The sequence below is a fragment of the Cibotium barometz genome, chromosome 5 (genome assembly GCF_041138505.1).
Source record: "Cibotium barometz isolate CiBa-2024 chromosome 5, ASM4113850v1, whole genome shotgun sequence".
Lineage (NCBI taxonomy): Eukaryota > Viridiplantae > Streptophyta > Polypodiopsida > Cyatheales > Cibotiaceae > Cibotium > Cibotium barometz.
This window is the reverse complement of record NC_141050.1, coordinates 30,242,793-30,383,602: the sequence shown is the minus strand read 5'-3', so window position 1 is coordinate 30,383,602 and position 140,810 is coordinate 30,242,793. Positions and strand designations below refer to the sequence as shown.

Here is a 140,810-nt window from a genome sequence, read left to right as displayed (position 1 = left end):
CATAGAAGTAAAATACGAAAAAGATAGAGTTCTTAAGTAGCTTGTATTTAGTTAAAATAGGGAAAAAGATTATGTTCTTAAGAAGCTTGTATTTAATTGAAATTAGGGAAAAAGATTATGGACAAGAGCTGACTATTACAAGGAGACATGCTACACTACTATACATAGATATAGAACATTGGTTTTGAGGATCCACATGAGAAGAGAGGCACTGATCTTTGAAGTAAGAATTACATGTCTCCCCAATTGTTACTCATTCTTCAAATTTTTTGATCTTCAAAGTAACCTTTGTTATACTAATAGGAGGAGCACAATATTCATAACAAGGACGAGCATCATCAGCACAACCAACAACCTCCTCTAACTATAGGTGAGGTAGTGAGGGAGGCACAGACGAGATGGAGAGTGATGTCATTAGCCTCCAACTATAGAGAAGAGTTAGCTAAAGGTGGGGAGTTTTTGGTGGAGTGGAGACAAAAGTAGCCACACACACACACATCAGTGTTGGTGCAGTGGAGACAAAAGTAGCAACACACACACATCAGGTGTAGCAAGAAACTATAGATTGTAGAGTACCATAACGCTCAAAGTAGATTAATAAGCATGAGTGAAGTACAAGCAAAGTGACATGATAAGGTCACTTACACACACTCATAAGAGTGTACACACGCTCAGGGGAAAAAACCTCCTAAAGAGGGAAAACTTGAGCCCATTATTAACCTACGTCCACACATTACTACCATATAAATGGTGTTCAAAGGACTTGAAGAAATGGTGTTCAAAGGAACTTAAAACCATAATGTTCAAGGGAACTTAAAACCATAATGTTCAAGATCTTAAGATGCAGCCTTACAATGTGTTAATCAATGGCATTGAAAGGAATAAACAAAGCCTTAAATCACTGAGATGTGTGAAGAAGGCCATAGGCTGATCGCTACTGTGTTGAAAGTGTTGAAGATGTGAGTCGAAATCGCCTTCACCTAGCCAAATCGAGATGAAGAAAAACACACGGTTCTCTGATTAGGTTCCAGCAGTGCATAGCTCTTCACACGGCCAGCAGCATACAGTCAACTTATTGTAAGAAAGCCATCGTCCACCCACACACAATCAAATGATGAAATAAAGCCCAAGCTACTGATAGTCATTGCCATCACACCAAGCTTTTTGAGGTATTTCAGCCAGGCTTAAGCATTTCCCTTATAACCTAAGGATCCAAAATGAGGCAAATCAACATGGAATAACGAAAAAAATAGTACGAATCAAACCTGGTTTCCTCCAACGAAAATAGTCGTGAAGCATGAATTGTGGGGTTCTTTGGAACGATCTTAAGATGCTCAAACAAAACCCTAAATTAATGCTACATCTCAAACACAAATTGAATCCTGTTTCCCTTAAGATCAAGCAAGAAAGAGAAGAGGAAGTAAAACGTTTTGATTAACTCTCTAATCAAGATTACTAAAATTTCCCCCAATTTTAGTCCCCTCATTCAAATTTGGAACGGCTGCCCCAGAATTTGGTCCTCAATGATCCATAGCCCCCAAAAAGCTTAGAACCAACCAAAAATCAAAGAAATTTCCAACATCCACAATTGTATGCACATTTCTTGATCAAGAAGTCAAGAAAATCAAGAAACTCAAGAAAATTTCAAGAAAATCAAGAATTTCAAGAATCTCTCAAATTTTCTTGGATATAAGATGGAAATGGATCAAAGACATGGCTCTGATACCACTGTAGTGATGGGGAGAGAGAGAAAGAGAATGCACTCATACCACCATAGCCATGGAAGCTTGGAGATCCAAGAAAGTATGATTTGATTAGTCAAATGATTAGATTTTCCTAATTATAATTTGTTCACTTATATACTTGCCCACCTTTTCACACTTATAAATGTTGGGCCTCCATACTTGCCCGACCATATCCATGCCCATGGGCTCCCTTTATGTCCAAGACCAAGCCTCCTTCATTACAATAGCCCATTGCAACAAGCCTTGCATTTAACCGCCGTTACTATTAGTTTTATGCTTAAGCTCATACATGGACTTCATACCAATGGCCTCTTTACCCCATAAGTCAAAATACCAAAGTCTCATTTTTAAGGATTGAGATGTGCTCATCTTGCATGGCTTGCATTTGACAATCATTTTCCTCTCCTTTCTCAAGGGAAACATGTTCCTCTTCATTACATATACTAGCAATGACAGCATGATCCACAAAATAATAAGATGCATTATAAAAATTTACACGTGTCTTGCTAGGTTAAGGGAGTAGCTAATTTGCTGCCTTGTAATGTCTGTTGCACCAACCATTTTGGAATACTCTTGGATTATGGTATAGTTTCCCTTTCCACATCCATTACATCATCCACTATTACCTCATTATTAGGCTGATCTCTGGGCTACAATTTGAGCTCATTTTTCACCAAAATGGGTTGATTTGCAGCACCCTGTTAAGCATTCATTTTCTTCATGTATAGCTTTCCACATTTTACAAAGGTAAGAGTGTATTAAAGATATCTTATGAGCATTTATTTTGCTGTTTTTTTGCATTTAAGCATAGATTAAACTGAGTTCTCAACAAAGAAAACATCTCTACTCCCTAAAATCTTCTTTGTGCCCGTATATGGTAGAATCATACCCTTTTCTTCCTCATCTATATTCCACAAAAATACATTTTACCACCTTATCATCTAGCTTATTGCGTTATTTCTCAAACATAAAAGCATAAGCAAGATAACCAAATACATGTAAATGATCCATAGAGGGCTTCCTACCATTCCAAGCTTCATAAGGGGTAATTGTCTACAAGTCCTTTATTACAAGTCCTTGGTGGGGCATTTGTTTAGCACATAAGTAGCACACATAAGGGGACAAGCATTTTTTTATTTTAAAAAAAATCAAGCATCTAAGCAATGGTGAAATTATTCATTAAGAATTACCTTCCTTATTTATTTAGTTTTTTAAAGAAATATACACAATGCATGTTCCTCAAAATGTTCTCAAAATCCCTTTACCTCTTTTCAAAATCTTTTTTGGTGAAAAAAAAAAGGCTTTGTGAATTCCTAAACTATTCTTCTCATTTATTTTGTTTCTTAAAAAAATATAAACTATGCATGTTTTTAATACAATTAAAAATTTTAACTTTTCTGAAATGAAGGAATCCATGGCTTTGATATTAATGAAAGAAAGCTACATCTAGATTAACATGGATTAGCCTAGCTTAGATTAGAGAGAAAGCTAAAGATGTCTAAAGGTACATCTAGATTAACCTAGATGTCTAAATATTAATGAAAGAAAGCTACATCTAGATTAACCTAGATTAGCCTAGATTAGAGAGAAAGCTAAAGATGTCTAAAGGTATCAAAAGATATCAAAGGTCGTAAGGTGCTAAAAAGGTACAATAGTCCTAGCACATGCCCTAACACCATATGTGTAGATTCTCCTAACCCCCATGTGCCCAGGCCCATCCCCCATGTGCATGAGTATCCTAGAATCCCTTTTGTTATAAACCATCCCCTCCTACAATGATTTTCTCCTTGAAATCAAAGGATGGTCATGCACAAAATAGACACATATAGAAGGCTATATACAAAGCTAAATATCACATCCAAAGCTAAAATGTCAAGGTCGTCATCAAAGCGTTGACCCCTCCCGAATCAAATGGAAATGAATGTAGTGCAATGATGCCGATGAGACAAAGGAAACAATGCATCCTCTAGGGTCAAATGTGAAACCAAGGAATCACCTCATCATAGCCATAGATCTCATACCACCTAGATCAAAAGGGTAAGTCGTATCACCTAAAGTCATGGCCATCTAGATAAAATATGAAGTAACACTGTCCCACTATCAAAAGGTGATCATCAAGGAAGCTTGGATCAAATAAAAATGCATGAGATATGCATCAAATAAAAATGCATAAAAGGTGATCACCAAGGAAGCCTGGATCAAATAAAAATGTATGAGATATGCCACCAAGATCATGGACTAGATATCCACCAAGATCGAAGATGAATGTGTCATGATGGAGCACAAGGCTCTCAAGATGATCTCTGGTATGACCAAAAGTGAATGCCCACCAATAAACTAAATCCATATCAATGCATAAGCATCACTATTAACGTTGGCCTTCCAATCTTTTTGTTTCTATTGTACATAGCAAGAAAAGAAGGTTAGGTGAGCTTGCAATAGGAAATCAGCGAGAGCCGGAGTAATAAATGAGGCAAGCAATATCTGGTGGCTATTGGAAGCTCCAACTAGAGCTTCCATTTCTATAGCCACACACGACATAGAGAGCTCACTGCATCTATTGGTTGTGTATAAACAACTCATAAACATGATAAACATAGAGAGGCGAGTTTAACACTGTTGTATAGGCAGAGCTTCTTGCCCTACGATGATATGCATTGTATGTACATAAAGAAAGCAATGAAGCTAAGTTAAGCCTCTGAAGGAAGGTGAGGAAGATTACAACAAACTATAGATGCTACATTTCCTGCCTGTGATGATCCACACTATACTGAGCCTTAAATAAACTAAGGCAATGAAGCACTACAATAATCATGTGTTGCGTTGCACTGCAACTAGCAACTTTTCAAGTTGCTTGTGCTTCATAAGATGAAAAGCTCTACCATTCACCTGATGGCTTAGCTCCCCACACTCACAAACCTTTAGATTCACTGAGGTACTTTACTAAAATATCTCAATGACTTTTGTGTTGCGTTGTGCCCATGCTCCTCCCCAACGCCTTCCTTGATCTCGAGCTAAATGACAGTGAAAAGCTGGCGAAGACACCTAGGTTGTGGGGGTTTGTAACATGGTTTGATTATGGTCCACTAGGTCTATGCTAACATAGTTGAAAGTAGGACATATACCGGGGGGTGGTGATGTCGACAACAATCATCTTGGTTCACCTCCACATAATGTTTCAAATAAGCTCCCACCATAACAGCGTTGCTCTAGTCAACATTTTCTTCACAAGGTGAAGGTGAGAAGCATTGAAACTGCTAGCCTAAGCAAATGGTAGACATCTTCCTAGTCTAGTTTGTGGCTTCTCATGAATCTTGTCAAATTAATATGTATGGTGGATCAATCTAGGTTGAATTTTAATATTCCTCTAGCCTTTGATCATGAGCATTAGCATGGTGGTGATGACTTATGAGGAAGCGGCACCTCATATTTAGAGCAAGATCAATTAAGGTTGTATTTTAACATTGCTCTAGCCTCTGATTATGAGTGTTGTCTACTGATACCATTTTTATAGCTTTCTTCTTTGATTTACAATCAAGAACCTCATCTTTTCTTTTCTCATGATGCTTCAGCTTTAGCACATAGATTGTGCATTTGTGTGGACCATTTCTGCATGATTTGGCAAAAGTCTTATGATGAAAGTTATCATCACACCTTGAGTTTGGGGGTGTTATGGGAGTGAGATTTTTGAAATATTTATCATCCAATTTTTTGTAAAAATAATGCTTGTAGAGAAAGAATGGGCTAAAATAGTTATGTACCCTATTTTTGATGCAATAAAATCTATAAATACTTAAGCGGAGATGCTTTTGGCACACACTTGGGAGGGCAGTTGGGACCCAATCTAGTGTTTCCTCTTCAGTTTCTATATTGTGGTTGCACACGCTTCCCAAGATCTCGGTATTCCCGTTTCAATGGTATCAAAGCCCTGGTGATGCTCCATCAGATTCTAAGTTAAAAAGTTTTTGATGTTATGGCACTTAGACGGCCGTGAAGTAGCAGCAATAGCGGCGGGCACAAATCCGGACAAGATGTATCGACGCGATGCGCGAGAAATTGCCAATCCAACCAGCAAATCATTAACCACACTTTGGTGTGCCAAGCACTGTCCAACTGGCGGATCGTCAATACACAAAGGCGCCAGCCCACGGCCATGAAGAGAAGCCTCTCTCTCTCCCCCCACGATATGAAGACTAATCTCACCCTTTTGTGCATCTTATACCTTCGCCATGCGAACATGACGGCTTATGGGATTAAACCATATCTGCGTGGCAGCGTTAGCCGAGGCGCACAAGAAGGAGAGAAGAAAGAGAAGAAGAGGAGGAGAAGAAAGAGAAGAAGAGGACGAGATAACAGAAAGAGAAGAAGAAGAAGAAGAGGAGGAGAGAGAAGGAAAAGAAGAAGAAGAAGAAGAAATACAAGAAGAGAAATAGAGAGAGAGAGAGAGAGAGAGAGAGAGAGAAATAAAATAAAATTAAAAAGAGCGATTATTGCTATATGAGACCAAAAACAAATAATTTTATATTATTACAACCAAACCAGATTCGATGTGCCATCACCTATGCAGGGATATGGGACTTGAATAAATTTTTTGGTTATGCACCTCACTCGGGCCAACATTATTCTAGGGCATATGGTTATTTTACTCAACTGGTTTATAAATTTGAGTTTATACATGAGTGTAGGCATGTTGTTATGTGTGGTGTAAGCATGATGTGCATGTTATACCAATGATCACTACCATAGAGCCGCGTTGAGTTTCAGACAACTTTCAGCTCGACTTACACATGATAAGTTCTCATCCTTACCAAATGATTACATTCTCAGTTATTTACGAATTGTTTTAAGTTTTATATTTTCTTAACTTTTTCATTTTTTAGCGAACAAGACATCAAGGTAAGACTCTCTTACTTTTGGATTTTATTTTACATCATCAAGTTTTATTTAATATTTTTTATTTAAGTTTTATTTAATATTTTTTATTTAAGTTTATTTCACTTGGACTCAAAATGATCGACAATGATGAAGAACAAGACTACCACGACAACCACTCCAACTCTTAGGGTAACATATTTGATTATCTCTACAATAAATTTTATTTAAGACTTTTTTTAAATTTCAAGGAGAGTTCTTATGCATCAAAAGTAGAACTTCTTGGAGGAACTGGCCCTTCCATCTTGAACTATACTTCATGAATTTTTCACTATGAATTAGTCTTGTGGTATGGAACATGAGATTAATCCTATGTGAAGTATTCCGATGCATACGTATCTCTAGATTTGTGTGGGATAATTTTTGGTGGTATGGGACACTAGAATTTATTACACATAGAAGTCCTTGATACAATGTCTCTTTTACATGTCTATGATGAATACTTAGTGATATTTATATGTGACGAGAAGTCCTTGATACAATGTCTCTTTTACATGTCTATGATGAATACTTAGTGATATTTATAACTTATCACAACTTAAGTGTTGGTTGTGAGTAAATCCAACCAACTGTGTGACACATGTAAGGATTGTGTGAGTTTGATTGTGAGTGAATCTGATCAACTCTTCTTATTAATTTTTTATGAGGGTGACCCAGTGGTATAAAAATCGAAAGTGAATCTGATTCTTTAGAGGGTGACCCTAGTTGGTTGTGAGTGAATCCAACCAGCTGTGACCCTAGTTGGTTGTGAGTGAATCCAACCAGCTGTGACACATCATTGTGAGTGAATCCAATGTAGAAGTTTGATTATGAGTGAAACCGATCAACTCTAAGACACGTCTAAAGGTTATGTGACTTTGATTGTGAGTGAATCCGATCAACTCTAAGACACGTGTGATAAATTTGGGAGTGAATCTAATTAAGTATGTAAAGGACATTTGTGAGTGAATCCAATGTGGGAACGATTAATGTATTTGATCACTCGTGTGTGCTGATAGTTACAACCGAGGACGATTGTCTCCTCAAATGGGAGGACTATCATGGGAGTGAGATTTTTGAAATATTTTATCATCCAATTTTTGTAAAAAGAAAGCTTGTAGAGCAAGCTTGGGCTAAAATAGCCATTTAACCTATTTTTGATGGAATAAAATCTATAAATACTCAAGTAGGGATGCTTTTGCTTGGGGGGAAGTTGGGACCCAATCTGGTGTTTTCTCTTTAGTTTCTGTATTTTGGTTGCACGTGCTTTCCCGAGGTCTCGATATTCCTGTTTTAGGGGGCCCTCTAGTGTTCCAACCTCCAGAAGCTCAACTTCAATGGTAGGGTAGATAAGAGGCAATGAATTAATTCTCAAGCACGGGCCATGAGAGCATTGTGATGTCCCGATGAGTGATGTCCTTAGCTTTGCAGACCCTGATACTCTTCCTCAAGCTCGACTAATGATGCTATCAAGATACCAACACTCTGCACTACTACTTGTTGAAAGCTTTTGTAAATCTTAGTGATGCTTCAAAAGGACAACTGCACAAAAATTTTGCATACTAAAAATTGTTACTAAAAGCTTTGTAAACTGTTTGTATTCTGATGTCTCTTTAGTCTTTTATAACTTTTCAACTTAATCTTTCAACATTTCCTATTTACATTTAATTCTAACACATAAAGCTTCTTTACCATATTAATTCATAATAAATAGATTTTCCTTTCCCAAATATGCTATTGTACTATTAACCATTTTTTCTAGGAATTCAGACTACAACAACAAGAGCTAATGTTATCACATATATTTAGTGAAGTATAAAGGCCACCCCATTGAAGAGGCTCAATGCTACCTGATCTGTCTTTTTTTTTTTTGGAAAAACATCCTTCAATTAGTTAAATCAAAACCGCCACAAGCGCTAAGTACAACCATGAAGGGCTAAATACAAACCGCCACAAGGGCTAAGTACAACCATGAAGGGCTAAATACAAACTCGCCTCATATAAGGGCGAGAAACAAGTGATCATAAGGGGAAGAGATGCTTCTCCTCCTGCTCCTCCCGATCCACAAGATCATGCCAAGTCCACTCTTCTGGGTCCCACTGTAGCTACGTGAGAGGTTGGCACTCCCAAATAATCCATAGCCGCCATAGTCTCTCCTTAGCCACCTTAGCCGGTGTGCTGGATCTATGTGCCATTCCCGTGCCCAAAAACCGATCATCCTCCACAAGGTGCAGCCTCTAAAATCCTCCAAGGGAAGCTCTGATCTCTCTAGTCTACCTTGGGATCCAATAGAAAAAGTGAGCACACCACTGTTCTCATTTGCTCCGTGGACCTCCCCACAAGGATATCATGTCTGTAAACACTCCTAATCACATTGGGGGGTTGAGTTTGGAATAGGCATCAGCCACTCCTGAGGGATAGCTGAGTCAATGTTGATGCTGAGTCTATCTTGACCCCAGATCCCTATCAGGCCTCGCTCCTGCTCCACTCCTGCTCCTCCACCCACCAGGGGTAACTGCCTGTGTGCAATCCAATCTCCAAGAGACCTGGCTGGTCTCCCATACTCAAGGCTCCCAAAGATACATGTGGCCAATGGGTAAACGGATCAGGGGGTTCCAGAATAAAGGCTAGCGAAGCCTCTCCTTTGAGGCAACTGAAACTATCTGTCGTCTGAGGGTTGGCCTGAGATGATCCCAAGCGCAAAATAAACTGGCTGCAAATTTATCCTCAATAGCTGGGCTAAAACCACATGCTCACATCTTTGTGAAAATCCATTAGGTACTATACGGCCACGGTACCCCAAGGCTCGAAGTGCGGGCTGAAATCCAGGCCAATAAGAAATCCTTCCAGGGCTCACCACCGGCGGGTGAAGGAGTCCTCTTACAATCAACTTTCCCAACAGGGAACGACTCTGAATAGCAAGATCGATGAGGCCAAGCCCCCCCTCTACTACGTGGCTAAATGATCACTCGCCATGCCACCTTGGCCCTGGCTGGCCTCTCATCACTTCCGGCCCATAAGAAGTTCTGGATCAATCATTGTACCTACCAATGCATGCACGAGAAAAGGCCTAGCACGAAGTGATATACCACATGGTGGCTAGGAGTACTTGGTTCACCCCACCACCACTCTGCCTACTAGGGAGAGCCTCACCGAGCTTCAATATAAAATCTTCTTCTTAATACTTAAAAGAAGCAGACCGAGCTGTTGGTCCGAGAGATATCAATGCCAACCTGTCAACCAAGATAGCAAACTGGAGTGCCCTCAGGATCCACTAGAAGGCCTCAACTCATCCACACAAGTTAGGGTGGGTGCTGAACCTATCCGAAAACCATACGACTTGTGCCAGTTGATCTGCGCTCCTGATGCGTGGCAAAAAATCTCAATCGCCTCCGTGAATCTCTAGATATTCCCAACATCTCTTGAAAGAAAGATTGTTGTGTCATTTTTGCGAACTCTAAATCAAGCAAAACATCTCTACCCGGTCTCCTGGGCAGAGAGAAAACTGTTCATAAACTCATCAAGATGAAAAGGAAGAGGTTAGGTGCCAATGGACATCCTTGTTGAACCGAGTGGAAAAGGGGAAATCTATCACCTCAGGCTCCCTGAATAAGGACCTGGCTATGGGAGGATGAGTGGAGTCTTGAATCCCCATGAATCCACTCCATGGGGAATCCCATCCAGCTCATCATGCCCTCTAGAAAGCTCCAATCCACCCTATCATATGCTTTCTCAAAATCTAGGAGAAGCACAATGAGGTCATGCTGCCATATCCTAGCCAAAGCTGTCACCTCCTAGAAGGTAAATCCACTCCATGGGGAATCCCATCCAGCTCATCATGCCCTCTAGAAAGCTCCAATCCACCCTATCATACGCTTTCTCAAAATCTAGGAGAAGCACAATGAGGTCATGCTGCCATATCCTAGCCAAAGCTGTCACCTCCAATCCACCCTATCATACGCTTTCTCAAAATCTAGGAGAAGCACAATGAGGTCATGCTGCCATATCCTAGCCAAAGCTGTCACCTCCTAGATGCTCTTATCCTCCTGAACAAAGCAAGCCAATCTGAGTGTCATGCATCAAGTTTGGGAGAAAAGGCTAAAGTCTCCTATTGATGGCCTTGGTGGCCAATATCTTATAGGCTATCCCAAGGACAGTGATGGGTCTCCACTGCCAGATCTACCTTAAATCATAATCTCATTGAGAAGGCATCTCAAAGGCTACCTTCCATGAGGTCCCAATGGTGAAGAAAGAAGGAAACTGGAAGCCCGTCCGCCCCCCCTGGCATTTTCCCCTAGGAAATGCCGCCAATGCCTCTGCCAACCCCTTAGCAACAATAAATGGTGTTAATAAAAATGGCCGAAGAGAAGGGGGAACCACCTCCCTCATATGCCGCCAAACCCTCTCGCGCGTGTGTCCACCACCTATGAAGATACTGGGGCACTAGTGAGAAGGGATCGAAAAAAATCCATGGGCAATGGCTCTGACCTGGGGGGGATTTGAAACAATAGCTCCATTTTGGCCACTCAACCCGCCCACGAATACCATCTCTCCTCCTGTGGCCGCCCTAAGATAATGACTTTCTTGAGCCAGTCACTCACTGCGGCCAAAGGATGGGGACCGAAAACTATGACTCTTGCCTAGAAGAATCTTCCTACATCTATTGGTGCTCCCCTCCTCTGAGAGATGATGCTCCTGTAGGAAAAGAATGTCTATGGGTCCCCCACTATGGCCCTCTAAAGCTTGCCTCATAAGACGCCTTGTCTCTGAAAGCACTACCCTAAAAAACCCTGAATGTTTCATGAAACAATCCGCATATCAATCTCGGTGTGTGATGCAACACTAGTGGAACTAACCTCCACTCGAAGAGTCTTGGGCAAGGGTTTAGATGGGGAATAATCATAACCCATGTGAAGACGAAGGTGCGCCAAGTAGTAATCCTGTCCTCCATGTGATGCCACTCTATACAAGCACACACATATGCATGCTCCAAACTCCATCGATCACAGTAAAGGTATCTATAAGAGGGGGCAAGAGGTACCACAGTAGACGTATGCATGAAAATAAAGAGTAGTACCTCCAAACTAGAGACTACCATCTCTCCATCCTGGCGTCGATGGGCCGAGCCTCCAAGATCCATCCTAGCCAAAGGCCAAAAATGGGTGAGGATGTTGGTGATATGCGGAGATCGTGGAGATGGTGGGAGAGCTCAACTGCCTGACCCTGAATGGCAGCTGCCACTAACTCAGGATCCCACTATGTCCCGGGGGCTGCACTAAAGGGGAAAGAGAAGATCATCGTGCCATTATCTAGCATAGAGGGTCTAGAGTGGTGAAAAACCACACATACCTGAACAACAAGGCTTCACTGACTCCTCAAACATGTTAGTCCCTTTTGTCTTGGCAGACACCGAAAGAAACTGTAGTCCATAGACTATCCCAGGATCCTAGGGGCCCCACCTAGGGACTCATGGGGAGATCCCTCACTAGGGAGGCAGCAATGGTCATCTCTATCGAATCGGAGAATTGGTGAATCAAGTGATGGACTGATCCTGTTGGCTGCCTCCGCACAAAGTCAAGGGCTATTGGGGGTGACGAGAGTGCTTTGGAGAGAAAGATGGGGGAGGGGGGGCTAGGATGATAAAGGAGGGGTGGAGTGCACTGCGGGCGGCAAGTAAAGTCGATGAACGAGACTGGGGGAGGAGGATGGGAGGTGGCAGTGAGAAAGGGCAGAGGGACAGAGAGGAAGGGGAGGGGTGTTGTTGAGGGGGATTCATCAGAGAGGAAAGCCTGGGGGAGGGGCTCGCTAGGGGCTAAAAGAGGCCGATCGGCCTCTCAAAAGAATGAGGGTCGGGGGGTAATCTTGACAAAGGATTGGCCGCCATATTGGTGTGGGGCCAGTAGAGGGGCTCGCTCCGGGACTGGAGAGGCCGTGTCACCAATGGGAAAGTGCTAGGATAAATGCTCATAATGGTTCTATGATAGAACCAAATCCTCTTGAGATCTGCCAACCTGGCGCACTCGGCAATGACACTCAGCTCTGGTGGTCGTCTGGTGGCTTGGGAGCAGTCAAACCATTTGCCACTCACCGTCCAGTGGGTCACCCAAAGTCGGAGCCTAGTGCTCTGCTGCCTGAGGGCTTGCCCCTCTCTCTACCCCCTACTAGTGAGGGTCAGCACGAGAACGAGGAGGGAGGAACCACTGGAGGCGGTCTCTTGGACTATTGCCGAGGGCAAGCTCTAGGTAAGTGACCCATCTATCTACAAATGAAGCATTGACCTGGGAGGCCAAAATACTCCACACCTTGTTGTATGGGGTCCCACAAAGGCTAGGAATAGAAATACAATGCGATACTGACTCTGGTGGCAAGGCTACACATATGCAAAGGGATGGAATCGTAGCTACCCTCACGAGGGCCGAGGCAACAGTGGGGGGGGGACTCCGTCAATCTCCCAATGGAACCACCAATCATCGAGAAACAGGAAGGTACTCCTTCCTAAGGCTTGGGAAGCAAACTGCTATCACTTAGGAAGGTACTCCTTCCTAAGGCTTGGGAAGCAAACTGCTATCACTTAGGAAGGTACTCCTTCCTAAGGCTTGGGAAGCAAACTGCTATCACTGGGAAGTCGATGGTGAGTTGAACTCCACCTGGTAGTATCCATGCCCCAGAGGGTGAATATTAGTGATCTTTGCAAGTTCGTCAATGAGGCAGGCTTGTAAGAGATCCCTAAGTTGTCCGCGCGCAGGGTGCTACCAACAATTTTGCATACCAAGGTAGAGGCCTCAAGTGAGGCAATAGTTATGGGCTGCCATGGAGTCCTCCTAAGGGTGAGGACCAAAATAAATCAAAGCTTGCCGAGTAAAATTGAAAACCCTAGAAGAGCGAAGAAGCAACAAAGTGCACGAGAGAGGAGAGGGGTGAGGAAACGAAAAGAAAAAAGAAAAAAAGAAGAAGAAGAAAAAAAGAGAAAAAAAAGTAAAAAAGAAAAAAGAAAAAAAAAGGGCGGCAAAGAGAGAAAAAGGGGGGGGGTAGCAAAAGAGGTGCAGAAGGTGCAAATAAGGGGGTGGGCAGAGGGGCGAAACAAGGGGAGGGGCTGCAAGGTATGCGCAGTGACAAGGGGGCGAGCGACAAAAAAATGAATAGGGGGGGGGGGAAACAGAGCTGGGGACGATGAGCTTGGGGGGTAGGCTAACAGAGCTACAAATAGGGGGTGGTGACGATGAGGGGGGATCAGCGGGAACGAGCCCCCAAACTTCCAAGCACTGACAGCTCTCTTTTGGGGCTACCTGATCTGTCTATCCATCCTTGATTACATCTTACCTTCATACCAGCCTATGATGATTTTTGATTTTGTGACAACAACTAAGGACAATTGCTTGACCCCCAGGGCATGTTTGTTAGCCTTCTATCTCTAGGAAGTTTAGGTGTGAATAAGCAACTGAGGATAGTTGTAGGATATGTTTGTTAGCCTTGTGCCTCTGAGAAGTTTAGGTGTGTGAATAGAGCTGATCATGGGAATTTTTTTCCCTATGCTAGGTGGCAGGGTTTTTCCCTATGCTAGGTGGCAGGGTTTTTCCCTCTGAGAACACACCCTTAGTGTGTTAGCAGCCACATTATCCCTAATGCTAGGGCTACTAGAGTTGTACTCTACTCGCTCATTATCCATTGAGTACATTCCAATTATCGCTATCGTCTCTGTCGCTCTTTGAGAACACACCCTTAGTGTGTTACCAGCCATGTTAGCCCTAATGCTAGGACTACTAGAGTTGTACTCTATTTGCTCATTATCCATTTAGTACATTCCGACTAGCACTATCATCTCTGTTGCTCTTTTAGCTTGTGTGTGTGTTTTATCTGTGTGAGTCTATGCAGAGAGCATCTCCCTTCACATTCAACATTAGTATCAGAGCCTTGTTGTCTTGAAGACAGTGCCTAGGTTTTAGAGTTTGGCTTCTTAGACAATAGCTCTTCACTACCAATCACTATCCCGGTGCAAGTTTCAGAGCGAACGTTTCAGAGCTCTCATTCTGCTCCCACTCCTGCTAGTCTTCATCTCATTGGTGCCGTCGCACGTTGCGGGTAAGTTCTTACTTTGTAAACATCGAGATGGGTATTGCACAAATATCTAAGACATCCAACAACTTGTTGATAGGTGGCTACATCAAAGGACTTAGAAGAGTCCTCAATTGACAGTCGGAGATCGAGTTCCATAAGAGTAGAAACAGGTTTGCACTCTACCATTTAAAATCGTTCCAAGAGGTGTTGAGCATATCTTCTCAGAGAGATTAGATGATGCCCCCGTCTCAATCGGAATAAATTGGATACTCCATGTTGGAGAGATAGCCTTGACCTACATGCCAACATAGGACAATGTGGCAGATGGGTTTACCAAGCCCCTTTCTCGGGAGAAATTTTAAGCTTTCCGAAAAGCTCTAAACTTATTACCTCTACTAGGGTAGTCTGCTACACCATGTATCTGTTCACGCCATTCACTTCAGGGGGGTCTGTTAGCCTTCTGCCTCCGAGAAGTTTAGGTGTAAATAGAGTTGATCTCATGGGCACTTTTTGCCCTATGTTGGTAGGGGTTCTTTCCGCATGAAAACACACTCTTAGTGTGTTAACAGCCATGTCAACCCTAATGCTAGGGCTACTAGAGTGTAGTCCACTTGCTCATTATCCCATTGAGCACATTCCAGCTATCCCTATCGTCTCTGTTCATGTGCATGTTTTGTCTGTGAGTTTGTGCAAAGCATCTCCCTTCACATCCAACAATGTTATGAGGAGTTAATTCATGGAATTTTATATTCCCACGTTTCTCATTATTTATGAATTCTCCTAGACGGGTTTAGATTGGGACACCTTTATAAATCCGAGTTATCATAGAGCAGCTTACTTTATGTGTACGTGGGTGATTCCGTACGTGGGTGATTCTGTATGGGTCACATCATCGATGTTATGAGTTTCGTATGGTTATTTATATTTTTAATCAATTAATATATTAATTGATTAGCATAGTTAATGTAAGTCCAGAATCTTAGGTTGGATAATGGAGGCAACGAGCTAGTGCTAGGGGTACAAAGATTTTGAGACACTCGATTTTGGGTATCGGCAAAATACTATTTGATTTTGTGACAATGCGCACCATTCCATTTTGGGCAACGTCCATATTTATTGTCAATGTATATATTTATTGGGACATGGGAAAGGTCTCTTATATGTATATTTGATTTACACGAGATGTGCACATTTATATGATTTAAGGTTTACATCTATTTTAAGTAGTTTGGCTTGCACATCCACTAAAGCAAGCTATTTTCGTTAAAGTAGACATATTTGCAAAAGTGGATACGATTTTAAGCCCTACAAGTTATTTCAAGCAATATGATTTAAATACACCAAGAGGAAATGTGGGCTCACTTTTGTGTGGGGGAAAATTGGACCCAATCTTGTGTTATGTGCAAATTTCATTCTATGCTTTATTGATTATTACTTTGCAAGTTACTATTGGGTCATTTTCCTCCAACATTACCCTAGGAAGTTCTATGTTCACCTTAGGGTAAGTTTCTATTAAGGCTGTAGGAGCAGCAAGCCTTTAATAGCCTATATTGATCTTCATTCTAAAGCAAGCATACATTAGGTTGAGATTTAGGTTGAGATAGGATAAATATCTTATTAATTTTTTGAATAAGCTATGGTTTGGCACCATATCCTAAAAACTAAAAAATTAGTGACTATCATTTTGGATTACTAAAGAATTATTAGTTTTTTACCATATAAATCTATACTCATCTAGAATAATCTAAGGGATTAACGTGACCTTAGAAAGAGATAGCCTAGGTGTGAAGCAAACATTGTAAAGAGAGATAATACCCTAGTACACATATAAATGTAGATTTAATAATAAATTAGGCTTAAATTTGATAATCTATTACAAAGGAAGTTAGGATTTTTAGAAAAACCTGGATAGTTGATTTTTTGGGAGTAGATCGGGCTAATAATTATCCTAAAAACTATAAAATTAATGACTTTTATTTTGGATTACTAAAGGATTATTATTATTTTATCATATAACTCTACACTCATCTAGACTAATCTAAGGGATCAAGTTAAGAGAATTAACCTGACCTTAGAATTGGGAGAGATAGCCTAGGTTTGAAGCAAACATTGTAAAGAGAGAGAAAATCCTAGCACACATATACATGTAGAGTTAATACTAAATTAGAATTAAATTGGATAATCTATTATTACAAGGGAAGTTAGAATTTTTAGAAAGACCTAGATAGTTAATTTTTGTGTGTAGATTGGGTCAATAATTATCCTAGAGTTTAGAGAGAGAAAGTCCTAATTACCCACCATAAATTAAGAGCATTTGGTGCATAATATATACCCCAAGATGTGCAAATCCACACCCTAATTTTTGGAAAAGAAATAAGACTCATGTGAAACCAATTTGTCATTAGTAAATTTACTATTAATCCATAATTTTCTCTCTCTAGGAAATTATGAAGGAAAAGGCCTATGTGCATTAATAATGTGCACAACAATAAATACACTTTAGTGATACACACAACAATAAATACACTTTAGTGATACACTAAGGTCGTTGAATAGATATTGAAAGATTAGGGCTAGATTTAGAGAATAAATATAGATTAGAGATATCCTATTTGAAGAGAGACAAAATACAAGAAATAATGTAGAGAGAGAAGTTTCTTACATGTGCTAGTTATGCATGTGTAAAGTATGATCCTGGTTAAGTTAGAAATTCAAAGTCATTTTTTGATTAATTTATAAGCTAGAATAAGTATTCTAGGAAAAGAAAATACTTGCATCTAGAGAGAGAAGGCCCAAAACACATAGAGAGAATCCTTAACTCTAGAAGCCTACAGTAGGATTGTCAAGTTACAATCAAGAAACGATAAGCCCCTAATCAAATGAAAAAACTAAATAGAAATCAGGTAAGATATTTTGGAGATGTTTGAGTAAAATAAGACTCCTAGCCTTTGTGCATAGAAGTGCACTAAAGTAGGACCATAAGACTCTTAAAGATCTCAAACATCAAGATGATAAATTCTAGATAAGAGAAATAAGTAGTTGTATGTGAAATACTCTATCTTAAATGAAATCTAGAATAATCCCAAGAAGTTATAAAAGGAAAATGTTTTCTAAAGGCCTTGCCAGATTAGACGTGGCCAGAGGAAATTCGACTTGCTCAAAGTTTTGACTGGAAAGTTGTGATGTCTCGTGTAGAGCTTGCGATGGTTTACACTACTTTGGATATGAATATGATGCATGTTACTTAAATCCATATCTTGAAACTACTTTGGATATGAATATGATGCATGTTACTTAAATCCATATCTTGAAACTATTATTTAGACACTATATTCATGTGATGGAGTGTTGTTTTTCTAGAAGACTATGAAGGTACCACACAAGTCCATGGATTACCGTGGTGTTATCCGTGGGATGCATCACACAAAGGTAGTTATTCGACACCTTGACCCCTCTCAGCCAAACATGGGTGTGCTCCTGAAATGATTATCATTTGATGACAAGGAAGCGTCTTTATATTGATTGCAAGCATGGTGAGGCGTGGTGAGACTATGTATGCATGTCAGTACGAGACATACATGGACCTTGATGCCGGGCACTAGAGTGTATGTGTTTGTGTAGCTGAGTAAACTGGCTCCTTGGAATAGTGGGCTTTCATGGTTTGGTGGGTGTTAGATATATGTGGGATCCTCCAAGCATGGTGAGGCATGGTGAGACTATGTATGCGTGTCAGTATGAGACATACATGGACCTTGATGCCGGGCTCTGGAGTGTATGTGTTTGTGCAGCTAAGTAAACTGGCTCCTTGGAATAGTGGGATTTCATGGTTTGGTGGGTGTTAGACATATGTGGGATCCTCCAGCACTGGTTTCACCGAGATTCGAGAGTAATCATGCTCAGTAGTATGTGTCGTCTTGTTGAGGATCATGGTCATGGTGCAAGGAATGATGTGACATTGATGTGTTACCTTATGTTATGTGATTGATGGACATACAGAATACTATACATGAAATGTGTAAAGAATTGCATGATGTTACATTTTTATAAAAGGATTGTTTTCAAAGAAGTGCATGTGTGAATTCTGTTTAAGCAGTATGTGTGAGTAAAAAGGAAATTTCAATTATGGGGGTGTGAGTTCATACGACCCATGGGTCCAGTGAAGGCTAGAGCATGGGATTGGATAGGGCTTATCTAAGCCTATGGATCTAGTCTGCGTAGAAAAAGGATCAAACAATGGAAAGTGGGTGACGTGGTGGACCGGAGTTTACGAGGACTTTCCAAAACAAGACCAAATTATATTTTAGATTAAGAAAAATGGGATGAGTACTCTAGATCAGCAATCATGAGCGAGGATAGAGGAATTTCCTTCATAATTGAGGAGTCATGACATCTTGTTGAGCCTCGGGAGAGCCACTCGATGTTACCTGCTTGTGATAATTATGAAGGGAAAACACCTACAGGAATCATTCACTTTTTCTTACGTAAGGATTGTTTTAGTCGCAACTAAGGATTGTTCTCCTATAGGGAAAACACCTACATGAACCATTCACCTTTTCTTACATAAGGATTGTTTTATTCACACTAAGGGACCTGAAAGAATAGCCAAGTATTACGAGTGCATGGCTATGTCTTTAAGATTAGCCCTTTTATCTCAATATATTAAAAATTTCCATAGTCAATAGGAACTATCCAATCCACATCCTTGAAAGATCCAAGTTGCGGTAGTGGCTCATTTTCATCCACCCTTCTTCATTTTCTTGGACTGGAAGTATCTTGGGAGTGTGGCCGCTTGCTAGATTCTACTAGATCCTTCAATTTTGGTGCTGCGCGACTGGGGCTTCCTCGCTTACTGGTCCTTCCAAGGAATGGCCCTTTTGTGTTTGTTCTTTAGCTCCCTTTGTTGGTATATCCGCTAGTTGTGAATCCTTGAGCAGGGAGAGGTCTTTGAAAATAAGTTGTGCAGGGATCGTTGGAGGGGAGAGCTGTTGGTGTTGTTCTTGCACAGTGGGGATTTGTAGCTTTTCTTGGAGGGCCTCTTGTTGGTATGTCCTGATCTCTGATGCCATTGCCCGCTTCCAATTGTTGCTGAGATTCTGTTGTGACATCCACTAGTAGCCCTCTCATTATCTTGTATATCTTCTTCTTTTGGTCCTTCTTTTTTGTCTTTATGAGCTGATGTGTCTCTATTAACAGTGCTTGTCCTTCTTCCATCCCTCCAGTAGATTCTATAGGGTGGTTGGGGATTAGGGCTAGCTGCTGCTTCTGCAGGCTTTCCTCTCGTTCATCTTTTAACGGCCTCTTTGCCACATGGTTAAGTATTTGGGTTAACAGGTAATTCTCCATCTCTTTGTGCATGAAAAAGGCTCAATCATCCTCCTTCTCTTCATGAGCTTTTGCTATCCTGTTGAGACCGACCCTATTATATCTATCAATTGGTTTGATTTGCATCATTAATATAACAACATTGCTCTGCAAGTTTTTTCGTGGCTTCATCTTTGATGTTCTCATATTCTGCCCCATTAGAGTTATAAGAATCTCTCTTTAGCATCTCCTTGATTGGCATTGTATCTATTGTGTGCCTGTGGGCCTTCATTGCCCTGCAGGGAGCTGTAAAGCTTCTCTGACGAGATCTTCTTTTATAAGCAGCTCTTCAATGGAGCCATCTGCCTTTGTAATTTTGCCTCTTTTTGTCTGCTTGTCACATATGTTCGGAGGTATATTGCGCAGAGATCGGTGTCGATCACTCGGGGTAGCACTATGGCCATTCTGTTGAGGCCGACTTTATCCAGCTTAGCTTTTACCTTGGCATCCTCCAATAGGTGGAGGCACTCCTTATTGTGGCACTGAAGAGTGATTTTGCCATGTGGCGTAGTGACCTCTTTTCTTATGAGTGTACCTTGGAAGGACTGGGCGTAAGGGCCCAAGAAGTTGGTCCTCAGCTTGCTGGCACTCTGGGATCCTGTAGCACTGTTGGCTTGTGTTGTCGATGGTTACTCTCGGGACTCAGACTCTGAAATAGACATCTGTATAACTGTACATGGTCAGTCGAATGACTGGTGGAAGTTACCTTTTTCTTTTTTTCTTTTTGTGTTAGTATGTGACATAGGATGTGGAAGAGCAGTCAGTCGCTCGTGAAGTTCAGGACATGAGGGAAAAGGGTCGTGAAGGTCTTCCCGTGATGTAACAGATGTGAATGTGAAGACGTGAAATAGCAGACGTGAATGTCTTCACATGCAGTCTAGGGACGTGAAGGTGAAGACGTGACGTGAAAGTCAAGGCGTGAAAGTCTTCACATAAAAATGCAAGCGTGAAAGTGAAGACGTGAACAAGAAGGCATGAAAGTGAAGATGTGAAATAGCAGACGTGAATGTCTTCATGTGAAGTTTAGGGATGTGAAGATGAAGACGTGATGTGAAGGTCTTCTCGTGAAAATGTAGGCATGAAAGTGAAGGCGTGAAACAACAGACGTGTATGTCTTCACGTGAAGTTTAAGGTGAAGTTTAAGGTGAAGACGTGACGTGAAAGTCAAGGCGTGAAAGTCTTCATGTGAAAATGCAGGCATGAAAGTAAAGACGTGAAATAGAAGACGTGAATGTCTTCACGTGAAGTTTCAGGACATGAAGGTGAAGACGTGACGTGAAAGTCAAGGCATGAAAAGCTTCACGTGAAATTATAGGCGTGAAAGTGAAGACGTGAATGTCTTCACGTGAAATTATAGGCGTGAAAGTGAAGACGTGAATGTCTTCACGTGAAATTACATGCGTGAAAGTGAAGACGTGAATGTCTTCATGTGAAAATGCAGGCTTTCCACACCTATGTATGGATGTAGATTTTTCTTCAAACAATGATAATTCACGAATCTACATTTAATTGATAATGCATGTCAACCATGATCATTCCATGAACATGTAATATAAAGCAAAAGATTTTCGACTCAACACATGTTCATATTATTACGAATCACAAGATATAGACATACAAGAGAAAAGCAAAAAGAAGAGAGAGAAAAAGTAAAAAGCAAAAGGAAGAGCTCCCACCTTGATTAGTTCGGGCAGGCGATGTCGAGAGCAAAGAAACAAATTTGCGCAAGAAATCGGAGAAGAGAAAACGCAAAATCACTGAGGGTAAAGTGATGAAATCAAGAAAGAAACTCGATTTTAGAGCGTATCCGTCAGATAGGGCGGCTACGTTAAATGAACAATCCATGTGTCATTTTATAATTGGTGTGCCAGAGTTCGTAACGTTTCATGGCATGAACTTCTTCGCACTCTTTCACGGTGTGAAACACTAAAAATGGTTCACATTGTGAAATAGTGTAGGGTGGTTCACGACGTGAAACATTTTTCTGCAGTTTCATGTGGAGTCTATAAGATCGAATTTTTATCTTTTGTGCTCAAACACTCACACATGCACATGATAATGCATTGCTTTTCCTTTCCCTTTAATTTTACCATGGAAACCAAAGGCTCTCCTTGGCACTTTCTAGCATTTTTTGATGTAATCTTTTTAATTCTATTTGGGAGGTTTTTAGTGTTCCTTCCACCCAATTAAATATTTTTGTTGCGGTGTCTGGTTGTGTATTGATTATATTTGGGACACCCTTACCTTTACCTTCACATATCTTGTTCCATTCCTTATTCAATGTAGGTATTGTTGTTGTCTGAGTCATTTTCAACTCAGTTTGCTGAATTTGCTTTATTCTCCGCACATGTGCAAATGTGGGGTTTGCTCTTTAGGGGAGTTGATGCTGCAAGCGCTCACCCTCCTTTACATATTGATTCGAACATGTTGTGGTGTTGGTCATAGACTTTCTTTTGGGTACCCATATTGTTGTATTGCCTTGATAGTAGCCTTGTGCTGTAGTAGGTCCTTTTGGATCCATTGTCGATTGACGACAATCATGAGGCCTCTGTAAGTGCTTGAAGTTCTGCCACTTAGTAGGTGTTGGTGATGTCCGACTTTTGAATTGGGCCTTCCCTTGAATATGTTCATTACTCTCTGTCTCCTTCCTCTCTGGTTGATCCTTGAGGTAATTATTGGGCACCCATTTATGTGTGCCCTTGTATGGTATTGTGTAGGTTTATTCAACACAGTGGGTGCATATTTTGTTTTCTGAAGTGTTGCTTCTGCAGTGATGATTTGTTTTTCTTGATTTGCCGAGGTCCATAATGGTATGGACATGACCTTCTTGCTGATGCTCAATGATGCTGTTCTTTCTTCCCATTGAATATTGCACTTGTTGGCACTAATCCAGGATTGTCCTAAGATCATCTCCTCTTCCATTGTACCTGCAGGCATCATAAACACCTTTTCGACCAAGGGATTATTACTGATGGAAATATTAACATTTAAATACCCTTCGGCCTTAGTGGTTGTTAGGTGCACACTACAAACTTGTGCATTTGTATGTTCAAGGTTTGGTCTCCCTAAGGCTATCCAAGTATCATATGAGATTAGGTTGTGGTTGGCTAGATCCTGTATCTATTAATGCAACACTTGTTGCAATGCCCTTATTTGTTGTGAGTCCTAACTTGAGTCTTGCTGGCCCAATGGTTAGATCCTCTTCATCCACCACAAGGGTTATGGATGCCATGTTGACATGAATCAGGCCCTTCTTCATTTTAGCTTTTGCTTACCTAGATTTAGCCTCATCTTGCGCTTGCTGGATCTTTTCTTTTGCTAATTGTTTCTATTGTTTTAAGAGGTGTTCTTGTAAGAGCATCTCCTGGGTTGATGGTCCAAATAATTTTTTTAGTTTACTCCCATTAACATAGCCCTCCATTTGGATGCCGTCAATTGTCTCTATTCGGACAGACCCTTGAGGTGTGATTTTTGATACACGGAATGGTCCCAGACCTCGGTATTTAAGTTTCTTTTTCCTGGCATTTTCCACACCATATATTAGGACAAGGTCCCCTATTTTTAATTCTTTTTGCTTGAGGTTTCTATCAAACCAGTGTTTCCTGCGTAACTTTTCTACCATGCACCCATATGATGCTATCAACCGGGTCTCATCAAGATTTTCTAAGTCTATTAGCCTTTCAAAGCTAATGCATTCTCAGTCAGACGCTATTGTATAACAATGCTTAAGCTTGGGACTAGGTATTCCATGGGCATAACCACTTCAACACCATAAGCTTGGGACTAGGAGTATATCATGTCGCTACCTTATATGATGTGTGGTAGGCCCATAGAGCTGTTGTAATCTTATGCTCCGAATCTATTCAATTTGCTTCCACTGTCTTTGTCAGTATGGTACACAAAATCTTATTGGTACTTTCTGCTTGACCATTTTCTTGTGGGGTAGTAAGGTGTTGATTTACAATGGATTACCAAGAATCTTGCAAGCAATTGCTTAATCACCTCATTAATGAAATGCAAGCCGCGATCACTCACCGATTCCAATGGGCAGCGGAATCGTGATATGATTTGCTCATATACAAATTTTGCAATTATTCACGCATCAACTTTCTTTGAAGTTCTGGCTTCCGCCCACTTCGTGAAATAATCTGTGGCTACGATTATTTAGCGGTCTTGTGATGGATGAGCAGCTGGACTAATCGGCCCCACAAAATCTATTCCCCATTTCTCAAATGGTTGTCTGACAATGATGGGGGTTAGTGGCATCTTGTCTCTTTTTTGTGGGACCACGAAATGTTGGCATTCTTTGCATCTTTTGACAAACTATATGGTGTCCTTAAATAACATAGGCCACCAGAGTCCAGCTTGGAGCACCTTTCGAGCTGTAATTTCTCTAGCAAAATGCCCACCTGCTATCCTAGAATGAGACTCTTCTAGTATGGTCGTCATCACGAATTCATCCTCTCTTATGCACCGTCTCTGAGCACATTGTCCTTGCCGAGTTTATACAATTCTTCGAAAATCAATTTTCGATATGGTGCCGCAAGCTTAATAAGTCTCTGCATCTTATCTTTGTTTAAGGGTATGTCTTGCGGAAAGCCATAAGACAAATACTCTGAGATCTCATCACTCCACTCAGGTACCATATCCAATTTGAATAGACAAGCATCAGGAAGGTCATCGTCGTCGACAACACCAGTTGTTTGCTGGTTCTCCATTTGGAACTCTGGACAAGTGTTCGGCTAACACATGCTATGTTCCCTTCCTTACCGTGAGACAGTAAAGTCAAATTCCAACAACAATAGTAGCCAACGTGTGATTCTTCCTATGGTGCAAGGTTTATTCACCAGATATAGCAAGGCTTGATGGTCTATAAAAAATAAGAATTTGTTAGCCAAGAGATAATGTCGATATTTCTTGACTGCGTAGACCATGGCCAATCCTTCTCTTTCGGTAGTGGTGTAGTTCACCTTCGCATCATTCAATTGACGACTAGAAAAGCAAACTGGATAGTCCAATTTGAACTCACCAAGTTGGGCTAGCACGCAACCAATGGCAAAATTTGACTCATCGATGTGTACGTGGAATATGAGATCCCAATTGGGGGGTCGCAAAATGGGTGAGCTTTCCAAGGCTTGCTTTAGACGATCATAAGCCTCTTGACACTCCATGGTCCACTCAAAGACAATGAGTAGTTTATACAAGAGTCTGGCTATCTCGCATAAAATACAATGGAGCGTCGGTAATAACCCACATGACCCATAAACCTTTACACTCCTTTGTAGTTTGTTAGTTTGTAGTTGGTAGGCGGTGGTAGCTCCAGGATCAGCTGACCTTGCTATCATCTGTGGATATACCATTTTTTGAGACTATATGCCCCAGTATCACACCATGCTTGACCTAGAATTGGCACTTCAAGGGGTTTAATGATATCCAATATAATCGGCAACGTTAAAACACTTTCCTCAAGCAGGTCAAATAATCTTCCCATCGAGAATGTGCACATAGATCATCAATGAACACTTCCAACCACTTTTGCAAGTAGTCCTTAAAAGTTGTGCACATTAATCATTGGGGCATTTGTGAGAAAAACGGCATGACCTTGTAAGCAAATGTCCCCCATATAGTGTTGATGAAGGATGTCTTATGTTGGTCTTCTGGTGCTATGGAGACTTGATTGTACCCGAAAAACCCATCCACCAAGAAGTTATACGCTTTCCTCCCACAACAGCCACTCTTTCCAAGACATGTTCGGTATACGGTAATGTGGGTAATTATCCTTCCAAGTGGCTGCATTCACTTTCTTAAGATCGACACGTACTCTCAGTTTTCCATTCTTTTTAGGCACTATCACAATAGGTGACAACCAATCCGTATGTTCGATCTCATAGATAAAGTCAGCAGCCAATGAGCTTATCAATTTCCTCCTTTACAATTGTTGCATACTTTGGATTCATCTGGTATGGTTTCTACGTAGTAAGCCATGAGCCTTCCATAATTGGAATCATATGTTGTACTACCTCTGGCAGTACCCCTTTCATTTCTTTGTAACTCCAGGCGAAACAATCCTTGTATCCCTTGAGGAGAGCAATGAGCTCTTCTTCTTCTACAAAAGTCAAATATTTAGCAATGTATATGGGCCTTTCTTCTTCCCTTGGTCCCACAATATTAACCTCCTTGACTTCTGCCCGGGCCATCGTATGATATCAACATCCCTTCCTCTTTTACCCTAGTGGCTGTTACCGAGACCACCCTTCGATCATTTATTGTATAGTTCTTAAAATGGTCGGGCAGCACTGAAAGCACATCTGTTTTGTCCTCATTGTCCTTTTTGGTTTTTTCTATGATCTTCTTAGCCTCACACAGAGTCTGCCTCTGCCAAGGCTTTGTTGTGTTTTTGGTGTCCCACTTTTGTAAGTTTGGGTGTATCGATTTCCTGAAGGGTGATTTTCTCTTGATCCTTCTGTTCCAATGATATTTTTCTCAACTCTTCGCCCCAATCCTTTGAGAATTCATCATGTACCCTTGTAGCCTCAAGGTATCTCAACCATTAGGCATCCATAGGTCTGCTTTGTAAGCAAGGTGTTTCGTCAGGCTAGGTACTGTTTTTGTCTCTACCATCGTCTGAGACGTTGATCACACTGGTACGGCTTTGTGTCACAATACCTTCTGTACTTGATGTCTCTCTTTATGATTCCTCATCCATGGTTTGCCAGTTAACCATGCAGATAGAAGTCGTAGGGATGGTTCCATATTCCAAATACTGGGCTCCCTTGGGTTTGCCAGTTAACCATGCAGATAGAAGTCGTAGGGATGGTTCCATATTCCAAATACCCCTTGGGTTGCATTACATCAATTGTAGCCAATGCATGCATCCAATTCTCACTGTGAAGTTCGGGGGAGGTAATGATGCATACATTCTCGTTTCCTCCTCCTTGGTCTCCCCATCTGTAGGTTGGCATATTTGTTAAGGATGTGGTTTGCTTGGTTGTGTGACTGAGTCATTACCGAACAATTGCCCTTCCGTATGGGGTGTGCTTTCCATGATCTTAGATCAATCTTCAAGATTTGTGAGTCCCTGCGGGACATATGCATGGTCCAAGGCCCAATCATGCACCAATTTGGATTCTCTCATGAAGGGTCATCCCAATATTATGTCATATGTATCAGGTTGATGTAGGAAGTCCATGAGACCATAAATGTATGACGATAGCAAAACGTAAAAAGTCTGAACTTAACATTTTCCAAGAGCCCAATGGGTCTCAAAGATGTTCCATCAGCCATCTTAACGATTAGATTTTCTCTTTTTAAAAGAGGTTTTCCCTAGTTTTCCCAGCAATGTTTGGTAATGATGCTGACACCTGCCCCACCATCTACGATAGCCAATTCTTGGTATCCATTATGATGAATCGGGATGGTAGCGTTCGTGTCGTCACTCTCATATAGTAGCGTCTCAGTTGGTTAACTGGTCTTTTAATGACTCGCATTTCCTTTGTATGCCTCAAGGGTATTTTTGCCAAGGGTGGCAGAGCCTCATCAATATTATCAGCTGGCCTTAGTCCTCCCTTGACACATTCTTTTACATCTGTCCATAAGGTGGGTGAATTGCATAACAGTTGCCCAAGGGCATATGGATAGGTGTGGATAGTACAACCGCCCGCGAGGCTTCCTATATCCCTAGTTTCGTTTGATATAGAGTGTTCTTCCCATTGAGGGGTCTCGTGCTCTTCCAAGGGAAAGGAATGAATAAATTCCCCCAACTCATTTTCCTCAAACATTCTAGTCATTGTGTTTGTTTGGGAGTCCTCTTCAGTTTCTTTCGGAATCGGGGTTGGCATGTTTAAGACCCTATTCCGGGGTAGTTCATCTCATGGATAGATGGTATCCCTTACTCGACTGGCCCCCCTTGGCTTAGTTTCATGAAGTTGTGTACTCTTTGACTAAGACTTTGGCATCTTCTAGCTTCCTTATTTCTTCGTCGACATTGGCATACTCACGAACCCCCTTTGGGGTTACGGGTTGTCCTCCTTGCTTTCCCTAGTCTAAGTCTCCAAGGTTGATCCCTTGACCCTCTTCTTCCTTTGATTGTGTGGATCCAGTATCAATTGTATCTTCTTTGGATCCATCTTGGATTGTAACCTGCGTGTCTCCTTTTCCTAATTTCTTCACTCTTCTCCTGCGGCCAGCAGATCTGGAAATAGTCGCATTCGCCCAGTTCTTTCCCTTGTCTCCCGATTGAGCTTGAGCTCGTGTTAGGACATTGAGCGGTGTGATCTTCCCAGATTGCACACTAATGGTACGAATGGTGGCCTGATTAGCAGAGTAGAAGTGGAACCACTTGCTCTCGGTAGGGACAATCTTTGATCAAATGATCAATTCCACATTTAGTGCATGTGAGCACTGGCATGTCATTGGGCGTGGTCACCACTTGTTTTGGTTGGTGTGTATGATTTATATTCCTGTTTGGGCATTCGGCTACTCGATGTGGCCCACCACAGCCATAGCATTGTAAAGGTCCTCTTCTCAAATTTGAGTTTATTTCCTTGCCTTTCCACTATACCGTGGTTTGAAACACAAGTACTGGTGTGTTGTTCTATAGGAAATATTAATCTGGTGTGGCCTCACCCATGTCCTCGTAGTATTCCCCATTGAATTCTAATTCCCATACCAACTCAACATCTTCTGTTGGCTCTTTAATCATTACTTGATTGATCTTAGCTTATGGTGGTTGTTTGGCGGTGTGGTGGTAAGGGTGAAGCGTCTTGTACGCGGCGGAACATCTCCCTAGGTAAGTAAGAAGAGTTCGGTCCAGCAGTGGTGGCAGTGGTTTGCACGGGTGGTGCCGGGCAAGGCCAATGGGGCTCTATTTGCTGGTAGTTGTGCCATATTCTGAAACTTTGGAAATCTACACATTGACGTGTCATGATTACCCAATTTAACACAATGCGCACAATACATTAATGGTCTTTCCCTTAACTGTGGACATTCAGTGGTGGTATGATTTAGTCTACACATGGAGCACCACACCAATTCCCTGCGGGGGTAGAGGTGACTATGCCCATGACCCGTCGTCTCTCTTCCTTCCCTGACCTTTAATTTCTCCAATATGGCATTGCTGTCCGACTTGCTTGCTTCGAGTTCCAATTTCTTGGTGACTCAAGACACGCAAAGTCGTGGTTTCCGCAAACGTTCTAACATCCTCAGGTTGCGACAATTCTAACATGTTATCTTCATATTTGATTGCCAATTTGCAGCATGCATCAAGAGTAGCTGGCCAGGCTAGTACCAGGTAATCATGCATTTTATGGTCTCTAACCCTTCTCCTGAAACAAGGTAACAATTGATCATTTATCAATCTTTCCCGAAGTTTGCATCTTGAGTTCAAGTGTTTCAGGCGAGAAACATAGTCTCTCATAGACTTATCTTCCTTCTGTTTGATGTTATGTAGTTGGGCCACAGGGCTCCATCTGTCACCACCACTACATGCAAAGCTAGGCACAAAAACATTTTTTAACCTGGTGAAGTTAACCTTGTCCTCAACCTTAAGGGTTATGGACCACTAATGAACTTTTACCTCTAAGGTCAGTGAAAAAGCATGTATCATGGTCACATCAGTGTGACTGGTCCGAAGGTTTCACATGTAGATTCAAAAATCTATACATATAGTGAATAGGATCCCCATCCCCAGAGAAATTTTGGACAAGTTTTGAGATGATATGGGGTTTCATCTGGGAAGGTCAGGGTTCTAGAGTAGAACCTAACTACATGACCATCACCCTACCCATCTTTGCTGCAATATTTAACAAGTCTACTCTTGTGGCTACATTAAGGTCCATGGCTGGATCATTTCTAGGTCTCTGAGGAATTGCTCCCCCCTTCCTAGACCTCGTCCCCTACCTGTATTGGCTCTTCTAGGTACTCAGGTTCATGAACTGGTCTAGTTGTGGTACCCTGGTGGGATTCACCAATAGTGGCCTCTGTGCATCTTTGTGTAATTAAGAGCTCCATGTCTTGTAAGAATGTAGGGTGATTGATCATTAACTCAATATCCTTCTTGGTATAGAGTCGGTCCTCTACTTCTACAGCCGAGTTAGCTATGTTACCCTCTTCTTCTCTGGTTGCAAACCCTTCCTCCATTCTGGATTCCTCATTAATGGGTTCCAAGTTCGGAATTTCTCCATCGCTTCTTCATGTAGCAATTCCAGGTTCTTTTCCTTGTGATTGGAGAGGGTTAACACTACCTGTCTCCTTTCTCTCAGCTCTTGCCCTATGAGTATCAAGCTCTTGTTTCCTTAAGCTCAATTCTCAGAGTTGTCATTCTACCTCACTTCGTTGGAGGTCCAATTCCATTTCCTCGATGGTGCGAAAGAATGTTTGACCTGTCCTAATAACTGCACTTTCCATATCTCATCTAATTCAAGGGGGGTACCAATATTTGACAGCCTAGAATTCAACGTTTGGAATGGCCCTTCTTGTCTTAAACGGAGTCCAGCACTAGTTGACAGACCCATGCCTGCAGATTGCGCTTCTTCATCACATGAATAGTTTGGAGACCAAAAAATCCCCAAGCGATATCAATGATCCCACTAGACTTGGTTGGGGAGTGTGGTTTATCTCCTTCTCCAAACCTAGCGTATCTCAACCCTTCTTCCATGGATTCTTCACTATACTGGTTTCTGCGGTGGTTAGGTTTCTCAAAACACTCAAGTGTGTGCTTGCAGAATGTCCTGATCCCACACTTCTTTGGTAGGAAGTTCCTGGATGATTTGATGCACTATTGTCAGGCGTAAGATCGTCTCCGATGAGTTTTCTAGATCTTAAGTGCATGTATATATAATTTGATAAGCTATTAATTAACCCAATTTAATTTAATTTTTGATTCTATCACTTTGTTTAGGAGGCGTGAATTAGTACAAGGAATGTTTCACGTCGTGAAATAGCAGGAAAATGATTCACATCGTGAATTGTTTTCTTGCACTTTCACGTGCTTAATAATTTCCCTCCTTAAGATTAAATTCCTTCGTTTAGTCAAATTCCCTTCTTTGGCCGATCCTCACAGCCTTAGTTTTGTCAATCCGTCGGTTTTGTTCTTCACGTGAAAAAACAAGATTTCTTTCACATCGGGAAACAAAAAGTGTTTCACACCATGAACTGCTTCGAAAATGGTTCACGTCGTGAAAGTCTACTGCACTTTCACGTGCTCCAATTTTTGGGGCGGAGAGGTGTCAAGATAAGGGTTTCTATTTTTGGAATGTAATCCCGTGATTTCTGGCAAAAGATGGTGATTTCGTGAGCGACTCGCAGTGTGAAATTGCAGGAAAATGGTTCACGTCTCGTGAACAACTTCCTGCACTTTAACGTGGAGTTTTTCGCGTCGACAATTTGTAGTCTTGGGCGCATAATACTTATCCAAATGATAAAATTAGATTGTGCCAATGCTAGGGAATGAAATGCAAGTTCCTGGCTCAATCAATGGTCCCTTATGTTTTTTATTTTTTTGAATTTTTTGAAAAAAGAAGAAAACAACTCCCAACCTGCTTCTTCACGTTGGTATTTTTTGTGGTGCTAACATCAAACTTATGAAGAGTAACCAATGAATCCTTTCCTAAACTACTTTCCACAACATTCACAGCATCAAAACTATAACTTTTTTCTCAACCACACACACCTTATCCTTCTATTTTCCACACAATACATTACCACAATGCAAAGGCAACAATGAATACTATGCAATGGGAGCTGAAACTCAAAGAGTATGGAAGAAACAAAGGTGTTTCCCTGGCAGCGGCGCCAAAAATGTTATGGTTTGCTTCACCTCCAAGAGAGAACTCTACACATTCATCTAATGGATAAGCAATAGAACACAACCATCGTTGGGTACTTACCAATTCTTCGATCGTGAGTCCCTTGAGGCCTCCAAGCTCGCTTTGTAATGCTCTGAACTCCAAGCTCCACCTCCACTCTATCACCGTGGAGTCACTCACACCATCACATAGACCAATCACACTCTCTCTCACTCTCTCATACAAGCATAAAGACACAAGCATGTAAGAGGAAAAATGCTAGAATGCTCTCACTCCTCACTCTCTCACAAGCACAAGCATAAAGACACAAGCATGTAAGAGGAAAAATGCTAGAATGCTAGAATGCTCTCACTCCTCACTCTCTCACAAGCACAAGGGGAGAGATCTCAATAGCACAAAGGGGATTGTGTTCTTTCCATTATGAGAAAATACCTTATATACAATTGGCTCTTATTCACACTTGGGTGCCCAAAACTTACTAACTAGGCCTTGGGTGGCCAATATCTCATAATGTACAACCTTTATAGTGCCTTTACATGACACTTATTAATGTCCTCAATTGAGGATCATGGTGTTAATCCGAATGGGATTAACAACATTGATTGGTGCTGAGGCTACAAGTTTGGGACTCATGTGCATTGTTGACGATGATGAGGCTAGAGTCTCTTATGGAGTGATTATCAATGATGAGGCTTTTGAGCATATTTCCATCTCCTTTGGTGAGGTTTGACGATGATGAGGCTAGAGTCTCTTATGGAGTGGTTATCAATGATGAGGCTTTTGAGCATATTTCCATCTCCTTTGGTGAGGTTTGTCGATGAAGAGGCATAGGCTCCGGAGATTTTCTTTTGAGTTCCTTGTTAGAGATAGATGGTTGCGTGGGGGGGAACTTCTTCATGTGAATAGCTGTTGATTGCGAGGTTTTGGTATCAAACTTTATTAGTGAGGATGGGATTGAAGGAGTAGATGATTTATCGGAGTCGGTTGTCGATGAAAATGGTAGGTCATTGTGTAGAGGGGATTTTGTGGAAGAGACTTGTAATCTTTTGCGTTAAGCATCACAGAAATCCATTAAAGCTGGATTCTCTTCCTTGTTGCAGTATGGCATTGTCAACTTTTTGTCGTTAACCATCATGATGACCCTATCGTCGTCTTGCTGCAAAAAAGCACAATGGTTCTTGGATAGCAGCATTCCATTTATACCCCAAGATCAAATTTGCTTCCAACACATACTCAACCACAAAAAAACTTGCAAGTAAAGGAGTTAGTTTCAATATACATTGTATGTTCAAAGTACCCCAAACTTGGCATGTTCAAATCTTATGTAAAGGGAATTCTTTTAAGATGAGTCGTGAGTGTTGGTTGACCTAACAAATCCCATAACTTGAGGGTCATGAGATTGTGTTCAATTGTTGGATAAAGCTGTGCTTGAGGTGTGGTGATTTTTTGGGAAAGTTCCAATCCAACCAGAATCCTAGGGATCTTTTGAGTAAGATATGTAAGAAGTTCCAGCTCCTACAAGGTCTCTTCCTCCCGTAATAGCAATTGTACAATGCCTGCAAGAGTGTTCAAGGTGGCTATTTGCATGGATTCAACAATTGAATACAACGATTCATAGTTCCACCAAGGACAACATCATACTCAAGGGAATCTACGGTAATATGGAATGTAAATTCTACATCTCCACCAATTATTTGAGTAGCATAGCTAAAGTAACCTGGAACTCAATGTTTTGTCCATGGGTTCCTCTTGCAAGAACGTTGTCTGTAGGGATGAGTTTAGGTTGTCCCAAATGACACCCAAGTGTCTATTGTCATGATGTTATAACTAGCTCGAGAGCTAATCAATGCACGGTTGCACTTAATATCATTGCTTGTAGGAAAATCTAACCACACCATGATAGAATCTTCAAGAGGAACCATGGATGTTTCCGTTTGTGTTTTAGCTTCAGATTCTATTTTTGTGTACACTAGCACACTTGGTCCTCTGATAATTTTAACTGAGTTATGTTTGGAAATGTGTGAATCCTTACAGTCTTCTTCTAAGGAGCTCTTTATGTCTTGGTATAACTCATGTTGAGCACTTAAAGGTGCAAGTGCTGATGTTATGCTGGCTTCACCACCATGAGAGAAGAACATTCCTCCAAATGAGGTTTTAAGAGACTGCTTTAATTTTGCAAAGGATTCATCGAATTCCTCACGTGCTTTCTCAACCGCATAATTCGTGCAATCTGTCTCGAGGATGAATGACTCTTCTGTAGAGAGTATGTCTTCCTCTTGAAAGGGGGAGCAGTACTCCTCCGGGTTTTGTATTTTGGTTGCTTTTTTAGGTTTGGCATTATTAGGCTCAATCACAATCGGTGATCCTGTAAGGACACTCAACCATGCCAAGCATGCTCTCCTGAGCTTGCTTTTTACATTCCGCATATGTCATGTGATCATGATTTTCAATTTGGGGTGGTTGGGTGGGTTCTAGTTTCTTGATTGGTCTATGAGGTGCACTGAGTGAAGAGTCACAATTTGTTTCATCCTCACTTAGTGACGTACTAGAACTTGTTTCATCTGTTGACTTTCTTTGGATCCTCAGGTTTTCTTTATATTTGCCCATGCAACAAGATCGAATTTCCTTTTGGACTTTTGGATCCTATGTCGCACGTATGGGAGTTGGGGTTTGTGTGTGGTAGTCTTTGAGGTGGATGCTTCTACATCATGTGTAGCTTTGGCTCTTTTGGGTTTATGTCCCCTTTTGTGTTTATGTCCTCTTTTGGGTTTATGTCTCCTTTTGTGTTTATGTCCCCTTTCCCTCTAAGCATAGGTTCAACACATGTACCTTGGTGGGGCAGTTGAGATTTCCAAAGGCTTCGCATAGATGTTCAAACATTTGTATGAATTGAACAGGATCAATTGTTCTGTCGTATTTGCCCATGATTGTGGAAATCTGTACGGTTGTGTTTTTGTACGAGCCACTGAGGCCGTATGTGAGTGCTCGTGTGGGTAGGGACTCACTCAGTCCTTGGGCAACCCCCCTTCCTAGACTAGTTAGTATATCCAAGGTGTAGGCATCCTCCAGGGGTTGGAAAGGGTTAGTACCTATAAGATTGGTGGGAACGTTAGGTAAAGGACCAAAGCCCAATGGGATTCTAGTGACAGGGGGTGTAAAATCCGATGACATGCTTGTTTTGTAAGCATGGATAATGGTATTGGGAGGTGCATTTTAGCTTGGATCTTAATGGCTCAAAGATGTCAGCCCTTGGGTTCAATGAGGGTGTTGGCCCTCGTAGTCCCTCTATCGTTGCCATGTGTGATTGCCTAATTGCTCCTTAATGAGTAAGCACACTTTTTTTGACTTTTTATATTCTCACAGACCATTAACAGCCTCAGAGGCCTGACGTACTCTTTGTTGGGTTAAACGAGTGTCCGTTTGTCCTAATTAGCTTAAGCGATATGCACGTGAACCTCTTAAGAGATATTTTTCTTGAAAAAGTACTTGCTAGTAACCTCCTAGATGGAAGAGGACGTTCTAAATCCTATTTTCCATCACAGTCTCAAGATGAAAAAATTTTCGAAATGTTTTTCCTTGTTTCACATGTTTTTTAGGGTGTTCCAAAAGGAAATTTGAAAAACTCTGTATTAGAGAGTTGTAGTATTTTTGGAGTACTACAACTTTGTCTCCCTGAGTTGTTCGTGATTTTCTCGTTTAGACCCTTAAAAAGTAGCCCAAATATGGTTCGAAGTCGTTTTCATCTTGTTTTTTTAAATATGATTTTTCATGCTTTTCGGGCTGTTTTTTGCCTCGATTTTCGGGTAGAATTTTGAGGCTACTGGTCATCAGAGGCCAAAACGATCAATTTTGACTTCGGATGGCCAAGACCAAAGTTGAAGAGCTTGATGTTGACTCTCTGGTGAGCCCTAGAGTGCCTTCATTGGATTCACGGTTTAGGAGATAACAAGGGTGTTTTTTTGGCCGACAGATCCCCTTTCATATCTCGTGAACTAGTAGGGTGTAGTTCACGGCGTGAAAGTGGACTTCACGCATTTTATCAAATTTGATTTTTTATTTTTATTTTTTTAACTGACAGACCCCCTTTCACGTCGTGAACTAGCAGGGTGCAGTTCATAGTGTGAAGCGGACTTCACGCATTTTATCAAATTTGATTTTATTTTATTTTATTGCATTAGGTCTTAAGGCGTGAGACCCTTAATCTGTGAGAGGCTTCGTCGTGAAACGTTTGGCTGTGAAACACACGTCTCACATATTTTTTTTTGGGTGTGAACTCCTAGGGCATGAAACCTTAGGCAGTGAAAGTGTAGAAATGGTTCACGGCTTGAACCAATTTTTTTCAAGTTTTTATTTTCTTTTTGCGTGAACTCTTAGGGCATGAAACCTTAGGCCGTGAAAGTGTAGAAATGGTTCACGGCGTGAACCATTTTTTTCAAGTTTTTTTAATTTTTTTTTGAGAGAGATATATATATCTTGAAGTCTAGTGGGAAATACGAATTTTCTTGTTTGGGGGGGATATTTTTTGAATTTAAAATTAAGGAGATATGGACATTTTTCTAAAAAGGTAAGTGGAAAGCAAAAAAGTCAACCTTTTTATGACACCCCTTACACTCTTCATAAATGACTCCCAAAATGGACAATTTGACAACTCATTGAATGCTAATTAGCCTTAATGAGTTATGTAAAAAAGTGATTAAAAATTAATCTCAAAGATTAATCCTTTCACTAATCTTTTCCTCTTTTACACTAATCAAAGACTATAATTAACTACTAATCCCTAATTAATTCACACAATTGAGCACATCATTGGATAGAGCAAGGGAATGCTAAGCTATGTACATCAACAATTGTGTAAATTAATCTAAAATAGGAGATTAGTTAGACTCTTAATTTTGGTCTCTTCTTTTAAGGCAAAATTAAGCAAAAGTCAAATTCCTCCAATTGATGTAATTATGTGTTTTGATGTATCTAGATGCTCTCTAAACACTCAAAAATACTAATTTTGACTGCTCACATGATCAATTTAGACTCCAAATAACACATCTTCTAAATTTTTAGTGTCTTGAAGTGGATTAATTACTCTTAATGACAAAAACCAGTCCATTAAGAGAAATTAGTTGAATTCAAGGATTTTTTGATGGTTTTCAAAAATATTTTCAAGGATTAAGCTACTCCTAATGCTTGCTAACACTAATGCAAATAATTCAAATAAAAAACCCACCAATTAAGCTAAAATTAATAATTTTAGTTATATGTTTAACACTAAAGAGAGCTAACATTCACTAAAAATTATATTCTATTACATTATTTGATACAAACTAAGCCTAATATAAACTATGTGTAAGCCCTAAGAACATGAAAAACCACATTAACAACAAAAACAATAAATTAAGCTAAAAATTAAGCAAAAAACATTCTTTACAAAAACAAAAAAGAGAGCTATTCTACACCAAATCACACACAAATCACCATCAAATTCACATATTTTTCATGGAAAACCATTAATCAAGATAATGGGAAATGGGTTATGCATAGATTAGAGGAAAAACAATGAAAAAAGCTAAGGGATGGCTCCTCGGTAAAGGTGCCAAAAATGTTATGCCTCACCCTAATCCTCCTTGAAACACATCCAACAAGCGATTACCTGGTGAACCACAACTGTCTCGTGAGGATCTTTCCAATAGCCGAGCTCATAACCCTTGAGGTCTCCAAGCTCTACAACTCCTTGAGAAGCAATTCCACCGTGCCTCCCGCGAGCGTTGTCACACCGCCACTTTGTACTACAGGTACTCGTCCCTTGTCTCACCTCACTTCACTCACACACACACACTCACTAGCATGCATTAGGGAGAGAGATTAGCAAGAGCAAGACTCAATTACACAATGGGAGAGTATATTGTATTATGAGAGATATTCACTTATATACATGGCCATAAGTGTTCACACTCACTTAAACTGTGGGCTGGCTGGGCACTTTAGGCTCGTAAGAGGCCTAATGCTATTACAATGACTACTCTCATACTATATCCATGAAGTACATGGACTTCATCCTAACTTTCTACCACACGCTCTTGAAGCGGGAATCACCATAAGTACTCCGTCATACCATTACAGGCGCTCGTCCAAGTTGTAGCTTTGGACACCATAGCTTCATATCTTGAATGTATGACCCTTTGGTGTATCTACCGTGACTCCTTGATGTAAGATAATGGCGGTAGCTCTTGTTAACCCTAGGAATGGGTTAACATCAGCTTTATGATGCCAAGATCCAAGCACAAACTATTTGCCTTCTCAACCAAACTCTGCACTATTGCTTAGAGATCTTCACACTCAAGAAGTCTTGTATGCAAGTTAGGAGAACCTTGTGGTGTATGGGGCACCCTGGCACTTGCAAACACAGTGTTTTAACCACAAACTTTCTGAATTTCTACACTTGAAATTGTAAATAGATTTTTATCATGAAATTGTAAAGCTTGTACACTTTTGCATCAAAATTAGTATAGCTTGATTAATCTTTGTTGTAGAAGTGTGTTTAGCATCTAAAAAGATTTAATAGTTTTTGCACACTTTCTTCCTCAAGAACTCCATCATTTCATTGATGTTCTCTATAATTCACTGCTCTTAGTATAGCTTGATTAATCTTTGTTGTAGAAGTGTGTTTAGCATCTAAAAAGATTTAATAGTTTTTGCACACTTTCTTCCTCAAGAACTCCATCATTTCATTGATGTTCTCTATAATTCACTGCTCTTAAAGCTTTCACAATTTCTTTGCAATTGTTATGAATTCTTTGTCAAAAGTTGTCAAGATTCACTTAATCTTTCACCAAGCATCACTGTCTTTCAATTTTTTGCTTGTTGAGTAAGCCGTTGTTGCTCAATATTCAAGAAACATGAAATGAAGTTAAAGTTTGTTCACGTACTCCAAGATTTGTTGAAAACTTCATTAATCTTGCATTGAAATCTATTCAAAATTGCAATGAATCTACACTCTGCATAACACTCTACAATAGTAATCTGAGAACTCTGCACAGGAATCTAAATATTGTGCACAGTAATTTGAAAACTTTACAGCAACCTTGATTTTCTGCACAACAATCTTCTTCTTGCAATGCTTCTCCCAAGAACTCAAAGATTTGGTAATATAGCGTTTGATCTTGAAGAAATAAGGGCTTTAAGGATTGATATTTGAAACTGTAGACTCTCTAAGCAAGATAATGCAAGAAAATCACTCAATATTGATTACTAAAATCTTTGCAAACTCTAATCCAAGAACTAGATATATCAAGAAATCCAAGAACTTCAAGAAAATTAAGATAATCAAGGGTTTTGAAAAAAGTGATTAATACAAATTAAAAAAATAATTAACACAAGTTTGATTGCTAATCTTCTCAAAACAAGAAAATAGCAAATCTGAAAACTGTGTAAAAATTAATTTCGAAAATGATTAACATTAATCATGATCAAGAAAATGATTAACATTAATCATGATCAAGAAAATGCATTTCTAAAAACTGAGTTGATAGTGATCCAAAAATGATTAATCTCCTAATCAAAGCATTAAGATCTAAGCCTAGAGCTCTGATACCAATGAAAGAAAGGAACATCTAGGCTAGCCTTGGATTAGCCTAATTAGCCCAGATTAGAGAAATCTTGAGAGTTTAGCATTAAGAAATATGGAAAGCACTCGTGCCTGACTTATCCTGGACTGAGGATGTACAATGGGGTCACGGCGTACGACAAATATCATCCTACTAGGTTCTAATAATGTACAAATGTTGCACTGCTGATGATGAGCCAGTTTGTCACCATGCACTGAGTGCAGAGTGCATGTGACATGGGGACGGGGTAGACATCTCAAGTACCACAGTAGCTTAACAAATAACCCTTCCACTTGTTATAACAAAGTGTTCTTAGGATGCACATGCACATGGGATGGGCCTAGGCACATGGGCTTAAGGTCATTTACATGTGGGATTAGGGCACATGGGCATTGGGACTATGAAAGGCATGTGCTCTAGGACTATGGTAACCTTTGATACCTTTTGAACTATCATTATTCATAATGTCTATATTGGGTATTAAATGTAGTCTTAGGAATACCCTTCTCCTTAACCCTAATTTGATAGTACTGTGATTTCAAGTCAATGTGTGAAAATATCTAGGCACCATGCAGTCAATTGAAAAGCTCATCTATCCTAAGAATATGCTATTAATTATTGATGGTTATAGCTGATTCGAGTCCCATCCTTCTTTTTTTAGGAAAGTACATGCACAAGTATGGGTGCACCCCATGGGGATACATTAGGTCGAACTAAGCCTTGCTTTGAAAGATATCTCAATTGCTCCTCCTTGAGTTTAATTACTTTATCTTATATGCCCTTCTCACATTAGGTTAGACTGATATTGGAACAAGGAGTAAGAGTTGTTTTCTGAATTCGGGCATGGATCTGGTTGATTGACCTTGCTGATCCTCAACGGATGAGTCCATGGCTCTTTTATATGGATCCGTTGATCTTGCTGATCTTCAACGGAGATTCCATTTTGTTATGTGAATATATTGTCGAGTACTATGAGCTAGGAACCATCGAATAGACCCCTAAAGTGGACACAGGTGGTGAGCGTTCTGGTTGCCAATGATGCCATAGGTACACCGATGAAAGAATGTTTGGAAATAAGAATTCAACTAGAGATTTTGAGGATTATGATCAGTGACACAATGGTTTTATTAAATGATTATTTTTAAAGATAGCTGATTTTGTGAAAAAGGCAATTTCATATTGGGTGTGTAAGTGGTGTGACTAGTTTTAAGTTTGCATGAATATCTAGCTAGGGGGCATGGGAACTCTTTTCCCTGGTACCCGGAACAAAACCTAACCAAATTCCTAAGATTGGATCCCATCACTATAGTGGTTGGGTGGTTGGCTAACCCATGGGATAGGCTGGACTAATGGATCCCTAATTTGAGACTCAATTTTGTTATGGTACGATAGATGAAGTAAATCCTGGACAAAAATTTTGTTATGGTACGATAGATGAAGTAAATCCTGGACAAAAATTGTTCTATGGAAAAGAATTAACGGCTGTGCCTCTCAATGAGGAAAAAAGCATTGGTCTCTATGATCCAAGTGCAATCTTTTCCCTGATGATCTAACTATGGGACTTACGGGTTTGGTCAGATCAGTTCAGTGAGTTAAGGCTTTTGACTACGCTAGAGAAAATTTATCCTGGTGGAATCGCCCGTGTTTTCTGGGCAAGGGAAGGTTTTCGGGTTTGGTTTTGGAAGAACCGATGGATTAGTCTCTTGTCCGGATATCGTTTGGCGAGGCCCCGAGTGTGGGACCCTGCCCGCGCGCAAGAAGTGCTACTTTCGATGCTAGCACCCCTGAATTTGTTGCGCGGTGGGGATAGGGATCCTACATAAACGGTACACTGCCACACAAACATGCTTCTCTACAGTGTTGATTTTTATGTAGTTGGTGTCTGCACGTCACAAGGATGGAGCTCGCCTTACACACAAGAAGTGGTAGGTCTCTTGCTCAACCTCATCCTCTTTTTCAACATCCCATCTGAATAACTACCAAGCACGTATCTCTCCATGAATCCCTGTGGTCTCTAGAGTAAGCCCAACAAGACCTATGCTCGTGGTGCCGATGAACGAGAAATCTAGACTTTGCGTGCTAGTGTTGCACGAGCCATGAATTGACTAAAAAACATCACCCAATGTATGACTACATCATAGGTAGACTCAATCAATTCTATCATAGTGATCATGGCTATGAGAAGTGCCAACCACAATCAGCATTGATTCTTCCATCATCTGCACCCATTGAACTGAACGACATCAGATTGGCATTTTGCATGTTCAAGGCTACCCATTAGTAGAAAAATATGATCAACATGTGTAACAAGTGACTAAAAAAGGAGACAAAACTTTACGCCTTCATATGTACAAATATATTGAATAAGAAGCTTCAAGTGCGGCACCAATCTTACAAAGACCAAAATTAAGTACAACAAGTAAATGCCATGTGTAATCACTACATGAAAGTACAATAACATAGATTCCTTGCAACTCAAGGCTTCTGAAAACTTTTCAAGACATTCATAAGACCAATCAAGGCCATTGTAAGGTTTCCCAACATCACAAGTTTTTGAGTTTCCATAGCCTTGCAGTCTACAACTAACTCCTTTTGTTGAGCTGCCATAATTTTGACGTGTTTTCCATATCCACAAGTATCTCCTCAATGTTCTTGTCCTTGTGAGGACATTGGGAAGGAACCTCATTCAAACCACCTCTTTTACCACCCTATGATCAGATTCAGCTGCATCTTCCACATTGGAAACTCCACTATCTTACCAACACCACTCCCTCCTATCGCAAAAGCATGGTTGTGTCTTATGACATTTGCATGGCCATGCATATACTCGTTCACAATGTCAAACCATTGGCACATGACCTTTTGATCATTACCCTGAAATCTAATTGGGTGCCTTATCCTTCTTGTAGTCTGTGTAGACATGGCCCCATCGCTTGGCCATTTCATCAACCATATATCCACAAATGTGGATGAGTTGTGCCACCCACGGCTCCTTCCACCCATCATGCTTCTTATCTCTAATTGTCAGCTCATCCATAGAAGTGCTATTGGTAGCATCCCTTTTCTTCTTCTTTGGATTGCCTTTCTCCAGTGTCTTGAATCCCTCCAAGCCAACATCTACAACTTTCAATGCTCTCCTCTTTGTTGGCTTTGTTATAATTGAAGTATATGCATTGGATAATGATATAAATTTTGTAAAAGAATATAGCATTGGTAGAAGCCTCTTTACCCTACATGAATACGTATCTAAGCTTAACCATCTCAATCTATATCTTCCTTCCTATAGAAAATTTGTAATCATAGGATACTATTGTCATTTCTAACTTTTTGGATCTTGGGGTTGAGATTTACTCTAGGCAATGTAAAAATCTTTGAAGCAATAAAATATTATTTTCTTATCTTTAAGAAATTTTGTTAATATATGTAATGATTTTGATACAAAAATGCATTTTCTTTCAAAAAAAACCATGAGGCCTAGATGTCAAGTGCGTAATGTTATAGTTGAAGTATATGCATTGGATAATGATGTAAAAGAAGTACACCATATATCAAAACCAAGTCCATTTTGAGAAGAAGGGAATAATCTTAGAGAAGCGGTTTTGAATTGGAGTGATTCCATGGAAGAGTACTTTGACATAGCCTGGGGTACAATGACTGCAATAAGATGGACATTGCTTAGTTACCATAAAGGGATTATTTATTTCATGGATCTTCATGGGAACAAGGTGAAAGGGATTGCACGACGCACGTGTGGGTATCTTCGATAACCCAGAGCCTGAGCACCGTATGGTCAGCACCCTCTAGGATCCTTCATAGGTGACCTAGCGCTTCACTCATAGGTCGCTTCCTTGGTCCCTCATCCACTGTATCGGAAGCTCACCATTTTAATCGAACCGAGGCTATGCGAGACGTCCTCCATTGACTCTCCGTCAGCTGTTGCAACTTTATCAGATTAGATCTCCACGACCTCAATCACTCACAAGACGATCAATATGCTTTCCCAGCATTCTTGACATAAAACAGTCATTTAAAAACATATCATAAATACAGTTTCTATAACGAACTCTCGTCTTTCCACATTGTTCCATTACCAATCCACATTATTTAATTCACAACCATTTCATAAGTATTCCTATTCTCATCTAATCACATCATTTTCATCTCATCACATCTTTCCTAAATTTATCCTCATCAGATCTCATCCACTCGCATCTACCCATATCCACATCTCATCACATCACATCCATTCACATCTCATCCATTCAGACCACATCACATTCACTCACATCCCATCCATTTAGACCACATCACATTCACTCACATCACATCTCATTCATTTTACCTCACATCTCATTCATTCACATCTATCTCGATTCATATCCCATCACATCACATTCATTCATATCCATCACATTCTCATTCATTCATATCTATCACATTCATTCTCATCACTATTATATCACATCACTTCTATCCAGATCATATCTCATTCATACACATCTCATCTCATTCATACACATCTCATCTCATTCATCCCCATCCATCCAATCGTTCACATGTACGACTTCTCACATCTATGTATACACATCCACATATATTCATGACACATCACATCTCTTTACATCACATCACATTCTTTCACATACACATCTATATCCATTCTTTCACTTACATTCACATCCATTTTCATCACATATCATCCACTCATATCCCATATCATTCATTTACATCCTAATTCACATGACATCACATCTCATCCATTCATTCTCATCTATCAGATTCACATCACAGCTTATCACATCTATTCACATGACATTCTCATCACTTCTATTCATAGAATTTAAACATAGAATTTAAGAGAATTCTAATTTTTGATATAAAGATTCTTTATGCATCTATTTATGCATAATTCAATTTTAAAGAAAATAACACTTTTGAAACATAAATTTAATGAGAATAATTCTTTTGAATTGAAAATAAATCTTTTATGCATCATTCCATGCATAGAAATTAAATATAATTAAAATAACACTTTTATAATAACAATTTCTACTATGCATCTTTCCATGCATAGAATTTAAATCCAATGAGAATTACACTTTTGAATTAAAAATAAATCTTTTATGCAATCTCTCATCCATTCATTAGTTCTTTGCATTTACAACACTTTTACTCTATTGTTAAGGTACTTCTATGTATATAGTGTAGGCATGGTGGTTGGAGTGGAAAATGTATCAAGAACTTTATTGAAACTTTTTTTTAATCATGATATTATTATTATCATATTTGTAGCATAATTCTTCATAGTCTGGATAAATTGAGCTATCTTACTATAGCCCTCTATATAATACACAATTATTAACACATGTATGGTAGTTGTACTCTATGACTATGCTACTATGCTAGATAGCATGAAGTTTGCTTGTACTCTTGATGTAGACAATATAATATAATGTTATTCACCATGTTAATATCATGTTATGCTTGTATGTGATTTATTGAATAATGAAATGTGAATAATCTCAATATATTACAAAAGGGCTAGAATAGAATTATTCCTACAACCATATTGTGCTTGCAAGTTCAAGATAAGTAAGGTTCCAAAAATTCTTTGATAGTGCCACATAGTCATAAAGTGAGATTGTAGCTTCTTGTAACACGTTAGGTTTTGATCTCTTTCTTTTCTCCCTAATTCATTATCCTCCTCATATGCCTTTGGCCTATCAAACCATCTTCATAGGTGTCATTCTCTTAGTCATTTCCCATGTGATTTTGATAATACCATGTCTCTCTATTGTGGCCCTTAAAGATGCATAAAGATCACGAGCCATGTTCTTTATAATTTTGGCCAATAAATATGGTATTGCAAACTAGATGTGATGGAATCTACTTCATTGATATCATCACTTAATTTCTAGTCATGGTATGTAATAAAACATGTAACAAATTTGCAAGTTAAAAATATATTGCTAAGTAGACATCCACATACCCTGTCGACACATGCCTATATCCATAAGATGCAGGTAAACATAAGCTACCTATACCCACATACCCTATCCATAAGCTGCAGCAAGTAAACATAAATTTAATAAATTATTCTCTCTCAAAAGCTTCAAGCTTTGAAGAAGCATTGTTAAAGAAGCCTTATTCTTTGTCACATCATGCGATAGCAAAGTAAAAGTGAAAAATAAATCACCAACATTATTTTTATTACCCCAAGTAACTCTTGACTATATGCACCTTGCAAAGCTCATGACAGTCCTTGATGGTTTGAATATTTGTCGGATCCATCAATATGCCTTCCCTAGACACAATGTGCATCTTTGTCAAAAGGAATTCACTCTTCTCAAAAGTTCATGAGACAATCCTTGATGATTTGAATATTTGTTGGATCCATCAATATGCCTTCCCTAGACACAATGTACATCTTTGTCAAAAGGAATTCACTCTTCTCAAAAGGAACTCATTCTTAGCATAGGCAATGCTATTGCAAAATCTATAATACAATGACCAAATGCATCCCATGTTTCTTGAAATAAGATCAAAGGAGATACTAACAAACTTTTGGTATTTCCAAGGCATCCGTTAACCTAAAAGGAGATACTAACAAACTTTTGGTATTTCTTCCAAGGTATCCGTTAACCTAAAAGGACCTACCAAGAAGTCATATAACCGAAAGATTTTGAGAAGTAATCTTGTGGATATCATATGCAACTACTCTAAGTTTATGATGTCTCCTTTATAAATCAGCTAGAATGAAAGTTACCTATCCATCCAAAGTATCCAATTTTTTTATTAATCAAAAATCAATTCTTGATATAACCTTGTAACACTCGATTATCCACACACATACAATATGTGCCATCCTTCTTTTAGCACAAATAGAATTAAAGAGCCATATGGCGATCTAGTAGGGCATAAAAGACTCTTCTCCACAAGTAGATCAGAACACAATGGATATCTACTAGGCCATATAAGACTTCTCCAAAAGCAAGGTTGTTCACTTGTGGCATAAATTATTTAACTATGCTCATACTTTCCCAATATATAAACAAGTGTCGATGGAATGAGATCGATTCTACAAAAAGAGAGCTTTAAAAGGTAAATAATGGAAACTATATAATCAAATCAATGCTTCTAGTACATGAGATACAAAAATGCGAAGGGATGCCAAAAGCAATGTGATCTCAAAAAAGATCGCAGGATCTTTGTCTATATTGGACGTAGAACCATTTAACATATAATAAAGTGGCACCAAACAAGTTTGATCTTAAAAGCTTTAACATTTAGAGCTCAAGACAATCAAGGATTCAACAAACTCTAGCATTTGGTCATGAAAGCTTTGGATAGTAAGTGAGGCATAGCTATAACTTGAAGAGATGGTGGATGTGTCATTCATCATTGTTGTGGGCGTGTTATGTGTGGGTTATCTATAACCAAAAAATGCTTCTCATATTTCCATCCCATGATTCTAAACTACTTACACTTGTGTTTTCCTTAAATATTATATACACTACTAGGTTCTATCCAAAGGCAAGAAGTTTAGTGTTTTATCCAAAGGCAAGGAGTTCTGAGTCACGACCAAGAGTTTAAGTATTGTGCACCAACCAAGCATTCACTAGACAATAATCTTACTTTATCTCTATGTTTCTCTATCGGGCCTTGGCTTTCTATCAACATGTTCATGTGGCAGACGACGCTAAATGTTAAACCACTCTGTAGATTAACATGGTTTCACCTACCCGACCTACCGTAAGGTGCTTTGCTATCTTACCCGCTCGAACGTGCACTTCTCTTTTGTAAGACAGCACTGGAACATATAAAGTAGCCTTACCATGTGCTTAATATCAAGTAGGAAAATTCTATGGACTCCATGTACATACTTGCTTAAGACTAGTGATAGAGGGTGAACCATTTTTAAGTTTGGCCAGCCTAGTAAAAAAACTAGTCATTTATATATAAGTCATTTTTTATAATAAACCATAGATAATCATTTATAATAAGCCATAGATAATCATTCCCTTGTAATAAAATACTTGTGAGCTCTCCTCTTTTCTCTTTATATGAGTGATTTATAATAAATCATAGATAATCATTCCCTTGTAATAAAATACTTGTGATTTCTCCTCTTTGCTTGCATGTATGCTATTGAATCTTACATGTTTAATAAATCCTTGCTAGAAAGGATTAGTTGTTGCAAGTTTTCTGATTACATTGCATGAATGATATTGAATCATGCATGTTTAATGAATGCTTTTCTAGATAGGATTGGCTATATGTTTTTTGATTGCATTGGCTTCCTCTTCATTCCCTGCCTTTTGTGAGAGAGAACAATCATGAAGGACCATCGCTTTTTGCCTTTATCTAGGCATAGAGAGCTCTTTCTTTACCCCATCAACAACAAGGAGCATTTTCATATGACAATAGAGTGAGAACATGATGGGATAGCACATATAGGAAAGTTAAAATTATGGATCTGAGGCAAGGTCCAACGACACATACTTCGGCGGCAAGGCTAAGGTAAGAAGATAACCTCTTGACTTGAACATATTGTTGGAGTGAAGACAAAGGTAGCAACACACTCATAGATACAACAAGAAAACAAAGATGAAGAGAAGCACAACACTCAAAAAACATTAGTGAGAATGACTGAACTGACATGATTAGGAGTGTGTACACATGGGAGAAAAAACCTCTTAATGAGGGAAAAACTATCCCGGCTCATTATTAGCCTATGTCTACACCTAAATGGAAATAAGCCCAAAGCTTTGCAAAAATCTTAGAACTTCTCTCGTGAGAGAGCATTCGCGAATATATCTTCCATGTTGCCATGTGTATAGATATAAGCCAGGCTAATCTCTCCTCTCCCTAACATAATGGTAATGCACCTCAATGTGTTTTGTGCAAGCATGAAACATTAGGTTCCTCACAATGGCCAATGCACTCTGGCTATGTGAAAGGTGGAGTGGGGAACTAATGTCTAACACCAAGATCTACTAAAAGGCGTATGAGCTATACACATTCCACAGTCACTTTAAAAGCTACCATGTAGTCAACTTTTCACAGCTTGAAGTGGCCACTATAGGCTACTTTTGTTGAGCCATAATACACATGAATCACCAACATAAAAGAAAAAGCCACTAGTGGACATTGGTGTATCATAACATCCAGCTTGAAGTGGCCACTATAGGCTACTTTTGTTGAGCCATAATACACATGAATCACCAACATAAAAGAAAAAGCCACTAGTGGACATTGGTGTATCATAAAAGAAAAAGCCACTAGTGGACATTGGTGTATCATAACATCCAGCCCAATTAAAATCACTATGCAACTGAATATCATCTTGGCATAGAATAGCCCAAGGGAGTTGAGTGTCATGTATCAAAACACTTGCTTAGCAATCCTACCAATACTTACGTTTGGGTTTGTGCATAAACATGCTTAACTGGGAGACCCTAAACTGAATGTCTTGCCTTGTATTCCATAGATAGATGAGACACCCAATAGCTTGTTGATAAAGTGATGCATAAAATGGTCCACCTACATCTTGGAGATTAAACCTAGCATGTGTCTCTATTAGTATAGCAACAAGCTTATAATCTTTATGTGTTAATGAAGTAATGTATTAAATGCTTCACTTGCATATCTGGGAGATGAAGCCTAGTACACCTGTCTCTACTGGTATAGCAATAGGCTTATAGCCTTCATGACTAAACCACGTAAATAGTCTTTGAATTTACTTTGACTGCAACACCACAATACCAACATCATGCTACTACACAAATTGTATACCCAAATAATAATGCAATGAGCCCAAATTTGACATCTCAAATGACACGTGATTCAACCTTGAAGGCCAAAATCTTCTCATGTTAAGACCTATGATTAGCATGTCATCAATATATGAAACGATGACTAAAAAACAATCTTTAGTCCTCTTTACAGAGAGGGTACTCTTAGTTGGATTGTTGCGAAAACCATTTTCAACCAAGTATGCATTTACCTTCTCATATCATGCTATGGAAGCCTACCCAAGGCCACATAAAGCTTTTCTTAGCCTACATACTTTAGACTCGTGTCCCTTCTCAACAAAACCACAAGGCTGAGATACATAAACCTCCTCATGCAAATCACCATTTAAGAAGGCAATCTTAATACCAACAACTGTGCATTCCAATCATGATATACTGCTAATGCAATAATATACCTAATTATAGTCATACGAGACATGGGTGCAAAGGACTTATCATGATATACTGCTAATGCAATAATATACCTAATTATAGTCATACGAGACATGGGTGCAAAGGACTTATCATAATCTATACCTAATTATAGTCATACGAGACATGGGTGCAAAGGACTTATCATAATCTATGCCCTTCTCTTAAGTATAATCCTTTGCAATAAGCCTTACCTTTAACACTACCATGAACTATATGCTTAAGATTATAAACCCACTTTGTACCAGTGGCCTGTTTACCATAAGGTAAATCTTCCAAATACCAAGTGTCATTTTTAAAGACTAAGTCTTACTTATCCTACATGCGATGATTATTTTCATGTCCTTCCTCAAAGGAAACCAGATCCTCTTCATTGCATATACCAACCATGAGAGCATGATCCACAAAAGAATAAGATGCATGATGATAACCTGCACGTGTCCTTTTAGACAAAGGAACAACTAATTTTCTATCTGGGTAATGTTTATACTAGCCTTTTTAACATACTCTTGGATGCATGTATGGATGCCCTTTCCTCATCCCCACTGCATCATCCATACTTCCTCATTAATAGGTTGATCTATGGGTTAAAATTAGAGTTGATCTTTAGTATGGGCTATTTTACAACATCTTGTTAAGTATTCATTTATTCCACATATAGTGGCTACCCGACATTGTATAAAGATAGGAGTGTATCAAAGATGTCATGTGAGCATAAGTTTTTCTATTTTTTACATAAAAGCATGGGTTGAATTAAGTTCTCAAGAAAGACATCTCCAATCACCAAAATCTACCTTTTGTGGCTATACGGTAGACCTTTACTTTTTGAGCTATATCTGACCAAAATGCATTTTACCACCTTTTGTCCACCTTTTGTGGCTAGATGATAGACCTTTACTTTTTAAGCTATATCTGACAAAAATGCATTTTACCACCTTATCATCCAACTTATTATGCTATTGTTACTCAAGTCGTAAGAGCATAAGCAAGATAAGTAAAAACACAAATGAGCTAGAGAGTGCTTCATGTCATTCCAAGCTTCTTAAGGAGTAATTTGTTTAAAAGACCTTGGTGGGACATCTGTTTAGCACATAAGTGGCACATATAACTACTTCCAATCGAAAAGCATGAGACAAATCTTGGCCTTTAACCATGTAATGTGCCATCTCTATAAGAGAGTGTTCTTCTTCTCAACCACACCATTTTGTCAAGGTGTGTAGGCCACCATGCTGCATTGATGTTTTATGCCACTTTCAACCATATATGAATGAAGCTCCTTTGACATGTACTCCCTTCCCTTGATCTGTAGAAAGAATGCCAACTTTACATGTAGACACATTTTTAGCCATAGAAACAAAGTGTCTAAAGCATGTGAAAACCTCTAACTTTTCTCTCAATGGATACACCAAAGTGTGTCTGGAGTATTCATCAATAAAAGTCACAAAGTAAAGTTATCCCTTGATCTATGGTGTCCTCATAGGACCATATGCGTCACTATGTATGTGGTCATATGAGGACACATATAAAGACCCATTTATGGTCCTTATATGTGTCATCATAAGACCACATGCATCACTATGTACAAGCTATAATTTATAGAAATCCCTTTATGCATCCATCTTTTGGAAATCATGCCCGTTGCAACTTGCCTAAAATGCACCCCACATACATATTTGACAATGTTAAAAACCACATTAAATACCATTACTCCAAAATGCATGGTAACTTCTTCAATCCATATGTTTATACCATGCAATGTGCATCATGTAAAATGATGATGAAAAATCTCTAAGCTTATGGCTTGTGTAATGCCGAAAGATAGTCAAACACCGAGATTATGACTTGTCTAAACCCAATGATGTATATTTAGACTAGAAAATCAACCTAGACTAACTCATTGAGACGCTGGACACATTACTTGGGTGGTCAGGCATTGTACAAATGAGTCTTTTATTTATTAAGTCATTTTTACTAATGAAAAAACACATAATCCCATTCTCATAATTGAGTTCTAAGTCTTCTTGCTCTTGTGAGATTGAAGTAGCTTGTATACTTTCTCTTCTTCTTTTGTTCGAGGTCTTCTTCCGAGCGATGAGCCTTGGAAGGACTTCCTCCTGGTTAGGATCTCCGCACAAACTCTGACCCTAGGGAACCCTTGGCCTCAAAGCACAAGATGGATATTCACAGAGATGCAAGCACGCGACTGTAGCCCATCATTTGAGTGAGAACAGATTTGCAACCAATCTCTTGTGTGCTTGGGATCATCTCAAGCCGGCCATGCAACAATCAACTCCAATAGCCTTCGAGGAGTACCTCGAGAGAGGCCTTATTGCAATCATGGGCAAAGACCGACTTAGCCTGGACATCGACTCTTCCATCCCTCGAGAGTGGCTGGCCTCGATATTGGATCCTTCTCCGCGATGGCGAGTGTGTTCAACCAAGCACAGTATACCCCTGGCAATTCATGGCAGGAACAAGTACTCTGCTTTACCCACCTCCTCTATTCAACTTCATAGCAAACTGGAGAGATCAAATACCCCCTTACAAGGCCTCGGGGGAAGCACCATGCAGAGAGTGAGGGTGACTGGTTTTCACGCACGAGTGGCACATCGACCCTCCACTGGCCAAGGTGGTTAGAGAAAAACTATGGCGGCTATGGGTGTGGAAGGACCAACCTATTACAAGTCCCCAATGGGACCTGGAAGGGTGGACATGGCAAGATCCAAAGGACAAAGAGGACTTGCCCGGTACCCCCTTCTTTGCCTACACTACATGAGTGGGCCGCAAGATTCACATGTTAGAGGTGAAGGGCACTCCAACAACAACAACACATTGGCAATCCCAATGCCTCCCGCCACATTTCTCACAAATTTCTAAAAGCGGCTATGGAACATCTTTTGGTCACCGAAGTCCACCGTTTTCATGTGATAGGAGCTTAGCCATTGGCACTTGGTTGACCATTGGGGGCAAAGCAACATTTTTTCATAGGAGTGGCCATCCCTAGGAGTCTCAGCATCACTATCTTTGGGATTGCCCAAAGGCCGAGCAAGTCTGATAGAAGATCCTATTCATTTTCGCTATGGATCGGATTGTATTGTTATATGGGGCACTATTGCTTGCCGTATGAGGAGGGTGGGGGACTAGCAAGTCTCTCACCTTTGTATTTCCATTGTGATTTTCAGCTCTCCCTATTGGTGTCACTGGACCCCTGGGATTGGAGATTTGTAGTAGTATAGCTGCATGGCATATATGGAGTGCTCGATGCAACGACCCCACCTCACCCCACCAACAGAGTGTATCTGGAACATCTAACTCATCATCCATACCCTCCAAGGTCAAGGGGGGCAACTTTAGGGCAGCTCAGATCGCATGCAAAAGCGACGGGAGGCCTTCCTCGAGATCTGGCAACACAGTCCCTTTCTTACAAATACTGGTGGCAAGTCCTCTTGGCATTACAGACCACCTCCGTGGTTATTTCCCCCTCCCCCCATTGTATGAGATAGCCTTCTCCTCCTAGAGTAGCCAGCCGGAGGAGAAGTGCATCCTCGCTTTTGTCCATCTTGACTCACGTTTCACTTTCGAGACGGATTTGTACTTGGCCATCTTGGTTGTTTCATCAGTAACTAATATAAGGATCTTTCTCCGAGAAAAAATAATAAATCTTTGTTACTTGGCATTAATCATCGTTAATTAGCTTCCGCATAAGTAGTCATGTTACACGGGTTAACACACCGTGAAAACTTGATCTGATGCAGACCGAGTTAGCAAAGCTTTTGAAAATTTAAGTTACATGTCGTCAACTTGTGCTAGCCTAAAAACTTGCTGTTGTGCACTTCAATGGGTGAGCTTTTTACAAATTCCAACAAAATTCTCTTGCCTTCTACAACCTGGACTGACTTCATGAGTCCATAGCAACTTTCAAGTGTGTTACCAGCATCATCTCAGGCCTCCCAAGTCTCAATTAACTTCACCACCCCATAAATAACAAATCATGTACCACAGGGTGTTTGTCACCACATAAAGCAACAGGCATACATTACATATATAGATATTCACTGTTCCATCGGTGAAGTATGTCCCTCTCTTTCAGCATGAGCTTCTGATCTTGCCGGATTGTAACTGCTAGTCATGTCTGATTGAGGTAACTCAACTTGGTTCTTTGGGCTCTTTCCACCTGTTGAAGCAGTTGACATATCAGCAACTGTGGAAGCAACTGCTGTATCCACCACAACTGTAGAAGCATTTGGTGTATTCACTATTGTGGCAGTATTTGGCCTATTCACCAGTAAGGAAGCTTTCGACATTCTGTCCACAGCAGGTTCCTGTTCAGGAGTCAATGTAGCGTTGCCCAGAAGCAGTGGGGTAGACTGGGAAACATTCAAAGCTTCTGACATATATGTAAAGGGGAGCTGTGGTGGCACAGCTTTATAATCATTTGACGCTTGTGACATGTATGTCAAAAGGGGCTGTGGTGGCACGGAATCATTTGACACTTCTGAAATGCATGTCAAGGGGAGTGGCACAGCCTTGGAAAGATTTGATGCTTCTGACGCATACGTCAAGGGAGGACAGGATGGCACAGCCTTGGAATCATTTGAAGCAATCATGGGAAGCTTAATCTTTTCTTTATACTCCTTCATTTCCCTTACATACCTCTCTTTGTCCTTAACGCCCTGTGCTTGATATGGCTGCAAATGCAGAACACAGATATTTAATGTGGGGACTCGACACTCTACACTATTTTGATGTGGGGACACAACACTCTCAAGTATTTTGATGTGGGGACTCAACAGTATTTTGATTACACAGTTTAGGCACATACAGTTTTCTCGTCTTCAGAAAGTTTGTTCCACAGCTCCCCAATCATCTTACTTATCGCTCTGTCTTTATCAGGTTGCATGGTCTTCAACTTTGCCCGTTGCTCAGCAAAGAAGAAGTTGTAACCTGTTTTATTCTGCCTGGGGGCATTTGGATCCTTCCTGAATATTTCTGTCTTCCTTCTCTTTCGGCTCACAGTGGGGACCAGATCAGCTGATTTTAATTCTGAGCCCACAATCTGCATCATACCTGGCACACAGGCATTTTGAGGTACGGTATTCGTGGAAGCTACATGGTAAAGAACTCCTCTCATTTTTCTGGCACCAACCATCACAGTCACCAGGTATCCATTGTCAAACTTTCCATCAATTGCTCCAGTGACCATTGCTCCAACTGATGAGGCAGGATCAACTGTAAAGAGCAGCAGAAATGACATTAAGAACCGCATTACAAAACTAAGCGTTGAATTGATAAGGAGGTAGAAGGAAAGAGAAGAAGAAGAAGAGGGGAGGGGGGGTGCGCTGTATGTGTTTATATATGGACCTCCAAGTGCTTGGGCAGAATCAATTATTCCGTTAGTTATAATTTGCCCGCTTTCCATTTCATTTAAGCCTTGCTGAAACATGCTTGCATCTTCTTGTTCAGAAAGAGCATAAGCAGCTGCAAAAGCCATTACAAAAAAGAATAAGTTAACATGACTTCAGTGCATTCAGCAGGCATTCTCAATCATGCATTTTCAGCCCGTGCATACCAGGAGGAGGAATGATTCTGCCACAAGCACCAAAATAATAGACTTGCTCATAGTGATGAAGAGCACTGATGTAGCTGCTGCTTAAAATACAGGAGGCGGTCATCACACTCGGAGGAAAGTTGAATGCAAGAGCGACCTCTTTCCATTTTCTATCCCTGATCACCTGAAAGTTTTGATAAAGCACACTTACAAGCTAAAATCTGTCTAAAGACTAGAAGTCAATAAGAACACTGCATTGACATAGAAACCTAACTAAAATACAAACATCCGCTAGATACCTCAGCTTGCAGTCTAGGAGGACACAAAACAAAACAAAAGAACTTTGATCCTTACATGCTACACAACGAGAGTATCAGATTCCTTCCTTTTGCTGCTCATATCTCCCCCTTGATGCTACTTTCCAACCACAGAACTAATAGTTTAGACAAAACCCATCACATGAAAGGCTTTTGAGACCTAACAAGCAAGCTTCACATATAAAACCTTTTCCACAGCATTTTAATACAAGTCCAAGACAAAAGGAAAGCGAAAAGTAGAGGTGGTATCGACAAAGGGACAAGGAAGAGCAAAGGTTTTATAGTAAAACTTCCTCTTGGAATACAAGAGGCAGTCCACAGACTTGGTGAAAATCGACACAAGGATAGCCTCTTTGGACAAAGAGCTTGTCACATGAAATGCATAGAGCTTAATCTATGCATTAAGCTCTATGCATGCATTAAGACTTAATCTATGCATGCATTAAGCTCTATGCATAGATTATGAACAGAAACCCAAAACAGCTTTATTCCTTGATTTACATCTGTAAGGAACTTCCCCAAGATGCCAGGTGTAAGGTCTCCATAGACAACGCCCAAGGATTATCTAACCCGGAACCGAAACCCTAACGAGGTTTCATAGACCCAACATCGAACGCATTGCAGGACCGCGATAGATTGTGGGAGCGACTCACCACCCAACCGTAGTTTCAGTGCCTCGAACCACCCCCGAGCCTGAGGCCTGATTGTTGTGAGCTTGCTTGGTACCGATGGCCCGAACCTAGTTTCAGATACCACTACGCCGCAGTTGGCATGTGGCTAGAGCCATCGGTGGTCGTCGAGCACAATGCATGAGATGCAACCACCTGCAGGAGTCACAACGCCATTGCCTCTAGGACTGTCCCAAAGCGCAGCAAGTTTGGCTGAGGATTCTCCATCTATTCACCACCTCCCAGACATCCTCCCACATCATCACTTGGGGGGCAGTAACCAATTGCCTGGGTGACGAAGTCAAGACCCGCCCTTCACTATGAGAAGATAGACAACGATCACGCCCTCGCGATCACCCATTGCAGGATAGAGTCTATCCCCACCCTCAACTCCCCCCCGCACTTGTCAACAGTGGGAGATCATCAGCAGCATTGCAGCATGGCAGATCTGGTGGGCATGATGCAGCGAGGGCATTGAGCACCCCCCCCCCCCCCCCACAACACACACACACACACACACACACACACACAAGCAGAGTCCATCCGTGCTATATGGACAGATATCATTCATACCTTCAGGGAGATTCGGTGCATGCAAAGACGTCAAGACACCTTCCTCCACACCAAGCAGCAGGGCTTCTTCCTCTCGGGCAGTGCTGGTGACCTCACTCGGCACTACAAGCCACCGGTTTGGCTTTCTGACCCCCCCCCCCTCCCTCCGAGAGTGGCCAGCCATGAAGGGGACTACCCTCCCCAAAGTTTTTCCACTTTTGGAGGCTCTAAGCATGTGCTTCAACCTGTTGGCTGGTTTTTCATATAACTAATAGAGGGATCTAAAATAAAATTAATAGCCCAATAATTGCTACATAAATGACCTTGGGGACAAGTTATTTATTAAGGTATCCACGTGGTAGACAAGAGGGCTACCTACGCCGTGCAAGACCTCATGGCCATGGAGCTCCAAGGTGTGAGCTACCTGCCAAAGGAAGAGAGTGACCTTCTGAGATCACAAGCCGTCCCGCAGTTGCTTCTAGTAGTCTTTGAGGAAACTGTGAGATGTCTCAGGAGAACCAATAGCCTACTAAAGTGGGAGTACTATCAATCTCGTGCATCTGGATCCACCAGCCAAGCCTCACTGAGTAGTGGAAAAAGGGGGTGGTTAGGCTCTTTGGGCTGAAGATGTCAGTCCACTCTCATGTACTGTCTAGTAGCTAGCTGTAAAACGGCTGGCCACAATCACGCGGCCAACATGGGAGAGGCGGGTGCTTCTTCTAAATGCTCAGAAGAAAGGGGGCAAGCTGCTGCTCGGCTGAGATGTGAATCCCTACTTGACACCCAAGGTATCTGACTGGGGTGCCCCTCGGGATCCACTGAAATGACGCAACTAGATGCCAAGACGGGATGGATGAAGACCCAACACACGACTTGTGCCAGTTGATCTGAGCTCAGAAGGCTAAGCAGAAGGTCTTGATGGCGAGGGCAAATCTCTACAGGTTCCCTCGCTCTCCCGAGAGATAGGCGGCCGTGTCGTCTACAAACTCCGAGTCAAGTAGCTCCTCTTGGGATCTTATGGGGAGGTGAAGACCCTGGAGTCCTATCTCCTACGCGGAGAAAAAGCTGCTCATCGCCTCCGCCACGAAGAGGAGGCATCCCTGTCTGACTAATATGGAGATCGAAAACCTATCCCCTGTGGCCCCTTGAATGAGGACCTGACTGTGAGCTACCAAATATAGGGCGGAGACGCTTCTAATCCATCCAACCAAAAATCCCATCCTGAGTATGGTGCCCTTCTCAAAATGCATAAGAAGAACAACCATGTCCTCCCTATGAAATTTGGTTGCAACAATCACCTCCACAAAACTGAAGATGTTATCCAAGATGCTCCTATCATGGATCAGGTCGGGGAGATGAGGCTGCACAGCAACAGCTAATGGATTTGGCGAGAATTTTCTAAGCATTTCCTAAGAGGGTGATGGGACGCCCTGTCACCAGCCTGGACATTTTCAAGTGTGAAAGGGGTCTCGTGAACTCGAAAGACGTCTAAATATTTGGAAAGTACAAGCTTTGGGAATGGGGGATTATCCTGGAATACAAAGGACCACAATCCTAAAATTTAGGAGTTGCTATTTTTGGCTCAACTCTGATGGAAATTATGTTCGCGCCATTACATCTGGAATTGAGCAAATACCAAGAATTGCCAAAGTACCTATGACAAATGGGCTACTAGTTGGAATATTTTTAGAGGTAAAGATTATGGGAGAACCCATCTCTTAGATTGGGACATGTGGCAAGAAAGTGAATCAAAATGAGACAAGTGGCCTCACGCTTGTCAGAAAGTGGATCAAAGTGAGACAAGTGGCCTCACACTTGTCACTTCAGCTATTGTGTGGCTCTCCACTTGCATTATAGCCTTCTCTTGCCATTTTAGCTCATGGGAGACCCAAATCTATAAATTGGAGCCCTCTCTTCATTAAAGGAGGCTCTCTTGCGAAAAGCCTGAACACTAGCCTCTACCACCGTTGCAAGCTACCCTAATGATGTATACTCTCTCTCTCTCTCTCTCTCTCTCTCTCTCTCTCTCTCTCTCAGGCTGTCCATGAAGTATACCGGCTGTTGGGGACTGTTTTGGAGGCTTCCATCGTGAAGAAATACTGAAGGCAAGGGTATTTAATCATTTATTATGATTTCTAGCCATTGTACTTGTTGTACCAACCCTTGTACTTGCTGTACCAGCCACTATACTGGCTGTACCAAGCCTTGTACTTGTTGTACCTACTGTACCAACCCTTGTACTTGTTGCACCAACCAATGTACCTGTTGTACCGACCACTATACCTGTTGTACCAACCACTGTTCTGGCTGTACCAACCCTTGTCCTTGCTATACCAACCACTGTACTTGCTATACCAGCCACTGTTCTGGCTGTACCAACCCTTGTACCCACTGTTACAAGCCATTGTACCTATTGTACCAGCCACTGTACTTGCTGTATTGGCTGAATGGAGAGCTAAACCTGTTGTACCAGCTCTATTGCATGAAGACCCATGGTTTTTGGGGAAGAATCAATACCCACACGGAGGTATATGGATTATATTATTGGCTGACATTTCTACAACCTGTGTTCCGACTTGGTTGCCTCGTGTTGGGCTGTGTTATGGGATTTGTATATAGATAATCCAGCATCTCCTGTAGGGAGAGTAAGGCCCGCAAAGCTTGTACATGATATTATTATCCTTGGGTAATAAAATACTCCAAGGGGGGAATCGGCCCATTCCGGCCTCTATTCGGTGTCACATGTGCAAGCTCCATTTTTAGCATTTGTGGATGTTTTGTCCAGCTTTTATGTTTTATGCAAAGTGATGATGGATATGTGTTAAGGTTGTGGCCATGTTTAAATGTTTTAATATGCATTGATGGTATCAACAATTGTGTCAAAGGCCCTAGTTCCCCGGGCACTCGCAAGTTTCACGCCCCCACTGTCGTCGAATCTCCAAATAGTCACCACCCTCCTTCGGCATCAAGTGAATCAGCCCCTCAGAAAGTCTCTCCGGCATGTGACCTAAGGCCATGATCTTATTGAAGGCAGCCATGAAAATGTCTTCCATGAGATCCCAATTCTTTGCACCGTATGTGATAGGCACTTGCTACGGTCTCCTACTGAGAACATAGTTGCAAGCATTCTTTGCATTCGTGCATTCGCATTCGAGAATGCCGAGTTTGCAAAAGAATGCATTGAGGGTGGATGCATTCGCATTCGTGGCAGGTTAAAAAAATAATTTTTTTGGGCATAAATAGAATGTTCAAAGTCAATGCTTGAAAACACAATGAAAAACTTGAAAGCTTGAAACTTGAAATTGCAGGTCAAGTTTGCAAAGGGATGCAAACTGCAAACGTTTGCAAACGTTTGCAACACCATGCATTCGCGAATGTTTGCAACTATGACTGAGAATGATCATGCCTAATGCTCCACCTTTGGAATTGATGTGAGAGCCAATGGTATGCTCCTTTGAGCACACAGCTCCTAGGGAATGCTTTCCTCTTGCTTTTCTTCCTGAAGACCACCTCAAAAATGCTACCCTAGCTGCATTCTTCCATGGATATGTGCACCTTTCTAGGGACAGCTGAGTGCTTAGATGGCTGAGCCTAAATGCTCTAATACCAATGTTGCATGCGCGGAAGCCTTGTTACACTTGATCCAGTCCTAATCCTATTGATTAGGAACATTCACAATGAATAGATGGCACAGAGGACAGAGAGATGAACTGTATTTTCAGTATATTGATATGGTACAACAAAAAATGTATATTTCTGTACAACTTCTATGGCCTTTGGCCCTACAAAAGAGGACTGATTTCTAACTTAATTGTAACACGCGGAAGCTCTGGGAGTCTTCTTTCAGCCCTAAACACTCTTGGAAAACCATCTGATGCAAAACGCAGATATAGAGAGAGAGTAGAGAGAGAGAGAGAGAGAGAGAGAGAGAGAGATGTACTGGAAATTCAGTATATTCATATGGTACAAAAGGTACCCCTACTACAACCATAGGCTGTCTTCATAAAAGGTGGTAAAACACCAAAATTCTGCCCTAAACTAGGACCCTAATGATCCACTCCCTAGTGGAATGAATGATTCCATCTATGAGCACTTGATTCCTTTTATATGTCCCTTGGACAAATGGTAGACTAGCCGACTGCTCGTCGGCCAATCCTAAATGCATTTAATGCTCCTTTTAACGCAGCCGACTGGTCTTTTCCTTGAGCATGATGCGCATGCTGCTGCCCTTGTCCTCTGGTTCAGCCGACCACGTCCATGAGCAGCCGACAGCCGTCTGATCCATGCCTGTCTCCAGTCTTCACTGCCAAAGGTGCTCTGTACTCCATCATCCTGGTTCTACTCTTTATCTGGCTGCCTCTTCTGGATGTAGCCCTGAAAATGTCCATGGCATCTATGATGCACATGGCATCCCCCTCTGCTAAACTTGATGACGGGATTCCAACCTGCTCTTGGATGACTGTCATCATCCCAATCCTTTTCCCGAAGTCCCTCTGTCATCATCCATCCTCCCTGGCAACCCTTTTTCTCTGAAAACCCGGCCTATTCTCCAAACCACTCTGTCTCAGACGAAGATCTATGCATCTGGTTTCCTCTAGTCCACCATCCATTCCTGCCCTGACTCTGAACACCGTCTTGGTCTTCTTTCCTGAGAAATGAGTCTTAACACTCACATCGCCCTTGGAGGATCAACCTCCCCTGGGACCGTTGCCCGGGAACCTATCTGGCTCACAGGACTGCCATCCCGTTTGGCACTGTGAAACACCACCAACAAACCTCCTTGGAGTTCTTCCCGCTTCTGTGCTCCTTGCCTTGGGCTTTGTATCTGTGTACTTTCCTGTGCCTTGGACCTGTACACCATCATATGGGACTGAATCAGTGTTTAGCTTTGCTGAGCTTGATGCTGCGGAAGCTCTGGGTGTCTTCTTTCAGCCCTAAACACTCTTGGAAAACCATCTAATGCAAAACGCAGATATAGAGAGAGAGTAGAGAGAGAGAGAGATGCGCCGGAAATTCAGTATGTTCATATGGTACAAAAGGTACCCCTACTACAACCATAGGCTATCTTCATAAAAGGTGGTAAAACACCAAAATTCTGCCCTAAACTAGGACCCTAATGATCCACTCCCTAGTGGAATGAATGATTCCATCTATGAGCACTTGATTCCTTTTATATGTCCCTTGGACAAATGGTAGACTGGCCGACTGCTGGTCGGCCAGTCCTAAATGCATTTAATGCTCCTTTTAACGCAGCCGACTGGTCTTTTCCTTGAGCATGATGCGCATGCTGCTGCCCCTGTCCTCTGGTTCAGCCGACCACGTCCTGAGCAGCCGACAGCCATCCGATCCACGCCTGTCTCCAGTCTTCACTGCCAAAGGTGCTCTGTGCTCTATCATCCTGGTTCTACTCTTTATCTAGCTGCCTCTTTTGGATGTAGCCCTGAAAATGTCCATGGCATCTATGTTGCACATGACATTAATGGACTGACCGTTGACCTCGCTGGAGATGAACTATGACCTGCCACAAGATGGGGTCAAATGAAACTTTTTCTTGTAGAAAAGCTCACAATTTACCTTGGGTTGACGTAAAATTTTTCAAAAGAAACATGTCAAATCTGGCTCCAAAATACTGTTGGTGAACTCCTAGTCTGAGCTTTTTGCTTTTGTTTTAAAAAAGCAATCTTGATTTTTTATTTTTTTTCACTTGCGTCTCACTGTGCACGTCGCTGACTTTGTGGCTCACACTCCAAGCCTACAACGACTTTTGGTTCTCTCCGCTATTCAATGCATGCTTGCTTCTCCACGTTGCAATGATTTATCCCATGTATGCTGCCTTGTGCCTTCATGCAAGGGTATAAGGGCTACGCGAAGCCCTCTTATGCTTGAGTTAGAGAGGTAGAAGGCTCTCTCTTCTTGTCCTCTCAATGGTTGATGCCAATGTCATGCCTGTGCTGGCAAGCCTAGCGTGTGCGGACTGCTATGTGCCTCACGGCCACTGTGCCTACTGGTTTGGTAGTTTCTGTGCGCTCTCTGGTGGCTTCTGTGTGCCATTATCCCAATTGTCTGCCGGTGGCCTTGGGCGTTGTGCCCTTGCAGGTCTTCTGTTTCCTTCGCAGCCGCCATCTGAGAGTCGACAAAATTTCCAACCTTTTTGACGGAAGCCTTCAGGCCTAGCCTTATATAGGCTCCTTATGCACAGGTCGGCCAAATTTCTGCTGTCAGCCAGTTCCCTTTTTTTGTTGGGTATTTCAGATTCTCCCTTTTTTGTTGGGTATTTCAGATTTTCTTGTGTCCTGTATGTCCACCTCGTATACCTCTAAGTATGTGTGTAACCATCTATATGTGTTTGTATAGGTGTGAACACCCCAAGTATGTGTAAGTGTGCCTATATGTGTGTGAACCCCCTCTTATCTAGATAAGATAAGTGTGTCATGTGTCATTTATGTATTTATTATGTGTGATTTGTTTGGGTGAGAAGATAAGGTTACATGCCTACAAAAGCATTGTACTTGGTGCAAAGCTTCACATCATCAATCTAATCTAATCCTAGTTGAGTCGTGCATTTTGGCCCACGTGTACTTCCATCTCTCTTTCTGTCTCTCTCTACATCATGGCTACAATCATGTACTTTCACCTGCCATAGCTGTTGCTGGAAAACCCTAGCTCTGGCTGTTCCTTCATTTTAGTCCACAACTAACAAAAATGCTTTAAAAAACCATGAATGCTCATGTCGGCCAGCCTTGATGATACCCATATGTAAGCACCTGCTATCGGCCAGGTTCCTAAGGCTTGATGCTTGTGGACTTACAGCTTCTTCCCTACCTGAGCCTGCTAGTGTCCTAAACCCTGCCCTAAAACTGTTGCCTAATCATGGGATTAGATCTGAGGTTAGCCATGCCATGGCTGTGCAAGTGACAATCATCTTGCTTAAGCATGACTATTCACACCAATTGGAATGATTGTCACTTGAACAACAGCCGTATTACTTATTAAAAGCTCATGTACGACTTCGTATTGATTACAAGCACATTTTAGTCTCATTAACCATTTTGGCCTTTCACAATACCATCTCTCCTTCTTCCCCACAAAAAAACCAAGATGGTGACTTTTTTAATTGATGAATACTGAGCCTTTATGTCAAAGTTTGGACGCATGTTACCACTTCTAGACCACCCCGGCATGTGACTTCTTTGTAGAGTTTGTACAGGTCCACATCACTCTCTCCGATCTTCGGAAGACTAAACAAAACATGAACATGTGAAAGTGCATACAAAATGTGAGTTTTCTGCATGCCAGTAAGCTATGTGTGCAAATATTCATGTATTCTAAATAGAGAAGGCTTTGTATACATATATGCATGTACTCACATGTGCATGCTGACATAAGCCAAAATTCCCAGTATGCACCTTACCTCATTTGTAAGCCAAGTGCTGCATGTAAGCTTTGAAGTGTCTCTATAAATAACCTTCGATCTGCAAGAACTGCATTGTGAGTTGCCATAGGAGCCGGATACACTTGTTCAGAACCTTGAGGAGAAGCTACACTCCTGCGCGGGGATTGCATGGGTAAAGGATGCTCTTTTTCCTTTGGGGGACCATCTTGACCCAAAGAATTAGACACCACAATAGGCTCTGAAAAAGGCACTCCTGCTTTTTCTGACAGAACAGAAGGGGCAGGTTGAAAAATGAAACCTTGTTGTGGCTGTAAAGAATGGCCATGAAAGACCTTCTGTTGCTCTGAAGTTCCTTGCAAAGGAAAGACCTGCTGCTTAGAATACCCTTGCATAGATTCAGGCTTCTGTTGATCAGAAGGTCGTTGCAAAGAAGAACCCTTCAGCTGATTTAAAGGCCCCTGCAGTGAATGTGCTTGCATGATAACAGATTTATGTTGCTCTGAAGATCCTTGTGCCGAAGTAAGCTTTAGTTTATCTGGGGAGGCTTGCAAAGATTCAAATTTTGGTTGTTCTGGAGGTTGTTTTGGAGAAAAAACAACCTTCTGCTCAACTGCAGGACCTTGAAACAGATGTCCTTGCCAAGGTGCATGCTTCTGTTGGTCTGGTTGCAGAGAAGACACCTGAGGCCTGTGCGGAGATGCAACCTTATGTTCTTGTGCAGATCCTTGAGAGGAGAGAGGTTTCTCTGGTTCTGGTGAAGAGCCAAGTTTCTGCTGCCCCGAGAACACTGGCAGAGAAGAATGCTTTTGTCGCCCTTCAATGGACACAGGGTTTGGTTGCAATACGAGCCCTAGCTTATGCTGCTCTGAAATTCCTTGCAAAGATGAAGGAAGCCCTATAGAGCCAACAGCCTTCTGCTGCTCTAAAAGACCTAGCAGGGATGCAGGCTTTGGTTGCTCTGAGAGTCCTAGAAAGGACAAAGGTTTCTGTTGCTCTAAAAGCTCTATCCAAGTGGCAGGCTTCTGCTGATCTGGGACTTCCTGCAAAGATACAGGCTTCTGATGCTCTGAGAGTTGCTGTTCTGGAGGTACTTGAAAAGCCAAAGGGTTCTCATGCTCTGGGGATGATGGCTTCTGATGCTCTGAAGGCCCAGGTTGCTGTGCAAATTGTGATGTCATCTGCTCGGAAAAAGTTGATGTCTTCTGCTCATCCCGAAGCCCTTCCAGATATGATACTGTCTCTAAAGTCTGGCTTGGGTATGCAAGCGTCTGTTGCTCTGCCTGGCTTGGCTGAGGCTCTTGCAGGCATGCAACTGTCTGCTGTCCTATAGCCCACTGGCTTGGCTGCTGCAGTGAAAGGCAAGTTTCAAGGTCTCCTTGCTCCTGCGTGACTGCTTCACGGGGAGAAGTTTCTGCTGCAACAAGTTTAAATGGCGAAAAAGAAGAAGAAGAAGAAAAAGAAGGCGCTTGCGCAGAAAGGGACAGAAAAGTCCCTGGCCCTTCTTCTTGCTCCCGCTGCGAGTTCTGTTCAAGCGACATTTGTTATTCTGTCCAAAGAAGGAAAGAGCATTCGTTCAACTTACCCTGGGTGCGGAAGAAAGCTGTCTTTAGCCATAGCCGAGAACGGAGCCTCTGTGTTTTTGCATGGCCAGGCCCTTACTTGCTGTTTTTCCCTCCAGGTAAAGCTTCAGGCTGTGCTTATTTCTCTCTGGGAAGAGCTTAATATGCAGGTGCAGAGAAATCCAGTTTACATGCTAACAAGAAGGTCCAGCGAGGAAGAAACGTTGCGCGATGCGTTCCTGACTCGAGCTGCATTTGCTTTTGCTTGGGGTGACAACACTGTAGCGTGCTTTCGTTCTGTTTGCTGCAAAAAGAACTGTTAGGGGAGGAGGGCGGACGAGGAGGTCAAGGACTAACACAGAAACCCGCCTTCTTTCTTTATTTAGCCTTAGTTTTCCTAAATCTACACGGCTTTATACGGTGTAAAGTCTGACCGTCTACATTAAATTTTATAGGAAACAAAGATTTTCCCAGGATTTTCCGTACACGTGTACACCCCCATGTTAGTACTTGTCTTAGGTGAGGCTGGGGTCACACGCTTTCAGCCTTGACCCTTAAATCCTCGCTACACCTTTCTCATCAACAAGTGGCAAAGCTGCATCTGAACATGGTTTCTGCTCCCACTTTGTACGTCTAGCACTTTCTGCACAACCTATATTGCCTTTTTCCAAGTGGGTTGCACAAGCTTCCAACTAGAAGCTTGTGAAACCTCCCTTACTCAAGCAACTTTGCTCTTCAATTTAAAAAAAAGCGTCTGTTTTTTTTTTCGCATGAGAAGTTTGTGAAGGAAGGTTATCGACGATCGTTCACACATGTTTATGCCATGTCGTCCTAACTTTCAAACATTCGCATCGATCGTGCGGATTGGGTTCTATCATTTAGGCACACCAACACCTCCTTGCTAAGATATTATGCATCCCTACATTGCTAAAACCACATTTATTGGCCCATTTGCTCCATCTATCAATCCAACTCTAATAGGAAGGGAGAGAAGCCATGTGACGATATGTGGCCTCTCATTGTTTTCATTATGTTAGTTATATTTTGCATGTTAGGTGTGATGTGGTTACATAGGTCTTGTTCTTTGTGGAGTGATGAGTCAAGAAATGTTGATGCAACAACAAGTGTGTAGGAGATGGATTCAACAACAAGTGTGTAGGAGATGGATTCAAATGAAAATAAGCCTTAAGTGGGAAGGTTGATTTTATAGGTTAAGCTTAAACACCACCTTGGAATCATGTACATTCTCCTAGGTCAAAGGATCGTAAAATGGTTTTTATGAGTTTAACACAATATGTGTTATTCACAAGTCCACTCTACCTATTCACTACCCATATTTGGGTCACTACCCATTAATTAATTAATCGAGCTTGTTAAATTAATTAAGGTTCTAATGTTCAATTAACGAGCTTTGTAGCTTTTTACCCAACCAACCCTTCCATTTTTTTTATTTTTTTATTTTTTATCCCTCTCTTTGCGCTACAGTTTCCTCTCATCAATGTTCATATTCGTCAGCGTTCATCTTGCTCTTTGAACTTTTGTTTTTATTTTTTAACATTTTTTTAAATTTTAAACAATGTGTTGCCCAATGTAGCTCTCTCTCTCTCTCAGACAATTTAAACAATGCACGTTCATTTTCAGAGTAGCTCTACGTCACAAAAATTTTACAAGGAGGCATTCACAATAGACAATCGAATTCCACCGCCTTCTTTTATAGGCACCTAGAGAGGCGGTCGACGATGAAGCGATAAAAATCTAGAAACATCCCACGGCCTTTGAGAGCACCATAAGGTTTCCAAAAAAAAACCTAAAGCTTCCAGTCAAAGGTTCAAACCCTCACTAGTTAATTAATGTGAAAGAGAATTTGGTACCCATATTAGAACTTAGGTTTTTTTATAGTGTTTAGTGTGCAAATGTTGCATTATGTGAGAGTATACTGAAAGAAACACCATTTTAGGCTTACACCTCGCAGGTGTGTGGGCAAGGATTGAATCCAAGACTTATGTGTTCCTGGTATTCTCCCTTAACCAACCCAAATCATTGATTTTCTTTGGGACCCACAAAGTACTTGCCAAGGGTGGCGGCTATATTTTTGAGCTAGTTTAACACGAACACTTCGTATCTCCGAGCCCTCTTAAAATTTTCTATAAAAATTTGCCAATTCTCAAAGCCTCATAGTAGAAGGGATTAGATCCGTTAGTGCCCAAACTCGGCTTATGTTAACTTCTATAGAGCCCCCTTTTTCACATTACACTTTAATGTGTCCATGACTTCCAAGTAATATGCATCCAAAACCCAAAGGTAGAGCACAGGGAATTTGCACGAAATTCTAGCAAGTTAATTCACTATTTGTTGAGCCTCATTGGACCCTTCAAACACATTCATCATGTGGAATGCCTTATTCCTGGACCAAACTTGAATCCTTGCCATCCCCCATCCAAAGAAAGATAGCCACCAAAAACGCTCGGCTCAAAAGGAAATCTATTAACCCCATAAGTAGATACATAAACATACATATTTTCATCGTGTGTATAGCATCCACCTAGATCATATGGAAATGAATCCAAACCACTCTTACTCACATAAGAGAAGTATAAGCAATGAAGGTCTTCCTCACATATGCTAGCGTCAGAATAATATGCATCATCATCATCATCATTGGAGGCATAGGTGTCATGGCCAATCATGGTCATGAATCACCATCATAGACCTCCCGTGAGTCATCAACATATATATATATATATGTGTGTGTGTGTGTCCTCATAAATGCCATATCATCACTATAGATGTCCTCATAGGCATCGTAACCCATAGCATCGTAACCCATATATGTGTGTGTGTGTGTGTGTGTGTGTGTGTGTGTCCTCATAAATGCCATATCATCACTATAGATGTCCTCATAGGCATCGTAACCCATAGCATCTTCCGCATAAATGTCCTCACATGGATCACAATCATTTGCATCCCCAATATCATCATATGGATCTTCAACACTTGTCTCATCTTCATGAGACCATAATACACATTGACCTTTTGAGAGTCACCATCATGAAAATTACTATAACAGTCATCCCCTTCATCGAGTGGTCTCATCACAAGCATCACTATTCCCAAAATCATTTTCATCAAGAGAACCATGCAATTGTCCTTCATTAACCTATCTACACTTGCATCCTCATCGCTATCCACTAGTTCATTTTCAGCCACCGATGCATACATAGAAATTTCTTAGTATTTCTCATCGGCATCACCATCTTCACTTGAAGAATCTTCGTAGAAGTAATTGTCTCCAATGAAAGACTTGGACTAAAGTGAAATCCTTGTAGATTTCCCGCTAAGAGATGAGGTAGGCATGTAAAATAATCCCAGCAATAACAAGACCTCATTTGAGAGCAATGTCATCATCACCTTGCATAATGTATTAGACCACTTATATGGATTCTTTGTCTAGCTTTTGCACAAATCCACCCATGCTTTCCTTTTCCTTGATATCTGAATTGAAGAAGGAAAGGTAACAATCCTTCTTGGCATACCTAGACAAGGATTCCTCATGTAAAGATGCCATGCATTTATGTCTAAAGCTCATTTGCTCTCAAGTAGCGACAAATTTTTACACAATCTCATAGGCCCCAATCCCACTCATAGTTGCGCATTTCTTTCACCCACCAAGATCTAGCTTTATCAAGCTAGATCTTGCCACCAATATAAATCACTTTATCAAGCTTGCCACAAGGAAAGGTATAGAAAAAAACATCCCAATTATGAATCTAATCCCTGAGTCCCATGCAATTTCACCATCAAAAGAAAACAAAGCTTGTGAAAATGACTCTCCACTTTTGAACCATAAACCACTCACTTGTGAAGAACCCATGTACTCAAGGAAAACTTCCAATTTCATTGGTTCTAGCAAACTTGAATGCGCAAGTTCATACATTATGAAAAATCTTACGCATCCATACTTTTACTCTTGTCCACACTCCTTACTTGCATTGAGGAGGCACCAAACATAGTACCATACATAGGCATACCCGGCACATTTGTTCCACTTCGATGCAGGTGAGAAGAATCTACTGGGAGATAAAGGGTAGCATGAGAAGATTTAGGAAGTGTGGAGATATTCTAGGAGAGGTGGAGAGAATCAAGCAAAAGAGGTGGAGTGAATCAAGGAGAAATCAGTGGGATTTGATGCTTGGATGTAAACACTATAATCACATCTGAATTATCATCTAATCACTTTGTTAATGATGTTGATTCTAGCATTTGATCCACCATAGCTCATCACATTGCTGTAATTTTAACACTCCCAAGAGGGTTTGGTCAAAGTCAAAGTGAAATTATATTTCAATTTGACTTTTTCAAAGAAGACAACTATGTCCATTGATTGACTAAATAGTAATGGATTGAGGAATTCAATGGCTTTACTCGAAGCTCTAATAGATTACTCTCAAAATATGTAAACACTGGGGCAAGATACAAAATAGGCTATGACTCAATTAGAGTTTTTGCTTGCAATTTACCTTGCCGGTTGGGATAGCAAATGATACCAGAATTGGGAGCTTAACGACTTTAGACATAGCCCTTAGAGAGTACTAAGAGGTTATGCAATCACTCACAAAATAGCCCTAACCCATTTTTGCTGAATTAGGGTTTTGTGGTCCTACCCAGAACCTAGTCAAAACTGTGAAAAACACCAATTCAATGCACTCAAAGGCATCCATTGTCCACGGCAATTATGCATAAACTTTCCTTGATCAAGAAGGCATTAATCCAATATTCAACAATGCATTAAACCTTTCCCATCAAGTGTAGCTAGGGAGGTTTGAGAAAATATTGCCATGGTCTCCTTTGTTTTTGCATCGAGATTTGAACATGAAAACTACGCAAATACCATTGCATTGCCTTGCCAATTTGAAACCATGCCAATGCTAAATGATGGATATCGATGACGCACTATGTGTATACATCAAGCACATTGAAGCCATCAAAGATCTCCATCAAGAACCTCTAATAATCCATTGGGCTCCAAGATCATAGCTTGTCTTAGAAGATCTCCAAGAACTTTATTAAGAGAACTCTATGAAACTTTATCAAGAAGCTTCAAACAAAAAACCCTGTACCATGGCAAATCTCCAAGGAATCTCCATCACTTGAACACCATTCACCATGAAAACTCATCAAGATTCAAGATCTTAACCTTCTCCATTGAAGCTTGCCACCATAAGAAATTTTTCTAAGATCCTTCATAATAGCATTTTCAAATTTAATCTCCATGGTCTTCTTGGACGAAATGGAGCTAGACATGCGGCCCTACTTGTAGACTTTGAAATTAAATATGTGGAAGATGTCAAATGCTTGCTCTATAAAAGCACAATGAAAGAAAGCTACAAACATTCTAGTGCTCACGAACTGCTCATAGTGCTATTGTGCCGTTAGCCTGTAGACATGGCCACCCCCTATGCGGCCTTCTTTGGTTGCTCCAAGGCTTAGACAAGCCTAAACGAGCTCAAGACCGCACAGCATGAATGATGGCCTGCATAGTAGGTCTGGTCACCTTTGCATATGATTTAAATGTAATTCCTTCTTGACCATGTGTCCAAGTCGTGCATAAGCCCGTAGAACCCTCTTTTTTGGAATTCCATTACCACAAAGGAGTGGAAACTCAACCTAAATGTGTATAAGCCATGCATAAGCACTTAGAACCCTCTCCTTTAAAAATCCATTATCACAAAGGAGTGGTGGTGGAAACTCAACCCAAATGTCTTGATTTTGACATCTTGAAGGATTCCCATGGGTTTTTCTTGTCACCTTGTTTACTAGTGGTGAGAGCTTCCCTAAGTCCTTTGCAACTTTTGGTGATTATGCTAGCTTTAGCACCGCCATCCAATATTATAGTCATTAAGAACCATGTGTGTTTAGAAGTCCATTACCACAGAGGAGTGGTGGTGGAAAACCCAAATGTCTTGATTTTGACATCTTGAAGTATTCCCATGGGTTTTGCTATGTTCTCAATAAGTGTTACCTTGTTCCCCAAGTCCTTTGTAACTCTTGGTGATTATGCTAACTTTAGCACCGCCATTCAATGGGGAACTTCATGTTGGGTTACCACCATTTGTTGTAGTGTTACCTTGTTTACTAGTGGTGGGCTTCCCCAAGTCCTTTGTAACTCTTGGCGATTATGCTAACTTTAGCACCGCCATTCAATGGGGAACTTCACGTTGGGTTACACCGCCATTCAATGGGGAACTTCACGTTGGGTTACAACCATTTGTTGTAGACATGTATAAGACATGTTCTTCATATAGTAACTTGCTTACCCTTTGCACACAATAGGGAGCATGCCATGCATTTTATCGCTCTCAGAATAGAATCCCAACTTATTCATTGGGAATTTAGGCAATCCTTGCTTGAGTTTTAGCTAAAGAAGGAGAGCACTCACTTGGGCATGGCTCAATCTCTTTAGACGCTTGATATGGGCTCTTAGATTTCTATTCATCTATTTTGATAGGTCTCTCCAAGATGAGTGTTTCCTTGTAAAAGAGAATCACAACTCAGACTTTTGAGGACAATAAGGTTGCAAGGCCTATGATGTCCCCCCAAGGGCGATATTCATAGGTGGGGTCAGACCTATATAAAATCCGCACTAGGTCCTCCTTTAGAGGCCATGCCTAGCTAGGTATGCTGACCCATGCCTTAACAATTGCATTTAGTCTCATGCCTTGACAATTACATTTAGCATTGCCTCATCAAGTTGGATTAGTTTTGGAGAATCTAAGAACATGCACTTTTTCCGTGATTTTCTTGGCATAGCTTTTGGCATGTTCTAATGCTTCCTTATTGGTTTTAGAATTAGCTTAGGGATGTGCCTAGACAGGTTTAGTGGTTTGTACTCAACCACTTTCTCAAGGATTGATTCTAGTTAAACATGTACTTTCCCTAGAAGCTCTTGTTTGTTTACATTTCCATCAACACTAGGTTAGGGTACTCTTTCGATTTCTTGGGAAGTTTTGAATAATCTATTAGTTCCTTCTCCTTGTCAAGAGATGGTTTGAGTGGGAGGTCTTCTACTATCCCACCAAGGGAGGCAACTTTAGAACACTTGTTTGGAACCACTTTCAATGGCCACAACATGTTATTGTCCTTGACAACTTGTCGCGCATTGTGTTTTTGTGTGTTCTTTTAATATTTTTTTCTTTTGGACCGATGATTCTAGTCCTTTCCCTATTTGTGGGGTTTTTATGGTTTGTGAAACTTGTCGTGCATTACATTTTTATGTGTTCTTAATCATTTTTTTTAATCGATGATTTTGGTTCTTTTATTTTTTTAATCAAAGATTCTGATCCTTTTATTGTTTATGGTGTTTAATTATCCTTTAGTTTTGTGCCTCAGGCTTTTGCACTATGACTAATTCAAAGTCCAAACTCAAGCTTTTTATTTTTGCACAACCCTCTTTGGCCTTTGCCCTTATCTTTGCCTTCTTACATCATTAAGAAGGGCGATACGGATAAGTCCTCCTTACACACTTACTAGGTTAAGGCTCATGGAAGGTAAGGCTATGCTCAAATCCAAACATGTGTAGCATGTTCCACCTTCATATGGGACAATATTCAAGTCAGCAGAATATTTGGAGTTACTTGTTGGTGTGTGAGGGCTTGGCTTCGACACACTTGTGAGAAGGCTTGTATAGTGTTTGACTTGAACATAGGGTTCACTAGCCCATAAGTTTTTGACTTGAACATAGGGTTCACTAGCCCACGAGTGTTTGACTTGAACATAGGGTTCACTAGCCCACAAGTGTTTGACTTGAACATAGGCTTGTATAGTGTTTGACTTCTTGAACATAGGGTTCACTACCCCCCACAAGGCATGACGTGCATCTTGTTGAAGATCATCAAAGACACACTTGTGAGAAGTCTTGTATAGTGTTTGACCTGAACATAGGGCAGCTGACTACCCCACGTCATAGCATACTTCTACAAATCGGGGTTCAAGTTCTGAAGTCTTCCTCACGTGTATTAGCCCCGATGCTGGAAGCCATTGGGTCAACTTTTAGGCTAGTCCTACAAGTGCCCCCTATCCTCCCTGCCTTGTCGACCTCTGTTGCACCTAAGTGGTCACTATGCGTTAGGGTGCATATGTGGTTCCTATGGTTATGGTGCTTGCTTGTGAACAATGAGCTTTTTGAGGACCTTTTTTGCAAGAACTTTGCTAGGGATTTTCCTAGGGATAGGAGTCATAGGAGATGGTGTACATGAACCTCTCAAGTGACATAGCCTAAGGCTCTACTTGGGCCATCATTTTGCTAGGGATTGCCCTAGGGATAGGAGTCATAGGAGACGGTGTGCATGCACCCCTCAAGTGACACAGCTTAAGGCTCTATCTTGGCTATCATTTTTCTAGGAGTGGCATGTCATCTCTCATGGCTGCCCCTTGCTAGGATAGTGGCTCATGCTTCACCCACACATAGTGTATTATAAGATGATGATGTATTTGGGTTGAAGATACTAAGTCATCTTCGCAGAAGGACGATGCATGAGGCTAGAATGATTTTGTTGAGTCCTCATGTTGGGTTGGGCAGTACGCATGATGTACATGGCATGGGGGATCATGAAGATGCACACCAAGACATGTCGCCATCTAAAGAGGATTTCCAAGATGTACAGTATGATAGATTTGATCACGATGCCTTTTGCAAGGCCATCTTGTATTGTGCAAAGTGACTTCCCCCTCCTCCAACATTATGAGAGGTGGGCAAAAACACCGGCTAAACGTTTGCTTAGGTTCAAGGTATAAACCACATCTTTACCATGGGAATTGTCTCATGGGATGTGTCGGGCATCAAAGGGCTTCCCATATGTAGTAGGAGGCGCCTCATGAAGGACTAGCTCCATCTTGCTATTATAGATGAAACTATGGATGTGCTCTTATGTTGCACGAACACCAATTGGATGGGCACTAGTGTGGTAAAATTGGTATGGTTATTTTTTGCTACAAGGGGTGTATGCATTTTTGTTGTAACGTCACTTATGCCTCATGTTATTGGACATGGTGTTATCATACATGCCACGGTGGTGAATTATGGTCATGCATGAGGGTCAAAAATTGGATATCTTGAATATTTATGCACCTAATGTGCGAGGTGAGAGGGTGGCCTTTTGGAACACCATCACAAAACTCCTCTCCCAAACAGATCGTTAGATAGTTAGACGGGATTTCAACATGGTTGACTAAATACTACAAAATCACCTTAAACCTATCAATGGTTGGTGTACTTAGCTCATTGTCTCCATACTTGTAGGAAATGAAAATACCAAAACATTTGCCAAGACTTCCATTATATAAGAAAGTCATTTTCTCCTTACATTATTAGCACCCCAATTGTGTTGTTTAAGTGCCAGCTACAATATTGTGTAGTGTGTATCTGTTTGTTGATGCACTTGGTGTTACTATTTTATTGTGAGTAATATTAGCTCTTTTATAGTTAGTATCTTTGAACAATTATCTACAGTATTTCACTAGGAGAGGTGTGTGTCATGATATCTTTTATATGCCTTGGAAGCATGGCTATTCACCCATGTGCATGTTGTGAGAGGTTGACATGAACCCAAAATAGTGATTGCAACAAATATAATATTGAGAACAAATAGAATAAAGAAATACTCAAGATACAATATTGGGTTCAATTTGCCTCCACACAAGAGTGCCCACGGTTTCTCTTGGTGTACTTAAATATATTTCATGGGATAGCTTTTGGGGCTCAAAATAATGTGTTTTATAAATATGCCAACTTCTTCAAGAATAGCTTGCTTCAAAAGTAGCTTTCGTGCAAGCTAGGCTTCTTTAAAAATAAGTGTGAGCCTTGAACCTTATAAAAGTACACATATCTTGAAAATTCAAATATGCATAAGGAAGCTTTTATATGTCCCAAGTAATATATACACATTGCTAAAAAAATATGAATGATGTCCAAAATAAATTAATGGCTCTTGTTGTCACAAAATCGAATACTATTCATCGATATTTAAAATCGAATACTATTCATCGATATTTAAAATCGATTATCTCAAGATATTCCTAACCAACACCAGCTAGCCTCCATTATCCGATCCAACGATATGCACTTGCATCAACTAAGCCAATCAATTATTTATTAATTGACCAAAATAAACAACCATACGAAACGTCATATTAACAAGACAATGCAACGAATACTCCTAGGCATGTATAGATTTACCCACGTACATGAAAAGTAAGCTATAATCACCCGAATTTAGAAAGGTGTCCCAATCTAAACCCGTCTCGGAGAATTCATAAAAGTGAAAAATGTGAGAATATATATTCCTTGGATTAACTCGAATCCATAAATAAGAAAGCATGGAAATATATATTCCATAAATTTACTCCACATAACATACCCCGAGGGTGACAAGTAACTATCCTCAATTGTCACAAAATCATCAATAATAATCATGGGTTAGTATTCGTATAAGATACAATCAAGGATGGATAGATGGTGAGAGCATGATCAAGTAACCATTGAGAATCTTCGACGAGGTGTCCTTTATACTTGACTAAATATCGATGATAAACATTATCTTTTTTTCTTGTTTAATTTAGTCAAATTAGGTAACAAATACCAATACATGAATATATTAAATAAAGAATTAACAAATTGTTATAAATTAGTTTTTTGGTAGAGAAAATACGAATAAAAAGTTGGAGCAAAAAGTTAACATGTCGCATGGGTTATGGGTAACAAATAAGGGTTCGATTCTATAATCCTCTAAAGACATTCATTTCCATGGTGATGAATATCTTTTCAGGGGGTAGGAGTGATTGTAGGAAACGTAAGTTAGCAAGATAACATGAAATGAAGGTATCACATCATTTCTAAAATTTATTTTTCCTTTCTTTTCTTCTTCAATCTTTTTTTTGTATCCTCACTCAGCAAAACAATTTTTTTACATAGGTTCCCCGAAAGTATGAGAGACCAATTCATCTTATAGTAGCAATGAAGATGGATTGTAGTAGTATTGAAAGGACTCAACACAAATGCTACTCATCAACTTCTAAGTATGATGGCTATAAAGGTGGAAAAGTTTTCACACTTTTAAGTGTGTTGTGCGTTTTTATCTTTGGTGTTGTGTTTTATATCTTTGCTATGTTAGCATGTTATGACGTGTGTCAGCGATATCATCATGATGAAGCTTTGTAATACAAGGTACAATCACTTCTCTTATGAAATACAACACAACTAGAATCTATTATTCCCATAAAATGTAGCAAGTTTTGTAAGTTATCTAATATAAAATACAATAGTATTCCATAAGAAGGGTGGGAAAGGTTGTTGGGGGTTGTGTGTGTGTGTTGGCCATCTCATAATTGGATGGATTTATAGTAAAATGGGGCTTGTAATATTGTCATCTCCTATGATATATACACTAGAATGTTGTTTTTTTAAAGCGTTGGTCCTTTCCCTTGAGGAGAGGGACTCCCGAGACTGCATCAATAAATCTAGTGAGTTTCCCTCAATGGAGTACCTTTGTAATGAAGGCAATGAGGGCAATTCTATGAATGGAAGTTATTGATGTCACTACATATTTCAAGTGTGGGAGGAAAGTGTGTATAGATAGTAGCATAAGCATGTCGTCCTTGACTTAGATCCTTATTCCCATTGTTTGTCTTGTTGCATGTGTCATGCATGTTTTTGGGTAGTTAGGATGTAAAAAATTGGCAAATATAATTTTCAAACGTGAAAATTGTATATACATGGTTAAAATTGCCCAGCTTTCAATCACATATACAAATCAATGCCATGCCATTGAACAATAAAGAAAATGCCACTTGTCAAGGTAAACAATAAGAATTACTTTCAAAATTATAGCACTTGGATCAACGAAATCTTTGAAGCCGTCAAGCAAGACAAGACAAGAAATGGCTAGAGGCCTACCATTCCTGCCACATGAAAACACAGTGCACACACCATTTCCGTAGGCAGATGCACACACCATTTCCGTAGGCAGAAGCTTTCCTCAATGGAGGGTATGAAGATATAGTATCTAATTTTACACTAAAGCAAATTGATGGAGAGAGAGACAGAGAAATGAACAAGACACTCAAACAGAACAAAATGTGGATGGCTTGACTGATGCTTAACGTAAAAGGAATCAAAAAATTCAAAGCCAGTTTTGCTTGCACCAGAGATAATTCTATGGAATGACAGTTTTTTGTGAAGCCCAGCATTTGTTCATTAGGCAGTCTCCCAGACGCATTGAAGAAAAAAATGCACTTAAGAATCTACTCATAGCTCACTATAGCCTGCTGACATCAATTTTCACACCACCAGAAAATAGTAACATATAAATAGAAAACAGTCCAAATTTTGCAAAATTGAGCCCAAGTCTATGCTCCATTAATTATTGGAAACCAAAGAATCTGAAGAAAGACACAAATTTCTGAACTACTTTTCTCTTCAATGAAAAATGGCTGGAACGGTCAAGCTCGTTGGCTGGAGCTATAGTGTTCTCCTTTCTTCGTTTTCGAAAGAAGGCCTTCATGATTTCAGAACAATCACTTGCCAAAACACCACTTCTTACTTTGATGTTGGGGTTGAATGGATGTACAAGACTCTTTTCATGGGTTGCCACATCTTCTCCACATGATAGCTCCTCCTCTGTAGAATGAGCTGAAGGCGGCCTTGGAAAGAGGCTGCAGGTTGTATAACAGCATTTAAGGTATTGGCACCTTGTATGTGATATAATTCGAGCTAAAACATCAATGAATCACTAAGGAAATATACACTTCAGACAATGAAAATGCCTCCCATCTTTGTAGACGTTTTATTGCTGATAAATGAATGATAGAAATTTCTAGCAAATGCCTTCATTGGTAGCACTTTGTGGCCTTCTGGAGCCATCTGGTTTGGCATGATTGTGGCTCGCTCAAGCCTGCCACCCCTGCAGGCATGAGGCAGAGTCACGCTGACATTCTTAAATAAATGCCAAGCCACCCGACAATCATAGGTGCAAGGTGGAATATGACAGCATACCTTACGGGATTGCCACCCCTCAACACATTTGGAGAAGGATACCACTATAGTTCACCTTCATTGCCAGATGACTCATAATCAGAAGTGTGGACCATGTAGTTGTAGAGGGCAAGATCTATTATTTATTCACTTAGATTAAAAGAGCACTAATAATCCACAAGAAAATAAAATAAAGAATTTGAACCCATCCAAATGATGCAGAAAGAGATGCTTTGCAGGCACACTTTATACCACACTAGGGACCAGAAGGTCAAACACTTGTGATCTTGCCATCCCGATCAGAGAGAAAGGGACCATGTGCGCAGAAAAGCCTCTCTCCATCTATGCATGCGATTCAAACCTCATTGAAGCTTCCCCCACTCGCACGAGGGTGTGAATGACATCGGTCCATATGGAACGGATGGACTCCATAGGAGGGGTGAGAGTGCCCGGCCTCGCTGCAACAGGCCCGCCATATTTGCCAGGTAACAATGCTGGCTGATGATCTCCCATCTTTGACTAGTCCCTGGAGACCAGGGCTCAATCTGTCGGAAGTGGGAACAATATCAATCCTGGAGTAAGATAGTCAGAGAGCCTGTCTGCCTGTTGCCTCCTCGTAGGAGAGAGCAGGGCCAGCCTCAATCACCCAAGCTACTGCCCCCAGGTGATGGTGCACAGAGCGCCCATAATGTCGTGTAGAGGCAAAGGATCCTCTGCCAAATCTGTTGCACTTTAGGGCAGTCCTAAAGGCAGTGCCACTACAACTACGTGGGATGGTTCCAATGCACACACTGTGCCAGCAGTCCTCCGATGGCCGCCCGCCATATATGCCATGTAACAATGCTGCTGATGATCTTCCATCTCTGACTAGTCCCTGGAGACCAATGCTCAATCTGTCGGGAGTGGGAACAATATCAATCCTGGAGTAAGAGAGTCAGAGAGCCTGTCTGCCCGTTGCCTCCTTGTAGGAGAGAGCGGGGCAAGTCTCAATCCCCCAAGCTACTGCCCCTAGGTGATGGTGCACGGAGTGCCCACACTATAGTGTAGAGGCAAATGATCCACTGCCAAACCTGTTGCGCTTTGGGGAAATCCCGAAGGCAGTGCCACTGCCACCCCGTGGGATGGTTGCAATGCACACACTGTGCCGGCTGTCCTCCGATGGCCAACAAAGTGCTGACAGTGGGGTCGCAGTGGGCTAATTGCCAAAGGAAGAGTGTGATCTTCCTGGGCCAATAGCTGTCCCACGGGTCCTTCCGAAAATCTCCAAGGGAGTGGGGAGAGGTACCTTGTGAGGACCAATGAGCTTCTGCACCTACCGGCAGTGTAATTGCTCCAAAAAGGATTGAGCACAATCTTGACACACACTTAAACTATTAGTACTATTAAACAAGACGAAATGGTACAAAACCAAAATGAGATAGCAATGTTGAAATTTAAATGACATTACAATAGGAAGGATTTCTCAAGATACAAGCTTCATGGGCATCACATGCCACATTTCCAATGACATCCATGCAATGAAAACATTTTGCAAACATGTTTTGTCGAAGTCGGGGTTGATTCCACAGCCTTTGTTGCAAAGAACCTTACTCCCCAATCCCTTGTGTCTTGCCACAAGTAGATATGCTCCACCGGCATCCATACACAAGCTTGTGTGTGCCACGCCGAGCCATAAAAGACCTTAATGGTCAAGCACACAGATGTAGAGTAGGTGGAGAATTTGTAGACGCTCTTACTACTGAATTTTCTGATTTTGAGAGAAGAATTCAGCTTTTGATCAAATTGTCGGTGATAGAAATGCACCACAGCATTTTCAACAGGTACATATCCATGAGATAGCAGCTGAAAAGGACTCCCAAGGGCTGGACAGCAGTGTAGCACTTATTTTCCGGTTGAAGCAAGAAACCATGCCAAAAAACATGCATGTGGCCTGGTTATGCTGAAAATTGTCTTCCTTTTCCTCCTCATGAAGAAGGCCCCTATTTCCCTACAAGGGAGGGAGAGGATACGTCTTTCCATTCATATAATGGGTGGCCATTGGAACACCTCAACAAAAGCCCACAAGCAACGTCAGAATACAAATTCACCTACACGGTTCACGAGATGGCGACCCCTACCCATAAACTAGACACAGATCTTGGAGTCAATAAAACAATTCATGCAAAAAGAGTTCCAAGCATGCACGTATGCCATGCATAAGAATGTATTGGTCAATCTCCCTTTCATTTAGCTTGTAGCAGCGCAGGTGGTCATTCCGGGCATAGACATTACGTCCCTAGGCCAACAGGAATACCGTAATCTGGATATGGGCCCACGCCGTGGAACAAAATACCCAACTCTATTATCCACCCTACTGGCCCGTGGTGTAGACATCAGTTTCCTACCATGAGGTGCCAGTCCACATGACCCTTGGTATAGGCATAAGTCCTTGCCACGAGGTGTCATGTCCACACTATGGATCCTGTCTGTAGGTCCGGAAGCGTAGAGAATGCCCAACTAGTGACATCCCAACCAGTTGACTGCAACTCAAAAGCTTCTAAGTATGCTTCTAGGAGTTGCGGATACTCCTGGAAGTATACCTCATCCATCCATTTAGCATCCATGGATAAATAATTCTTGAGGTTCACAAGGTAGCGTCTTTGAAGTTTGCCACCTGCAAGCTTACGCTCCTTGTGAAACACAATCTGTTCTGGTTGTAACACCTCTTCCATTTCATCTACTTCAGGTGGATCTTCCATAACGGGCTCTCTGGGTTCCGGTCCCACATGTTTGCACTTGATTAAGTGCCCTATAATCCACGCACATGTGAAATGAACCATCCTTCTTCTACACAAGAAGCCGCATAAAAAGAACAGGTGAACAAAATGGTGAAGAACTTGGTCACACTAAACTGAGTTCACCAACTTGCTTCATAATCTCCTCTCGTTGGCATGCACTCAGATGATACGCCGGCTTGTTAGGAGGTGAACAACCTGGCACCAAATCAATATGGTGATCCTCTAGCCGTAAAGGAGGCTATCTCTATGTTCGCTTAGAAAATTCAACCTATCATGAGTAAGAGAATCTACATGCACGTTGCTATGTTCCACATCATCACATACAAAAACCAAGTATGAAGAAACTCTCTTTTTCATTGCGTTATTGATTTGTACATGAGATGCAACGGGGACAGTATCACCCGATTCACCTGCATCTATAAGATGATGTCGGCCTTTGTACATAAAAGAGAGTTTGTTTGTCTTGTAGTTCTTGTGGGGTTCAAGGCGAGCATGCCATGGTTTGCCAAGCAATACATCACATCCATTGAGAGGTGCAATAAGGAAGTTCTCATGGTCGAGGTAACCCTGGATGTGGATTTGCAGCTTTCCAATGAGAGGAGTGACCTTCACATCCTTCTCAACAAAAGCTGAACGTGAATATATTTCGGGTCCCATGTCTCCTACTTCAATCCCCAAGGTGGCAGCCATTTGGGTGGAGATGAAGTTGTCGGTAGAGCAGTCATCAAACATGAATAAGGCGGGCTGATCTTTAGGTTGCCCCCATGCTTTGCATACTACTCTATCCTTGCTTGCATGTCCCATATTGCCTTGCACATCAATCTCTTCTCACTAGTGCCCCATTATCCCCACAAGTGATGGACGCGCGCGAGAGGGTCTAGCGGCGCACGAGAGAGGTGGTCCCCCCCACTCTTCGGTCGTCCTTATTGACTCCATTCACTACAGAGAAGCTGGCGAAGGCATTGATTGTTCTTCCTAGGGCAAATGCCCGAGGGCGGACGGGCTTCCAGTCTAACTTTCTTCAACACAGGGACCTCATGGAAGGCGGCCCACAAGCTGCCTTCAATGAGGTTATGATCGCAGGTGCCATGCCAGAGAGGCTTTCAGAGGGTTTGATACACTTGATTCCTAAGGAGGGTGGTGACAGATTGGAGATTCGGCAGTGCAGACCCATTACGCTTCTTGCGACCACCTACAAGATTTTGGCCAAGGCCATTAGGCAGGAGACTTTAACCTTTCCTCCCTAACTTGATCCATGACACAGACAAGTTTCGTTCAAGATCGGAGCATTCTGGACAACATCTTCACCTTTTGGGAGGAGGCAACAGCTTCGGCCAGGATGCGGCAACAGGACCTCATAGTGCTACTCCTTGACTTTGAGAAAGCTTATGATAGGGTAGATCGGAGCTTTCTGGAGGGCATGATGAGCCGGATGGGGTTCCCCATGGAGTGGATCCGTGGTGTTTCAGGACTTCACTTGGCCTCTCACAGTCAAGCTCTCATTCAGGAAGCCCACGGATTTCCCCTCTCTCGCTCGGTCTGGTAGGGCTATCCTCTGGCACCTTATCTTTTCTTATTTGTCGCCGAGGCCCTAAGCAGTTTTCTCTCAACTCACGAGACGGGGCTCCGGGGATTGCGTCTCCCCCTCCGTACTCAAGAGGAGTTGCTGGACTTAGAGTTTGCAGATGATATAGCAGCTTACCTATCTGGAGATGTGGGGAATCTCCAGAGATTCGTTGAGGCGATCAAGATCTTCTGTTGCGCATCAGGAGCACAGATCAACTAGCACAAGTCGTGTGGCTTCAGGGTTTGCACCTACCCCGACTTGGCGCCCAGTTTAGGCTTTCCACTAGATCCCGAGGGGTACTCTAGTTAGCTATCTTGGATGTCAGGTGGGCATCAATATCTCTCCGGAGAAACAGCTTGCCCCTCTACTTTTGAGCATTCGGAAGAAGCTTTTGTACTGGAGTTCCGTGAGGTTTTCCCTAGTTGGTAGAGTGGTGGTGGCGAACCAGGTCCTTCTCAGCATGTTATGTACATTGGACTGGTGTCCATGGCAGTTGTATATGCTGGGGATTGATGCTACTCATGTGATAATGTGGACTTGGCTTTCCGTTGGGACTTGTGCCTCTGTGTACATGCCCGGAAATGCCTGGTGGATTGGTATTCCATAGGGTCTGGTACTTCGTGTACTTGCCTAGAGCACATCTATTTGGTATAGTGTCATGAACGGGGATTGTCCATACCAATGCTGCATTGCATAGCATCTTTATGTGCTTGCTTACAATTGAAATTGCATACTGTTTTCATGCTTGCTTGACCAATGTGTAGTTTCGGGTAAGGGGACGCCCGCTCGTAAACCGTGTGTGTGAAACTATCTACTAACATGGTTATGTGACATGTGACAGGTGGTAAGTATTGTTCATAAACCTAGCCTTAGGAGTTAACACTAATTTATAAGTGAGTATGTACACACTTCATTAAGTTTTGGGCGACTAAAACTCACTTATAAATTATGACCAGCCCGGTGTTCACACACACTAATGTCCTGAGGTGGACAAAACCCAATGTCCACCACCCACACCTTATCCCCTTTGTAGTACAAAGGGAGTACCCAGCAATGTGTCCTCTCTAGCTTGCTCCACAAAGCACTTGCCTGCCACCTAGAGTGGACAACTCACCACCTCACTCCTCCTCTCTCTAGAGGTAGGCGCCTTCTTCATGAGGGTATTTTGGTGAAGGCTTCCAGCTGTTAGGGTTAGGGTTTGGAGGTATTGCAAACACAAACCTGGGAAAGCAGAGAGAGAACACGACTCTTGTTGTGTATTCAGTTGATAATGTGAAGTACAATAGCCACATAATAAAGTGACCTAAAAGATGTGTTCACATGTCCGGCCATAAAATGTGCCGGGTGGACCAAAACACTTATAAACTGTTTATAAGTGAAACTAAGCTAAACTGGGGGAAAAAACCTCCACTAGCTGAAGTAAAAAGTGCCCCAGTAATCTACTGATGATCACTAGCACTCCTCTGGGTGCATACACAACATAAAACCCAACAAACCTCCTTGGAGTGATATGTAATCACTGTACATCATCCACCAAAAGGAAACAAATTCAAAGCAGTGCGGAATGCTTCGAATTTCGGACGTGGTAATGCCTTGGTGAAGATGTCTGCCACATTCTGATCTGTAGGACAGTAGATCAGACTGATATCACCTGCCTGGAGTCTCTCCCGAACAAAATGATAGTGAATCTCAATGTGTTTCGTGCGAGCATGAAACACAGGATTCCTGGCCACAGCAATGGCACTCTGACTATCAGTATAGATAGGTGTAGGCTCCTCCACTGAAATATCCATATCAGTCATGAGACGACGCAGCCAAACACACTCAACAGTAGTAGTGTAGGCTGCTCTGTACTCTGCCTCACAAGACGAAGTGGCCACTATGGTCTGTTTCTTGCTTAGCCAAGAAATGCATGAAGAGCCAAGAAAGAAACAATTTCCACTAGTGGAATGTCTCGTATCAAAATCACCAGCCCAATCTGAATCACTGTAAGCGTATAACTGCATGTCACCCCCCTCAGGATAAAGCAATCCAAGAGACAAGGTATCCTGCAAATACCGGAATACACGCTTCACAGCTTTGCCAATGTGACAACCGCGGGCTGTGCATGAATCTGCTCAACTGAGATACGGCATATTGAATATCTGGCCGTGTAGTACACAAATAAATAAGGCACCCAACAGCCTGAGCATATGTAGTGGCATCAAAGGAAATACTGTCATCTTGTAGTGACAGTTTCATCCCAGGCTCCATAGGAGTGCTAATAGGCTTGCAATCCTGAAATTTAAGCTTCTCCAGAAGTTTAGCAACATACCGAGATTGCAACAACCCAATGCCTCTGTTATTCTGTACAAACTGTATGCCCAAATAGTAGTGTACAAGCCCCGAATCAGACATGTCAAATGTCTGTTGTTGCAGTATCTCTTTAAAAGCTGCAATTTTGTCATCATTTGATCCCATGAGCAAGAGATCATCTACATAAAGACTGATGACCAGCAGATCTTTCTCTTCTTTCTTTACATACAAGGTGGCTTCTGATGGACTGTTCACAAATCCTTGAGTGAGTAGGAAAGCATCTATCTTTGCATACCAAGCTCGTGGAGCTTGTTTCAAACCATACAAGGCCTTTTTCAGCTTGCATACTTTCCCTTCATGACCATGTTCTGCAAAGCCTATGGGCTGATATACATAAACTTCCTCCTCGAGGTCCCCATGTAGGAAAGCAGTCTTTATGTCCAACTGGTGAACAACCCAACCACGATGTGCAGCCAATGCAATGACACACCTAAGTGTTGACATACGGGATGTAGGAGCAAATGTCTCCTCATAATCAATGCCCTTCTTCTGTGCATAGCCCTTTGCAACAAGACGGGCTTTGTACCTGTCAATGGATCCATCTGCATGTCTTTTCAACTTATAGACCCACTTAGTACCAATTGCTTTCTTGCCTTTGGGCAAATCAACCAAATCCCATGTTTGATTCCTTTTTATAGAATCAAGCTCATTCTACATGGCTTTGTTCCAATGCACATTGTCTCGTGCATCCACAAATGAATTAGGCTCATCATCATCCTGTAAACTGGCTGCCATAACCATATTCAAATCCATGATGTGTGCATGCTCATTGGTCCGTGTCTCCCTACGAGTACGACCAGCAAGAGGACCCTCTAGATGGCTGTCCTGTAATGTCCTCAAATACCATCTAGGTATGTGTCTGACCTATGGTGCCTGCTGCCCCATATTTGGTTCAACTTCTGGCTCAATTTGCTGCTGAATTTCTGCACCACCTTCATGATTTGCTGGCTGTCCTGTACCCTCATGAGTTGGATCACCAACTGTGGAATGAAACTCCATAGGTAGTAGACCTTCAAACACATCATTTTCAGCCTGATTTGCATCATAACCAGCCATGGATATTTCTGATTTTTCATCAAAAATCACATCCCGACTAGTGAATATCTTCCTGGATAGTGGGTCATATAACCGGTAGCCCTTGCTCTCACGGCTATACCCAACAAAAATGCATTTTGTGGCTTTATCATCCAGCTTCCTCCTCAACTCTTTGGGTATGTGTGCATATGCAAGACACCCAAAAATACGAAAATGTGATACCGAAGGCTTGCGGCCATGCCAAGCCTCAAAAGGAGTAATGGAAACCAATGCCTTTGTGGGACATCGATTCAAAATATGACAAGCACACATGACAGCTTCCACCCAAAAGATATGTGGTAGCTTCTTTGCCTTTAGCATACATCTGGCCATCTCCATGAGTGACCGATTCTTCCTTTCTGCAACCCCATTCTGCTGTGGAGTATAAGGAGTAGTATACTGATGTTTTATACCTCTACTCTCAAGAAAGGAATTCAACATGTGTGACATATATTCCCCCCCTCAGTCAGAACGAAGAGTCTTAACCTTGCATCCTGACTCTATTTCAGCAAGTGCTACAAAGGCCAAAAATGCATCATATACCTGTGATTTCTGAGTCAAAGGATAGACCCAGCATATACGAGAGAAGTCATCAATAAATGTAGCAAAATAGAAGCAGCCTCCTAATGTCTTCGTCTGCATGGGACCACAAAGATCACTGTGTATAAGCTGCAACTTTGCAGTTGCTCGTACAGCCTGATCACGTGGGAAGGAAAACCTATGCATTTTTCCCAAAATACATCCTTCACAAATGTGATCTGGAGGCCTCTCCATGAGAGGTAGGTCTGTAAACATGTTATGTCGCTGCATAAGCATAAGACTACCAAAATTTACATGCCCCATGCGAGCATGCCATAACTCCGCATCAACCATAGCTAGAGTAAGAGTGAATGCATTATAAGCAGACTCATCCACTGGCTGAAATGCATTCAACTGATAAAGTCCATGACATAATGTACCAGTAAGCATCAAGGTCAAAGCATTAGCTTTGTCTCTGACCATGCATTTGTCATCATCAAAGTGGACTTGCATACCACAATGTGCTAAAGAAGAAATGGACAACAAATTCTTCTTTATCCCTGGTACATATAAGGCATCTGTAAGGCGAAGAATAGAGCCATCAATGGCTGTGAGCTGAATCTCCCCAAGGCCACGAACTGGATATGAAGCATTGTTGGCACACTGAACAATTTTGCCAACAGGGGCAGGGCCTACTGCCAAAACAAATCCCTGCGAGATGTGATATGCTTTGAAGCACCACTATCAAAAATACCAAGTACATGCATGCTCTGTCATACTGAGTGCCTGTGAAGACCAAGAGGCATCATAGCTGCATGTATAGAAACAGTAATCCCTATCCTCAACAATGACAAGATCACCAAGGATCCCATCTCCACTTGGAAGGAATTCAAGGATAGATTTTATGCTCAGTTTTTGCCACCAAATGCAGAGCAAACTCTCACTCAAAAGTGGGACAGACTGGAACAAAAAGATAATGAAAGTGTGCAACAGTATGTTAACAAGTTTTGGAAAGTGTTGCTGGAAGTGACTCCCTTTATGTAGATCACAGAGGATGAAAGAAAGAGGAAGTTTCGTTCTGGACTGCAACCGGCATATCGATCGGGTATTGAATTGCACCCGAAAGAGGAAGTTTCGTTCTGGATTGCAACCGGCATATCGATCGGGTATTGAATTGCACCCGAAAGAGGAAGTTTCGTTCTGGACTGCAACCGGCATATCGATCGGGTATTGAATTGCACCCGAAAGAGGAAGTTTCGTTCTGGACTGCAACCGGCATATCGATCGGGTATTGAATTGCACCCGAAAGAGGAAGTTTCGTTCTGGACTGCAACCGGCATATCGATCGGGTATTGAATTGCACCCAAAACATACAGCTTCTGCCCTTGCTACGGAGCAATTGGTGCTCAAGATTAAGCAGGATCAAGGAGGTTCAAAGGGGAAGGACAAGGCTGTCCCAAATCAGCAAAAGGGTGGACAGCCACCTAAAAAGAACTTCCGGGAGCCCTACAAGGGTGGTAAAGCTGAAAATAACACATCTAAAGAACAAGGCCCAAGGAAGAACAAATTCGGCTTAACCCCGGAGCAAAGAGAGCAATATGCCAAGGATGGAAAATGCTTTTCTTGTGGTAGCAAAGACCACATGTTTCGACAATGCCCAAATCGCAAACCAAAGCACGAGGACAAGCACACCAAAGCTAATGTACATGCAGTTCCTAATGTGCAAGGAAATACAGGTCATGATGTAAAAGAGCGAATGGTTTGCAAGGCTTGGGGGCAAATCAAGGATCAACCCGCACTCTTCATGTTTGATGATTGTGCAACTGACAATTTCATCTCTATGCAAATGACAGTTGCATTGGGTATTGAGGTTGAAAACATGGGACCTCAGATTGAAGCCGAAGCTGCATTCATTGGTAAAGAGGTGCAGGTTACCCCTTTGATAGGGAAGTTGCGCATCCATATCCAGGGCTACCTTGATAATGAGCATTTCTTAGTTGCTCCACTGAATGGATGTGATGTATTGTTGGGCAAGCCGTGGCATCATAGGCTTGAGCCCCGCAAAGACTACAAGTCTAATATGATTTCTTTTATGCATAAAGGCCGCATGCATTTTATTGCTGCTGGCAAAAGAAGGGGATTCCATCCCACTTGTATCACACATCCAAATTAATAAAGCAATGAAAAAGAGTCTTTCAGCGTACTTGGTTTTTGTGCGTGATAGTCTTGTGCCAAATCATCAAAATGTGGATGCTATGTCTAATGATAGGCTGAACTTTCTTAATGCATTCAACGACTGTTTTGCTGACTCGTTGCCAGGTGAATTACCTCCCCAAAGGCCCGAAGATCACCGCATAGATCTTGTGCCAGGTAGTTCTCCACCTAATAAACCCGCATACCGAGTGAGTGCTGCACAACAAGAAGAAATCATGAAGCAGGTAAACGAGCTTTTAGAGAAAGGTTTGGTTCAGCCCAGTTTCTCACCTTATTGCTCTCCTGTGCTTCTTGTTCAAAAGAAGGTGGACTATAGAGCTTTGAACAAGCTTATCATCAAAAACAGATTCCCAATTCCACGTGTTGATGATATCTTGGATAAGCTTGATGGCTCAGTTTGCTTTAGCAGACTTGATTTGAAGAGTGGTTATCACCAGATACGCATGGTGCCACAAGATGTCCATAAGACTGCATTCATGACAACCTTCGGATTATATGAATTCTTGGTAATGCCTTTTGGTCTCACCATCCTGCTACTTTTAATCGTATGATGGATAGGATATTCCGACCCCATCGCAAGTTTACAGGAGTCTTCTTTGATGATATCTTGGTTTTCTCCAAGAATGAGCAGGAACACAGAACTCATTTGGTCACAGTGTTCGAAGAGTTGCGGAAGCATACACTTTTCGTCAATGCCAAGAAAAGTGAGTTTTTCCTTTCAGAAATTCATTATCTGGGTCATATTGTATCCAAGGATGGAGTTACAATGGATCCTGCAAAGAAAGAGACTATTTGGAATTGGCCCGAATTGCAAAATGTACATCAAGTACGTAGTTTTTTGGGATTATGTTCGTACTACAGGCGTTTCATAAGGCATTTTGCTATGATTGCCACTCCTCTACATGATCTCACGAAGAAGAAAACTGCTTTCAAATGGACTTCAAAGAAACAGGATGCTTTCTTGCAGCTCAAGCATGCGATCATATGTGGTCCAGTATTGATTGTTCCTGACTTGCACAAGTCATTCGTGGTTGAATGTGATGCTTGTGGTGATTGCATAGGAGCTGTCCTAAATCAAGAAGGGCATGCAGTTGCATACGAGAGCCGTCGTTTGCATGATGCTGAGCTTCATATGGATATCTATGAGAAAGAGCTCTTGGCTGTAATTCACGCCTTAAAGATTTGGAAACATTACCTTCTTGGGGCTAAATTTGTAGTCAAGACAGATCATCAAAGCTTGAGATACTTTCTATCTCAAACCAAGCTTTCCGAGAAGCAGATGAGAATGGCAAACTTTCTTTCCATGTTTCATTTTCAGATTGTGCATACTCCAGGAAAGAAAAATGTGGTGGCCGATGCACTATCTAGGAGGCCTTATGTTGCTGCAGTCTCAGTGGCCTCTCATGGAGACTTATCTGCTATGAGAGATTTATATCATTTGGATGCTGATTTTTGCCATATATGGACTGATTTGATGGCTGGTCATTCACATGCCTCTTATGTTATCAACGAGGGTTATCTCATGAAGGATAATTGCCTATGTGGTAAAGGATTTGCGTCCAAAGGTTATGGACGAATGTCACGCTCCACCATATGCTGGTCATAGAGGTATTATGCCTACTACTCGCATGATTCAGAGGTATTTCTTTTGGCCGAGCATGCGTAAAGACATTGAAGCTTATGTGTGTGCATGTATTACTTGCCAAAAGGTGAAATTTGATAGGCAAAAACCTCCAGGTTTGCTTCAGCCATTGCCTATTCCCTCGCAACCTTGGGAATTTATTATGGACTTGCCTAGATCCCAGCATGGGAATGATGCTATTTGGACTATTGTGGACAGGTTTAGCAAGCAAGCTCATTTCTTGCCCGTCAAGAAAACCATCAAAGCTGATCATATGGTAAAGCTTTTTCTTGCTAATATTTTCAAGCATCATGGTATGCCTAAATCCATTGTTGGGGATAGAGATCCCAGGACTACAAGCCTATTTTGGAGGGCTTTGTTTGATAATATGGGTACTAAACTTGAGTTTTCATCAGCTTATCATCCCCAAACGGATGGCCAAAGAGAAGCTGCAAATTCAACCGTGTTGGATTTATTGAAGTGTTATGTGGCAGATCAAAAGACTGCATGGGAGAAGTATCTTCCACTTGTTGAGTTTGCCTACAACAATACAATCCATGCCTCCACGGGCAAGGCTCCGTTTGAGATTATCTATGGCAGAGTGGTATTACCACCCATCCTTCGTACAAAGGATGAGATTTTTGTAGCTGATGAATATGTTCGTGACTTGGATGTTGCCTTTGGTCAGGTGCGGACAGCCATTGCAAGATCTCAGGATAAGCATAAAATGGCTGCTGACAAACATAGAAGGGACATGGAAGTCAAAGAAGGTGATTGGGTATTGCTGAAATTTGAGAAGGCTAGGCTTCGAAAGAGGCCAGGACGCGAAGGATCATATCCTAAGCTTTCTCCTCGCTATTATGGACCCTTCAAGGTGATTCACAAGATCAATGAAGTGTCCTATAGGCTTGCTTTACCTAGTCATTGGAAGATTCACAATGCTTTTCATGTGAGTCTATTTCGGAAATGTGGGGCCAGATCCTGATGAACCTGTCACAAAAGATCCGCCAGAGATTGAAGAGCTTGAGGAGATCCTCCAACCAGAACAGATTGTTTTTCACAAGGAGAGAAAGCTACCTACAGGAAAGCTTTCCAGGAGATACCTTGTGAAGTTTAAGAATTATTTGCCTATTGATGCCAAATGGGTAAATGAGGATTACTTTGCCGATTATCCGCAGTTGTTGCAGGCATATCTTGAGGCTTTTCAGTTGAGGTCAACTCTTTAGAAGCCCGGGGGGATGTCACCAATTGGCCGACCATTTGGTCCATCTCCAGTTTTTGCGTCTCGTTCACTTGAGGCCAGGCCGGTGTCTCATGTGAAGAGGCCAGTATTTTGCTGACATGGACGGGAGCCAGACTGGTGCCACCCGTGTGTTAGCAGGATGGTGTCGTATGGACGGGAGCCAGACCAGTGCCACCCGTGTATGACCTGGACTGTGTTCGACCCATGGGATTGTCACGCCATGGAAGAGCCAGTATTCGTGCCGTGTTTTGCCTATGGGACTGTCACACCATAGGGAGACTCGTGCTTGGAACTGTGTCTTACCTATGGGACTGTCACTCCATAGGAAGACCAGGTTTTTATGTTTTTATGTCGTGCCAGTTTTGTGCCGACAGATATTTTGTACATGTTCCATGAACGGGAGATATGTCCATGTTACTATTTGCACATGCACACATGATTTGCATGTTTGAAACTGTTTTCGCATGACTTGTATTTTTGTGTTTGCCTGCTTGACGTGTTACTTACTGAGCGGGGACGCCTGCCAGTGAGTCGTGAAGTCTGCTCTGTATTCTGACGAGTTTTGGTGCATGTGAACAGGTGGTAAGTATGTCGCACATGTTGTTTTTAATATTTTATTCCTAACCTTTTGTTTTATAAGGTTAAGTGTTCACATTCATTTAAAAAGTGGGCACCCCCTTTGGGCACCCACTTAGGGGCCAAAGTGGGGAGCCCCCACTTAAGTGAGTGTGGGGGTGGGCAAGGTCACCCACCACACCCTTTTGGAACTGGCCACCCACATGCAAGCGTGGGGGGGCCAGCCAAATCAAAGTGTCAACTTCACTTTAATTTTATTAAAAGAAACGCTTTCCCCTTCAGCGTGGTCATGTTTTCGCTTCCACCTTCATACAGCTACGCTGCCCTCTGCAGGCGACTCTCTTGGCCCTGCAGGCTGCACGTTTTCACCAGCAAACTACCCTTTCTTTCCTCTCCAACAGGCGGCTACTTTCCCCTGTACAGCAGCTGCACTTTTGTACCATCTGTGGCGGCTGTACCCACTACTCGTGAGCTGTCCACTATACAAGACAGCAGAACAGACTACAGGCGGTTGTATTGGCCTAGACAGCTGCGCCAGCTTGTCATATGGGCGGCTGTTTAGTTTGCACTACAGGCTGCACCCGTTCTCTTTCTCAGCAGGCTGCGTGAGCTCTCTATCAGGCGGCTGCATACATACAGGTTACACTGCCTTAATCTCTTGCAGGCAGACGTGGGCCATCTTCAACAACTATTGCCCTTCCTTTCCATAGGCGGTGTTTTCTTTCTTCTAGAGGCTACATCTTGGTATTCCACTCCAGTAGCTACACACACGAATACCTCGGGTATTGGTCTACAATCTGCAACCTTCAAGTAAGTGAATTTCAGATTTAAGTAAAAGTATTTTGTGTTAAATTTAATAAGGGATTCCCGACTCCCTATACGGCCAACACCCGTTCGGTGCCGGGTTGTCCAAGCTCTATTGGAGAACCACGGTCCAAAGGTGTTGAGATCGGGAGAGCCTGGCGTTAGTACGAGAGCGCCTATTTGTGCGTGGTCTCGGAACACCAGTGAGGCGCTCTCCGCGGAGTCCAGTGAAAGCACAGGACCATAGAGATTGGACCATACTAGTGGTCGTTCTGCTTCGAGCTTCTACATCGAAATTCGACTTCGAGCCTATTTGTTTGGTACTATTTTCATATGTACATGGACATTATCTGGTTCTTGGAACCCATGGAGCATTGTATTCATTAAATACTCCCAATAAATATATCATATATTGAGGGGGGGGTCGGCCTGTTCCGGCCCCAGTGCTGGTGTCCATCTTTCCATTTCATTTCATTTCAATTTCAAGTTGTATTAAGTTGTCCATTTCAAATTTGTGGTTTTAAAGTTGTGCTATTAAGCGTGTGGGTGTCCAACGGGGTCTTTCCCACTTGACGGGATCGGTTTCAACGTGGTTCATCACCACTAACAAAATCCCAAAGACCTTTTGCCACGAGCACATTTTTCAGCATAAAACTCCACAAGGATTAGTTCGTGTCGTCCAATTTGTCTTCCTTAGACAAATACGTGAATACATCACTCTGCTGTTGATTTGCCATTATGCCGACTCCTCCAAGGAGTTTTATCTAATATAACTCGGGGGGAGGGGGGGGGTCGGCTCAAGGGTATTTTGACCCCTAGTGTGGTGTCTTCCCTCTCTACCCTCTCTCTCTTGTTTTTTTCAGATTTTCTCAAGGTTCTACACGTGAAATTATTGTTTTCTTAAAGATAAGCTAAGTACCTGTGCCACAGCCCTTACGACAGCTTGTTTCAAAAAGCCTTCATGCCTTAATTGCAGCCCTTAAGCACCATGTAGGAAAGTTAACGCAAAACACATGAGAGAAGAGAGAGAGAAAGAGAGAGAGAGAGAGAGAGAGAGAGAGAAGTTTATAATGTATTATGTACATAGAAAAAGGTTACATAGGCCATAGACCTTCCCAAAAGGGCTATTGACTACTTCTACTACCTATACATGATCCAACTCCAAGATGGAGAGAGATGAGAAATGAGCTAACATGCTATGTTCTTATATATGATGTTGATATGTTGGTCGGCCAGCTTCAATTGCTGTCGGCCAACTAATTTGTCCTCTAGCATGACATGTGTGACATAAAATGCCAAACTCTTCACCATAATTACTGATAAATATTGCCAACTCTCATACAATGCTGCCGACTGATATTGTATTGTTGCCAACCTGATATATGTGTGCTGAACTGCCGCCGACCTGATGCATGCTGATGTAGATGCCCTAAATGCATCTAATACTATTGCCTAATGAGTGATATGATCAGGGATTACCCATGGCACTACCTTGTGCACGTGACATAGATAGTCTTTCTCTATGTCGCTCACTATGCATCTATCATCCTCAAAGTTAACCACATAACCTCTTTTGGCAAAAGAGGAGCCTAACAACAAATTCTTCTTTATCCCTGGCACATAAAGTACATCTGAAATGCATAGGTCTAAATAATCTTGGACCATGAGTATGATCTCATCAATGCCTTTAACAAGATAAAAAGAGTTATTTGCACATGTGACTTTCTTCCCTTCTGGGGCAGCCCTCAATGAATTAAACAAATCCCTCTTGGAGGTGATACATTTGAAGGCTCCATTGTCAAAATACCATAGAACCTGATTCTCATTAACATTGGGAGACAAATTCTTGTGATGCATCATAACTACAAACCAAAAAAGCCCAATCATCTTGCACAAAGCTAGCTGAATCATCAACTTTGCTTGCACGCAGCTTTGCTTGCACGAGCATTAGAAGAGTCCACTGCCAAACCACATTCTCTCTTCTTCTCCTTAGTGACTGATCTGCATCACACTTTGCTTTGCTTGATGGTTGCCCACAATCAGCCTTAGATTGACCCTTTGCCTTGCCCACAATCAGCAAAGGCCTCGTCACTGCCACGCATGATGGAAGATTTATTCTTCCTAGTCCACTATAATAACAAATCCACCAACTCCTCAAACTGTAGAGGCTCTGGGTTACCCCTCAAAGACAAAGTAAGAGAAGTGTGGAAATTCAAGTACGACTCTAGCAGTGAGACTGCAATGTCTTAGATGCAAGTTCCTTTTCCGGAATGACCTCATCAATGCTAAGCAACTACTTCCGAAGATCCTAGATCTTCGTAAGATGATCGGCCATACTGTCACCTTCATGCATCTCCAAGTTCTTAAGTTCTTTCATGAGATATGCAACTTTGTCCTCGTTCTTTGCCTGATACATAGTTTCAAGAACATCCCATCCACGTTGTGAAGTCTTGCATGATCGGATGTGTGGAATAATTAGTCTCTTGACAGACAAAGAGATCAAAGCCATGGCCTAGACGTGCATCCCATCTTCTCTATTACTAAGTGGCAGGAGTAGGTGCTGGAGCCTGTTGAGCACCTCTACCAATAGTGGCAAGTGCAATGTATGCAGGACGGGGCTCATCACCATTGACATACCCTCATAGACCCTTGGCAATCAACAAGTTCCTGACCATAAAACTCCAGGAGGAGTAACTGCTCCCATCAAGTTTGTCCTTCTAGGCCAACACCAAATACATCTATTGCATTCTTTGCCATTTTGCAAAATGCATGACTAACAAGAACTGACAAGAGGCACAAATATCCTGTATGCAACCCAAATATGCACTTATGTGCACTACCAGGCACAATGAGCACAAACAACCACCAACTACCACCAAATGCAATCACTTGTACTGTATGGGTTGGTGGCTGGCCACCATCTGGACCCAGTGAGAGAGTGTTGTGTACCGTTTCATATGCTGTGTTCAATGATTAGGGTCAGCTTTGTTACAATAAATTGTCATATTAGTCTCGCTTATGCCGCATTGGTATCAGAGCTGGTCTAGGCAGCTTTTTTTCAGCCACATTTTTTTTTCTCATCGAGTGAGTTTGTAGATTAGATTTGGAGGCTGTTTTTAGTTCTCAGCCATGGATTACCCAAAGCTGCAAACATGTATTTGACTCATTACATTGTGTGAATATATGTGCAATTACTTCTCCCTCTCTCTCTCAATCGATTTTCTTCTTGTGTGTGTGTGTGAGCTTCCATTGCCTCACAGACCCTAACACTAGGTTCCGGTGTCCCAACATTTGGTAACAAAGCAAATAGTTCCTACTATTTTCAGGGTTTCTACTCATTTTAGGGTGTCTGCTCAGAATTTGCTGAAACCTTTTATACAGGGTACATAACAGCACACCTTGAATCTGCCTGTGTGGTCAAAATCAAAAAACCCTAATTTCCGAACTATATGACCTGCTCATACAATTGTACCAACCCTAATTGGCTTTCATCTTCACGTGTGTTTGCTATGCTTTGTACATCACCTTTGCAAAATCTTACCCTATTTGGAGGTGGTTGTGCAGTGTTGACGTGGCATTTTGTACTTGCACACACAAAATTGAGGCTGCAAATGTTACCAGAATTTGGGGCTTTTCTGATTTTGGGGTTCATGTGCTTCCGGGCATTGGCTATCCACACACAACACTATTTCCGGTGTCAACAAATTACATGTGTTAGTGAGAAATCGAGGCTTTTTCCATTCTTTCCTGCAGTTTCAGTTTCTTGCAACAATTTTACGCAATTTGTCCATGGTCTGTATTGACCTACAAGAACTAAGAGACCATTCATTAAGAGAAATTGTAAGCCAAAACACCTAGCAGGAATTTGTAAACTGAAACATCTACAAGAACTAAGAGACCGTTCACTTAGAGAAACTCAAAACCAAAAACCTAGCAGGAAAAGAAATGAGGTGCGTGCGTGTTTGTGTGTGTGCGCGTGCGGATGCTCAATCTCAGCCAGGTCAAAATTACTTACAAGAAAAGAAGTTTGTCATTCAAAGCAAACAATGTTTGAGTAAAGCTGAACCACAGACCTCACCCAACTTCCATCTGCTCCCAGTAAAGGGTTTCGAGCCCCCCATACCAGCACACCAATCCGTGCTTGAAGAAGAGCCCCAGCACACATAGGGCATGGTTCCAGTGTAACATAAAGAGTTGAATCCTGAAAAGATATCAATGAGATGCAAGCCCAAAAAGGAGCCCTACCCACGAATTTTTCATCTCAGAAATCATATTTTGAAGCAAAAACTAGGGCCCTTGAAAAGTTGAAAGACCTGTTATTTCATGGAGACAATGCCTAGAGTTTTTATTTTACCAGTAAACGCCAACCCCCTAGCTGTCTTGCAGTGCTGCGTATACAAATCATCTCTGCATGTGCTGTAGGATCACCTTCCTTCTCTACACTGTAGGAGAGAAAAAAAAACTCAAATTTCTATGCTAACAAGAAAAAGAGAAAGGAGGACATGTATATAAACCATATGAAAATACATCCACATAAACATAGATGAATGCATGTTTTACATACATACTGTTGGAATAGTCAGAGTCTCACATGTGCAAAAGGTCATTTAGGTCTATTGGTGTGAACACATTAGGTGTGAACCACCTATTATTAAGGGACAAAATATAGGGCCCTAGTGCCTATAAAAGCATGTGCTTGGGTTGTATTTCAATATAATCACAAGCAATGAGTATCACTTGAGTTGTGCAATCTCGTGTCAATTGTATCTCTCTCTCTCTCTCTCTCTTCCATCCATCCATGTCTACACACCCACACAATGGCTTGATCTCTCCATCTCTCCTTCCACTCTCACTCCTCGGCCTGGCTCCATGTTCCTAAATGGTATCAAAGCTAGGTTGAATCCATCACCATGGTTCTCGCCATTCATACCTGTGTTTTTAGGGTTTGCATTTTTTGGGGGTTTTGCTTTTTTAGAGTTTCCTTACAACCTCTTTTCAGCCCTAAAGTTAGAATTTTCTTTTCATGATCAGCTGCGTTTTTAAGCTCTTAAACGTCTCCTCTCAGCCATGAAACCCGCCATCTTTGTGTTGCGTTTTTTTTCCCTCATATAGCAGCCCATGATTTCCTCCATTTTCAGCCCTGAAAACTGCCACATATGCTGCCTTTTTTCATGCTGTAACTAGCCCTGAAACCTGCATTTTTCCTCATGCTTCTTCATCACTACGCTTACAAAAGATGCCATAAATCTGCAGCCATAACAGTCCATTCAGCCGTGTGTTCTTCACACCTGGGTGCCTTCTAAGTCATCATCAACAGAGGGGCTTCTACAGAGATCTGCAGCATGGAGGCATACGAGAGCAACATAGCCATGGAGAAGTTGCAGATCAGCAAGACACAAGCCATCAACATGATCTACATCATGTGCGCTATTTTTCTGATCCTCTGGTAAGAGCTTCAATGGATCAATCTCTTTTTCAATGTTTTTCTTCCTATAAAGAGAAGGCACAGGGTGCACAAATAGGTGCTTCAGTCAATATTGATGGATTCATCAATGACATCTGTCAGCTATATGGTGACTTTGTCATAGAAGAGGGTATATTCTATGCGATCCATGAATCAACCTTGAGTATGTTTGATGTGATAGAAAGTTTGCTGCTTAGCCATGAGATACAGCAAGGGCAAGCTAACTGTTTGATCTTTGTTGCTAAGACAACCACATGGGCTACATGCCATGCCTCTTTCATGGAGCTATTCACACGGGATCTTGAGAAGTCAGCATTGATGCCTATTTATGGGCATATGTGTTCTGCATCAAATTTTACTTCTTCATCGACAAACACATCTACCTACAGGTTTCCTGCATTGGCCCAAGTGCCCATTGCTTGGAAATGACAACGCAAAAGGATCTTCACCGGCATTTGAGGGGGGGTTCTTCCTCAATTTCTAGTCCTATTTATTTATGAGACAAGGGTTCTCTACCCGGGTTGTCCCCCAAAATCTCAATATTTTGGATGTCTTTTTGAGTTGTTGTAAAGCCTTGATGCTATAAAAGGCAAAGATGAATTCTTATCCCTGTTAGGAGTTGGGGGGGTGATTAAGCATTAATCTCAGCTTCGGTCATAAGCTGATTGAGGGAATAGCATGGCACAGGAGATGTGCATGGCTAGGTCTCATCTCTACACTAATGTGATGGATTTGGAGGTTGGGTGCTTCTTTTAAGTTCAGGTCTCACCATCTTCACTTCGAGGGGGCGGTGTTGGAATAGTCTAAGCCTCAGTGGTGTGAAAGGTCATTTAGGTCTATAGGTGTGAACCACCTCTTATTAAGGGACAAAAGATAGACCCCTAGTGCCAATAAAAGCATGTGCTTGGGTTGTATTTCAATATAATCACAAGTGGTGCAATCTTGTGTCTATTGTATCTCTCTCTCTCTCTCTCTCTCTCTCTCTCTCTCTCTCTCTCTCTTCGCTTAACAAAGGATGCGGCTTCATCACACGCCCGCACTACATGGACACACATCTGTCATTTGGGGTGCGATGTGCAATTAGACAGATCAGCACCTCATCCCATCAGTTGAGAGTGGAGACAGCCAAAAATAGGCCGAGGGCAGCTGCATCAGAGGACAAGATATGTCAGCTAGCACACAGAGGCTAAGACAGAGGCCCACTATGTATACAGATGCCCAGTATACTATGAGATTAGGAGGAGGTTCCACTGCCTCTTCCAAGATGGATTTGGACCACTTTCCAGGATCATGGATTTCCCAAACCAAAGATGCTTGGGACTTTTCCTCCTGGAGCTTCGCAAACATAGGGAGTCCCTTTTGCGGCCTAGACCAGCGGTACCCGTCAGAGGACTAGTACAGAGAGCTCTCACCGACTTCTTCCAGACCAGAGTGACGAGGGCAGATTCACTCACTACACCCCACCTTTAGGCTGATGCAGGAGCTCGGCCAAGAGGAGTGACACTAGACAGAGCCATTGAGCTATTCAGAGCCCAGCGCCCTCAACTCATGGTCTCCACCCACGCCCGCGTCACTACAAGAGGATCAAAGCCATCATCTCCCACCACCATAGGACTTTCTCCCACTGGCCCAGCTTTACTACATTTGGTGCCATGTTGCAACGTCCTATGCGGGATATTTTGGGGTGATATGAGAGCTGGACACTTTTTGTTTTGGCATCAGATCTGACATTTCAGCTCTTATTACTTTCTTTGTTTTTTATTTTAGTACCCATGATGATGTATCTCATGGACATGATGTGACCTTTTGGTCTCATAGGTCATTTTGGCCTTTTGTAGACGTTAATACAACTTTCTTTCTCTCTCTCTCTCTCAGCCATTGACTTACATACCACCCACCTTGCCAATGCCACCAATGACCACCTAGCTCTCAGCTATCCTACATGAGTCAGCTCAAGCCACCTACCTATGCACCACCCGTTAGTAAAACCGAGCCTCTATTGGATCCATACCCCAAAACAGCTGGTATGATCAAGAGTGCAAAGCCTACTGTGTGCAACTTTGCCAAGACCAAGCAAGGGGCATCATCACGGCACGACAAGCACAACGGAGATCTACACAATTTACCAGGCGCAAGAAGCGGGAATTCTTGGCCGAGAGGGAGGAGGAATTCTACAGGTGTTTCTTGATTGCAGACAGCTCCGAGGTATGGTGGATGCTAGAGGAGAGGAGGCCCCCCACCCCCATCACCAGCCCAGTCACATAGCACGGGTATGCCCAAGGGCTCTATGATGCCCCAGTTCAGCCCACCTTTAATACGTCACACATCCCCGGCCAGCTAGATCTTTGCTCTTCATGGTGGCCAATGTCACAAGGGCCATACATAAGCTTAAGAGTGGGAAGGCCAGGGACCATGAGGATCTCCAAGCTGAACACATCATACATGGATGCGATACCCTTGCACCCTCCTCGCTCAGCTTTTCAAGACTCCCACATGTGAAGGCCTACCCCGCTCCTAGGCTACCAACACAATCTTTCCCATCCACAAAGCTTGGGATACCCTCGACATAAACAACTACCCTACTATCATGATAGGGCACAACCTAGCCAAGCTTTTTGGTTCAGTCCTAGATGCAGAAATCAGCAATCATGTAGAGAGACATGGCCAACGAGCCAAGGGACAAGCGGGGTTTAGGAGGTCCTTCTCCATCTTAGATCACACCTTCACTTTGAGGGTCATTATTGAGGAAGCCAAGCATAAGGAAAGACAAGTGTATTGCTGCTTTGTGGATTTCTGCAAAGCTTTTGATGGTATCCCGAGGGCTCTTCTTTTCAAGAGACTCCAAAAGCTTGAGATCCCAATGGATATGACATGGGAGTACTAACACTATATGAGTCGGTTACAGTGAAAGTACAGGCACCCGGAGGTATGTCAGAGGAGATCAGGAGTACTATTGGGGTAAACAACGATGCCCACTATCACCCACTCTCTTTGGACTCTATGTTGATGAGATTGAGAACGTCATTGACAGATTGGGAGGTAGTGGATGCCCTTTTCCAGACACTGATATACTTACACCAGGTATGCACACTAGGTAGATACCACCTCCCCAGATTAGCCCTAGGGTCCTCGACGAGACTGGAGACACGGGGAGCAGTTTGTTCATAGTATGCTCGCACCAAAAGATGGTTCGCCTCACACTCCCTAAGCATTGATGGTCTACCACCTTTCCAATTTATCCGTGGTAAGCATAACCCAGTCACAAATGCTCTTGGGTCGAAAGGCCAGCATCCAGGCAGTGCAGGATTCTACCATTCTCGAAATCACAGGAAAGGACTTAGATAGAATGAAAGAGCAGTATGTCGACTCCCCTGAGTTTGGTACTCAGTACAATTTGGCCCTCACTTATGAGCCTGGCCATTATTCAGTGCAGAACGGTTGGTTGTTCTTCAAGAACCGCCTCTGTGTCGTTCGGGAAAAGCGATCAGCTCTTCTCCATGATGCCCATTGATAGAATGTGCAACGGAAGAAGGGAAAGTGGAAACACAGGAGAGAGAGTGAGAGAGAAAGATGGAGAGGAAACACAGGTGAGAACCTGCTCTCAATATCATCACCAAAAGGAATACATGTCCCGAGCAACAGGGGAGAACCTCGTAAGTGAGGGACTGCAGCTAGACAAGCTAGGCAAGCAATGAAATATGAGGGAGGCATGCCGGCTATATATACCTCTACATGAAGGCAGCCGACTGGTCAGCAGTCCAAATGGGAACATTATCTTCCATTGGTCCAAGCCATCTTGAACGATACTCATTCATCCAATGTCGGACGGACTCCATATATGAAGTAGCCTTTGGTCGCCGTTTCTCTTCTCTTTTGATGAGATTAGTGTCTCCATCTCTTGAGGCTAATAAAACGACAGAAGCATTTCCCGAAATCATTGAGCCAGTTAACGATTGCTTGACCAAAGCATAGGAAGCTTAAAGCAGACAGGCAAATAAGTCTAGACGAGATGTCCACTTCAAGGAAGGGGATTGGGTCTATCTGCGCATCATGAAACAAAGATTGAAACAAGTGGGCAAACGTTGTCCCAAGCTTTCATTCCGTAGATTTGGACCTTTCCCAATAGTTAAAAAGATAAGTGATGTCTCCATGAAGTTGAAGTTGCCTAACAGTTGGACGATGCATGATGTTTTTCATGTTTCTTGGCTAAAACCATATGTTGGACCAAAAGTTTTTCACGTTTCAGATGAACAGCAGCCTAACGTGGTAGACGAAGCAAAAGTCATCAAGCCTGAGTAGATCCTCCTTCATCGTTGAAAGCATGGTTCCGGTCGATGGATACGTCAGTTCTATACGAAGTCCCAAGATCGAGGTACCCACGAAGCCGTTTGGCTAGATGAGGAGTTCTTTCAAGAGTACCCCCAGTTGTTGGCGGAATACTTGGAAGCCATGAACCTGCCGCCAAGCTAAGCAAGAGGGAATGTCACATGCGCTCTGCACTGTAGTGCATGGTGACAAGATGGCTCATCATCAATGCAACATTGTACAGTATTAGCACCCTTTAGGATGATATTTGTCATACGCTGTGACCCCATTGTAATCCTCAGTCCAGGATAAGTCAGGCACGAGCTACGTAGGTCATTCCTCAGCCTTAGACAGTCAGTCAGTCAGTCCAAGTCCCTTAACCCACTTGAAGAGATGCATTCATGCATGTAGAGTCAATAGAAGCCTTAGGGTTTGTATCAACGCATGGTTGCATTTTGCATATCATTCATCCCATAGGCACATAAGACCACAGAGACCTCCAGTATTTTTCCCATAATTTATAGCATTTAATTGGTATTTTTACCTTATTTATCCATTTATCCAGGACATGATGCAGTCAGTCACCTTTGTAGTCAGCCGACCAGCATCAAAAGCCCATATAAATAGTTGAGCATTGCATGATGCAGTCAGCCAACTCTGTAGTCAGCCGAACAGCATCAAAAGCCCATATAAATAGTTGAGCATTGCATCATTCATTCATTCATATCATATTCAACCAACAAGACCTCAACGCTTGGAGCCTTCAGCCCAAGGAGCATAAGCGATTGGAGCATTCAGCATATCAACCATCAGCGTTTCATCCATCAGAATATAGGAGCATCAACGCTTGAGCATTCAGCCTTCATTCATCAAAATGCAGCATCTACAGCATTCAGCCCTACAGATCATCTTGCATTTTCAGCATACATTCAGTTTTCAGCATCCTTATCTACATCGTTTTGCTACAGCCACTTGGTGAAGGTAAAACTCAGCATTCATACATAGCCTAGAACAGTCCAAATCAGCCCCTACCTCAACCTCAGATTTGCACCCCCCTCATTCCATTGGGAAGAGTGCATAAGCTCGAGATTGGTCATCATTGGTGTTTCTACAGCCGTGTACAGTTCAGCCCAACTCTTGGTCCTAAAAGATCTTGCGTTTGGCTTATCGTTAGTCCATAGTCAGTCTCTTCAAAGTAATAAAGCAAATACTATTCCGGTAATGGGATAGGGGGACCTTCAGTGGGTAATTCGGGACCCCATATGGTGTGCAGTTTCTATCTCTCTCTCTCTCTCAAATCTCTTAAACTTTGAAGTCATAAAAGTGGATTGCTAAACTCACGAAATCAAGATACAGGATACAAAAGGCGGTGTGAGAATTTGTGTGACAGGATCCTTAATTACGAATACTTCCGTTGCATGTTACATAGGTGCATCACCATAAGATTATCCGAGCAGAGTTTGCTGCAGCCTCGACGGTAGTGGATGCACTCTTCCAGAAGTCACATACCTCCATCGCATCACTCACATGGAACCCCACGGGTACCCGAGGCTGGAGTCCTCTTGACAACTAGCACTGGAGGGCTATCCTGGATTATGGTATGCATGAGTTTCCACTTGGTTCTCAGGCTATGGGCTCCGCATGGAGCCCTCCCATCCCATTAGTACAGTTTGGACTCCCCTTTTCTCAAACTCTCTCATGAGGAAACCAACCAGATTATCTGGGTGAGGCCATCTCTGTATACAGTTGCCCGCCTTGTAGGCCTCTTGTATGGTCACCATGGCCTCTCGACAGTGTGCTACCTATGCGGGAGTCAAATCATCCCCCATGAATATCCGTGTGCCCTTGAGGGCAGCCCGTCTATCTAGAAAGGCCTTTCGACTGGTGGTGAGGGAAGCAGATGAGGAGGCCTCTCAGGAGTACTTTCTCCACGCATCTCCTACAAAGGGGGTCCCATCTACCTTGAGTTTTAGGGTAAGTGCATCGGCCTTGGGAGAGGCCCATGTTGGTAACCCCCGAACCCGCACATGTAGGGCCCTCACCTTCTTGCATCTCTCCTCCAAGGTTTCATTCATGATAACTTGTGGGGACCTCTGTTTTTTTTACCACTTCTATCCATAAGGATTTTGCGGTCTCTAGCTCTTCTCGCAGCTTGTCATTTAGCTACTCCATATCCGTTGCAAGTACCTGAATGCATGCGTCCTTGTCTTCCGGAGGGCCTCCGTCTCCTTTATTTGTTGGTTGAGAGCGCGGTCAAAGGTTTTCTTGAAATCGCACAAGAGTTTCTTGTAGGTGTCCTCCATGAGGGCTGCTTGTTTTTCGAGCTTCTCCACCTCTCCCATTGCATGCATAATTATGTTGCTGCCTTGGGGGCGTGAGCAAAGGTGGGTGGGTGAATGGGTGCGAGGGGCCCTGCAAATAGCCAGCAAGGCACCACCGCGGGGGTGTTGCAACAACAAAGGGCACCAGTGCAGTGACGTAGGGGGCAGCAATAACAAAAGGGGCCACAGTGTGAGAGGGAGAGGCTTGTGCGTGGCAATTCACACCTTGCGCCATGAAGGCCACAAGCCTTAGGGTTAGGGCTATCAGTACACAACCCTAAAGGGGATGGAAGATATCCATAAAGGCCACAGGCCTCAGGATTAGGTTTAGGGTTATCAGTGCATAGCCCTAAAGGAGATGGAGGGTATCCATCGTGAGAATTTATGCAACCAGTAAGAGAGAGAAACTCAATGCTCTAGAGAGATGATTGCACGACTCAATGTAGATTGATTAGATTGATGCAAAGTACACCAAGGACATGCTTTTTTCATAGGTAGCAAACCTTATCTTTTGACTCATATAAATCACACACACTAAAAAGACACATACACATGGCATACTTATCTTATCCAATTACAAGGGTGTGTTCATAGCTAAGCAAGTGTTCACACATGAATAAGGCTACAAATACACACATACAAACACAAACCTTTTGGGGGCAATACACACATGGATACACACACGAGACTTTGAAATACCCAACAAGCCGCACGCGAGAGAAAGGAAGAAAGATATTTGAAACATCTACTAAAGACCCAATGGGCCCATGAGACCAAAGTGATACAACAAGCCGCACGCGAGAGAAAGAAAGATAGATATTTGAAACATCTACTAAAGACCCAATGGGCCCATGAGACCAAAGTGATACAATAATGTCCATGGCATATATCATCATGTAACGGAAAAACAAATAGAACAAATCAAAACTACCTCACTGGAGTGATACAAAACTTTCTATGGAAATCTCATCATGGAATACCAGGAACATGAAACATGAGAGGAGCATCAGCCCCCAATAGATGGTATACCACTCTCCAAAATATCAAGCATGGGGCTAATGAGTATGGCCGAGAGGTCTTCCTTAGCTACATCACATGGAAAGGTAGCTCGATGGCGATGGAGCATGTCTTGATGAGGGGATCATGGCCAACATCCAGAGGGAGCGGGGCGTTAGGCACGCTGGAATGCAGAGGTCGGTCCGAGGTAACTCCTCTCGAGCAAGGTGGGTCTACAGCAGCCCGAGGTGGGTCCACCAGCTCCATTGTATGGGTGTCCTCATCCTCTTGGGTCCAGATGTCATGTGCACAGTGGGTATCTACCGTGTGCTATACGCATGCAAGACTAGTTTCGAGGCTTGGGGAAGCTTGGAACTAGGCAGGCTGATTGACGAGCTGAGTTAGGGATATACTAATGGGCGGGCACCCAAGTATGGACGGGCGGGCGGCCAAGTGTGGACGCCTGATGACCGGCCAAGAGCCTATAAAAGGGTGGCCAAGGTTAGTTATTGCAAGATAGAGAGTCTCGCGAGTTTGTGAGAGCTCTATGGTCTTGGAGCCTGGATCTAGTGCAGACGTGCACCTGCTTTATGCAGCCGAGGCCGGCAGAAGCAGTCTCGAGGCCCGTGAGGGCAGCTTCGTGGCGGTATGGGACGTCACGAGGAAGAGATTGGTCGGTACGTCAACCTAGTTAGCTCAGCTCGTGGCTCGGTGGGGACAGCCAAGTCTGTGGGCTTGCCCACGGCTGTCATGGTTTGGAGGTGAGTCAGGCCTGCACCCCCTTGCTTGTTTGTTGTTCGTTTGTTTGCAGGATTCGAGTTTCGAACCAAGATCGATCACGAGGGGATCCGTGGGGTTTTGACAGTGGTATCAGAGCATACCTCGTGAACGAGCAAGTCGGTAGGTAGAGAAGAAGAGGTCGAAGAACGGTATGTGTTAAAAAAAAACTTGCTGTTTTTTCTGTGCATACTGCAGTTTTCAGTTTTGGTATGTGTTTTTTCTTCATCAAAGAACCTCATGTTGTTGGGAGATGGTAGGTTGAATAGGGTTGATTGCTTTTGCACAGAAGAGGCATGTTTGTTGTGCAGCCATTTAACCTGCATGGAGAGAAACAGAAAAACGAAAAAGCAAGTTTGCTTTTCGTTGTTGAACGAGAGAGAGAGAGCAAGAGATGTGCTGTTCGTTTGTTTGGCTGGATCGCTTACAGGCGGCCAGGTTTGTGCGCTGGCGGGGACGTTGGTATGCTATCGACGGCTGGCAGGCAAGCGCACGTGCCTGTGTAGCCAGGCGGCCAGGCCTACCAAGCCAGGCGGCCAGGCAGCTAGGCCCATGTAGGCGCCCAGGCTAGGCACGTTGGGCTAGTGCCCAGGCCAGGCGGGCAGCACCAAGGCCTACGCAGGCGCCCAGCCATGCCTTGTAGGCGACCAGCGCAGGCTTCCAGCAGCCGCCGACGGGGTTCCAGCAGTCGACGGGCAGGCGTGTAGGCGCCGGTTTCCAGCGGCCGACGGGCAAGCGTGCAGCGACGACGGCCAGAAAGCAGCATGGCGACATCAGCTCACCGGCCGGCAGATTTGTCCTTGGAGAAAAAAAAAAACATAAGGAAAGCACTTTTTTTTTCCTTAGCTTTCGTTTTTTTTTTAGAATTTAAAACTTTCAAAGTTTTAAAAGATTCCTCCAAGGTTTCAAGGGTTTCAAAGGTTTCAAGATGTTTATTTTTTTTTAGAAAAGAGAATATATATATATATATATATATATATATATATATATATATATATATATATTCAAGAAAAAAAAACAAAAAACACAAAAGCTAAAGCAAAAGCTAAGCATAGCTTTTTGAGATTTTTTTTGGCTTTTGGGAAACCTTTATAAACCCCTCTAGTGGGCTTCTTGCCACACATCTCTCGAGTTCTCAAGTTCTCAAGTTTTCAAGCTCTCAAGCTCTCGAGTTCACTCGCACTTTCATTGTGCAAAGATCGAATTTTCTCTCCACGTCCCCTCTTCACGATGTCGACCCAAGAATCAGAGTTGGAGCCCCTCGTGGAACGCGAAGGCTTGCCGGCTACGGAAGGCACTGATGCCGATCTTTTTGACGAGTTTGTGTCAAAATCAGATTTCCAAGAGTTCAAAGTAGCTCTCGAAGCTTCTTCAACGAAACGTCAGGCACAAATCGCAGCCCAGATGCAGGCTTTGCAGAACTCCATCGCTCTATTGACCACTACTCTCTCTACTTTCTCGGGAATGGATACCTTGGCTTCTGCTTTAGGCCCCAATATTACTCCGGAACCGTTCGGGGGCGAGCAAAAGCAGAGAACCAAGGAGATCGTGGACACTTGGCTACACAAGTGGCAAGTTCACTTTCAGTTTCATCCATATGATGATGGAAAGAAGATACAGTTAGCAGCAGGTTTCCTGTCCGGCAAAGCTTTGCTTTGGTGGAAGGAACTGAACCCTAAGCCAACGACTTGGGCACAATTCGAAGACATTTTCAAGAAAGAATTCCTCAAGAAAGAGGATGATTATGATGTTGTTGCCCGGTTTTCAGCTTTGACCATGACCTCGCAGCACCTCACTTATGAGGTCTACCTCCAGAAGTTTCGTGACTTGCAGATGAAAGCTACAAAGATGGATCCCACTACTCTTTTGGGGTTTTTCGTAGCTGGTTTACCCGACTCGTACCATTTACAGGTTAAAAATAATAAATGTAAAACTTTGGACGAGGCCATTCATTCAGCTCGTATCTATGATGATACGATGGTCTCTTCCAAATCGAAACCTGTTACCGAGCAGGGGAACAAGCATAAAAGAAAGTTCTCCGCACCTATGGCTAACACGAATGAAGGCAAGTCTTCGGACCAACCTTCGAAGAATTACTGTACTTTCTCGCTCTAGTACTTGTTCTGATTATCTATTCAATTCTAAGGTATTTGGCATGCATGATCTTCTCCGAGTTTATGGAGAAGTGAATGGCCATAAAATTCACATTCTGTTAGACCCTGGCAGTTCGCATAACTTTGTTAACTACAAACTTGTGCAGAAATTGAGTCTTGATACGACACTCAGCGACCATACCTATGAGGTACGTCTACCTGCGGGCAGACAAGTTTGGGATCGCAAGGTGGAGATGCTTCCAATCCAGATTCAGGACTACAAAGATACTCTGGAATGCTATGTCATGCATCTGGAAAATGTAGACTTGTTATTAGGGATTGAGTGGTTTAAGACTCTTGACGTCCAGATAGATTGGTCTAGTCATATTTTTTCTTTTCAGCATAGGGACACCAAGTATAGTATTTTAGGTGATTGTATTCATCCCTCTCAGGGACCTCTTGTAAATACTATTGATTTTGGAAATATAATGAATTCTTCTTTGTATACCGCTTTCCATTGTGTATTGATTCCACTTTTTTCTTTTCTCATCCCTTCCATGGATGTGAATGAATTAAGTGTGTTTGAAAGCAAAGAATTACAGAAGATACTTGATTCGTTTCAAGATGTATTTCCTAAGGAATTGCCATCGGGTTTACCACCTGAACGGGCAGTAGATCATCGTATTGACTTGATCCCTGGTGCTCATCCTGTGAGTATTCCACCTTATAGGATGAGCCAAGCTGAGGAAGGTGAGTTGGCTAAACAACTCGAAGATTATTTGAGGATGGGCCAGATCCGTCCAAGTAAATCACCTTGGGGTGCACCTGTGTTGCTTAGGAGAAAGAAGGACAATACTTGGAGAATGTGTATAGATTACAAAAGATTGAACAAGCTGACAATTAAGAACCGTTATCCTCTCCCTAGATCAGATGACCTAATTGACCGGTTAGCAGGAGCGAAATATTTCACGAAGATAGATTTACGTACTGGCTATCACCAGATACGTATTCATGAAAGGCATGTCGAAAGAACCGCCTTTCGGACTAGGTATGGCCATTACGAGTTTCTCGTATTACCTTTTGGGTTAACCAATGCTCCAACCACTTTCCAGCAAATGATGAACGATCTTTTTCGTGAACATTTGGGGAAATTTGTGGTGGTGTTCCTGGATGATATTTTGATATATAGCCGTACTCTTGAGGATCATGTCAGACACCTCATGATTGTCTTATCTATTTTGAGACAGAATCGACTATATGCTAAATTGAGTAAATGTGAGTTCTTTATGACCGACATCATTTACTTGGGACACAAGATCACTAGAGATGGATTGAGCATTGACTATGACCGAGTTCAAAAGGTTTTGGACTGGCCTATACCACGAACAGTGAAACAACTTCGTTCTTTTCTCGGTTTTGTTGTTTTTCTTCGGAAATCTGTACGGGAGTACTCTCAGCTCACACTACCGATGATCGACTTATTGAAAGGTCGTGGACGTAAGTCCAATCAGCCTATCACTTGGAATAACGATTTGGATATGGCCTTCAGACTTTTGAAAGATAAAGTCAAGGAAGCACCTATCTTAGCATTGCATGATCCTAGTCGGCCTTATGTTCTTGAAACTGATGCCAGTGACTATGCTATCGGGGCTGCTTTATTTCAAGATGGTAGACCGGTTGCTTTTGAAAGTAAAAAGCTAGACGACACTCAATCTCGTTGGCCAACCCTTGAGAAGGAGCTTTATGCTGTGATTCATGCTCTCAAGGTTTGGAGACATTATTTATATGGCTCCAAGTTTGTGGTATTGACTGATCATCAGTCAATCAAGTATGTGTGTGATGCGGATGACTTGAGAGGCAGGAAAGCTCGTTGGACAGAGTTAATGCAAGATTTTGATTTTGAGATCCGTTATCGGAAAGGGTCCATGAATAATATTGCAGATGCGCTTAGTCGGATTAGAGAGGTGAATACTTTGTCGTTCACCGAGATTTCTACTGACTTATTTCAGTCATTGAGAGGGCTTTGCAGGACTGATAGTTATTTTGGTCCATTTTGGCAGAAGATCCAGGACGGGAGCTCATTGATTGACCAAGACTCGGTGACTACGCAGTCTACCATTCAGGCTGCAGGAGGTCAGTGGATGATTCGGAATGGTTTACTATTCCGTAATGACAAAATTTGTGTACCACAGATCCCGGACATCAGGTCCAAGATTCTAAAGGAGTGTCACGACGCCCCTTCTGCTGGACACCCTGGGGTACACAGGACACTATCATTAGTGAAACACTTTTTATTGGCCGAAGATGAAAGGGTATGTAGAAGATTATGTTCTCAAGTGTCAGATTTGTCAGGCAAATAAAGCTGAACGCTTTAGACAGGCTGGGTTGTTGCATCCTTTGCAAATCCAAGGTAATAAATGGGAAAGTATTTCCATGGATTTTATTACCGGATTGCCAAGAACACATCAAGGCCACGATTCTATTTCGGTTGTGGTAGATCGCTTGACAAAAATGGCTAGATTTTTACCGACCCGGAAGACTATTACAGTACGCAATTAGCTCGGCAGTTTATCGAGCAATTATTTAGACTGTACGGGTTACCGCAGGACATAGTCAGTGATAGAGACTCTAAGTTTACGAGTGATTTTTGGAAACTTGTTTTTGAGAAGTTGGAAACAACTTTGAATTTGAGTTCCTCTGATCATCCTCAATCTGATGGCCAGACTGAAAGAGTGAATCAGATTTTGGAGGATATGCTTCGAGCATATGTATCCAAAAGACAAAGTTCATGGGAGGATTATCTTCCTATGTTAGAATTTGCATATAACAGTACTAAGCATACGAGTATAGGGTTTAGTCCTTTCATGCTTATGTATGGTTTTCAACCAAGATCACCTATTACAGTAGGATTCTCAGGACTTCAGCATGATGCAGCACATAATTTTTTGCAAGATATGCAGGAAATGTTACAAGTTGCAAAGGAATCTATTAGAAGTGCTCAAGACCGAGACAGGTTTTATTCTAATAGACATCGTTCACCTAGAGAGTTCTCTGAAGGAACGATGGTGTATTTGCGAGTTCCGAAAGATTCCGAGACTATACGGACAGGTAGATCTCCGAAATTATCCCCTAGATACTGTGGACCATTTCGTGTTACACGACGAATTGGTTCAGTTGCATATGAATTGGATTTGCCTTCTCATGTGAAAGTTCATCCTGTATTTCATGTCAGTAGACTTAAGGAAGTACTGGGTGGAGGAGATCAGTTAGTTACTCCTCAAGAAATTATAGATGTCCAAGACATGACATTTGTTCCGCACGAACCTGAAAAGATTCTTGGATTTCGTGAACAAAGATTGCGTCATACACTTATCACGGAATACAAGATCAAGTGGAAGGATCGTGTTGAGGAGGACGCTACATGGGAGACATTGACTTCTCTTCAGAGAGATTACCCTGGCTTTTTAGTGAGCTCAGGAGTGAGCTCTTAGAGGAAGGGGAGTATGTCATGTGCACAGTGGGTATCTACTGTCTGCTATACGCATGCAAGACTAGTTTCGAGGCTTGGGGAAGCTTGGAACTAGGCAGGCTGATTGACGAGCTGAGTTAGGGATATACTAACGGGCGGGCACCCAAGTATGGACGGGCGGGCACCCAAGTGTGGACGCCCGATGACCGGCCAAGAGCCTATAAAAGGGTGGCCAAGGTTAGTTATTGCAAGATAGAGAGTCTCGCGAGTTTGTGAGAGCTCTATGGTCTTGGAGCCTGGATCTAGTGCAGATGTGCACCTGCTTTATGCAACCGAGGCCGGCAGCAGTCTCGAGGCCCGCGAGGGCAGCTTCGTGGCGGTATGGGACGTCACGAGGAGGAGATTGGTCGGTACGTCAACCTAGTTAGCTCAGCTCGTGGCTCGGTGGGGACAGCCAAGTCTGTGGGCTTGCCCACGGCTGTCATGGTTGGGAGGTGAGTCATTCCTGCACCCCATTGCTTGTTTGTTGTTCGTTTGTTTGCAGGATTCGAGTTTCGAACCAAGATCGATCACGAGGGGATCCGTGGGGATTTGACACCAGAAGAAGCTAGTGATGGTTTGCTGGCGAGGAAGGGGTCGGGGGTGGTGGCTAGGGCTGAAGCTCTCTCAAGAAAGTATCCCTATGTCTTCGGAGCTCAAGGCAACGCTAGACAATGATGGTCCGAGAAGTCAATGATCTTGGAAAGTGGCCCAAATCCCTCATGGCACAAACAGTGGAACCTCTCGCAGATCTCTAAGAGAGCGAAAGAAAGAAAGATATATTAAATGTCTACTGAAGACCCAATGGGCCTATGAGACCAAAGTGATACAATAATGTCCATGGCATATCTCATCATGGAACAGAAAATAAAATAGAAACAAAACAAAACTCTCTCACTGGAGTGATACAAAACTGTCCATGGAAATCTCATCATGGAATACCAAGAACATGAAACATGAGAGGAGCTCACCCCCAATAGATGGTATACCACTCTCCAAAATATCAAGCATGGGACTAATGAGTACGGCCGAGCAATCTTCCTCAGATCCGTCATGTGGAAAGGTACCTTGATGACAATGGAGCATGTCCTCGATCTGAAGATGTGAGGGGATCGTGTGGCCGACATCTGGGGGTCCAGGACATCGAGCACGCTAGAATGTGGAGGCCTAGTCCAAGGCAACTCCTCTTTGGCGAGGGGTCAAGAGCAGCCCGAGGTGGGTCCAAGGGATCCATTGTATGGGTGTCCTCCTAATCCTGCGTCCAGAAGAAGCTAGTGATGGCTGGCGAGGGAGGGGTCAGGGTGGCTAGGGCCGAAGCTCTCTCAAGAAAGTGTCCTTGTGTCTACGAAGCTCGAGCAAGAAGAGCCCTAGGCAATACTAGTCCGAGACACATGTAATGCTCCTTTGTCTCAACCTTTGTGTCTCCGTATGAGCTCCCCGGCTCTGAAGACTAAAAGAAAGAGAAAACACAGGTTGTAGGCCCAAAGCACAAACTGAAGAAGGCTGGAAACAATTGATTATTGCTTAAAATGAGCACGAGGGAAGTCCATAGGTGCTTACAAGCATAAGAGACTGTCTCTACAGCCAATGACCTCGAACAGATATGCAGGAATGAGATGAAAAGTGAGTGGAAGGGTGTGCACCCTTATAATTCCCTCCTATGAGCTGGTTGGCTAGTTGTAGCAGGCCGACAACTATCATGTAGCATAAAAATGCTATAAAAAGCCTAAAAATGGTAGAAAAATCCCAAATAATATCTACTAAAATATGCTAATGCAGGGTCTCATAAAATGACTAGTACAAGCATGAAAAGGTACACATAGACCCTCTGGAGATGATATATATTCCAACAAAGACGTGCTCAGCTCTTCTTGTATCCACTCTGAGGTGGTGGGATGAAACCCGTATCTGGCCAATTGCAATCCGCATGGCATGGGATATGTGAACACTAAGGTAGCCTAGCTGCTGGAGGAATCCATCCTCAATGAGCAAGAAGAAGTGCTCTCTGTAAAAGTGCAACTTTGGTTTTTCTTTGGGGGGGGAGAGAGAGAGAGAGGAAGAAGTACTTGCACGTATATTCGCCCAATAATATAAGTACAAGTAATAATAATAAACCTAGTCTAGGTGTCCTCACACACCAAATGTCTAAGAGGAAAAGAATGGACAAATGTGTCCCTAGAGTTAGGGCATGTTCACATGCATCACTACATATGAGCATATGCCCTCAAGATTATACCATCATAGAGTCAGACGAATCTCGTGCATTAAGAGATGTCAGTTCGCAGACGTGTTCCCAACTGATTTGCCTGAGGATTTACCACCTGAGGGGAACGCGGATCACACTATCGAGCTATTGCCTTGTTGCCGGCCTCATACAAAACCTGTCATGTGCACAGTGTGTATCTACCGTGTGCTACACGCACGCAAGACTAGTTTCGAGGCTTGGGGAAGCTAATAATGCTGAATAATATTCTAATGCTTCTGCAATGATGTATATGCATATGGGATGAATGCTATGCAAATGCAGAGTGCTTTCTAATGCAAACCCTAAGGTTTCTACTGACTCTACATGCATGAATGATTCTCTGCAAGTGGGTTAAGGGACTTGATTGACTGACTAACACTCTAAGGCTGAGGAATGACCTACATAACTCGTGCCTGACATATCCTAGACTGAGGATTACAATGGGACCACGGCATACGACAATATCATATCCTAAAGGGTCCTACTACTATACAATGATGCACTAATAATGAGCCATCTTGTCACCATGCACTACAGTGCAAAGGGCATGTGAGAGTATCATCAAATCAGGATTTGATCTAAGGATGTACCAAAGATGGGTTTTCATACTTGGTACGATCACTATGAGTTTTCTTGTCATTTGGTTTGACGAATGCTCCAGCTACTTTCCAAAAGCTGATGAATGATTTACTTCGTCCATATCTCGGAAAATTTGTCATGGATGACATACTTATTTATAGCAAGTCATTGCACGCGCATGTGCAGCATCTCAAGACTATCTTGCAAAGGAGAAGCTCTACACAAAGGAATCAAAGTGCAACTTTTTTAAAACAAGGCTCTTTTATTTGGGTCATATCATCACTCGGGATGGTATACGTGTAGACCCCGATAAAGTGAGATAGGTTCTTGAGTGTCCATGCTGTGGACTATACGGCAGGTAAAATCCTTTTTGGGTTTTAGTACTACTTTCAAAACCCCGTAAAAAGGGCTTCTTTCGCTCTTTTTAGGTCTTATAAGATTCTTTCGGAAGTTTATCCCAAATTATGCCATGGGGGCTGCACCATTGACTCGACTCCTAAAGGGGGGGTATGACAAAACAAAAGGGCAAGAATATTCCTCCGGTTATTTGGAATGAAGTCCTTAACATGAGCTTCAAGGCTTTGGAAGAGCTGATGACTACGGCACCTATGTTGCATTTAGTGGATCCTAGCAAGCCGTTTGTAGTCGAGACGGATGCTAATGGTTTCGCCATGAGGGCAACTCTTTTCCAAGATGGTCGGCCTGTTGCCTTTGAGAGCAAGAAGCTCACTAAGGGACTAAGATATGGTACCGATGCAAGAGAAGGAGTTGCTTGCATTCATTCATGCCTTGAAGAAGTGGAGACATTTTCTCTATAGTTCCAAGTTTGTTGCGTGGACCGACCATCATTCCTTAAAGTACATTTGTGACCAAAGCAATTTCAATGGTTGCAAAGCCAAGTGGGTTGAACTCAAGCAAAGCCAAGTGGGTTGAACTCAAGCAAGAGTTCAATCTTGAGATACGATTTTGCAAGAGGTCCTAGCAACTAGGTTGCAAATGCCCTTAATCGTTTCCTGAGGTTAATGCCTTGTCGGTAGCTAAGATATCGCCTAACCTCTATCTTTCTCTTCAGGGGCTTTGAAAAGGAGATTGTTTCTTTGGGAAGATCTGGCAGCTCGTTCAAACTGGCGACAGCTCAAGAGATCACGGAAGTCCGGATACCCACATAAGCCATGCCGAAGAGAAGGTAGTTCAACAATATTTCATTCGTAATGGATTGTTAATGCGAAAAGATAAAGTATATGTGCCAAACGTCGATGATCTGCGAAGGAGAATACTCTTTGATGTCATGATGTTCCAAGTTCAAGGCACCTTGGCATTCAAAGAGATCTTACGTTAGTCAAGAGAGATTTCTATTGGCCACAAATGTGGTCATATGTGGGGAATTATGTAAAGAAGTGTAACGAATGCCAAGTGAAAAAGGTTGATCGCCTTAGGCACAATGGTTTACTTTATCCTAGAGATATGAGAGGCCAAATGACAAAGTATCTCAATGGATTTTATCGTTGGGCTACCTCAAACAAATCAAGGACATGCTGCTATCCGCATAGTCATGGATAGACCAACCAAGATGGCGAGGTTTCTCCCAACACAGTCTATAATTAAGAGTCATGAGTTGACTACTTATTTCATAGAATAGTTATATAGGCTTTATGGTTTGCCTGAGGATAGTCAATGATCATCACGACCTGAAGTTCACTGCAAGATTTTGGCGAGGGATATTCGCTAAATTGGAAACTCGGTTAAGTATGTCTTCCCTTGATCATCCAGAGAGCAACGATCAAACTAAGTGTACTCATCAAACTTTGGAGGACATGCTATAGGCCTTTGTTTAAAAAGCCAGTCGGAGTGGGAAAGTACCTTCCACAACTTGAATTTGCGTACAACAGTGATAATAATTCGGCAACAGGCTTTAGTCCTTTTATGCTTATGTACGATTTTCAACCTCGGTCATCGATTGCTTTAGGATTGGGAAAATTCCAAGACCGGCACACGAGAGATTCCTTGCAAGATATGCAAGAGATGCTTACCCTTGAGTGTAATGACGGCTTAAGATCGAGCTCACACTTATGCTAACCCATAGTTGCAAAGAAACACGTTTCTTTCATTTTTTTTGAAACGAAATGTTTCTTTCGAAAGAAACGCGTTTCTTTCCCTCCCACTTGTTATCAGTATAATTTAGGCGTTTTTTATCCAGTAGGCTACTCATGATTGAGGACGCTAGTCTTAGGGGCGATCAAGCTCCTCTAGTTTGTCATACATCTATCAACATGCTTTACTTTGTGTATTTCAGACTTCCGTTTTCTTTTTTTGTATCAGCTCAGGATTCATACTTTTTGTGATCACTTTGAGTGCTCAGTGGACTATGTCCCTCTTGCCTGCTTTATATATTGTTTCTTGAGTTTTGTGCAGTTGCCATTATTGATTATAGAACCCGGATCTCTTGATGTTGCCAGTTTATTTATGCCAATTGGTCGGTTGGGTGTCCACTATAGCAGGGTCACCCTGAATCTTTAGTTTAACTTGTAAACATGTTTTCAACAGAGCAGAGAGCTGTAAAAGGTAGAGGCTACCCCCCGGACCAACTGAGGCTCTAATTAAATAGACCCATCGGGTGCGGGGTGGGGGTGGGGTGGAGGCGGCGGCAGCAGCGGAGGCGGAGCATAGGTTGCCAAGGGTCGTGGCTCTGACAGGGTCTCCATAGGGTTAGAGGGGCAACCTGCAAATGAGGCAAGATGGGATTCACCGCCGGGGGTGGGGGGAGAAGGGAAGGGGGGGTTGCCAGTTCCATCTAGGGTCATGTTGCAGTCAAAGGTGAGGCTGGCCGCTACTGTTAGAAGTCATCTCCTGTCTATTTGTATACACTAGGGCCTCTGTTGTGGGTGTGCCCGCCCGTATATCATTTTACCACACTCCCCGTATTTTTTCCCTATTTTTCCCATTTTTTCCTAGTGGTTGGAGGACTGCCAGGTGATGCTAGGAGCACCCCATTGCTGGCCGACTGGATCTACATCAGTCGTGGGCTTTAGGAGTGCTGGCCGACTTGTTTTGCTCAGGCGTGGGCATCAGATTGCTGGCCGACTGCTTTTTCAGCAGTCGTGGGTTTTTTACTCAGTCGTGGGCACCATCTGTAGCTGGCCGACTGCCCACATGGAGTTGTATATATTGCCCCTCAGCCCCCACCACTTTCTCATTCAGTTTTTCGGGATCTTGTGTATAGAGAAGAGTTTACACACCTATCTCTCTGTGTTTCTTGTGCTGATTATTTTCTGCAGTCTACTTGCTCTTGTCTACCCAAGTTTGGTTGTCATTTCCGCTGCATATTCTGACATGGTATCAGAGCCCTAGGCTCTAGGAGATCTTGGGCGTTTTTCTGAGCAAGAGGGGGAGCAACAGGTTGCTGATCGGTGGACTGTTTCGGGCTGAACGGGAAGAGAAGGTGCAAGAGGAAGGCGGGCAAAGGGGCTGGACAGCCACTTGCATATTTTCAGATTTTTCCCACCCACCCACCCTTTCAGGTTACTCTCCGAGATGGCAGATTTACTAGAGATGGCTGAGAAGCACATGAAGATTCCGACTCTCCCCACGTTCCCAGTGGATCGTCAGTTGGACGGGTCCAATTACGGCATCTAGAAGGTCATGATGGAGTCAGTTCTGGAGTCATATGACCTTGCTGATTTTATTATCATAGGGGTGCCACGGCCGGAAGCCGAGGAAGGGGAGTTATTATCGACGAGGAAGGACCGAGAGGCACAGGCACACATGTCGGACCGTGTCAACGCCAGGGTCCGGTCGTTTATATTCCTCAATTGCACACCACAGGTGATCAACCATGTGAAGCACATGACGCTGGCGAGAGGCATATGGGAGCACTTGGCTTCTTTGTACAACAGGGTGTCACCCATGAAGCGGATATCCTTGGAAGTGCAGATGCGGGTTATGAACCCTGCAAAGTCTTCGACGATGCGGGAACACATTAACAAGCTGCAGGCCCTTCAGCAGGAAGTCCTTCAAGCTGGGAAAGAGATATCATCCGAAGATATGGCCATCACGTTACTTTCCCACTTGTCTGGTCAGTATTCCGCTTTCTATTCCTCGTTGATCACGAGTGGCAGGCTCAGCACCATTACTTGGGATGAGCTTGTGCCAATGGTCTTGGACCAGGAGGAACGTTTCACGAACCCTCCTCACGGCGGAGGTTCGGAGGCCTTAACTGGCCAACGGTCAAAAGGCCGTAATACCAACAAGGGTAAAGGGAAGGCTTCACTGGAGAAGTCTTCCGAGAAGAAGCCTGATCCAGAACGAGAGAAGCTGAAGGCCGAAAGATCGTGCAATGATTGTGGCGAGAAAGGCCACTACTGGAGGAAGTGCCCTAAGCGGACAGGGAAGAGTGCTGATTCCTCAGCCTCAGCTGCGAAGACTCCGGCATTTGTGCACTTGGAGATGGTGGACTCCGATGCTTCATCATCTTTGAGCGAGGAGGCAGTTGGCTTCACCGCGAAGGATACCCGGGAATGGATTCTCAACAGTGGTGCTTCCAGGCACATGACTCCATCCCGTGACTTCTTTCTGGATCTGAAACGACAGTCAGGTCGTATCTTTATTGGCGATAACTCCACTATTCCGATTCATAGTGAGGGCCGGATGGAGATTATTCCCGACGGCAAGGGGAGCAAGCATGCTTCCCGTGTTCTTTATGTCCCTGCTCTGGGCTTTCATCTCTTGTCAGTGCATGAGGTATGCAAGACTGGCTTTCGGGTGGAATTTGAGGAGCATTCAGTTGCTCTAAGGGACCGTGAGACAGGCAAAGTTGTTTGGGAAGGCGGTGTGGAGAATGGCATCTACAAGCTCTCTGCACTCTCCTCATTGACAGGCTCTCAGGTCGGAGATTTGTGGCACTTTCGTTTTGGCCACTTAAATGTGGATGCTTTACGGCGCGCCTTCCGGGACCAGATGGTGGTTGGCTTGCCAGATGTTGGTAATAGGCAAGGACGCTGCAGTTCTTGCATACGTGGTAAGCAGCACAGGGAATCCTTTCCGAAGCAGGCTTCCAGGCGGGCTTCGAAACCATTGGAGTTGATTCACACTGACTTGTGTGGACCACAGCAGATACCATCCTTGGGAGGATCTCTCTACTTCATGCTGCTTGTTGATGATTGTACCAGATTCACGTGGGTCTACTTTCTTTCACAGAAGGACCAGGCTTTTGCTCGGTTCAAGGATTGGCACGTGATGCTGGAGAAAGAGTCTGGATTTCAGGTCAAGACTCTCAGGGCTGACAAAGGAGGTGAATTCTCCTCGACTGTATTTTTCCGGTTTTGTGCAGATCATGGCATCAAGAGGGAATTGGCCAATACCGGATCGCCTTCGGAGAATGGAGTTGTTGAACGTAAGAACAGGACTGTGGTGGAGATGGCGAGGACCATGCTGGAGCATCGTGATCTTCCTCGTCCACTTTGGGGTGAGGCTGTGGCAACAGCTGTCCATACCATTAACCGCTCTCCGACGACTTCTGTACCCCATATGACTCCATTTGAGGCATATTTTGGCAAGAAACCCGATGTCTCGCACTTCCGTGTCTTTGGGAGTGACGCGTATGTACATATTCCGAAGAAGCAGAGGGGGAAGCTTGACTCCAAGTCCCGCAAGCTGGTATTTGTGGGGTATAACTCTCTTTCCAAGGGATACAGGTTGTATGGTCCAGAGAGGAACGAGATTGTTGTCAGCCGGGATGTGGTCTTTGACGAACATGTTCCAGCATCCACTGTCGAGGAGCCGCCACTTCTTGGAGATCCAGAGGAGTCTGATGATGATTCCCAGTCTAACACTCCAGTTGATCCAACTCAGTCATCACAGGAGGTTGAGCCCGCAGCTGGAGTTGAGCCCCCGCGATCACAGGAGGCTCCACGATCTGTTCGAGTACCTAGGTGGTTGTTAGACACCCTTCGGGAGTCAGGTGTCACGGAGCTACCCTCCGAGTGGACCACAGAGGACGGCCCTCGAAGATCACATCGAGTCCGAGATAAAAGCAACACGGCGGAGCTTCTTCAGGTGAACTATGCTCTGATGTCTCGTATCATGCGGGATAAAGAGCCCACTTCCGTAAAGGAAGCCCTTTCACAGGATACTTGGAGGGAAGCCATGCAGGTGGAACTTGATGCCATCGAGAAGAACAACACTTGGGAGTTGGTACCGAGGCCGTCGAAGCGGTCAGTCATTGGTGTCAAATGGGTCTTTAAGACCAAGTACGCGGCTGATGGGTCGGTGGACAAACACAAAGCCAGGCTCATGGCTAAGGGTTATGCTCAGCGGCCAGGCATCGACTACAAGGATACCTTTGCACCGACAGCGCGGATGACCACGATTCGGACCGTTCTAGCCCTTGCTTCTTCTCAGAGGTGGCCCGTGTACCAGATGGATGTAAAATCGGCGTTCCTTAATGGTGACCTGTAGGAGGAGGTGTACGTTGAGCAGCCTCCAGGCTTTATTGTTCCAGGATCGGAAGGGATGGTTTATAGGTTACGTAAGGCCTTGTATGGTCTTAAGCAGGCTCCCAGGGCTTGGAATCAGAAGATTGATTCCTTCTTTATTCGGACTGGATTTCAGAGATCGGTTGCAGATCCGAACCTGTATCTCTTTCGGGAACACGGCATGGTCACACTTATCATCCTTTATGTGGATGATCTCATTCTCACCGGCGGTCACGTGGAGCACATTGGAGTGACGAAGGCTGCCTTGTCAAAGGAGTTTGAGATGACCGACTTAGGCTTACTCCACTTCTTCTTGGGATTGGAGATCTGGCAGACCCAGAGGGGGTTTTTCGTCTCTCAGCAGCGGTATGTTCATGAGTTGCTTGAGGCCTTTGGGATGGAGAACTGCAAGCCTATTACTTCGCCGATGGACCCGAACACAAAGTTAACCGTTACAGATCCTTGTGAGCCAGTTGATGCCTCGCAGTACCGGAAGTTGGTTGGTTCATTGATCTGGTTGCTGAACACCAGATTGGACTTGAGCTTCTCCGTGGGGCTATTGAGCTCTTTTATGCAGACGCCATTGAAGACTCATTGGGACGCAGGATTGCGGATCTTGCGGTATCTGCAGAGTACGAAGGATCTGGGACACTTTTACACAGGAGGGAATGGAGTCAAGCTCCAAGGTTGGAGTGACTCAGATTGGGGAGGAGATCCAGACACGAGGAGATCTACTTCAGGATACACTTTTACCCTCGGCTCAGGAGCAGTTTCTTGGAGCAGCAAGAAGCAGCCAACTATTGCCCTTTCTTCGACAGAGGCAGAGTATCGGGCTGCTTGTGGTGCTGCTTGTGAGGTTGTATGGCTGCGGAGGCTGCTAGGCGAGATGGGGTTTCCACAGAGGGAGCCCACAGTCATCCAGTGTGATAACCAGAGTTGTATAGCTATTGCTCGGAATCCGGTTTTCCATGCCCGGACCAAGCATATAGAGATACAGTATCACTTTGTTCGTGAGAAGATCTTGGCGGGTGACATCTTGCTACTTTATTGTTCGACGGAGGACAATGCGGCGGACCTCTTCACGAAGTCTCTACCTCAGGCTACGCTCAGGCGGCACTCCAGCTCCCTGGGGTTGGTTTCACAGCCAGGAGCTGAGAGGGGGTGTTAGAAGTCATCTCCTGTCTATTTGTATACACCAGGGCCTCTGTTGTGGGTGTGCCCGCCCGTATATCATTTTTCCACACTCCCCATATTTTTTCCCTATTTTTCCCATTTTTTCCTAGTGGTTGGAGGGCTGCCAGGTGATGCCAGGAGCACCCCATTGCTGGCCGACTGGATCTACATCAGTCGTGGGCTTTAGGAGTGCTGGCCGACTTGTTTTGCTCAGGCGTGGGCATCAGATTGCTGGCCGACTGCTTTTTCAGCAGTCGTGGGTTTTTTACTCAGTCGTGGGCACCATCTGTAGATGGCTGACTGCCCACATGGAGTTGTATATATTGCCCCTCAGCCCCCACCACTTTCTCATTCAGTTTTTCGGGATCTTGTGTATAGAGAAGAGTTTACACACCTATCTCTCTGTGTTTCTTGTGCTGATTATTTTCTGCAGTCTACTTGCTCTTGTCTACCCAAGTTTGGTTGTCATTTCCGCTGCATATTCTGACAGCTACCACCACCGTCAAAAGTAAGGGTGCATAACGTTTCATCACCGGAATCAGTATCTCAAAAAGTGTTCCCCCTTTTGATGAGAAATCATGACAAGGCATTTGCAAATGAGGCTCCTGAAGTGGGTCCCCCTCCTCTCCAGTGGCCTTGGGCTCTTGTCCGTGCTCCCTCACCTGCGCATGTCAGCCACAGTGGTGTGCGCATCGATGTTCCTAATTTAATCGCCACAACTATTCATGACGGGAGGACTCAGGTGGTTGTACAGGGTCCTCCTCCATCAACTAGGGGATGGAGCCATCTGCGGGCTCTCTTCTCCTCCGTTACTAAGGTGGTGGAGGGGCCGCCTAGAGGGGTGGGGGCTATCAACGAGGAGGATCAAATGGGGCTCCCGAGGGTGGGGGCTATCGACGACAAGGCTCACATAAAGCTCTAGCTCTAGAGGCTGCAAACACCTAGGGGTGAGAAGTCTGGGTTGCCACGCCCCGTCAATGGGGTCACACATGTGCCATATGTCCCTTTTGACAACAAATGTAACACTCTCCACTCGTTAAGCGAAATGGGATCGGTCCATGCAAGGTGATCTCCTGGGGGAGGGACTCTGATGATGTCACAATGATGTGGAGTGTCGGAATGCCCGCTGCTCGGGCAACACCAAAGGCTGCTCTGTGGGTGGGGCATCTCAACTACCTGCCAATCATTGGAAGGACTCGCCTATTCCTTGGGGAGTCAATGGAACCACGCTACGACCAGAAAGCTTGCGGCCTATGCCAACGGGTCTGACTAAAGCGAGAATCCATGGTGCCAACATGCCAAAAAGAGCTATGCCTCTTGTACTAGGAGTGGGCTCCAGTCAAGGACTCTCGCGACCCTCGCCCATGAATTGAATGTCAGTGATCCGGCCCCCTTGTTGCCAACAAAGGTTGCTTGAAGTAGGTCTCTCACTTGCCCGCGTGTTGAGCGGCTGTCGACAAGCTTGCCGACTAGAGTGGCGTCCTCCACGGGCGGCAATAGAAGAGGCCAAACTATGATATTCCTCGCTTAGAAAAAGTACATCTGCGAGCTGCGTCAAACGGGGTACACGCAGCTACTGCCATAGAGTCCTCTAAAGAAGAAAGAGGGAAAGACGCGGGGGGGGGGGGGGGGGGGGGGGGGGGCGGTTGGTTGTTGAGCGGAAAGAAAAGAGTTGGTCAGGAGGAGGACCCAAGGGAGAAAAGGGGGGGGGAAACAAGAAAGACGTAAAAAGAAAAAATGGGGGTTTTGGGGAGGGGGGTGTGTGACAGCTCTCACCCCCCGAGCAAGGGTAGGAGAGGAGAAGGCTAAGGGGGGCGGGGTGATAGCCGGTGGCTGGCAGGACGTTGCCGAAAGGAGGGAGGGAGGCGGGAGGGGGGGAGGGGAGGGGAGGGTTGGGGGGTGGGGGGGGGGCGGCAACAGGAAGACATAAGGACGGGGGGTTGTAGGAGGTGCGGCGGAGAAGGGGGAGGGGCCAAGGAGCACTTCTACACATCATTTCCTCACGCTAGCTGAGGATGGATTCATCCAGCAGCCGGGCTACCTCAATATTCACATGTCCCATGCCATGTGGATTGCAATTGGCCAAATATGGGTTTCATCCCACCACCTCAAAGTGGAGATAGGAAGAGCTGAGCGAATCTTCAAAGCTAGGGAGCTCATACGGAGAACCAGGGAGGAGAGAATCTACCTATCATGCCACACATAGGTTGCAACAAAGGAGCATTACATATGACACTGCCCAATACACACTGAGATCCACCAAAGATTTCACTGTCTGCTCCATGAGGGATTGGCCCACTTTCCCAAGATCATTGACTTCCTGGACCAATATTGCCTAGGGCTCTTCCTCCTCGAGCTCCGCAAACACAAGGACACTTTCTTGAGAGAGCTTCGGCCCTAGCCATCCCAACCCCTCCCTCAATAGCTTCTTCCAAACCCAGGAGGAGAACACCCATACAGTGGATCCCGTGGACCCACCTCGGGCTACTCCAGACCCACCTCGCCCGAGATGAGTTACCTCGAACAGGGCCTCTGCATTCCAACGTGCCCTCCGCCACCTAGACGCCGGCAACAGTCCCTCATCAACTTCAGATCCAAGACATGCTCCATCGCCATCAAGCTACCTTTCCACGTGACGTATCTGAGGGAGACCTCTCGGCAATACTCATTAGCCCCATGCTTGATATTTTGGGGAGTGGTGTACCATGTTACATGCACTTAGGTTGATTGTGGTAACGCACAATAGGGCCTCCTTTATACCTTTATGTGGTGAGCTCAATCTTTAGCATAAAATTCACAAAGTAGAGAGAGAAGAAAATAGATGAGGAAGAAGATGACTTCTTGGGGTGAAACTGGTCATGCAACCAAGCGAAACGCCGGAGTTGGCACTCACTTTGGACTCTGGAGAACGGCGGTATAATGCTTGAGAACAAGAGATATGACTGCCCAATACAAGGATGAGGAAGACTGTATGTCAGCCGAGTATCCACCAATCCAAGGGATCTCCAAAAGACTCTTCGGGGCCACTTATGCAAGTCTAGATCCGTGTAGGACTGCACATATCTGGCTGAGAATGAAAGAGGAGCTTCAATAATCAGCCTGGAGAGGAAGGAGACTTATCTGCTGATTTTACTGCTGAAGATTGCTTGAGACATTGCTGAAAATCTGAATGAATAATGTTGAATTCAGGCACCTGCTTTTATAGCCCTAGGAGGAGCTGGTCGGCCAGCAGCAACTGGGTGTCTGTTGTACCCTCTTTCCTTTCTTCTCTTCAGTATTAACACTCCTAAAGTAATTAATTGCACACATTGAACATGAGCCTTCTGTGCGCATACAACAAAGCATCTTATGAAACTTTATATGTAGGACTTTCATTATGTTTCTACATAAGAGGATTTTTGGACCAGCCATCTGTCAAGAACATGAGGCAATGCTCTTGTGTTGACTTTGAGGTAGCTGGACTGTGTAAAATTTTTCTTTGCTATTAGATACTTTATGTTACAAAGCTTGGATTTTGTCCTGATACCCTTTTTTCCTACATAGAGCTGGCTCATTTTTTTGCTTTGTGCTTGATTTAGGTGATGAAATGACAAGGGTAATCTGGAAAATGATCAAGGACAAGATATTCAAAGCTCTTTTCCTGATGTTGTGGTGTTTATGTTTACCATTGCTCACTGCCATTTATGGAAGGTTGCCAGTTCCTGAGATTGGACAAAAAAAATTGCCAAAAATAGCATTAAATGCTAATAATTGCTGGCACCTGACAGTTTAATGCTGCCAGCCTGCTGGCTGACTGCACAGGTCCCAAGATAGGCTGCTGTAGCCCCTAAGGCAGCCCCGTATGCTGGCCAACAGGGACACATGATCCCTTGTTGCTGTTGACTGCCTCTATTAAGAGGTCAGGGCTGTAAACAGCCCTTAACCAGGCTGCTGACAGGTCCAGGTCCACCAGCTATGGGGGGCTGGCCTTTGGCTAGCCCATGGACATGCCTACCTGACATATATGCTGCTGCATGCTTTCTAATGCAACCATACTGCTAAGGCTAACTGCTAAATGCACCTATCTAATGAATTCTCCAAGTGGGTTAAGAGAACTGACTCCAAACTGACCTCTATGGCTCGGAGACTGACCTGCGTAGCTCGGCCTGACTGTCCCTGGATTGAGGACTCACAATGGGGTCGCAGTGTACGACAAATATTCCTAGAAAAAGGTATTACTTCTGTGCAAATGTTGCATTGATGATGATGCCAATGTGTCACTGTGTACCCCAGTGCAGGGTGCTCGTGACATACCATCTAATGGGGGCTGATGCTACTCTCATGTTGCATATTTCTGGTATTCCATGATGAGATTTCCATGGACAGTTTTGTATCACTCCAGTGAGAGAGTTTTGTTTTGTTTCTATTTTATTTTCCGTTCCATGATGAGATATGCCATGGACATTATTGTATCACTTTGGTCTCATAGGCCCATTGGGTCTTTAGTAGACATTTAATATATCTTTCTTTTTTCTCTCACTGTGGATGCAACCCATCTTCTGTAGACTCACTCGTCAAAAGAAGCATGCATTTCTCGCCAGACGAGAACAAGAGTTATACCAGTACTTTTTCAGCAAGGATAACTCTGAAGCTTGGCTCATTCTTAAGTAAAAAAGAACCCCTACACCTATCAGAAACCCTAGCCTCTCGGAAGCCTATGCATGATGTGCCATACCAATCTATACCACCAATGTCACATATCCCTTGGCCTACATCATGTTACCTCTTCGATTCTCTTAATGTCACTAGGACTCTTAAAACGCTGCATAATGGGAGCGCAAAAGATCATGAGAATCTATGTGCAAAACAGTTTGCCCACAGGCACCACGTATTAGCTCCCATTCTTGCAAATCTTTTGAACGGAGCACTTCGTAAAGACTCCCCCCCCTCTTGGACCACCAACACCATCGTTCCCATTCACAAAGCAGGAGACCCCATGCATAGTTTCCACGAGTTTCGGAAACAAGGGTGCGGAGCACGGCGGGAAACGGAGTTTCGGAGTTTCGGCCTTCGGGAAGAAACGGGGAAACGGAGTTTCGGTTTTAGGGTTTAATACATACATATATAATTAATAAAAACATTACAAAGGCTGTTTTTCTAATCCTGCAGGCTGCGAGCAAGGTGTGACTCCTCCTTGCTTGGTAGAGCTTAGATGGCAAAGGTGGAGGCCCCAAGTAGAGAGGTAGAGGGCGTGGTAGAGGGCTGATGTGGAGGTAGAGGAGTAGAGGGCAAGGTAGATGGGTAGAGCAGCTCCAAACAGGCGGCGGAAAGCGGCGGAAAGAAGGCGCAAAATGCCGGCGAAAGAGAGCATGCGGGTTTCTAAACCCTGGAAAAAAAAAATCTTGGAAACGCCGTTTCCGTTTCTGGAAACGTTTCCGAAACGTGGAACCACGTTTCGGTGGTCCAGAAACGCCATTTCTGGAAACTATGACCCCATGAACCCAACTAACTAAACACAATGGCCAAGATCTATGGAGGAGTACTAGAGGACATGATGAGCTCTATGGCAGAGAGGATGGGAAACAGAGCATCAAGCCAAGCAGGCTTCAGGAGAGAAACTCCTCCACGCTGGGCCATATCTTTACTTTACCAGCTATCATAGAACAAGTATGCATATTGCTGCTTTGTAGATTTTGGCAAAGAGGCGAGGTTGTGAAAGAGACGTGTTTATTGCTGCTTTGTAGATTTTTGCAAGGAGGCGAGGTCACGGAAGAGACGTGTTTATTGCTACTTTGTAGATTTCTCCATGCACTCTATCCCACAACCCCGTTTGATGGGACACTTAAAGCTCTAGTTCTGTGAGATGATATGGGGTGTGATGGCACTACATGAGGCAATACTTGGCCGAGAACGTGCACCCAATGGACTCTTGGAAGATATCTGTAGCATTATTGGGGTTAATCAAGGCTGCCCACTCTTACCTACACTATACATTCTATATTGATGAGATTGCAATATTTCAGAGGTAGGCTTGATCTCAGATTCAGCTAAGAGTTTGTAGAAACACTTGGATGCATTGGATAGATTTTGTAGGGAGAGAAACATTACAATTAATTTGGGCAAAACCAAGGTTATGGTCTTTAAAACATCTTATGTGGCCACCTCACAATTATCTTTCTTATACAAAGAGGCCCCAGTGGAGATTGTGTAGACGTATGTATACCTTGGAGTCACTTTTACAAGCCCCAATCTTGCATGACCATACTTGCCATTGAACGAGGAGCAAGGGTAGCATGTCTGGTAGAGACAGTGTTTCCAGGCACATTTCCAGGAGCCATCTACTAACTGTTGGCTCTTTGGCACTTTAGTACGACCAGCAACTATATATGGTGCAGCTTCTAGGGACCAGGTGTCACCAATTGGCCGACCATTTGGTCCATCTCCAGATTTGTGTCTCGTTCACTTGAGGCTAGGCCGGTGTCTCATGTGAAGGGGCCAGTATTTTTGCATAACATGGACAGGAGCCAGAATGGTGCCACCCGTGTGTTAGCAGGATGGTGTCGTATGGAAGGAAGCCAGACTGGTGCCACCCGTGTATAACCTGGACTGTGTTCTATCCATGGGATTGTCACGCCATGGAAGGACCAGTATTTGTGCCGTGTCTTGCCTATGGGATTGTCACTCCATAGGGAGGTTCGTGCCTGGATTTGTGTCTTACCTATGGGATTGTCACTCCATAGGAAGACCGAGATTTATGCTTTCTGTCGTGCCATTACTGTGCCCAACGAATGTTTAATACTTGTTCCATGAACGGGAGATATGTCCATGATACTGTTTGCACATGCGTTCATGTTTTGCATGTTTGGAACTGTTTTCGCATGACTTGTATTTTTGTGTTTGCCTGTTTGACGTGCCACTTACTGAGCGGGGACGCCTGCCAGTTAGTCGTGAAGTTTGCTCTATCTTCTGACGAGTTTTGTTGCATGTGAACAGGTGGTAAGTGTATTGCACTTGTTTATTTTATAGCATTCTTTTTAACCTTTGTTTTTATAAGGTTGCAGGTTCACATTCATTAAAGAGTGGGCACCCTCCCAAATATTTCATGATGTCCTTGGTAGGGTGGGCACCCACGTATGGGTCAAGGTGGGGAGGGAAACCCCTCACTAAATCTTATGTGTGGGGGTGGGTGCATGGCCACCTACCCACCCCTCACCTTGAGACTTTGGAACTGGCCGCCTCCATACAACTGTGGTGGGCCGGCCAGCTGTTTATCATGCACCCCCTTCCATCGCTTAGGAGTGAACCTCCTCTTGCTTATATTCAGCTGCGCACAGGCGAATCAGCATCATCTCTCCGCTTGTCCTCTCCAACGCTGCACGACTGTACTGCTGGGCTGCGCACAGTTCTCTTCTCCGCTTGCCCTCAGGTTGCTGCACGCTGGTGGGCTGCGGGCTGCGCCCAGGCCTCCTCTCCACTCAGCAGGCGGCTGCGCCCACTCTGCAGGCGCCTGCGCCAGACAGCAGGCACCTGCGCCCACTCCACAAGAGGCTGCGCCGGACACCCCTCCCTTGCTGACGGCTGCGCTCAGATCTCCAGGCGGCTGGCACTCTTCCCTCTTGCCGGTAGGCTGTTGCGCCTTGGTGTCCATCTCTAGCAGCTACACTTAGGCGCCTCGAGTATTTGTCTTCCACTAGCGAGCTACAGGTAAGTGGATTGAGATTTAAGCAAAGGACTGTGATGTAAATCTGATAAGGGATACTCTCTGCTGCTAACACCCATTCGGTGCCCGGTAGTCCAAGCTTCTGGAGAACCACGGTTCATGGGTGCCGAGATCAGGAGAGCCACGCGTTAGTACGGGAGCGCCTGTTTGTGCGTGGTCCTGGAACACCAGTGGGGCGCCCTCTGCAGATTCCAGTGAAGGCACAGGACCGTAGAGACTAGACTACTCAAGTGGATTGCTCTCCTTCGAATGTCTACTTCGAGTCTCTTGTTTGGTAACTGTATTCATCTCAGTTGTACATGGACATCATTTGGTTCATTGAACCCATGAAGCATTGTATCTTTTAAATACTCCCAATAATATATCATATATTGAGGGGGGAGTCGGCCCGTTCCAACCCCAATGCTGGTGTCCATTGATCAACATTTCATTTCATTTCAGTTTTCAGTTGTTATTAAGTTGTCCATTCAAATTGTAATATTTAAGTTGTGCTATTACGCGTGTGGGTGTCCAACGGAGTCTATTCCCACTTGACGGGATCGGTTTCATTGGTATCAGAGCACGGTTATTTCCCTCTTCTTAGTGGGGAAACGAACCTGTGTATTGGACACCCCGCTTCTAGCACACTTAACACAATGGACAGCCAAGGCAACCCTTTGGAAGTGCCTAATTCGAGGGGCCCATCTAGTGCCTCGCGGGGTTTTGATGCTTTACAGGGAAGGCACAAGCCCCTTGAGAGGGTAAATGATAGTGATTCAAGGGGACAATTGTCTCGAGGAAAGACAGTCATGCAAGAAAAAGAGCCTGATGCAATGAGGGCTGAATTGGAGCATATGAGAAAGCTTTTGCAGGCACAAGAGCAAGAACTGAAATTTTTGCATAAAGACACAAATCCAGGCACGAGCCTCCCTATAGAGTGACAGTCCCATAGGCAAGACACGGCACAAATACTGGTCCTTCCATGGCGTGACAATCCCATGGATAGAACACAGTCCAGGTCATACACGGGTGGCACCAGTCTAGCTCCCGTCTATGTTATGCAAAAATACTGGCCCCTTCACATGAGACACCGGCTTGGCCTCAAGTGAACGAGAATGGTCGGCCAATTGGTGACATCCCCCCGGTCTTCTAAAGAGTTGTCCTCAACTGAAAAGCCTCAAGATATGCCTACAACAGCTGTGGATAGTCAACAAAATAATCCTCATTTACCCACTTTGCATCAATGGGCAAATAATTCTTGAACTTCACAAGGTATCTCCTGAAAAGCTTTCCTGCACGTAGCTTTCTCTCCTTGTGAAAGACAATCTGTTCTGGCTGGAGGATCTCCTCAAGCTCATCAATCTCTCGCGGATCTTTTGTGGAAGGCTCGTCAGGATCTGGCCCGACATATTTCCAGAAAAGACTCACATGAAATGCATTGTGAATCTTCCAATGACTAGGTAAAGCAAGCCTGTAAGACACTTCATTGATCTTTTGAATCACCTTGAAGGGTCCATAATAGCGAGGAGAAAGCTTAGGATATGAGCCTTCTCGTCCTGGCCACTTCCGAAGCCTAGCCTTCTCAAATTTCAGCAAAACCCAATCACCTTCCAATGACTAGGTAAAGCAAGCCTGTAAGACACTTCATTGATCTTTTGAATCACCTTGAAGGGTCCATAATAGCGAGGAGAAAGCTTAGGATATGAGCCTTCTCGTCCTGGCCACTTCCGAAGCCTAGCCTTCTCAAATTTCAGCAAAACCCAATCACCTTCTTTGACTTGCATGTCCCTTCTATGCTTGTCAGCAGCCATTTTATGCTTATCTTGTGACCTTGCAATGGCTGTTCGTACCTGAGCAAAGGCTACATCCAAGTCACGAACATACTCATCAGCTGCAAAAATCTCATCCTTTTTTGTACGAAGGATGGGTGGCAATACCACTCTGCCATACATGATCTCAAACGGGGCCTTTCCCGTGGAGGCATGAATCGTATTGTTGTAGGCAAACTCAACAAGTGGAAGATACTTCTCCCATGCAGTCTTTTGATCTGCCACATAACACTTCAACAAATCCAACACGGCTGAATTTGCATGAAGATCCCCATGTGCAAAGTGCCACAAATTTTTGCATGAAGATTCCTCTATGCACTTATATCGCGAGAGGGAGAGAGAACAGGTGAGACGAGTTGGATTACCCTCCTCCTCGTCCCACAGGGCCACCACCAACATTACCAACACATGCATGGTATTCGGAGTTAGTTGAGTGGTTTCATGCACATGGCATAGAGACGAATCATTTCCCCCATTTCTATAAAGCCTAGATTCCCCCCCACCTCGACCTCTCACGACATGAGATCAACCAGATCATCTAGTGAGATCTACTCGGACTACACATACATCAGACATAGGTATCACCATCAGAGATGAGGTCTGCAGAGGTCACTTCTTGAGACTCTTTGTGACACACCTACGAGTATGCAGGACAGAGCCAGAAATCAGATAGCAACCAACGGGCAGAGTTGGACACACTTGGCACTTCCACAATGTTGCAAATTGTATAGCCTTCATAGTCGATAGAATGCCTCTATGCCTTGGAGATAGAGATGCATGGCACTTATCCATTCTTATGCACTCATACACATAATATGTTAAAATGGGTTATTTGACACTTGAACTCCCTTGAGTTATATAACAAGATAACGATGCATGTACATCTTGAAGATGTGATGCCTAGGAGACATGCAAGAGGGTGAAATCTGCTTCCATGGCTTGCTTTCACGTAATCTTAATACGTGTGGGTGGCACATGCACGCTCGTATATGCATGCATAAGCACACATGCATACATGTGCGGGTGGACATGCACATCCAATTACATGTGTGTATACATATGCACATGTGTATATATGAGCACATACGCCTGTCTGTATATGGATGCACGTGTGTGGCTGTCTGTATGCATGTAAGAAGGTATGATAAATACATAGAATTTACAACGAGTTTGTGAAAAGGGCTAAATACCAATTGTGAGCTCTGGCAATAATTTTGCCCTGAGATACCAAAATAGCACCCACTGGGACTTCTCCTGTCGAAGCGGCCTTCTCTGCTTCTCGCAGAGCCTCTCGCATAAACCTATCATCATCAGCATCTTGTGATCCTTTGTCAGTTTGTGTGTTTTTCTTAACGTTTCCAGCCTTGGGTATCTTGTAAGCATGCTCTGCGCATGCATTACTCTGTAGCTCTCTCTGAGAACATCTGAGAACTGCCAGTAGTTGTTGCTGCTGCTGTGTGCCGTGATTAAAAAACCTTAGCTTCCCGCTGCTGGGAAAGTGAGAGACAGCAAGGAGGGGTCTGGTGTGAGGCCTTAGATGAACACCAACTCTGCCATGGCTAAACATCGGGATGCAAGCAACGGAGAAAGCCCGCTCCAATGCTGCCATGGCCAAGCTCCATTCATGAACGTGAGTGTTGGACCAGTGCTCAGAGAATCCCTGTATGTATGTATATATACTACCTTCACATCAACTTATTGTGGTGGTGGTTAAGTGAAATTCGTATATTGTTAGCTCCAAGAGATTCATTGTTAGCAAAGTGAGACCTCCTTCATTAGTGGATTGCCTACAGGATGGTGCAAGAGACGGCTGAGGAGGATAAACTAGCTAAAGCCACACAAATTATGTCATAGTTTCACATAGAGGCAATCATGCACTGATCACTTACAATATCTATCAAAAACCATCAATGTGTCTACAATATCTATCAAAAACCATCAATTTGTCGTGCAAACACTCTCGCTCTGACTATGTTCTCTCTCTTTGTCTCTCTCACACACCATGGACATCTTATATCCACCTTAGCTTAGGCTCATCCTATGCTAACCCTAATACCTTCGGGGGTGCCCACCAAGTTGGGCCCCACAAGCACTTTAATAAATTGTCCACTCAATTTTTAATGAGTGTGAACCTACAAAGGTTATAAACGTTACAAAGCATTTTAATAAACGAATACAAGAGTTTTGAGTACACTTACCACATCTGTTCACATGCCACAAAACACATCAGAATACATGGCATTCACATGCAATCTCTCTCTCTCTCTCTCTCTCTCTCTCTCTCTCTCTCTCTCTCTCTCTCTCTCTCTCTCTCTCTCTCTCTCTCTCTCTCGCGATTAGCTCATGGAGTTGTTATTCAACACGTCTTGTGTTCGAATCTCACTCCTGTCGGATATATCTTGTTTGGTCTCTTGGGATTGTTCCTACGACATTAAAATAGTGTTCTTCTTCTTCTTCTTCTTCTTCTTCTTCTTCTTCTTCTCTCTCTCTCTCTCTCTCTCTCTCTCTCTCTCTCTCTCACACACACACACACACACATACGCGTCCACCCACGTATGTGCACATGTAAGCATAAAACCATATCAAATTCATGCTTACCCCAAACCACGGGCTTTTAATACCCTAATTGTCATCGTACCAGATGAACGTGGACGATGGTGTATAAGGGGGGATGAGAGGAACATTGAGCTTAGGCGATGGATAAAATATGCTTTGGGGGGGATATCATATGCTTGGACCTTAGGAATAATTATGGGTATTTAATTAGCGTAGGTTCCGTTGTGTGAGTATAAATAATAATACAATATTATTATTGTAAACAAGTGGATATGATTACCTTTTTAGTCTTGCTTTTTGGGGTTATTGGAATCATCTAATGATTTTGTAGCTTATAGCTCACACAAGGGTGATGTGTCCATCATGAAGAGAAGGACACCACCTCTAATTAACAACTTGTCTCTTTCCACCACGAACATGTGATCTCTCGTCACGTGCTCTTTGCCAAGCTACACCATGATCTTAAAATTGAGATGAGAAAAAGCAAGTCACTTCTAGATGTGCTTAGCCACATGGGTCTTGTTGAGGATATGTTTCTAAGCAACAATCATCAAAGTTAAGAGAGTGCCAAAAGTTGTGGAATGCATAGATGTTGAGATATCGAGCTCTAGTGAGGCGGTGGACACTGATGACCCGCCTGGGGGATAGGCCCCACACTTACACCACTGGCATGGTTGGTGAGATCTTGGGTGATATGCGGCCAGTGGGATGACAGGCTGTGTGACAGCCATTCTAGAGACTGCCATAGTTATAGCACCAGCTCATTTAGTCGGGTTCACACTATAGAGAACCCGTGTATGTATTGGTTGAGTACCTTTCATATTATTGTGTACTCTTATCTTTGTATATGGTGTGTTGAGTGTTGAGTAGAGAAGAAGAAGATTTTCAGCCTCTCACCTTGTGTGTTCTCTATTAGGGTTTTGTGAGTGTGTGTGTGTGCTTGCAAGAGCTCAAGCTCTCTTCCCCCCTGCATCTTTTCATGGTATCAGAGCCTGGTTCGTGCTAAGGGCTGAGCTGCAAGCAAGAGAACCACAGGAAGCGGTACGAGGGTAAGAGCTTCAACTACTCTTCCCTATTTGTGTTGGTGACTACACCCTTGTCGGGAGCTCTACGGGAGGCACCGGCAACGATCTCTGATTGAGGAGCTTTCTTCGCGGGAGTAAAGCTATAGGGCAACTATGCAGTCCTATGGACTGAGTCCTACGGACTGAATTTTCCGGGCCGAAAACGCGTTTCGGGCGCGTCTGGACCTCCGTTTTTCAGAAAGCAGGCAATTTCGAGCACTGCGGGTAAGTCATCGATTCTCTGCAGAACTCTGTTTTAAGAACTGCAGGAAGACAGATTGACTGTGCAGACACTGTGGGTGCTGCAAGAGGTCTGCAGTTGCCATTGGGTGTATGTATGCACATTGAAGTCACTGGTTGTGATATTTGAGAGTACAACAGTACCGCTGCAGAAAATACAGCATTTGTGCAAGAAAAACCAGAGTTCAGTTTCTGGTAAAATTGTGTGTTTGGCAAGATGTCTAATGATGGCATAACACAGATTGTGGCTGAGAAGCTGGATAAGAATAACTTCCATGCTTGGAGGTTCAGGTTGACGAATTTCCTGATGGGAAAAGGCTATTGGGACTACATAGAAGGCGAGCATGAAGAGGCACCGGAGATACCGGATATAAATCCGACTGCTGCAGATGTGAAAGAGTTTAAAGACTGGAACCAAGGAGCCAGGAAGGTTATGTATTGGCTTTCCATTAGTATACAGGACACCATGATTGGGCACATTCAGGATGCCAAGTCCCCCAAGGAGGCGTGGGACACCTTGGTAAAGCTGTATGAAACAAATACCAAGGCACGTAAGATACAGTTGAAGAATGAACTTCATACTGTGGAGAAAAAGAGCATGTCTGTGAATGACTATGCATTGAAGATAAAGGGTATTGTGGAATCCCTTGCATCTATTGGTGTGTCAGTAGATGATGATGACAAGGTGGAAGTCTGTCTACGTGGTCTCGGGCCACAATACAAGGCGTTCAAGACGTCTATTCAGACTCAGGAAAACATTCCCAACTTTACAGATTTGGTGTCTATGCTGATTATCGAAGAGAAGAGCTTGGGTGAAGACCAACAGTCTTCACAAAGCAAAAACAGCTCAGAGCAACAGGCTTTCTACACAAGTTCAGGAAGAGGACGTGGTAGAGGAGGCCGTGGACGCGGTCAAGGAGGTGGCCGAACAGGTAATCAGAATTATGGCCAGCAGCAGCAACAACAACAACAGTCCCAGAATCAACAACAACAACAACACGCAGGTGGAAGAGGCAAATTCAGAGGCAGGGGGAGTCAAAGAGGCCGTGGAAATTGGCAAAGGCAATATAATGATGCACGTGAATGCTATTATTGTGGTAAGCCTGGACATGTGCAGTCAGAATGTTATAAGAAGCAGGCTGACATGCAAAATGGGAAAGTGCAACAAAACAACTATGCATCCTCAAGCAGAAATAATGAGGATAATGAAAGGTTGTTTGTTATGCAGCATGTCGTGAATGCCATGTCTGAAAATGTTGATGTAGCACAAAAAGATAATGTATGGTATGTGGATTCAGGCGCTTCGAACCACATGACGAGTCATGGGGAGTGGTTCAAGGAGATGAAAAACCGGAAAGACCAGGTTTTGTGGAAACAGGGGATGACACTGCTCATCCAATTGCCCACGTTGGAGATGTGCCATTGTCTATGCAGGAAGGCAAAGTGAAGTACCTTGCAGATGTACTTCATGTACCGAACATAACAAAGAATCTGGTTTCAGTTGGCCAAATGATTGAGCAGGGGTTGCAGGTTCGGTTTAACCCTGATGGGTGTTATGTTGAAGATTTTAAAGACAAGTGCAGGTTGGTTGCAAAAGGCAACAGAGTGGGCTGAATGTTTACGTTGGATGTAGACATGCCTGAAATGAGTGCTGCGATGTTTGAAAATGGTTCAGGAATTGTTGCAGACACAGACATATGGCATAAAAGAATTGGACATGTGAATGTGCAGAGATTGAAGTCTATGCAGACAAAAGGAATTGTGACAGGGCTGCCAAAATTTAAAGTGGAAGGTATGCATAAAATCTGTGAAGCATGCCAATTTGGGAAGCAAACAAAGCATGTGTTTCCACGTAATAGATATGTGAGCAGAAATGCACTAGATCTTGTGCATTCAAATGTATGGGGTCCTACAAAGACCATATCTATGGGAGGCTGCAGGTATTATGTGACTTTCATTGATGACCACACAAGGAAAGTGTGGGTATATTTCATGAAAGAGAAGAGTGAGGTGTTCACTCACTTTCAGAATTTCAGAGTTTTGGTTGAAAAGCAAACAGGGAAATATGTCAAGTGCCTAAGGTCGGATGGAGGGGGAGAATACTTCTCCAATGAGTTCTCTGAATTTTTGAAGAAGAATGGTATTCGGAGACAGTTTACATGCAGATACACTCCGCAGCAAAATGGAGTTGCTGAGCGGAAAAATAGGCACATTGCTGAGATTGCGCGAGCATTGATGGAAGAGAAGAATATGCCGCATAGCTATTGGGCTGAGGCTGTTTCTACAGCAATATACATCATGAACAGGACTCCAACTGCAGCCATACATGATGTAACTCCAGAGGAGAGGTTTACTGGCAGAAAACCAGATTTGTCTCATCTGAAAGTTTTTGGATGCATTGCATATGTGCATGTGCCAGATGAGTTGAGAACTAAGCTGGATCCGAAAGCTGAAAAATGTGTGTTTATTGGATATTCCCTTGAGCAAAAGGGATACAGGTGTTATAACCCTGCTACACGTGAGTTGAGGGTAAGCAGGGATGTTGTGTTTGATGAGATGAGCAGCTGGTATGCTGCTGAAAAAGAAGCTATTGGGGCTGATGTGAGTGGAAGTGTGGTTGCACAGAATGCAGGTCAGCAATCACAGTCTTTGAGTGGACCAGGAGAGTCCTCATCTAGTGGGTCTATTGATAGACCATGGAGTGGCAGGCTGCGTCATAATACCAGCCCTGCAAATGTGATTAGTACATCACGTAAAGGAAAAGAGAAAGTGGTTGAGCCCCTTGGTATGCCTGACATTTCTGTAGGGCATTCTCATGTTGATGGAGAGTCTAGTGGCTCAGATATGAGTCTTGATGAGGAGCTTGGGATCCCAGCTATGAGAACACCTGGTGTAAAGAAGGCTATGGAAGCCATGAATGAAAAGCTGCGAAGATCAGGGAGGGTGAAGAACCCTGTGCAGAGATTTACATATGATGGTTATGTGGCACATCACTATGCGTATATGGCAAAGGTTGTGCAGGTTGTAGAGCCCACATGCATTGATGAGGCTATTGGAAATGTGTGTTGGGAGAAAGCTATGGATGAGGAGATGGATGCACTATATGGAAATGAAACTTGGGATTTAGTACAATTGCCAGAAGGCAAGAAAGCCATTGGGGATGCAAGTGGGTGTACAAAGTTAAACATAACAGTGATGGAAGCATAAACAGGTACAAGGCTAGATTGGTAGCCAAAGGATATGCGCAGACATATGGGATTGATTATGAGGAAACTTTCAGCCCAGTTGCCAAGATGGCAACGGTGAGAGTTGTGATAGCAGTGGCTACGTCAAAGCAATGGTCTTTACATCAGATGGATGTAAAGAATGCATTCTTGCATGGGGATTTGCAAGAAGAGGTGTATATGTTGCAGCCACCAGGATATGAGGATGTGGGTCACCCCGAGCATGTTTGCAGGTTGAAGAAAGCCTTGTATGGCTTAAAGCAAGCACCAAGAGCATGGTCTGACAAGATTTCTGAATATCTTGTCACTATTGGCTTTCATGTAGCCAATGCAGATTTCTCATTGTATGTGAGACATGGTGATAGAGGAGTTGTGCTTGTTGTCATCTATGTAGATGACTTGATCATTACGGGGGACCATGATGCAGAGATCTTTGATGTAAAGATCTTGCTAAGACAGAAGTTTGAGATGAAGGATCTGGGGGAGCTCAGATATTTCTTAGGCATTGAGGTGATTAGGTCACCACATGGTATTGGATTACTGCAGAGACAGTATGGCTTGGACATGTTGTCCAAGTATGGTATGACAGGCTGTAAGCCTATTTCTGTGCCATTGGATCAGAATGGCAAGTTGAGTGCAGATTCAGGAGAGATCTTGGAGGATCCTACTATGTATAGACGCATAGTAGGAAGTTTGATCTACATGACGATCACCAGACCAGATTTGAGCTATGCTGTTGGGTTGGTGAGTCAGTTTATGCAGGTTCCACGGAAACCG

At 43.0% G+C, this 140,810-nt stretch overlaps 2 protein-coding genes across 6 annotated transcripts; both read right to left on the bottom strand.

Annotated features, from left to right (window-relative positions):
- Positions 1-53,530: 53,530 nt before the first annotated feature.
- LOC147638345 (uncharacterized) lies at positions 53,531-66,012 on the bottom strand. Its single transcript, XM_086798275.1, has 6 exons — positions 64,197-66,012; positions 63,945-64,023; positions 55,270-55,432; positions 55,062-55,178; positions 54,523-54,929; positions 53,531-54,388 (listed from the first exon to the last, which is right to left on the bottom strand). Exons 1-6 carry the CDS (start codon positions 65,714-65,716, stop codon positions 53,753-53,755), a joined length of 2,922 nt encoding a protein of 973 aa, XP_086654401.1. The 5' UTR covers positions 65,717-66,012; the 3' UTR covers positions 53,531-53,752.
- An 11,872-nt stretch (positions 66,013-77,884) lies between these two features.
- Positions 77,885-134,908, bottom strand: LOC147638344 (uncharacterized). 5 transcript variants are annotated; one of them, XM_086798273.1, is made up of 5 exons: positions 134,140-134,908; positions 97,866-97,953; positions 97,585-97,712; positions 78,534-78,690; positions 78,303-78,442 (listed from the first exon to the last, which is right to left on the bottom strand). In XM_086798273.1, exons 1-4 carry the CDS (start codon positions 134,556-134,558, stop codon positions 78,537-78,539), a joined length of 789 nt encoding a protein of 262 aa, XP_086654399.1. In that variant the 5' UTR covers positions 134,559-134,908; the 3' UTR covers positions 78,303-78,442; positions 78,534-78,536. The 5 variants fall into 5 exon arrangements, 3 of the variants coding, with proteins under 3 accessions (XP_086654398.1, XP_086654399.1, XP_086654400.1); XR_015265854.1 differs by lacking the exon at positions 78,303-78,442 and adding an exon at positions 78,783-78,837 and having other exon boundaries at positions 78,552-78,690; positions 97,527-97,712; positions 134,140-134,905; XR_015265855.1 differs by lacking the exon at positions 78,303-78,442 and adding an exon at positions 78,783-78,837 and having other exon boundaries at positions 78,552-78,690; positions 134,140-134,903.
- Between the last annotated feature and the right edge of the window lie 5,902 nt (positions 134,909-140,810).

Coding starts and splice junctions, on each gene's coding strand:
- LOC147638345 (XM_086798275.1), bottom strand. CDS start 65,716: ATGTCGCTTGAACAGAACTCGCAGCGGGAGCAAGAAGAAGGGCCAGGG. Junction 55,179..55,269: donor CAGAATCATTCCTCCTCCTG/GTATGCACGGGC, acceptor TGGCTTTTGCAG/CTGCTTATGCTCTTTCTGAA. Junction 54,389..54,522: donor TTTCTGAAGACGAGAAAACT/GTATGTGCCTAA, acceptor CTGCATTTGCAG/CCATATCAAGCACAGGGCGT.
- LOC147638344 (XM_086798272.1), bottom strand. CDS start 134,558: ATGGCAGCATTGGAGCGGGCTTTCTCCGTTGCTTGCATCCCGATGTTT. Junction 97,713..97,865: donor TAGGGGGTTGGCGTTTACTG/GTAAAATAAAAA, acceptor ATATCTTTTCAG/GATTCAACTCTTTATGTTAC. Junction 78,443..97,584: donor GCAGATGGAAGTTGGGTGAG/GTCTGTGGTTCA, acceptor TACAACCTGCAG/CCTCTTTCCAAGGCCGCCTT.